General features: G+C 34.2%; 7 protein-coding genes, 2 long non-coding RNA genes and 1 pseudogene across 35 annotated transcripts; 3 read left to right on the plus strand and 7 right to left on the minus strand.

The window, feature by feature from the left end:
* Positions 1–253: 253 nt before the first annotated feature.
* LOC112288813 (uncharacterized) lies at positions 254–4243 on the minus strand. 3 transcript variants are annotated; one of them, XR_002971697.3, is made up of 3 exons: positions 3968–4243; positions 1545–2352; positions 254–579 (listed from the first exon to the last, which is right to left on the minus strand). XR_002971697.3 is itself a non-coding variant. In XM_024533413.3 (2 exons), exons 1-2 carry the CDS (start codon positions 4241–4243, stop codon positions 1873–1875), a joined length of 756 nt encoding a protein of 251 aa, XP_024389181.1. In that variant the 3' UTR covers positions 1059–1872. The 3 variants fall into 3 exon arrangements, 1 of the variants encoding a protein (XP_024389181.1); XR_016505445.1 differs by having other exon boundaries at positions 254–661; XM_024533413.3 differs by lacking the exon at positions 254–579 and having other exon boundaries at positions 1059–2352.
* A 17357-nt stretch (positions 4244–21600) lies between these two features.
* LOC149988134 (uncharacterized) lies at positions 21601–22936 on the minus strand. Its single transcript, XR_016505446.1, has 3 exons — positions 22805–22936; positions 22244–22638; positions 21601–21979 (listed from the first exon to the last, which is right to left on the minus strand). It is a non-coding gene; the product is annotated as an uncharacterized LOC149988134 (long non-coding RNA).
* A 167-nt stretch (positions 22937–23103) lies between these two features.
* On the minus strand, positions 23104–26110 carry LOC112289054 (ras-related protein Rab7-like; annotated as a pseudogene). Its single transcript, XR_012218608.2, has 6 exons — positions 25905–26110; positions 25228–25354; positions 24532–24678; positions 24201–24296; positions 23892–24037; positions 23104–23765 (listed from the first exon to the last, which is right to left on the minus strand). The product of XR_012218608.2 is annotated as a ras-related protein Rab7-like (transcript).
* An 8078-nt stretch (positions 26111–34188) lies between these two features.
* LOC112288755 (acetyl-coenzyme A synthetase, chloroplastic/glyoxysomal) lies at positions 34189–40078 on the plus strand. 2 transcript variants are annotated; one of them, XM_090254223.1, is made up of 17 exons: positions 34189–34314; positions 35001–35230; positions 35828–35980; positions 36104–36259; positions 36383–36674; positions 36808–36890; positions 37002–37103; positions 37313–37401; positions 37506–37596; positions 37800–37913; positions 38038–38193; positions 38375–38443; positions 38644–38819; positions 38986–39042; positions 39201–39291; positions 39457–39555; positions 39687–40078. In XM_090254223.1, the coding sequence occupies exons 2-17, from the start codon at positions 35024–35026 to the stop codon at positions 39870–39872; spliced, it is 2121 nt and encodes a 706-aa protein (XP_090110349.1). In that variant the 5' UTR covers positions 34189–34314; positions 35001–35023; the 3' UTR covers positions 39873–40078. The 2 variants fall into 2 exon arrangements, with proteins under 2 accessions (XP_090110349.1, XP_024389050.1); XM_024533282.2 differs by lacking the exon at positions 34189–34314 and having other exon boundaries at positions 34781–35230.
* A 133-nt stretch (positions 40079–40211) lies between these two features.
* LOC112288756 (CASP-like protein UU4) lies at positions 40212–42486 on the minus strand. Of its 2 annotated transcripts, XM_090254224.1 has the most exons (4): positions 42352–42486; positions 41702–41984; positions 41071–41200; positions 40212–40618 (listed from the first exon to the last, which is right to left on the minus strand). In XM_090254224.1, the coding sequence occupies exons 2-4, from the start codon at positions 41926–41928 to the stop codon at positions 40388–40390; spliced, it is 588 nt and encodes a 195-aa protein (XP_090110350.1). In that variant the 5' UTR covers positions 41929–41984; positions 42352–42486; the 3' UTR covers positions 40212–40387. The 2 variants fall into 2 exon arrangements, with proteins under 2 accessions (XP_090110350.1, XP_024389052.1); XM_024533284.3 differs by lacking the exon at positions 42352–42486 and having other exon boundaries at positions 41702–42287.
* Positions 42487–58814: 16328 nt separating this feature from the next.
* LOC112288447 (annexin D1) lies at positions 58815–62004 on the plus strand. The gene is made up of 6 exons (XM_024532614.3): positions 58815–59702; positions 59825–60201; positions 60318–60392; positions 60520–60732; positions 60879–60968; positions 61072–62004. Exons 1-6 carry the CDS (start codon positions 59627–59629, stop codon positions 61486–61488), a joined length of 1248 nt encoding a protein of 415 aa, XP_024388382.1. The 5' UTR covers positions 58815–59626; the 3' UTR covers positions 61489–62004.
* Positions 62005–66216: 4212 nt separating this feature from the next.
* Positions 66217–68832, minus strand: LOC112289080 (short-chain dehydrogenase/reductase 2). The gene is made up of 3 exons (XM_090254225.1): positions 68273–68832; positions 67435–67870; positions 66217–67236 (listed from the first exon to the last, which is right to left on the minus strand). Exons 1-3 carry the CDS (start codon positions 68296–68298, stop codon positions 66787–66789), a joined length of 912 nt encoding a protein of 303 aa, XP_090110351.1. The 5' UTR covers positions 68299–68832; the 3' UTR covers positions 66217–66786.
* Positions 68833–81222: 12390 nt separating this feature from the next.
* On the minus strand, positions 81223–84231 carry LOC149988135 (uncharacterized). 14 transcript variants are annotated; one of them, XR_016505458.1, is made up of 4 exons: positions 82924–84214; positions 82460–82684; positions 82119–82168; positions 81223–81556 (listed from the first exon to the last, which is right to left on the minus strand). It is a non-coding gene; the product is annotated as an uncharacterized LOC149988135 (long non-coding RNA). The 14 variants fall into 14 exon arrangements; XR_016505449.1 differs by having other exon boundaries at positions 82107–82163; positions 82924–84201; XR_016505447.1 differs by having other exon boundaries at positions 81225–81556; positions 82107–82168; positions 82924–84197.
* A 19194-nt stretch (positions 84232–103425) lies between these two features.
* On the plus strand, positions 103426–108947 carry LOC112288182 (cold-responsive protein kinase 1). Of its 9 annotated transcripts, none has more exons than XM_024532107.3 (10): positions 103577–104253; positions 104445–104576; positions 105453–105542; positions 106288–106355; positions 106528–106683; positions 106822–106943; positions 107070–107277; positions 107398–107626; positions 107738–107891; positions 108038–108947. In XM_024532107.3, the coding sequence occupies exons 4-10, from the start codon at positions 106292–106294 to the stop codon at positions 108437–108439; spliced, it is 1335 nt and encodes a 444-aa protein (XP_024387875.1). In that variant the 5' UTR covers positions 103577–104253; positions 104445–104576; positions 105453–105542; positions 106288–106291; the 3' UTR covers positions 108440–108947. The 9 variants fall into 9 exon arrangements, with proteins under 9 accessions (XP_024387880.1, XP_024387876.1, XP_024387875.1 ...); XM_090254226.1 differs by having other exon boundaries at positions 104111–104253; positions 104445–105084; XM_024532111.3 differs by having other exon boundaries at positions 104111–104253; positions 104445–104513.
* A 2969-nt stretch (positions 108948–111916) lies between these two features.
* On the minus strand, positions 111917–120541 carry LOC112288829 (DExH-box ATP-dependent RNA helicase DExH6). Its single transcript, XM_024533464.3, has 19 exons — positions 120183–120541; positions 119230–119320; positions 118639–118975; positions 118244–118318; positions 117939–117983; positions 117698–117788; positions 117425–117483; positions 117020–117187; positions 116823–116875; positions 116558–116591; positions 116324–116413; positions 115516–115989; positions 114978–115355; positions 114649–114813; positions 114007–114451; positions 113528–113868; positions 113145–113312; positions 112710–112880; positions 111917–112462 (listed from the first exon to the last, which is right to left on the minus strand). Exons 1-19 carry the CDS (start codon positions 120325–120327, stop codon positions 112307–112309), a joined length of 3486 nt encoding a protein of 1161 aa, XP_024389232.1. The 5' UTR covers positions 120328–120541; the 3' UTR covers positions 111917–112306.
* Positions 120542–144179: the final 23638 nt, after the last annotated feature.

The following is a 144179-nucleotide window of genomic DNA, read 5'->3' on the forward strand; positions in this document are numbered from 1 at the left end:
ATCTAACGAGTTTGGTCTAAAAGCTGATAAGTTCCACAACATTGATCAACAGAGTGTGTGGCCTTTCACTTGAGAAGCAACACCAGGATCACTCATATAACTCCTCCGAGTTCAGCGTGGACTAAAGCTCGTACGATTCACAGGTGAGGTTTCCAATGCTGGAGCTGAGCAGCATCTAACATCCACACTGTGATATCTAGTATTGTAAAAGCAGAAAATTTTGAAGTAAATATAAACCTTTTACTGCACCATCTTTATTGCTGCCAAAATTTTTATTTAATAGCAGACTTATATCCATGTAGTTGACTCCATCTCTGTTGCAACCACCAGATTGGCAAAGTGCTACCACTTCATAGTTTGTGAGCAAGTCCACAAGAAACGGGTTCTTACCGCGTGTATATGTGTATATACATATATATATATATAGTTGCTGTCCTAGCTAGATATTACTAAAAAAACATTATCTCTCACAATCAGATCGACTGTACCGTCATTTGTACATTGTTCTCAAAAGACCTAGCAAAGCCACCCTGCACCTCCTTGCATTGGTCCGTATGTGTACTTGTGCAAACATAAACGCTGTACACGCAGAGAGCATGATATTTAGTCACACTTCGAAATGTCCACTAGTCCGCAGCAGAATAAATACTGAATCTAGATCCTGGCAGAAATTCAACACATGTTTCTGGAAATTATGAGAAATCGAATGCCCTCAAGCGCAGAAACCAAGGTTGAATCTAAGTGCCCCTTAAATTTCATTATAAAATACTCGGAAAACCCTACAATAACGTATGAAACTGTTATCTGAAAATGAAAATCCAACAAAATATGGGATCCACAAATATTTCACTCGCAACTAAAAGCAATGTTTACGATTCCATTCGATGGTTTTGTTGGTAGGTGTTCAACACACTAACACATTGACAAAAAGAAGACAGCAATGGGTTTCTAACCAAGCGAATTGTTGAAACGTCCCAGAACCACAAAGATGATTAGCAGAAGACCATCAAATTGTGCACTGTTTGGATGAACCAACCTAACTCTAAGATTAAAAGTAGTGTTGGGAAAACAAGCAGCGAAGTATCCAACAGGCACCCACCGACATATCGTATTTTTATTTTTTTTCCTTCTTCTGATCTAGTAAATTTCCTCATGGAAACTTAAAAGAACTATTATCTAAGAAGATAAAATCCATAGTGCTGGCAGGTCACACTCGCCTGCCAGTAGTCACTCACGCGTGACTCCTAGTGACTACCGTGTAACTTGTGGATCGATCGACGATCACTGAGTCAGGTGGATCTTTCACTCCGTTTACCCTCTACTGTGATCTACAAGGAATATTTCCTTCCCTCAGTACCTCTATCTGATTCTCACCAGGTGGAATGAATTCTACCTCGTGCATGCAACTAGACGTAGCTACTACGGGTGCCTCTCGTAAACCTGCACTGGTAAATCTACCAACCTACTTTTTTATGATGCTTTTGGATGGACTAACTGGATAATGCTGCACTAAGGTTCTCACATTTTTCTGCGGCTGGTCATACCTGGATTAAAACCTTCTGATCCATGCTCGCTGTTGCACCATGTAATCGACTGAAAAAGGTCACATGTTAAGTATCCATTACTTCAGCGCCTACTTCCAGTCGATCCCTCGTACCAAAGATTGCGCTGCTGCACTGGACACTTCATATTTCCCAAAATGAAGTTTCTCATGTAACCTGATAAACAACTAAGGCCGATTGTGCTGAGGAGTTAATGCAACTAGTAGTACCGAATGGAATCTTGACTTCGTTTTCCGGGGATGAGCCTGGAATGGATGCGGGTGAAAATGCATCCAGACAGGTTTTGCAAATTAGCTTGCAATTTTTGGATCTATTTTCGTCGAAGGAGTGAAGCGAGAGCTTGAAGCTCGCCTTCATGATCAGTCTGCTCCATGTTCTCGCCGCTCCCGCGCGCCTTATGTAGATTGCTGAGCAGGCTGTGTTGATTTTCAGGCATTGGTTCGAGGCTGCTGGACCCCATTCCCAAGTCAGCGTAATGCTGCATTCCGAGGAAGCTGTTACCTTCTTCTTTGACTCGAGAGTTATAGGAACCCGGGCCATGAGATCCCGACCCGCTCGGCATCGACATGGAGATGTCGGAGGGCGACATCTGGGCGTGTTCTTGTTGCTGCATATACGCCGACGAGGGTACTACATGTCCAGGAGAAATGGTGCCGATCTGCTCGTGTTGTTGCAAGTGATGATGGTGCTGGTGATGTTGCTGTTGGTGCTGGTGAATTTGGTGTGCCACCGCTTGTCTGTTGACGAGTTGAGCTTGCACCATCGCTAGCTCCGCTTGTAAACTTGCTACCTGCACGCGTGGCAAACTTCATCGAATCAATACTCACGAACTAGCATTATATATGTTAGCTTACATTCAGATCGCTGCTTGGACAGGACCTGTTTCTCGACCTCGAGAAGCAAAGTTCCAACACCATTTTAGAAGGCTCACTATTAGGCTGTGGACTTGTTGATCAACATGCACTAAGTGAACTGTTCCGAACTAATCCACTACCAAAAACTACCCTAGGAGGTCGCTGACAAAAGAATGCATATCTACAAATAAAATCTTCGTTGATGAGTTGTGATAGTGCAAACAACCCCGGTCTGCCGCAGATTTGAAACTTGAGAAAGAGTACACCTACCAGTGGATTCCCCAAAATCCAACTTCATCCAGGGTTCACAGGATTATATTGTTAGGACCGTACACCCATGCAGATCTATACGAATTGTAGAACTGAAATCAGATTCGTAGTCAGTATCTTATAGTTCTATACGTTCCTGGGTCAGCGTCTGAAACGTCATGGACATATCCCACGAGTCAATCTAGACCTGAAAACGAGTATCAGGAGTGGTATGGCCCCACCTGAACGGCTTTCAGATCAAACAGTCTTTTGAGCAATATTTAAAAAAGATGCTCTAATTGACGTTGAAACGCTGCAAGAGCATTGCTTTGTCGAGCAACAGCAATGCTGCCGCTTTTAAGTCTAGAGGCGTTTTATGAGACTCGTTAGAGCCGACCTCTCCACTGGCTTCTGAACATAAGGAATGACTCCAGGAAAATAACCCAAGGACGGCACTTCTATCAATAAGCACAAAAAAAAGACACCAGTGTGATTTCGGTTATCCACTTCAATGAAAACCGAAACCTAAGGCAAATCTTTCTCAATGAGGGTCTGTAGCACAGAAAATGCTACACAAATTGTAAGCGGAAGTTTCAGGTAGGCAACTAACAGCAACATGATTCATCATGGAAAACGTACTCAAGGTATCAATATTGTTCAAATGCTTTTCGCGCTATCTGCTCAAAGAAGACGATTTAGAAAAGGCTGCTAGAGCAGTTTCGACCAAAAAAATAAATACCAAAGACTGAAGAGAAGCCCCAACCTCAATAAGTGTCCGGCATACTTCTAGTCACCAACATGAGGATGGTTTCAAGAAATATGGGAAGTTATTAAGCATTACGGAGAAGACTGTTTTACTTCAAAGGTGCCAAATTCTCCGCAAGTTTCATCGCAAATTTAGGCGAGAGACGTCTCATGGAACCTACATCGTTTGAGTAACCGATAGTCGACTGCATGAGGTCAGCTTTGAGCGACTGCCTCCGACGATTAAAAAGAGGTTTGGCGTTGAAAGTTACGTGGTTCATTATCACTAATCGTGTCTAGGTAGCTCATACACATGCATCCAAAGTAATCTCCCAAACACTCTGCGTGTCCAGTGACATTAGACCGAAATCACAACCGCTCGATTCTAAATCGTGGGGCCCTGGCAGTTCCCTCTTTCGACCAAGAAGCGATGCCGCGTCTTAGAAGCCCACAGTGTCGACGTCTTTCACGACAGCACACCTCCGACTAGGCCCCAACGCGGCGCCAATATTTTGAAACACAATAAACCGGACTAAGATTATGGGCGCAATCATAAACCTGTTGTTGAAGGGCGAAGATGGTGGCCACACAACCGTAAACGGGATCCGAGAGACGGGCTTGGGCCTCGTAACTGATAGTGAGTACTGCATCGCACCGCCTTGACACTGGGATGTGTAGCAAGAGCTTCGCTACATTGCTGGCACCGAAAATTTTGTGAACAGCTGCAAACCTGGCTGCACCTTGCTCCGCTCCGAAGTAGGGAGCGAAGATGCAACCACGAACGCATTTCCTTCTCAAAAATTTGCAAGCCCCGCATGGGGCACCACTGCTCATGGGGGTAGCGTGCCCGCCGGATCCTTCTCTCTGCGTTGTTGAACCCTGGCCCAAGGAGGATCGCGACCTAGCTGAGTCCCTTGCCGCCGATTCTAAATCGCTCAACCCCACACGCTGGTGTTTCTCTTCCACCGTCCTCTTCGTGCGGCCTGCACTGCCTGCTTGAGATTCTCGTCTGCCTGCACCCCAGTTTCCCAACTGATCACTATCTCTCAACCAGCCTCCTTGTTCTCTAAGTGATGGTTCCTGCAATTCTAGCTCCCCATGAGGCGAACCGGCCCAGCCCTCTTCGACCTCCCTCTGATCCAATTGCTGTTGTCCACCCTCCTGGCTTATCCCACCGGTTGCGAATTCCTCGTCTCTACCCGCTGACTGCTCCTTCGGCCGCCTCCCCCTGTCGACCAGCTCGTCAGTTCTCAGGGACCAACTCGGTCTCCACGATCCCTCTCCTCCTGGGGACGCCAGCGTGATTCCTCTCCTTCTCTTTCAAACTCTGAATCCGCACGCATGAAGCTGTTACCGACTGAACGACCTGGGGATCATACCACCGATGAATTGTACCCCCGAAGAAGCCGGCTTGCTAGGGAAGGAATCACTCGGCAGTAGTAGAAACGATGAGGATGGGGATGGTTTATGGCCTTGATGCCAAGCCTATTGTTGTGACTCATAGTATCATTGAGGTGGAAAGGTCTGAAAGTGAATCATCTGGTCATGGCTGATCGCTGGTTACTAGAGGGGTGTAGGAACGGTTCTGGAGGGGAGTAGTTAGGCGAGAGGAACTCAAGTGGAAGCCAATGCAATAATTGGAGTGTCCAGAGATAATCCAAACTGTGTCGTTACAGCTACAGAAACCCACCTCACCTGTGAAGGCCACGGCCAATAACGTCACCAACCTTATTCACAAACAAATAAGGCACTCTATTTACATAACATTCTTATCTGTCGTGCTTGAACAACTTCTGATGAAAACCCTCCCACATGGTAACCTGGTAGGAATTGATAGCATTTAAATAATGTTAGGCATGAGATGCTAGGCACAACATGAACGCAATGACATTGATTCAGTCTTCCAATGTTCGTGCGCTAGCTATTTGATGACCAGTCAATGGTTACACTGGCATGTAGGGTCAGAAGTCAAGTATCCTAAAACAAGTGTTTCCAATAGTGCAGCATGCTTGGAGTGTGAGATGGAGCTTCACGCTTAGTTACGTATGATCGCTACCGCTTTTTTATGATCGTGATGAGACTAAGAAGATATTAAGCTGCTAACCACGACGAGATACTGCCTAAGTTCACGTAATTAAATTAGCATTAGAAGGCCTCCACTGGTTGTCATAAACCCGAATTGTAGACTTGGCCTGTTGGAAACGCATAAAATCGTTTGATACGTCTCGGAGACATGTGTGTGTGATGGCACTAAGAATTCGCTTTCAATGAATCAAAGACGAATGGTGCGCCAGCGGCAAGTAGATACAAATCTCACCGACTCAAGCACATGTTTCGGCCACTTCACGTACAAGTCCTGAGCAGCAGCATATTCACATGCAATCCTTCTGAACTCCAATAAGACTCCAACTCCGCTCTCACTAACACCAACACAAAATCCTCGTCCTACGCTCGACGGGAACCTTGAAGGAACCTCATTCCTCGATGACTACCAAAAAAATCTCCTACAATTACTGAGAAAACAAGCCCTGGAAGCGGATATCCAAACACCGAACCAACGATGACATAGCGCCGCGGGTCTTCTCGAACAACCACTAATTAAACGAAACTGATACGGGGTCGATTCGTAGAGGCAAACTTGGTGATGAAGATACCACCAACATGCGCGCACGCACCCACCCAGTTATAAATAAATAAAAACAAACAAACAAATAAAAAAAACTCCGCATCTACGTCCACACTCTACTCTCATCCGCACACTGCATGACCTGCAAGCAAATTCCACCGTTGCTCGAAAACTCCCCTGCTCATCACCTGCAGGCCACGCCGCGCATCGATCCACCCCAAATTGTGCCAACACACTGTGCCCCCCAACAGTGTAAGAACCCCCGTAGCCCAACAGAGGTGAAAAAGGAACCAAAGGGCGCAGTGAGTAAGTGAGTGAGTGAGTCGGAAGAAGCACTCCAGCCAAAGCCAAGCAAAGTTAAGCAAAGCAAAAGAGGGGACTGGGCTCGAGGTGGGCCCCGCGAGAAGAGAGGCTACTTGCTTGCTTGCGGCGGGGTCGTGACGAGACGCGCCATCGCGAGCGACTCCCTCGCGCGACCCGACCCTGGCGCGGCCACGCCGGGCGACCTGCGGTCGGCCGCAGGCGCGTCGACCCGACTGCACCCGTAACTGCAGCCTGGGCTCGGCATCGGGCTGTACTCTGGGTCATAGCGGATAGCGAGGCGTAGAATACGGGGTCTCTCAGCCTTTTCAATGTTCCCGCGGGTAGGTTTGCAGTTGGGAGGGTGGTTTCTAACGCCCTCAAACCTACAAATTATATGACTGTATATATATATATATATATTTATATATTTATATAAATATATGTTTATATATTTATATAAATATATGTTTATATATTTATATAAATATATGTTTATATATTTATATATGCATGTATTTATGTTATTTTGTTTTCTACCCTTTGCTATATCTCCCCATCTGCAGAGCCCCCATCCAGCACTAGCAGCATCCTGCACATGCTTCACTATTTATCCAATCCCACCTGTCTTCGTGTCTAATATTAACCTCGAAATGATTGAGGCCACCTTGCTTTGGGTTCAAGCTCTGCGTTCGTCGTCTCATGGACTCGATTGATCCACCCTGTGACTGTGACTGTGTTTGTGTGTGGACCTGCTCCCAGTGGTGGTTGTGTGTCCACTCCGAGCTTCACTTCCTCACCTCCTCTTCTTCTTCTTCTTCTTCGTTTTCTTCTGATTCTTCTTCTTTTCTGCTTATCTCCCCCCTGGGTTCATCCTAGAACCGAAGCAGTTGATGTGTCTCTTCCTATGTGTCGAAAACTTGTGTATGGTGAAATCCTTGTCACTTGGAAGCCTGAGCAACTGCAGTCATTTCCGAACCCGCGTTGCTCACCGCTGAAAGTTTCCCTTCAAAAACGATTGACTGTACTATGATCGAATAGTGACCTGGTTCTTATTCATACTCTAAAAAATGTAGTCAATGATGTGGCTATTGTTCATGACGCAGGTTAGTAGATATTCACTTGTTCGCACGCATGGACAGAAATATATAAATGTATATATAGTCTCGTGGTATTCCTCCAAGGGAACTGCCCGTACTGGTGCCCAAATCCTCAACCAAGAGCTTATTATGCTTAATTCTATTCAAACCCATCCTTTACCCCATCTTTTTTCATGTCCTCCTTTTTATGGTGGTGGTGATTATTATTATTATTGTTGTTGTTGTTATTATTATTATTATTATTATTATTATTATCAGTATTACTATTTGTAATGGTGATTTTAGGGTTTACCAGTTTAGCAAGCAGAGGTGCCTTGTGACTGCAGACTGTCTGCCCCATTGTCTTGTAGATATAGAGAGAGAGACCACAGTACAACCCAATTGCATCATTGACAGTATGAGTTGTATCTCGGCCTTTCCTTCTTCCCTCCCCATCTGCTCTTTCATCTCATTTAATTTTATTTAATTTTAATGTTTGATTTAGTTTGTTAAGGTTCCCCCTTTGGTTCCCTTCTGTTCTCTTGTGTCCCCCATATGGTGGAAGCCGACCACATCATAGCCATGCCCTTCCTCAGACAGGATTTCTTTTTGCTTTCCGCTTGCTCAACAACAATCACAGGGAAAGCCAGCAAGTGAATCTGTACAAAAAGACTGTAAAAAGTCAGGGAAAGCAAGCAAGGAAGTTAATGTGTCTGGATGATGAGAAACACACACACACACACACACACACAGACACTACAGTTTCTCTATCACACTAGTAACACCCCTCTCCCTACCACCCACACCCACCCACTAAGCTTTTCTTCCTTTGCCCCTAATACTACACACAGTGATGTACAACTACTGCCAAAAGTCTTGAGTACAAAAAGCTTGAATAACACACTGGTAATGAAATTATTCCAAAACTTGTGTGTCTACGTCTTATTTTATTCTTACTATATTATGATCATCATTCATTTTCTACTATTATATATACATGTCAAATTTTCCTCTTCAAATACAATTCTTCTGTGTCAAAGAAACAATGGAAGAAAGGCAAATTACCACTTGTTTATTTTGCTATGCAATAAGTGTGTGTGGGGGGATTGTGACACTGATTATGCAAGACCACGAAGCCAGAAATCCCAGAATTTTAGTGGGAGCATGATGGAGCCAATGGTGAGAATCATCCACTGCAGAGGAGATACAAAAAAGAAAGATTTTTTAGCTCATGAAGATTAAGAAGATTATTGCAAAGATTGGATTTGCTCTCATGCTTTGCTCACCTCTCATGTTGGATGGATTCTCCTCCTCTTCACCGTTCTCCTTCCTTTGTTCCTTACTCCCTTTTACCATTAAAAGATGATCCACAAATAGAGCAAGCAAACCCTCTTTGTGGATGCATAGGCCTGGTTGGATTTGTAGGTGGATATGATTAGTTACATTATTCTAATGACCATATTATTGATGCGTTTCGTATTTTATTCTTATTTGTTTTGTTTGTTTTTTGGGACAAGATCAATTGGACAAATCATTGTATGTTATCTTTCCATTTGAAAATTTGTGCTAGAATATTATTTTTAATTTTTATTTCTTATTGACCTTGTTTTGTTTTTGTACTTTTATGATTGTTGGTTAAAGGAAAGATCATCACATCTCTACTTGGACTTGAATTGGGTTTGAAAATAAGTTAACCTTTTTACATAAACCAAGAGGAGTTCTTTCATTTATTTTAAAAAGTATAAAAGAATTACATAAATTGTTTCTTTTCTACTGTGGTTTTTATGTGCTACACTAAAAGATTCAATGAAGGTTTTCCTCACACGTGTAAATTTATATTGACTTTAATTTGTACATCTACATTTGAAAATGTAGAAACTGAACTGTAAGTAGGTTTCTATTTCAGAAGTGTCTGTAATTCTATTCAATCCTTCATAAACAAATCATGTAATTCTATTATAGAATAAGATTCAATAATTTTCCAGAAACTAATCAAAATGATAATATTTTTATGTATATTGTCTTTATGTCTATATATATATATATATATATACATATATATATATATGTATATATATATATATATATATATATATATATACATATATATACATATTTATATTTTTATGTATATTTACTTTTTCTTTTTTTACAACAATTCTTTTATGGATGTGTGTGTGTGTGTGTGTGTGTGTATATATATATATATATGACTTTTCAAAACAGCCAATCTTCATTCTTACAATATCATCTAAACTTCAGAATAAAATCATTAAGAATATAAATTTTTTGAGAATAAAGAGAGCTTTATGAGTTTTTATATTCTCAAAGTTATTAAATTACAAAAAAAAAATCAAATTAAATTAAATTAAATATTCATAATTTCTAAATGTAAAACATCAATTTCGTAGCATTATTTTGTATATTTATTTCTAAAACTAAAATATATTTGTAGATTCGAAATCAAAGAAAAATGAGTTATTTTGTGATTATGTAATTATTCACTAAATAAATTAGGAGTTATTCACTAAGTAATCATGTGGTTATTCACTAAATAACATATGACACTCTTAAACTATAGAGATATTTAAAATAAAATAGTGTAAGTTTTCTTTGCAATTTTTATCCAAGTACCAATAATTATAGGTCAAAATTTAAAGTTTATAGATGGATTCGGTTACAAGTATAAATATACATATATATATATATATATATATATATATAATCTCGTGATATAATTTAAAGTATATCATACATTGTAAAAAATTATTTACATTTTTTAAGTTAATGATCTATATATACTCAAATTGGTTTACATTTAAATTTATGTAAATATGTATATATAATCATAAAAACAACCAGAGACCTCAATGGTTTAAATTATATTTTTAAAATCCTGTTTAAGAAAATATTTAATTTTATAAATACATTAATTTTTTTTCTTATTATTTGCATATATTTCCAACACAATAGAACATATTATAAGGTATTTGTAATTGCACTTTGATATGTGCCTGTGACAATAGCAATGGCTGGTCTTATTTCAGATGATTAAAGAAAAATAATGCATTATCTAAAATATATCTTATATTTTATTCTTAAAAATTCTACAAAAAAAAACAAAACTTTACATTTCATGTTGTAATTTAATCCATAATATGTTTTCATGTAGATGTGTAATTCTCCTTCTTTCTTACTTCTAATAATGGAATATAAACCAATGTCAATCTGGATTAATGTTGTATATTGTGACAATCATTTAGAAGAATGTCTTTTTCTCTTTCTTTTTTTTTTTCTTTCTTTCTTTCTTTCTTTCTTTATATCATGAGATGCATATATATATATATATATATATATATATATCTTTTAGATTTAATTTAATAACATATAGTATACTATAGTTTTTATTAATAAGAATCTAGTGCACACTATGTTATTTTTTAATTAGGTATGTGTTGCCACAATTTGATTTTCATTATAAGTAGCAGTACAACAAAAAATGATCATCAAGTACATTTTTTACCTCAAGAACATACTATAATATAATACAATTTTTGGCCTATTAAATAATATAATATTATTTTATACTCTATAATTAAATGATCATTAAAATTCACTGAATTCATTTTTTGGCCTATTTAATTATATAATATGATTTATGGCCTATTAAATAAAAATAAATATGTTGTAACTTTTAATGGTGGTTGTATAGTAGATTTTGTGCAAAATTTAAAGTGAACAACTCGCATATAATATAAATTTATATATAAATAAATGTGTACTTAATGAAAAAAATTGTTATGACAACTTCATTTGGTTGACAAGATGAATGAAAGGATATCATACTACTATTTTTTATTTATTTATTTATTTATGATTTTTGGTAGATCATGATTTATTGCATAAAAAATATGGTTTACTTTAAATTACCAGAAAAATTATTTAATTAAGTGAAATTTAATAATCTGATACTCAATAGCCATAAAAGTATTTCAAAAGCATGAATATTGATGCCAAAATTAAAAGATTCTAATAATATATTATGCCAATTGCATATTTAAAAAACTATTTAACAAACTTTAAAAAAACCTCTTAAATTCATAAAAAAATAATTACCAAACCACTAATAATAGAACAAGCCATGCAATTCTCATCAATTTACACTTACTTACATGATATCACATTTTTAAATGTAGAAATTAGAAACAATCATTCTCTTCTTATTTTATTAGTAAATATTTAGTGATCAAAGCATGCAAAGAATAAAAATAAAAAAGATTTTATCTGTAATATAAGGATATGTTTGTCAAACTTATTATGTGGCAATATAATCCTGTTGATAACTTCATACAGCAATTCTTTACAAAATTTGTTAAGGGTTCTTTAGAAAAAACAAAAAACAAAAAACAAAAAAAATAGGGCTTAAGTTACTTCATTTTCTTCTTTGGTTTCAAACAAAATTTTATATTATAGTATTATATTTATAATGATTATAAATATTTATTTTACAGAAAATCATAATATCTTGTTCGACTACACATGATTAAAAGATGCATAATTTGTTAATGGATAGAAAAACTACAAAGCTCTAATTATGGATAAGAATACATGTTGATATAAAGTTCATAAATTATAAAGTTTTATAAAATCCATTAAAGATCTTTTAGAAGCTTCTAAGACTATATAAAATCATTAAAAAAATATTTTATTTTAATTTTAAAAAAGATGATTTTAAACCACTAAAACACATTCTAATTTGTAGAATTTTTTCCTGCAAATTTTTATGAGATAGAGATGCTACAATAAAAAGAAAAAAAAATGGAAAAAAAGAAAAATCTTTATCTTCTAACTACACACTCTAGAGAAATCCAACTATTGTTATTTTTCATATTGACTTTTTTCTCTCTAAATGAATTATAGTATTAATTATAATTTTTTTATTCTATGTAATCCTCAATCTTTCATCCTTGATATTTTAAAATAATTCTATTGTTAAGTATATAATATATATATATATATATATATATAGATATGTATACACACACATTTAACTGAAGACGTCAAAGATATAAAAAAAAATTTAGTACCAATATAATTCTACCTTTTTATTATTTTATATTATTTTTTTAAATTTAAAAAATATATAAAACACACTTGGTATAGTCAATTTCTAATTCTTAAGTCTTACAAAAGTATCACTATATGATATCTTAGGGAAAAAAATAATAATTAATTAATGAATATAAAAAAAATAAACCAAATAAAGCTAAATATGATATTTAAATTTTACTTTTATTTTTTACTTTTTATTGGATATAACCAAAACATAATAATAAAAATTATATATATCAAATATACTTTTATATTTTAAGAATACTATATCAATTTTCAATTACATATACATACATACACTTATACCTCTATAAGTTAATACAATACGTAGCTAACACTTTTATTGAGAAGTAGAAGTTATCAAGTTTTAAACTTCTTTTTTTAACTTGAATTATAGCCATAGAACTAAGTTATTGTAAAATTATTGTACCAAAAAAATTACTGATTTGTGCTATTATCAGTATATTTATATTTTATTTTTTATAAATAAAATCATGACTAGACTTAAAATATGAAAATTATTTCAAACAACTAATTACTAACCAGTAACTATGTTTTTTACCAAGCCATTTTAAAAAATAATTATGTTATTTTGAAAATAATACTAAGATAAAAAGTCCTATAATATTAATAGAAACAAATTTCTTCTATTTATGCTCTCAAATAGATAAAATAAAATGAATAATTTGGCATGCTTGAGTTAATGGATTTATTATAATTCTCATCTTAAGTCCATCAAGTATAAAAATAAAATTCCTTACGTCTATTTTAAGATGCACTCTTTTATTTTTTTAAAATATAAGTTTTTACAAAAATAATATCATATTTATTTATTAAAATTTTATATTAGATTTCAATCAATCATTAAAATTTTATAATGTATATATATATATATATATATATATATATATAAAGCATCTAAATTATTTTTCTATTATTTTTAAAAGTGCAACTTTAAAGAGTAAATTTTTAGGTTGATCAAATATGTTTTTACATTAAATAAAGTAGTGTATGCATATCAAAAATCTTACTATGAGAATATTCTATTATAGTTCTTCTAATGTACTAAGTAATTGACAAAAAATTAGTGAATTTTAATTACTCTTATTTTAGATTTTCAGAATTTTAAGTTTTGATAGCATTGAATTAAGAAAATAAAATTTGAAGTTTGTAATTTTTTTACAATATACTATAAAAAGTTAAAATAAGAATTTAAAACCTTCAATGTATTTAAGACTAATCTTCTTTCTAAGATTTCAAACTTATAGAAGAAATAAATGTATATAGTAAACATATGTATAAAACAAACTAATGATAAGTAATTTCAAGAGTTTAATAAAACTTGTAGTTATTTAATTGTTAAAATTAGTATTTGAAATTTTAATAATTTCTTATTTAAGAATTAATCATAGAAGTTTATATTCTCTAACGCTTTTCTCTAAAACCTAATCAATTCAATTTTGGTGTTGTTCTTTCAATTGGTTTCATCTAATCATAAAATCTACTAAACGAACTATGGTTATTTCTAATCAAGGCCATCTAATTTATGTGTGTGTATATATGTATATACAGAAATGTATTTTCCAACAAAAATAAATAATTCTTTCTACATTAGAATATAATTACGAGGTTTAAATGTCATTCCACTTAAATAGCCACAATTGTATTAAACTAATTTAATCTATTTGTTAAATAAATATAATATCAAAAATAATTATGTAATTATATTATTTTTTAAAATAATAAAATAATTGATATGTTGCATTTATATACCCTCTTAAAAAAAATTATAGCTTAAGAAATAAAACTTTATTTTAATTATCAAGTGGGTGGTAATTACTAGAAACATCAGAAAGACAAGTTGACAAACCAACTAAATCTTTTAATGCCCAAAATATTTGCACAAGAAAAGTATCACAGAAGAAAAGTAATTAGAATCAAGTTATTAGTCAAATATTATATTTTCAACTTAAAACAATGTACGATCTTTAAATTATTAATATTATTTAATCATTATAAATAATTATATATATCAATATATAGAATCCAACAGATTATTATTTTAAAATTATATAAAATATAGATTAATATTTTATAAATGAGAAAATAAGAGATAATGTATTTTTTAAAATTTATATTATCAGTATAAAAGTCATTATAGGTTTTCTGTTATTAAAATCAAAATCAAATTTATATTTCAATTTTAACTGAATTTGTATAGTGATTTTAAAATATCACATAATAAAAATAGAAATTAAAACCTTTTTAAATTATGCTTTTTATGATTACTACCTAATAAAAAAATTGTGACATAATAATAAAATCAAATAACAATGAATCTAAAATAGGACATTTCTATTATAAGAATAGTATAGGATAACAATATGATTAAATTTTATCATAATGTATCTTTTTTACATTATTTAAAACTAAACTCAATTTTGCAAATGGAGTATGGATAATTTAAATTTATTAAGAAATACTAAGAAATGAATAAAAGATAAAACCAAAATCAAATAAAAATCCATTGATGGTTATCAAATTGAATTCTCAAAGTAAATAAATAAATAGTGATCTCATTGGTATTTATTAAACCAAACATCACCAAATGACTCAACTAGAATACACAAATGATTTCCATGTTGATCTCAACTTCAAAGGTTGAATTGAATACAACACAACATATTGTTTGCAAATTGTAAAAACAGATTAATAAAAGATAAAACCCAAAACCTCTTAATAAAAAATAGGCACCACTTGAAATAAAAATAAACAAAAATAAATAATAACCCAAATGGGCTTCTTAACAGAATATCTTTTGCTTTCATTTCAAAGTGACGAAAAGGAATTTACGAACGTGTGACTCAGCAGTGACAGGTGGACTGAGGAAGGGGGTGGGTGCTGAGGTGGCAGAGTCCGAAGCTATTGACGTGGCTGCCTAGCTGGCTGTTCAATGGAGTGTACTAAAAGAGGCCCTCCTTATTTTGTGTGCTACCGTCAATGCCAGGAAACTTCCTCCTGGAGGTATTTTATTTGTACCAAAAGGAAGGGTTTTGATGTGTAAGAGGGTGATGACGTCATCCGAGTAGTAGAGAGAGATTAACACAATAAAGGATGAAAGTCAATCCCACCCTTCAAGTAGGGCCATTACATTAAACATGTATTTTTTTCATATATATATATACATACTACTAATATTGAGAAGAATATAAAGTAGAAGGAATCAAAGAAGGGATATAAATAAATAGATAAATCTATGTAGAGTGCATTAGACATGGGGTTTCTCACCTTGAATGTTGGGTCTTGATTGTTTATGTATGTACAGAGTTTTGCAAAAAAATGAATAGTGCCAATTAATGAAAGGTAAAAAAGTCGGTTTTTGTTTTTCATGGAAGTAAACTGTTTAACATTCTTCAAATACTTTAATGTTGATTTTTCTTTCTTTCTTTTTTCTTCTATGGGTGGTGTATTAGAATCTTGCATGTGATAGCATTGATGTTCTCTAAGTTGGGAACGGAAGGCAATGTGCTACAAATCAAAACATTATTTTCAGAGTAATTAATCTATTTTTTGTTATGTTGGGTTGTAGATTTTTTAATAGAAAGTAGGAGTATGTGATTATAGTGTGAGTTAGCAAGGTTTTCTATACAATCAAGGTCCTCAACTTAAATCCAAGCACAAAAGGAAGACTAATACTCCTTCTTCCTACTATTTTAATACATCTTTGCAACACCATTTGGATATAATGTGGTTTCAAATGGTTTCATGACCTTTGAACTACCTTTATCATCCTTGGGCCACAAATATATAGTCACATAAAATTAAAATAAAAGAAAAAATAAAAGAAAAATCTACTACAACTATTCATCCACGTTAAGGTAGTTGCTCCCGGGGTCGAAATGCCAAGTGTCCCTCATCTAGCAATCCCATATCACCACGTCAGCTGTTTCCCGCGGTAAATGCACTTTTCCCGCCCTCCACAAGGGAGGCCCAGAACCGTGAAGCAAGCCCTATACCCGTGGCCAGCTAAGCCAAGACACATAAAAGTCTAGAGTGCACGTGTTTAAACACATGGCTCACACTATGCGCAGGTGGCACATCTACCAAGTAGTAGAAGGGAATTTGTCTTTAAAAAAAAAATCAAAATTTTTGGAAATGTTAAATTGTTAAGTTGTCAAATTAGGGATGCGAGCCTCACGTTCTAAATAAAAATAAAAAAAATAATATAAACTATGTTGCCACTTGGCAAAGGAACACACCCTCTGAAACAGCCCGTCCCCAAACATTCATTCGAAATACTTTCAACCCTCAATGTTTAGTTTAATTAATAGTTATTGGTTTCCAAAAACAGCGAGAATGGGGAAATTGCAGATTATATGTTATTCTAAGCACCACCACCCTGCCCGTGTGAAAACGAATGCTGACATGGCCTACGTTTTGGCCCACAACTAGGCACGAGTCTCAGTAGCAAGCCCCCCTAATAAAATAATGTAAAAATAACAAAAAAGATTGATTGATATATTAATTAATTAATTAATTATTCTAATTGTTTTGTGAGCTTACTCCAAAATGATGGAGAACATTGCAATTGTGATTCTTCACGATGTTGTGGGCTTAACGGCAATGGGGAGTTGTCTATAATTGGAAATGGATAGTGGGGTTGGGAAAAGTCTTGCACCCTCAATCCCCTTTTTAATCACATTAATATTATTAATAATAATATTATTATTAATAACATTTCTGCTGTTGTTGTTATTCCCCAGTATTCCTTGCAAATTGCAGACAAGAATTAGTTGAAACAGAAGAAGGCAAGCCCAACACTTCAAAGCAGGTGATGAAGTTTCGCGAAGATAATAGAACCCACACCCACACACCCACACTAATTTTAGTCCACATAGGATAAGAACCCAAGTGCCACAAAAAAGGCTCGAAGAGTAGGACGGGGTAATATATATTGAAATCATGGCTTCTAATCAATTCTTGGGGGTGTGATTGTGAGTGTGTTTTGTGTTTACTTTGACACTTCAAAACTTATTAATTACAGAAAATCGAATTGGTTTATTAAAGCAAAATGAGAATGCACAACACAAAGGTCTTGATTTGATGGCATTTTTTACTTTTTATTTTTTAAAAAATTAACAAAAAATAAATTTATGAGTTTTCTCTCTCTTCAGAGACATGGCACTGTGCTTTTCAAAGTTTGGGATTTTAGGGTTTTGGTGTTTAGGGTTCCATACCTCTCTGTGTAAAACACAGAGAATTTGGGCTAGAGATTGGGTTTGTTGGGCTTGTGTGTGTATGTAAACATATATATACACATGTGCCTAATGTGATTGGCTTTTACTTGGGAACCCTCACACCATTAAATTGTTCAACTGCATTGGGCACAGGAACAGGATTCCCCAATTATTATGGATTTTATCAACAGTTTTTATTTTTATTTTTAAAATAACTTATTCACATATTCAAAGACCTGGTATCCTTGGCATCATATGCAAATTGATAAGAAGGAGAATGTGCCATCTTATATTTCGAATCTAGACCTTTTACACAAAAAAATTCAAGTTTTTTTTATTGATATTTGAGTGTCAAAGTAAACACAACATACCAAAATAATATTTCATTTCAAATACAAACGATTAATGAAGACAAATTTATATTTTGTTGCTGGATTTTATGCTTTGCCTGTGAGATTAAGGAAGGGCGTAGGAGTGCCCTATCACCGTGCTGTTGAAGGAAGGGGGGGGGTTCGTCTCCACCGTGACACTGTATAAGGCCCTTCAAACAAGTTGGCTATGGTTTTGGTTTGCTTTTTTGGGGGGAGGTGGGGTGAGATTTGAGGAACACACTTCCACTTGTGCTCATATTCTCTCACCAACTTCAAGAGCAAGTAATCACATAAAATTAATAAATATGTGAATAAAATAAATTAAAACCCCCTTTTAATCTTGTCATGTAATCTCCTTTGGTCTTCTTTATTGTGTAATTTGTAAGTCTTCTTGCAACTTGGCATAATTTTAAATATACAAATATATATATATATATATATATATATATGTGTTTTAGTTCTAATGCAATCGGTCCTAATTTTTATTCCATAACTTTGTTAGTAATAAAATATTTGTTTATGTAATGGAGCATCAGGTTTTATGCTTGATGAATGATTGAGTATTGTAGGATTAAAATATAAATTTTGATTATATGATATATTAAAGAGTATTCATTTTTTTATTTTTTTCAAAAAACATGTCTATGGTACATTTAAAACCAATCTACATTGCTAAGAAGAAAAGAAGTAGATAACCAAAAAAAAAATCAAAAAATCAAAAAAAGGAAGGAATATTTTATGTCAACTGAAAAAATAATCAATCAACACATTTGAATAGAGCATAAAAGGATCAACCACTTAAAATATTATTTAATGCTTTATTTCAAATAATCATGGGATTTGCCTTTATAAATATCATAAAGTAATATAGTGAAAAAATATATAATATTTCTTTTTGTTCATAGGGTTTGTTGGCATAAAATAAATCTTCAATAAACACCAAACAGTGATTTTAAAAAAAATAATGTATTTTTTTGTTACAAGCATCTTAAAATTGTTCACATACAATTTGGTCCTTGTTAGATGTAGATTATTTTTATTTCATTTTTATTTTGAAATACATTGATATGTTTGAAGTAAAATCCCTTCTGAACATCATATTTTCAAAGCTATCAATACACTCATAAATGATATTTAATGGGAATTTTTTTTTCAAAAATGATTAAAAATATTAGATAATATGTATATAGTTTAATTTAAAAATTGAACTTCATCCATCATCGTGACAAGATAAGCTATCATATTAACATCTTAAACAACTAAACAACCAACAGAAAACCATGTAATTAAATTACAAGAACATGTGAATATATATATATATATATATATATATATATAGATTATTCAAAAAATAAAAATTCACATCTTAAATAAGATTTAGTTCTAGTTTTAACTTCTATATGTTTCATTTTTGATAATCAAAATAGCAGTCACATAAATCATTATGATTTTTCCTAGTTTATAGCTGTAACTAAATCTAATTAGTTACGATTATTTAAAAATATACATGTTTGTAAAACAAATAAGAGAATGTGGTTGATCTTTAAACTTTGTAACATTTAAATTTATATTAGTATTAGTGCACAGTGAATAAAAAAGATAAAAGAAAATCTCATTTATTTTTTATTTTTTATGATAAGTTTATTTTGACAGTATATTTCATATATTATAATTTTTTTCATATATATAAATATATATATATATATATAAATATATATATATATAATTTTATTGATTTTTTGAAATTATTCAAAAAATGTATAAAATAAAGATATGCATTTTTATATTAACCAATTGTTGAAACATGAAATTTTGTATAATATGGTAAATTTTTTCTTACAGCAAAGAAGATGAATTGGCAACCTACTTGAGTCTTGTAAAGCTTTCTTACAAAAATAATTTTTCTGAATATTTGGATTGAATGTTTTGTTGTTGTGGGTATTAGTCAACATTAACTGTGAATTGATATGCTAAAATCAACAATGAAGTGCAAAAATAAACGTTTAAGCCAAAACAACCATAGAAGTTTAATTGGAAGAATCTTAAGGTCAATACATGATTTATTTTCTCAAAAGTTAGCATTGTATGTTTCAATGCTGGATGAAGGTTATTTTTCAAACAGAGTACAAAAAAGGGAAAAAGAAAAAGGAAATTTGTTGAGATAAACTGCAATGTAAAAATCAAGTCTTAGTTAATAATACAAAAGAAATATATAAAATAGACGCAGGATTTCTTATCCTTGTTGATTGATTAATTAATTAATTAATTAAAATAATATTATTACTTTTATGTTTAGAAATATGAAAATATTGAGTATATGCATATATATATATATATATATATATATATATATATTTGCAACTGTATGTGTTTGAGTTTTTGAGATTCCTGTGGGAATCAACGATAACATATTGTCAAATATAAGTAATCAATCGTTTCAGGTTGCAAAGAGACAAGTAGTATGTTTGATTTATTGGTGTGTTTACAGTAGCACTGACCACAAATGGAAATTCACAACACCTTTGATGAATTCTTATTACAAGATTATAAACTTTCATCATTAATGTATGTGTTTAACTAAATGCCGACAAGTTGTACCATATGGCTTTAAATCAAATAGCAATTATATGATCGTTTACATTCAATTTCTTTTGAAATGAGTAATAATTTTATTTCATTCAATATGAGAAATATGGTATTTTAATTCATTCTTGAATTCATTCTTGAATCCATTCCTCTACTTCTTATTTTGATTATATTGGTCTATATCAAATATTTGAAATACATTCAATAATTGTATTTTGGTTTTGAGAAACAGCAAGCTTTCAATAATATCATATCATTTTCCTGTTTATTTTATTGGTAAGTTTTTCTTTTGTGAGTTTGGGTTCTACCTAATACCATTAAAGACTTAGTTATCTTGTGTTCTGTACATGCAGCAGTAGTAGGCGTTATCAGAAATATGTTATTACATAATCTGAAACAGAAACTTATTTGTAATTATATATTTCTCTTTGCAATCATAAAAATGATAAAACCACTAATTCAATATATAGTTTGACATTCATATTTTTAAAAAATTGTTTAACAAGACTCTAGAAGATTACAGAAACAAAACTACACAAAACACGATCCTTACAAACCATTTGTGTTGGGGCACGTCATCATAGAATATTGAACATGAGTATTCTAGCCCATCGATTATTTTTGTAGTTATATTTATATTTTTCTTGAGGAGAGAAAATAAGAAAATAAGGGCATCAACAATTTCCAGCATTATTTACTGGAAACCTCTTCAGCAATGTGCATTTCTTAGAAATCAAAGGTTATTCTTGGAGGAACGAAGCTATTGTACTTATAGAAACGTAACCCAGTTTCCTTCTTCACCACTGGTGGACACAAACCAGTGGCTCTAAGAGAGTTCCTTAAAAACAATCCACAAACTCTGCCGCACATGCTTCGTTAATGAGGACAAGTCATTGATTACTTCTACAACGATTGAGTTTTCATCATTGATACAAACTCTGATATAGATCAGATTTTCATGTGCTGGAAACCCACTTGCGAATATCTGATATTCCTTCAAGCTCTCAAGCGACTCTACTACGAGGATTCCAACAGAGCAATCACTGTTGGGTTGTGCCAATCCTGCATTGGGAAGTCTCTACGCCGACTCTGTGTGATGCCGAATGATGCAATGCCACTTCGTAGTGTCTTCCACGCACTTTGTCTTACGTGGAACTTCGATATGCAGTAGGTGCAAATAGTGCTGGAGCCTGGTCGTCCGATGTGTAGATGAAGCAGCTAAGAAGCCCTGACCAGAATCTCGCTCAATAGCACCAAACCTGCAGATTCAATTGCACAACAATGGGTCACGTCCTTACCTTTGGTCACCCGATGAGTCGGCTTCATTGTGTAATGGAAAGATTGTGGACGAAACAATAAGAGCAATAAGTTCCGCGAGTTTTCTTCCGGGGGGGGGGGGGTAAAAAAATAAAAATAAAAATAAAAGCCTTTAAACAGAAGTTGCAGTGATCATTGCTGCAATGAACCGCCACCAGCAAAGACGAGAAGGGGGAAGTCGGTGCTACAAGCCAAGGCCATCTGACCTCATTCTCTTCCACCGCCAGTGACATGCAGCTGAGAGACTACTTCGGGGCTGTGCTTTTGTCCGATGAGAAGAGTTCTTTCCAGTTGCAACGTTATTGTCGCGCTGGGTAGGCGACCCAGTCCAACGCGAACCTTTAGGGCCCTTCAGCTTTCCCAGTGAGCGGAGAGTGATTCTTGAAAACTGAACCGCAACGAGGTAGCGGGCTTTTCGGCACTATGTATCTGCATTACTGAGATAGAAGACTGCCAATTTTGGGGATGCTGTGGTGTGAATACGTTGCACTGTAACTACCACTTTCTCTGCTTCTTTAAAGATTTTCCATATTCCGAAGGATCACTGTAGCCTATTCTTCCACACTGTAACATAAGTGATGCCATTGCAAACCAGATGTTCCTGCAACTCAGAGAAGGGAAGTTAAGAAAGGGTACCCAAGAAACGATAGTAACCCTTCAAAATTGTGATAAGATACAAGAACCAAAATTCCCACATTAGGGCACAAATCTCATTTGAACTAAAGCCAATATATCGGTCACTTTCTATGAATAACGCAAGGTCATACCGGTTTAGGAGGCTGCTTTATCATTACAGAGGGAAAACAATAACCAATCTTGGTCTTGGTCAATACTCATCGCTGATTAGTTCAGCCTTGTTCCTCCAGTACAAATCATTCCTAATGAACTCAGCACTTAAGCAGCAACGTTTTGTCCTTGTCTAGTAAAACTTTGCTGTCTCCTAGAATCATCATCACTAGCAAAACACATACCTGAAAAAACTTCTGTCTTCCTATTCTAATGAATTATTATAAAGCTTCCCAAGTAACCTCGGAAAGTGCCACAAACTGAGAACCGTACCTGGAAATTTGAAACGTCAATACTCAATTATAAAATGCGTGTGAACGAACATGCAAAATGTCCATCTAAAACATTTCCAGAAACCCCTGAATCCTTGTTGCACACATTTACCAACCCACTCCTCTTTCTGCCCTCATTCAGCGTAATTTCATACAACAAGAGGAATGCTTGAGGGTTGTAAGAACCCATATCCCGCAGCCCACAACCTAAGCCCATCTGAGCTGGATACACAAACTGCGTGCATTTGTATTCATGCTCCTTTTAATGATAATATACCTTGCATACCACTTCACTAACCCGCTACTAGTCGAATTGGACCATCCATCAACAGTCCCATTTGACGATGATACCAATAGATATAGCCCCACAACAAATCTCCACAATGTACCAACTATTGTCAATGAGCTGCGACGTCGACGTGGCATTGCCGTCAAACACACCTTGCGCTCCAGTAGTCTGACACACCTTCTCCTCCAACAGTGATAGATTCATGTTCAATCACCACGCAGGCATTGCTCTCCCCCATGGATGTCTTCAAATCAACCAACCCTCTATCTGCCTGGCAGACCCTGGCATTTCCCATCGCAGCAACTCCGCTACTCTTAACACTCGCATCCGGAAGTTTTCTGTGGCCTGCTGGCGTTCACGTCGATCGTATCAGGCAGGTAGCTGCAACCACATGCCAAACATCACACTCAGTCAGACCACTCCTCCACTCAGCGAGTTCCATTGCGTCTCCACATTCCACTCCCTTCACAAACGCGATGGTCACTGATAACACCAAGACTGACTCACATTTCCTCCTCCGTCTCGTTCTTCAATGCGTTCTTGGCAATACACTGGAATGCAGCATCCACGTTGAAGTCTTCCTTGGCTGATGACTCAAAGTAGGGGATGCCTCCTTTCGCTGCACACCATGCTTTGGCCTTCTTCTCGGAGACCTGTGCAGTCCAAAGAAATCAGAGGTGATGAGGTTTTCACAAAGGCAGGAGTTTAAAAGGATAATTCAGCTCCAGGGCCCATCGATGGATATATTATGATCTCATGGTCCTTTGCTGTATGAATTTGAGGGTTGAACCCAAAATAAGACTTGAATAAGCTTACCACTCGACTATTGCCACCATCCACGTCCACTTTATTTCCAAGTACTACAAAGGGGAAGTACTCCTGATCGGATGGGGCTGCCTGCACGGTTCAAGACTGAGATCACACACGACGCTCCGCACAGAAAGAAGCACGTCATCGCAAAGAAAGGAAAACATGGCACGAATCATAAAAAATATGCATGAATAGAAATAATGATGTGCTAAAGACACGCAGCAGCATTCATAAATATCTCCAACAAAGTTGTGACGATAGACAGACATGTACGAAAACATATAAAAGAAATTTAAAAGTTGCAAATATTAATTGTCAACCCAAGACAAAACCTCACCTGGATCACAAACTCATCCCTCCAGTAGTCAAGGTTATCGAATGACTTCATGACATAAACATCGTAAACAAGAACACAACAATCTGCACCTCTGTAGAAGGCAACACCGAGACCCTGAAGCCGTTCTTGTCCAGCCGTATCCCAAATCTCGCGATAGAAAAAGGTGAGACAAAATTAGATCAGAGTGAAAAAGAGTATAACGAGACTCATGCAGTACATAAATTTCACAACCTCTAAATAACGTTGTACCAGACATCCCTAGTCTAGATTTCCCGTGTAAGAACCTTGCAAAGGCTATGAAAATGAAGTAGATTGTTCACGTCTTTTTTTTCCCAAACCCTGATAGAAAATCCAAGTCGTTTAATCGATTCATTATCCTACCACAGACAAAAAAAAAGAAAAGAAAAAAAGGGGGTTATCAAGAGAAGGTAAGTTAGTTTCAACGAAGACAAGACGAACTCTACTGCACATTCAGAATACCCCGTAAACCGTCTTTACAAATACTCTAAACAACGCTTCAGACTACCAGAAAGCCTCACAACGCTCTGGTGAAATAATAAACACGCGAGACCATGGTCGTTCAAGTCTTCCAACAAAACTCGACTCCAGTCTCACATTCAAACGATAATGCATGTCACACTGGATCCAATTTGAGAAGACAACTCACACGAGCCATCACACGCTGGAATCACTGACCTGCATTGTAACAAGTCTGTCTTCAACTTATACTTCTTTAGTTAGGAAATCAGCTCCAATAGTGGCCTTGTGTTGATTGCTGAACTTGTTATTAACATATTGGTTTATCAGCGATGTCTTTCCAACCCTGCCATGATTACAAGAGAACTTAATGTAAGCTTCTATTGGCTCATTTTGAACGTACATCGTCATACTTCAACCTATAAGAATCATGAGAGTAACTAATCCATCTAGTCTTAACAATCTGAAGCTACAAAATATCTTGCACCATATACTGAACGCAAACCAGCTACCAACAAAGAACAAAATTTATCACATTTTTTGTACAAAATCATTGCATGAAAATTTAACTCAACAAAACCTTGCAACCAGAGAGATGAAGGCTGATTTCTTCAATGATTTCAATGCAAAATATTCAACCTTGTAAATTTCACACCTAACACTGAATCGCACCCTTGATTGCTCACAAATTCGCCCTAACTAACAGAACCCTCGTCTTTAAGTCATGTTCTCATGCACCGCCACAACACAAGCCAGCATATCCACGGGAAAACTCCCGCTCTCATCTTCAATATATTTTTTTGCTTCACAATTCCCATCTCTGATAGTACCACAACGCTCCACCTTTAAAAAACAACTAAATTCTAAAATAGATAAATTCAGTGTAAACACAATACCCGCTATCGCCGAGGATGATGACCTTCAACAAGGTGCGCTTACGAGCCGCCGACATCGTACCAAATGTTGTGAATCGCGGTAAAACAAACTACCTCACACGCTCTACCGAAAAAACCGAGTTCAACAAAACCAAACGCGCAAATCCTCGGGCGAAATTCCCACCCAAAAAAAACGAGATTTCTTCGATTCTGCACGTAAATGTCGAATTTCCAAGAGCGCCCGAGTCGAGTCTACGATCGATTGCGGTTGTACGCAGCTTGCGATGCAGCAAATTTGCACGATAAGCGATGGCTGCTGCTGGGTTTAGTATTCCAAACCCCGCTTCCCTCCCTTCCTCGCACTCAGCTAAGCATGGTTTAAGTTAACCACGTATTAGTCTAATTACGGGTTAGAGCTAATCACGGGTTAAGCTGATTATGCGTTAAGTTAATGTGATGGGTTTCTATTGTCTTGGAAATCATTGCATCTTGATTATTTTTAATTGTGCAAATCAATGTCTATGTACATTGAAAAGTTCAAAGGGATTTTATTCTATTTCATTTATTAAAAAATAAAAAGTAAAAAATCTTGATACTTGCATGTGAATGGGTATTTGTGTATTTGTGACGTTATGTTAATTTGTAATTTTCTATTACCAATCACATACAAAAGTTTTGATTGCTGATTAAAACTTGTAAATGAAATGAAATAAAATTATTGTAATGTTTGGTATGAATTGTGCTGGTTTTTTTATGATTGGTGATTTAAGTAGTAATACAGATATAATTTGTATTTAGGTTCAAATAATTGTTTCACTTTAAATGTATGAATGACATATCAATGTCTATGTACATATGTGATTTTTAATTTTTAATTGTTTTTGCAAACATTAACATTTATAATTGTAATAAACACACCAACCCTTATATGACTTTATAGCATGTTTACTTCAGTTTAAAATAATCATCTTTACATTAGATTTTGATTTTGAATTGTGAGGTATTTCTTGATTTTTTTCAAACTCAAAGTAAATAATATATATATATATATATATATATATACACTAAGCCATTTATTAAAACCTTGTTTATATAAGTATGAATGAATCAACAAAACAGAGCAGGGTGGAACAGAAGAATTACATAAATAATATTAAATAACCTTCAATAATCTTCACATGATCCTTGTATAGTAAAAACCCTTGCTTGCTCTAAAGGACAGCAAATAGCTAAAACAACTACAGCTGCATTACACCTCAGCTCTTCACATAATTCAGACCACCCCACTGCAATATATATATATATATATATATATATCTAATTTTTGTTTTTATTTTTTTCATCAAGGATTGAATTTGTCATTCACATACCAAGAATATTAATTGCATGTGTTCATGGGTTGTGCCAAGATAATTGGGTATAGTTAATACTTTCATACCTCTTTTGTTCATGGTGGGTCTCAATGCATCCACAAGACAATTTATCTCCAAAATTACAAGATAGCATTGTGGTTGTACAATGAAACTGTAAAATATTCATGGTTTTGGAATTAGTATCACTGATCAAGGGTCTTCTCTAGATTGTAATAGTATGTGAAGGTAGACATCAATGCATTTCCTTCTTTAGCTGCTCCTAAAAAAGTTAAGTGTTTAGAAGGCTTCAGTTATATAAAATTGTTCGAACATAACAGAAAGGTTGTGTTAGCAACACATTTTTCAGTAACTGTGTGTAGTTGGTTAAATTGTGTAATTTAATCTAATTTCAGGAGGGATGAGGTTGTTCTTTGGAAGGATTTCCTGCCATCAGTGCCTTCTTTATGTTATTTCTTGTCCTTCTTGTTGTCTCAAAAAGTAAATGCTTCATCATTCTCCACCGCTCATGTCTAAGGTATTTGATAAGTTAAGCATTTTAGCATATTTATCATAAGCATAAATAAAAAATAGATCTCTGTAAGGAAATAGAAATCAAGAGGATTTCAAGGGTTTTTGCACAATTTGCCCAAAAACAGAATATATATTAATATTTTAAGTAAAGGTTTTTTTGACCCAAATCTGACATATAGGCCAACCTAATTCCAACCAATGATTGACTATAAAATGAATATGTGATGAACAGATTGGAGTGGAGGTTTGTGTTGGAAGAGGTGTCAACTATTCAATATGGCAAGCATTGTCTTCTGTTTACCATGATTTTATTATCATTAAAGTTTTTATTGAGTTGTGTGAAGTCCACTTTGATAGACTATAGTACAAAGGTCTTAAGAATATTTATTGGTTGTTGAAGTTTTATTTTATTTTATTTTATTTTCTTATTATTATTTTGTTTTTTGTTTTGTTAATGTCTTAATTTTGAGAGATAGTATAAAGAGAGTGGAGGCCATCACATGTATTAAATTGTTACTTTAAAATGATTTAAAAAATAAAACATTGTATTTTGATTGTAAAAATAAGTTTCTAATACAAGTTCTCAATTGTTTTTAAACTTATTAATATCGTTGCATAGTACAAAGGTCTTAAATATTTCAGATGTATTAATAAGTTTCTAACACAAGCTCTCAATTGTTTTTAAATCCCACCTTTTAAGATGGATGTAACACATATTTTAAGAGATGATACTATTAATACCATATAAAACTAACTAAATTCTATTTCGTCTTTTAAGATGGACATAACACATATTTTAAGATATGATACTATTGATACCATGTAAAACTAACTAAATTCTATTTCGTCTTTTCCTATCGTAGCCTCTTGAATGATTTTTCTAAAAATTAAGCCAACTAAGAGGGAGGTTTTTCAATTATTTCCAACCACAAGTTTTGAAAGTTGAAGTTTCTTCCCTTTTTTCTTGAGCCTAAACACCACTAAAAGGTAGAAATATAATAAGAACAACAATCCCTATCCAAATTTGAGAACCAAAAAATAACTGGACATATTTATGTTGTCAAAGGCTTTGTTGGATTTGAGATCCAAATCTTACAAGGGACATTTAACTTACTTCATGATTGTTTCAAGTGCAGCTAGGTACAATTTCAATGTACCACTGTAAAATCTCAGCATGTAAGTGTGCACTTTTAACATAGAAATGATTCTAGCACAATTCATGGGGCATAAAAAAACTTCTGCACAATCCTACCAAGATTTGAGTGTACAGTTATTTCTCTAATATTATGACCACTTCCCTTATCCAAGGATCTTTCACCAAAGCGCCTAATCTTATGCATTTATATTCCAGGTAAGATTTCTTAGTATCAACTAATTCTTTGGAAGTCTGCATGAATACATTTAGAAATTGTTCATTGACAAAAAAATCACACCAAAAAACCTGCAGTATGAGTTATATCAGATGTTCTAGACAATACAAACCACCACCTCAATATAAGCAAAACTCAACCATGCATGTGCTTGTCTCTGAGCTGGTCCCTGAAATGACTGAAAAATGATGTAAAGATAACCTTGGCCCAGAAGGAAATGCAAAACTAGATCTGAAGGTGTTTTTCAAGCTTGTAAGTGGCACTACTTCAAGATCTGGATACTAAGAAAATAGCCTATACACCTTCCTAGATACATTCAGTGTCGCCTATCATTTGACGACGACCTACCATTTCCATATTCTAAAAGCTCGAAGATTAGAGGCCGGACATTGTAAGCCGGAATAAACCACGCACGTTGTGCTGTGCCTTGTTTCACCTTTAACCGTACTAAAAACATCGATGAATGATCGAAAAACAGATCAACATTCTGAATTGAGTTTGCCAGACATTAATATCTCCTAGGCGTTGCGTCGTCTAATTGAAAAGGAACTGAGACGTGTAAGACATGAAAAACTTCCGCATACAGAAAATAAAAATAATGTCAAGAAAGCTCACTGTCCTCTTAATGAACGCGCAAGCAGGAGTGACCTTACCACGCCCCGCTAATTGAAATTTGAGGTCGAAGTGATGCCGATTTCGAGCCGGACACTCAACTGTGCCGAAATCAACGAACCATCACAGTGATACGACCATCAGCAGACACTTCCAAAATTGGTACGCCTTCGCCGCTGCCCACCTCTGCACTTAGTCCGCCATCGTTCATTCATAACTCTCGCTCCTCCACGATTAGCCTCGCCAAAATTGCCGCAAGCAAAAATCCTCCAAAACTCCAGCAATCTCCAGTTCTTACAGACAAAATCCTCATCATGCCAAAGAAAAACGTAGAAGCTCCAGCAGTATTTAGAAACTGAAACATGAAACGCACACGAAGCGGGGCAGCGAAGCAAATGCTCCGGGTGAGCAGTCCATGACGAAGGCATGTTCCGCTGTGGAATATGTCGTTTTCTTTCCAGGCTGCGGCATTCAGAACCGTCGAACGAATTCGCGAAATTGGTCTCCTCCCTGAGCTGGATGCTTCCGTTCATGGGCTTACCCTTTCACCGTGATCACCAGGATCTGTGCACGGTCATACATTTTACGATTTTAGGGCAATTTCATGATCTGGGGTGATTGGGGAATGCATTGGATTTTGCATTGGGTGCTTGTGGATCTAATATTCGCCCATGATATAGGGGCCCTTGGTATCTAGATGGTGTTTCTAGAAACTTAGAAATTCCAAAGATCTTCTATTAATCTTCTAAAGGCACTTCTTCATTCTCAAGTTCATTCAACACCAATAAGGATTTGCACAAATATACAAATTGTTGTGGAATTTAATATGGTTATAAAGCGAATCATTGTATGTTCACATTCATGTTGTATATTGTGTTTAATATAATTCACAAAAACAAACAATGTAGTGATGTTCTTACATTGTCAAATCATAAATAAATCGATGCTGTACAAGGGTGATTGTTCTAACATGATTTTCAAAAATGAAACTATATATATATATATATATATAGATATAATGAAATGAAAAATAAATACATACATCCATACATAAATATAAATTGCTCGTCCTTGAAGCAAATCTCCAATTATTCTTCTTATACCTGCTGAAAAGAGATAGTTCTAAAGTTTGTGTTCAACAAAAATATAAAGATTTATTTATATACAAACTGGAAGAAAAGAAAAGAAAAGAAAAGAAAAAAGACTAGTTGTAGGTGATTTTATTGTAAACTACATTTTTGATGTTATTTATTTTTCCATGATTCACACATACATACATACATATATATATATATATATATATATCGAGAGAGATAAAGGTTGGCCATCCACCACATGCCACTATTAAGTTTATAGGTGAATTACTTATATTGTAGTTTAGAATAAATATGTGAATACAAATTTTAATTTAAATCAAAAAATCAAAAAATAAATGAAGTAGGTGACAATTGTGGTGGTTATAACAAAATTATGGTGACATGTGATGGATGACAATTGTGGTGACAATAGCAAAATTTGTGGTGGCATTAGCAATATCCTCTCTCTCTATATATATAACATTCTAATTATTACTAATATATGCATATTCTATTTTTAAAATAATTAATACAAATTTTAACTTATTTTGTAAAATTGAATGACATAATTTACTTTTAGTTTGAAGGTATCTAATTCAAAAGCTTCAAGCACTCAACTTATTCTTAGAGATTGTATAAACAAACATCTATGAAACTAATTCAAGTCACAAAATAGTTGTTTTCAAATATGTGACAATCTCAACCATTTGGAATTTTGATTCTCATATGTGTTTATATATCCAAGAAAGAAAACCATTTTGCAAGCTAAACAATTGTTGAGATCTAAATGTTTTATTATCAGTATGTTCGTGATTATAAATCTTTAGTTTATATATATAATATCATCACAAACATATATATATATATATATATATATATATATATATGAATTGTAAATGTTGTTGCTTCAATACTGAACTTTTGATATTACAATAACATAATATTAACACAATTTATTTTAATAAAATAAAAATTATTTTCAAATTATTTAATTTTTATTAATTAAGAAATTTGGATTGCAAATCATGGTAATTAGAATTCAGAATAAGTTTTGAGAAAGATAAACCTGTAATTCACATTCAAAATTAATTTTGAATTCTAGAATAACTTTCCTTTCAGAAATTTCACAAAGACATTTTGCTGAATTCTCTTAATTTATATAATTTTCAATGATCAAGAATTAAATTCTTTTCTAAAAAAATTCATCCAATCACCAAACTTCAAGGTTGCACAGAATAATGTAACGAATTTCAAGGATAGACACCAAATTTTTCAATGTAAAGTAGACATATTGACAAGTATATACATACATTGTATTCAGTTTTATACATTTGAAATTACTTGATAAAATTTCAAAATAAAATTATTTGAAAATATCATCAAATAAATCACCTTTGATATTTCCAATCAGGATTATGTCATAAGTAATTAATTCAACAGATAGTTTTGTAAATTTAAAATGAAAAGCCATAATATACAACTCAAGTTGTACTTAAAAATGTGCTCTGAAATTCTTAGCTTGTTTTTCATGATAAAGGCTGCAGAAATCTCACAAGTTTTGTGGATAAATAATTTTGAAACCATTGGATAAGAATTACAGCATAACTTTTGTATCTGGAAAAATGTTTATTCAAACGAAGAAATATACGAAAATTAAAGCAAAGAAAGAGCTGTTTGAATGGTTTTTGATGTTCTGATGTATATATTTGGTCAAATAATCATCCAAAGACCCATTGGTCTTATGAAGATAGATGCAAATATGATTGGCAAATTGTTAGTTAGTTTGAATTAACACCCACTAATTTATACTTCAATGTGATTTTGTGGTTCATAAAGTCACAAATTACATCTACATATTCATTTTGCCACATGAAAAACGAACAAAGTGATGGGATCACAATAGTGATTAAAAGTGATGATAGTTTATGATTTTTTCTCATTGAAAATTGGATAAAATGATAACTTGGTAAAGAACAACATCAATATATGATTATGTTATAATATATATGCTAAAACATCATTTGAAGATGCACAACAAAATATATTTGATAAAATTTAAAATAATTAAAATTTAGATTTATGCAATATTAATTATAAACTTAAAAAATGTTAATTGATATTGTTTAATTATTTATTTATTTTCTGCAATTTCAATTTTATTTTTGTAGTCACTAACTACATCAATTTTTTATTTTGTAATATATATAATTTTTTTTCTAATATTCAAAATTTATAGAATCTCCAAGCACATGTTGTAGACTATTTATTCACACACACACACACACACACACACACATATATATATATATATATATATATATATTATGCAATACAATTGTTACCATTCAAACTCAATTTTTACACAATTATTCACAATTTTTAAAATTATGTAGTATAATTATATTCATGAATAGAATATAAAACCATATTTATTGCTACATACTCATGTTTTATTCTTATTTTTATATACATTAGAAAACATCAAAAAAAATAATTTATTGGATTTAAAACCATTTACACAATAAAAGATCAATTAAATATGAGATATATTAAATAGATCCATGTTTTTACTAAATAGATCAACCCTTGATGAAGAATATAGTAATCGTGATGAATGTGGTTGGTTTTTATCGGTTGCAGATCCAATAATGGGAAAATGAATCTAGAAATCATTATTCTTTTTCATGATGGTTAGGATGGGTTGGTTGCTTTAGTAAAAACTTAGGTCTATATAACATTCTCCTCAAATATAACCATTATGAAATTCACAATAGAATATAACTTGTAAAGACAAGAAGAATATAATAAAATAAGTTTTGAAAAAAAATAGTACATTGAAATACACAAGATTTTTTCTGCAATTATCCAAACTTATTATCAAGTAACTAGTTGAATATATTCTTACTTAAAACCAAATCTTTGTTTTCCAATTACTATTTGTTCCATCACTATTTTCTTGTTTGTTGAATCACATTGATTTTCTTTTGGAAGTCCTATAGATAAGATCTCATAACAATAATAAGAATAAAACACACACAAGACCCATTTCTTTCACAAACTCTCACCTTATAAAAGGAATGCCACACAAATTCCTCTACACTTACATCAACCAAACCAAAGCCCTATTTCACCCGGAGAAGCACAGGCATCATCAAATCAGAGATCGGCGATCGCCCGCCCTCGTCGACGCGCGACGATTCTTACCAACCGAATCCCACAATCACGCATCGACAAATTGCCTCGGGAATAATAATCGAAGCTTCGCCACTTTCACTTCTCGGGGCGGATCTCACCTCTAGCGAAGCCAGATGTTGGTAGATTACACGCCGGAGGTGGAGGAGGAGAGCACTTGCTTCGGCGGGAGGGGGAGAGACAGGCCGAACAACATGGGCAGGATTTTGTTTCGATTTTCAGACTTCGGAGGGAAGGTCGCGAGGATCGTGACCCCGTTTGGGAGCCTCGCGAGCGAAGGAAGGAAGGAAGAAAGCAAGTAAGGAAAGGCCGACATGGTCACGAACTTACCTACCAGCTACAGTCAAACTATGTGTGCGCAGGTCAACGAAGACGCGGATCTGACTCCATCTTGTTGCTGCGACTCCGAGGACGATGACTGTCGTCATCGATTCATTCCATGGCGCGACTGAAGAGTGAACGCATATTTTTGGTTCTGTTGTGAATGGCTGCACACGATGCGGCGCCTTTGTGAGGGAATTCGCAGAGGAATGAGAGTGAGAGAGTGAGAGAGGGAGGCTAGTAGTTGGTGAGAAGCGTTGGATTATTTTTATTATGTTTTGTTTTTGAGATTCATTATTCCTGCAGTGGATTGGAGGTGCTTGCGTTGGACCAATGACGGGATTGCGAGACGCCTGTGCCCTCGCGATCCTCCCAGATACTTTATTTTGACACGGTGTCGTGTCAATGGGATGCTTTAGACAAGCTGGTCTTGGAAGCTCCCCACTATAGCATAGTCTCCACCCCGCTGCCCAGCACAGGAGCCACGTCGCGCCCCTTTCTTTGGTCCATGCCCAGTGGCTGTGCCAAGTTTTCAACCCTCCCGCGCCCCACGCTGCCTCTTTTCTGTCGGGGTTGTTTGTAGAGCCTGTACTCTCTCAGTCTAGCCCTTCCGCTTCCTCTTCTACCTCTGTCTCTGAAGTGGGTCTTTGCGTTTTGAGGCAGTTTGAGGGGATAGTTTGGAGACGATGGCGTCTGACAATGTGGAGTGCAACGGAAGCAACGGAAGCAACGGAAGCGTGGGCTCAATGGGGTTGAGCACCCTGGCATCCGTGCGGCCGAACTTTAAGCTCTCTGCTGCAGATGTGGGGGGTTTTGTAAGCGATCCCGCTGAGGAGCTCGTGGCACCGAGCGAGGCGTTTCGGCAGCGCGCGTTAGTGGCGTCCCGGGCGCAAGTAAGGCTTCTGATCGCCTCACATTGTGTGTGGGGTGGGCATTTAGGGACTGGAAATAGCTGTGAGGCGGTGGAAGCCTCTTGAAACTAGGAGCATGGAGGTTTTCATCGATCTTGGATTTGTTTGCCTCCTAATCAGTCGCTTGGTTTGACTGCTTGGTTTACAATTTGCGAGCAATATCTGTGGTGGCGGGGGTGGTCTCGGTCCAATCTTGAAGCGTTGAATCTAGACGATCTCGACATTCTCTTAGTTGAAGTATTTTCATCAATGTCTTGACTTGTGTCAGTTCAGTGCCAGAATTGAAATCCGTTTTGTGGCAGAGGAAGTTGTACTTAGGTTGTGGATTTTTTTCAAGGAATAGTCTCAACCTAGACCCAACACGCGTGCCACCGCAGATTGTCGCGAGGTTTATTACTTTCAAACTTACTGTTCCTAGCCAGGTTTGGAGGTTGGTCTTGGAGTTTTTGGCAACAACAGTGGATCCAATCGGTGGTTTTGAAAGTCCTCTTCGACCCTGGATCCCATCGGTGGTTTTGAAAGTCCTCTTCGACCCTGGATCCCATCGGAATACTGATAGGCTGTTGATGAGATGTGCAGTATGACGAGATGTACAAGCGATCCGTGGAGGATCCCGACGGGTTCTGGGGCGACATCGCATCCACATTCTTTTGGAAGAAAAAATGGCCGACAACAGAAGGAAAATTGTATTCCGAAAACATTGATGTCCGAACTGGGCGCGTTGCCGTCGAGGTGCAGTCGTGTCTCAATTAGTCAGTTGAATGGATCAGTCACAAATACTTGTGTTACATGCGACTCTTGAATTCAGTCGTCGTTTTAGTTTTGATCATTTGTCCTTGTTTTCATCGATGACAGTGGTTCAAGGGCGGGCAAACCAATATCTGCTACAACGCCCTCGACAGGCACGTCGAAGCTGGCTTTGGAGACAAGGTGGCCTTCTTCTGGGAAGGGAATGACACCGGCGTGGATGCTACACTGACTTACAAAGAAGTGCTCGAACGTGTTTGCCAGGTGCGGGAGCTCTGGTTCATGAATTTAAGTCAACTTCGCAGAATTGTCTCAGTCATTTCAATTTCAGATTATTATTATTATTATTTTTTTGATGGAGGTGTCTATTTCTTCTGTTGATTGCAGCTTGCAAACTACTTGCGTAGCCAAGGTGTGAAGAAAGGAGATGCAGTGGCAATCTACATGCCTATGCTGGCCGAGCTGCCTATCGCCATGCTCGCGTGTGCAAGAATTGGAGCCGTTCATTCAGTAGTGTTTGCAGGGTTCTCTGCGGAGTCGCTGTCACAGCGCATTCTGGACTGCAAACCAAACATTATTTTGACCAGTAGTGCAGTGAAGCGTGCCGCCAAGGTTATCAAACTGAAGGACATCGTTGACGATGCGTTGAAAACTGCAGCAGAGAACGGTCACTCAGTTGGTGGGTACCTTCAAGGAAAATCACAAGTTGGAATCTGAAAAATATGCTTTGTCTTGATGATTTTCCAGCTTGACGATCTGTTAATTTTCTTTTTCTCATTTTTGTGAACCTGCTATTCGTCTTTTCATTTCAGGTTTGTGTTTGACGTATGATAACAACTCAGCATTGAAGAGAGAAGACACTGCATGGCAAGAAGGCCGTGATGTCTGGTGGCAGGTAATTCCTCGTCAATGGCTTTCGTGCTATGATTTTCTATACCTCCACCACTCCACTAACAAACCCCCTCATTATCGTGACTCACATATTCTCTGTGGGGTTTCATTACAGGATGTGGTGCCATCTCATTCAAAAGAATGTGAAGTGGAGTGGGTCGATGCAGAGGATACTTTGTTCCTGTTATACACAAGTGGAAGCACTGGGAAGCCCAAGGTAAATAGTTTTTTTAAGCTTAACTTCTGTTTTGTTATAGTGCAAAAGTTTTTTGGATTGCACGTTATCATCAGATTTCTAGTAGTCTCTCTCTCTCTCTCTCTCTTTTTTTTTTTTTTTTTTTTTTCTTTTTTGTTGTTGTTGTTCTTGTTTCTGCGTGCTTGTGGCGTACGTCAGACAGATTGAAATTAGAAACATAAAATTGGCAGGGCGTGCTGCATACAACAGGAGGGTACATGGTCTACGCTGCAACCACCTTCAAGTATGCGTTCAACTATCACGAGGACGACGTCTACTGGTAAGCCCTTGATGAGTTTCATGTTTTCATTAGTCCTTTTTTCAGCTCTAAGATCATGCTCTAGGAGAAGAAATATTTATGTGTTGCATGATCATGTATGTCAGGTGTACAGCAGACTGTGGATGGATTACTGGTCACAGTTACCTAACATACGGTCCTCTACTCAATGGTGCTTCCATGGTTGTTTTTGAAGGGGTAAGTCATTCGCATTCTTCATGAATCAATCAAATTCAGTTCATAAGCTCCATCGTTAATCTATTTCAAACGTTCCTCAAGATGTTTGTCTTCACGTTTCTCTTCATCATCTGTTCTTTTTTCAAAGTTTCCTTTAAGAAGCCTATTGGGTTTTTGCCGCATTTCTTTGCGTTAGTCAAGTTTTTTTGCGACTTTGTGAGCAGGTCCCCAACTACCCAGATGCAGGGCGCTGCTGGGAAATTGTGGACAAGTATAACGTGACCATTTTTTACACAGCCCCAACTGCAATTCGTTCATTGATGCGGTCAGGTGACGAGGTATTTATGTCAACAATCTCAGACCTGCTTTTTAAAGCAACCGAAACAAGCAATCATCTCGAACCTTATTTTAGGGTTTTTTTTGGTCATTTTGTTTTAATCATCAGCCTGGTGGTTCTGGCAGCCTGTAAAACGGCACTCGCGTAAGTCACTACGAGTACTTGGCAGTGTCGGAGAACCCATTAATCCAAGCGCATGGAAGTGGTACTACGAAGTAGTTGGCGATAAGCGCTGTCCTATTGTTGACACATGGTGGCAAACAGAGACAGGGGGTTTCATGGTGTGTACCTGGGCCAATCATTATTGCTTGCTTTGTACATTGGCGGAGGAGCTTTAGCACTTTCGTTTATTTCCATAGATTTAAGCTCTTAATTGAATCTTTATCTATGATGTATCCTATGGCTTGCACTCTATGTCGAAATTGCTGAGTAGTAGCTCTTTGCTGACGCCATCGCTTTCAGATCACTCCGCTTCCAGGCGCTTGGTGTCTTAAACCTGGATCTGCTACCTTGCCTTTCTTTGGAATCCAGGTGCGATGATTTAATCACTTATCACTTTAACATATAATTTGTGTAGTACGGTGTTTTGAAACGAATCTTATTTTGAAGTGAAAGAACAATAAACCCACTCAATTCTTCTTTAGAAGTCGTCCCTGATTACAAAGTGCTCTCACCGACTTTGATTTGGTTTCTTTTTCTTTGTTTTTAAAACTTTTGTGCTACATCTGCAGCCTGCCGTTGTAGACGAAAATGGGCACGCACAGACTGGGGAATGCAGTGGCTACCTGTGCATCAAGGCAGCATGGCCGGGAATGATGAGAACTCTGCAGGGAGACCACGATCGATACGAAACTACGTATTTTGCTCCTTTCAAGGGATACTACTTCAGTGGAGATGGATGCCGCAGGTCTACTTTCATACTGATTTGGGAGGCCTTTTGATGATTGTATACTAGAAAGCAGCTGCGGTGTTCAGTGAGTACAACCAAAAAGAAAAGGATATGTTCTTTTGCGATTGGAAAGTCGCACATAATTATCTTGCAATAGTTAGCATTACGTAACCGCTATGTGCAGGGATAAAGACGGATTCTACTGGTTGACAGGACGAGTTGATGATGTGATCAATGTTAGGTGGGTTGTGCATTGCAAGGTTGATGCTTTTTCTTAGATGTGCTCATCCATGGGTTGGTTGTTTTCAAGGCTTTCTCGACTGCGGTTCAACTTCAAAAGTTTCCTTTGCTATTGCCTAGAGGCAAGTATTTACCTCATTTGTGACTGCGATGGTGCAGTGGACACCGCATAGGCACAGCCGAGGTTGAATCTGCGCTAGTATCGCATCCTCAGTGCGCTGAAGCTGCAGTCGTCGGGTTCGATCACGAGGTATGAAACCATTTACACTGCTTCGTCTTTGTGTGTTTGAAATCACTGTACCGGACAAGGTTGACCTACTTTTTTCTTTTCTTTACTTAGTATTTGTTAACTTGTGAATAGGGACTGTGTCTCGTAAGCTTACGTTTGGTAAATTTATATTTGACTTTTGTGCAGGTGAAAGGCCAAGGTATCTTTGCTTTCGTTACCCTTCTAGAATTCGTCGAGTATAGTGATGAGCTTCGCACAGCGCTCGTCAACGCTGTTCGTTCACAGGTAGTGCCCTGTTACTATAATTTATCCTAAGCTTTGAATTGCTCTCAGATTGTGCTAATCTTGCTTCCTCCAAATTAGTGTCTGGGAAGACGAAGTTTGTAACTGGTTTATGTGCAATTCGCCCTTGGCAGATTGGAGCGTTCGCCGCACCAGATGTAATTCATTGGGCTCCAGGACTACCCAAAACGAGGAGTGGAAAAATCATGCGCAGAATATTGCGGAAGATTGCTAGCAATCAATTGGACGAGCTTGGTGATATCAGCACATTGGCTGATACAAGTGTGGTGGATCAGCTCATTAGTCTCCGTGGCAAGTAAATACAGTATTTAAGGTTCTCATACTGGAGGGAAATATCGGATCCCTTCTTGCAGCCTTTTTAGTGAGGTTTTATAAGGTGGGTTGGAAAGTGGTCATTGAATTCTGGTAATATTGATTGTCTACCGAGGAATGGTTTTTTGCTTAACGATGTAACAGTTTTTTTTTATCACGGTATCACCAAGTAACATGTTTCGTGGCATTTATATACAGTTTTGTAAGCTCAGTTTCGAGAAGTATATGTGCTACTTTCATTGCAGCTTGCTAATGGAATATAAAGCTATATGCTGTGCAATTTGTGATGCTAGTCCAAACAACTTCGTTCATATAGTCCAATTCACTAACCACAAACTCATCCAAAAGTATATTTCTCCCAGCCATCGAAAAGAGTGAATATTACACAAATTTTTGCTACGAATTGGTATACCTTAAATACTTTACATTTACCTGTCCTACTCGTTCCCCAAAAATTGTATATCTGTACTGTTATATAACAGAAGCTATTTCACACAGAAAATTAAAGAATGAGGTAAGGTGCTAAGTTGTACACTCCAAGATATGACGATATCATAACACAAAAGAAAGACAAGAAGGTGAAGGCTATCGAGGCTTCTGCATGTGCGCAAAACACTGTGATTTTTCCATCTATGCAACCACTGCCATAGTCGTCAATAACTCCTTTGCGATTAATTAACATAGCGACTGAAGCTCCAGCAGCTCCTGCGGCCATGAGAAGGAATGCTGACAACTGCAAAAGCAGGAATATCAGTATCATAATTCCACATTCAATGTAGCCGTTTTTCCAATTTACGTTTACTCTAATAGTACAGAAGAGGAATATAAAACCCTGAGATTTAATTAGAAGTAATCTTAGATAGTGGCAATAAAATAACTAACTCGTCGTAATTTTAAATATGCATTTCACGGAAACATACTTCGTACATGTGAACAGTAGCCTTCAATTTATGTTAGCTGCGATTTTTAACTGTACAAGCATTCACTTTCAGAGTGGTATGAGTTATATCTTAATGACTTATTATTTTTATTGTTAATAACTGTTTATATGTTTGTTTTGACGTGCCCGTTGACCAAGAGCATTTAACAAGGGCTTGAACCGTGACAGTACTTGATCCTCCATATCCCACTGTCACTAAGACCAATCCTCGTACTTCAGAGACTTTGGTAAAGAACACAATTTACCTGGTCACATCCGAAGGTAATGAACAAGTAGAGTTTCTTTGGGGCACTTCCGGATACCAGGGGCATGACGCTCAGAATAATTTGCCCTATTGCGTATAAAGCTACAAGCACATTTATAGCGAGTACGAAACTGCAGAAATCCAAACAAGTTGCATGAGCTACTCATTGAAGACGATCAGTAGAGTCCAACACTTGGAAGACGACATACAAGGGTTGAAGCTATTACGGGGTCAGAATCATCAATGTGCTGAATCCACTACTGTCGATGTTATGCCCAGACACTTCGTACTCAACCCCTAAACCAAATGTGTAGGAGTAAAGGAATGCAGTCGATGAACAAACGACGTTGATGAGGGTTATGAAATTCACGCGACACTAGGTGTTGCGGTAGAAACAGGACCAAGTTGAAGCAAGACATCAAATTAGAGCGACTGATTCTTTTTCAGAGGAAATATACTGCAATTTGAGAACATCGAAAACCGCAATTGCTAAACTCCAAAACCCTGGATTCAAACAAAAAAAACGCGAAGAAAAAAACAGAAGACAAAATCGAGTTAAGGTTTCTGCCTCACGGGAATGACTGACCCACAGGATTCATTTCATATAAGGCTGTGAAGTCCAGACTTCTCACCTGTACGAGGTAAAAGTGCTGTAAACCGCACCGTTTTGTTCCGCAGATGCCATCAAGCTAAAGGCAATGACGCTGAGAACGAACTCCGAGACCCGCAGTCCTAAGCTAAGACCCGACATGTGGTTGATGTTCTTCTTGACAGCCTGCAACGCAGAGCTCGGCGCATGGGAGTAATGTCCTTCAGGTGTCACCGCCGCCCCATTGGCAACACCACCCCCGGGCTCCATCACATTCGGAGACCCCGGATTCACTCCGACTCCTTCTGGCCTATGATCCGACTGTCCTGTGTACATTACTCAACCTCAAAAAACAAACAAACAAAAAACAACCCAACTCAAATACCCATTCAAAATCCCCCAAAAAACACGCAAGCTCTGACGTACCAAACACCAAAACCCAAGCAACCACTCCACAAATCCACTAGAGAACCCCGAATCCAACACCACAAACTCTTAAATCTCAACAAAATCCCCAGAGGGTACTGCCTTAGAACTTTCCCACTACTCAACGATCTTGGAATCTCTTCAACAAAAACGTCCCACACAAACGAAACGAAACGAAACGAAACGCAAACGAACCGCTGAATGAGTGAATGAATGAGTAAATGAATGCGGGAGAGGGGGTATTGAGAGAGAGTACGAGGGTCCTACCAGCAATGCGCGTGAATAGAAAGTTTCCGGTACCTACTCTCGTTGCTGTGTGGTGCAATAATTTTGGTGATTGCAATCCCTCGTTGGTGGCGATGATCCACCGACAGTATTGCTACCGAAGCTTCTCCGCAGCATCCCCGTCGTCATTGACGTTGAGGGGTTGGTGGCCCTCGGGAAATGGGTTTTGAATATTAGGGCTCTGCAATAAATCACGCACAAATCATTCTAGTTTTTGATTGTTTGTTTTTGTATATGTTAATGTACCCATACCATATTTGTGCGAATGTTTCTTGTAGACACTTATGTGATAGAATACTAAGCATCTCTTTCGGATGAATGAGGACATTTAAAAGTATTCATCAATATTTGTTGTCATAGTATTTGTTAATAATTATAGTTTCATTCTAAATATGATATTATGTGGCAATGTTTGTGTATAAGATAAACAACGCTTAATAATAAGGGACAACTAGAGGAGAAATAGAGTCTTTATATTTAGTAAATAAAATAAAAGCTACAACTTTTAAAGCTTATAATTGGTTAAAATCTAAAAGGCTTTTTTAATTGGTTTTTATATTTAGAAGAACCTCCCAAGAAATTAGAAGAAAAAATATGAGGTGGAAAATATATATTTTTCATTTAGCTATTACGGTGTCAGGGTAGAGAGAGTTTGCCTCTAGAAAGCGCTAGGCTTTTGGCTGCCACTAAATGCTCAATTAAGTATAAGATATAAAAGCACCAAGTTTATATATATAATATTTTTCCTTTTTGGGCAATTACATCAAAACATAAGCCCAAGTACCAAGAAAACACCCAAATGTATGATAAATTATCTGAAAACCTTATATATCCTTATGAGAAATATTTTCTGAACTTCAACAGTTCATATCTCACAATTGGATTGTCCAAACAACCCTAAATTTTATATGAAGCATTGATATACTTTCAAAAACTTCCACAAAACAATTCAACTATAAATTCGTTACGAATCTTGAGATATCACCAAAATCCTAACAATAGCTTTAAACCCTAGCTTACATACACTTGCATGCTAATTTCTTCATATCTCACAAAATAAGTACTCAAATACCATGAAACTTTGATCTATAGCTTCTCAACTTAATAACTCACACTTAAGAAAATTTTGAGCCAAAAATTCGTCCAGAAACTCAAGATATGGCTCCAACCATTATTATCAATAAAATGACTTACTTATTGCCTTTGAATTACATGTACTGTCTTCAATGCCCTATAACTCCTTCATCTATACTTGGAATTTGTCAAACAGTACATGTAAAGTGTAGCCAAGAAAGTGTTCTCTCCAACTCCAGTCGCCGATCTTTCATTGCTCTTTGTATGCATATGTTATGCTTCAAAGAATGGCAGTAGGTACAAATTTGACACCTTAACTTTGAATACTTACATCTCCTTCACAAAAACTCGAAATCACATAAACTCTTCGCTCAAATTATACCCAAAATCCTGAACTTGCTGATTCTAGCCTCCAAAGCTCAAATGACCTCGAAAGAGAAACCCTAATCCCTAATAAGGCCTCGGGCAGCCTCCTTGAAGTCCATTGGGCATGGCCTTCGACCAATAGGAATGAAGATCTCCATTCCTTGCCTTCGTCCAACCATTCCTTGCTTTCATCCCTCCCAATAAACCTCCTATTAGTTAAAAATTTCTTCTTTAGGCTCTAATCTCCTCTGAAGGCTTCATACTAACATTTAGGTTCTATAATTTTTTTGAAATGCTATAATTAAAAAGATAAAACTCAAAATAAAGTTTCTTAAATCCACTCTCTTTAAATTAATTTATTAACCATTCTAACATACACCAAGACTTATGAGCATATTATATGTTCTAACTAATTTTTACATACTATAAGCATTTATAGTATGACAATGGACCTACATATTTATGTAGATAAGAAGTGTTAGATAGAAGATAAATGTAGGTAGATTTGATATTAACTTGTGGCAAAGCTTCTAAGAATCTTTATAAATGCGTATTTGATTTTAGATATGTTTGTAGTTGATTGGTAAGTTAAAAATTTGGCCAACAAGATAGCCATATATCACATATGCTAGTAGCTTGTGGAATAAGTTATCTATGTAATACACATATAAGAAACTTATCTTATAAGTTAGACATGTGTCTCACAAGTTGGATATGTATTGGAGGTCCTATAGAACGTAACTTTTAGTTGGATTGTATATACAAAAACAAGAGTGAAGCCTTCTTCACTCTTGTCAACACCTTTTTAATCCTTAGTCTTATTTCAAGAACTTCTCTTTTTTATAGAAATTTTTATTTAATAATAGAAGTTACGGATTATTCTCCTCTAATTTGATGTCTTGATATATTTGATTTATCTATGAAAAAAAAATTATGGATGCTACTCTTGGTAGAAGTGAAATTAAATTTGTAGCCATTACAAATCTTCATGAGTTTTTTAATACTGTTAAAATGGAAATTTCACATATTTCTAATATCAACTATGGAGGTAGTATTCCAATGCTTATGAAAGAGGTCAACAACAAAATTTAAAGTCTATGCTAAAAATTTGTGCAATTGAAATCAAGTTCATAACTAAATCCAAGCAGTCTTGGTACAATAAGTATAAAAGAGGTAAAGATAAGTATGTTAAAGAAGTTTGATAGAACAAGATCAAAGTTTTGAGGATTTCTACAATAAATAAAGCTTTATCTTAGGTTCCATCCTTCTCAATACTTTGATGAATTTACTCAAATTGGATTCATAGGTACACTTCTATTTAAGAGTGTTTTTTCTTAGTTTACACCTTTGATGTAAAATGATTCCTAATTATTCTATGATTTAAATACATTCTTGAAAGTCTTCATAGCTACATTTGGAAAAAAGATTGAAAAAAGGTAGCAAAGATAAAATGCATATCTTTACAACAATGGTCATATTCAACCACCATATATGTTGCTAAATTCCAAAACCTCACTTACAATGTGGATTAGAATGATAAGGCCTTTATTAATCAATTTTGGTATAGATTAAAAGTTAACATCAAAGATTTGTTATTGGTAATGCCAAAAATAAATTTATTAGAATAATTTATTATTCAAGCCATTGTATATGACAAATGACTTTTTAAAAGATGTCAAGAATAAAGATTTGGTTAGAGAAGTATAAGTCAAGACCAAAAACTATGGAAATTGACTAAAGTTGTTTTTATTGTGTATTGTAAATTTGATCATTATCAAATTGTTAGATTGAAATTTATTGAAGTTTAAGTAGATTGAGGTCTCAAAAATGGGGTTTTGAAGATTAGTGAAAGTTCTTAAGATTTTTAGTAATTTTCTAATTAAATTGACGTGAAATTTATATATGTAGGTAGTAGACTTAATTTTTTACATATGTGTGAATTTTGAGAGGTATTTAATAGTGGAATTAAGAGATTTAGGCTTGGAAAAATTGGCATCAAGATTGGAGAAGGAGGCTAGTCAATAGTTAAGTGGATTTTAGGATTTATCTTCTATTTGATAAATTAAATCTTCTTAAAAAATATTTATTTTTGTTGCCAATTTAGTTGTTAAAATGTATACAAAATTCGAGTTGAAATCAATGATTTAATTATTAATTGTGAAGGTTTCAATCTACCATAGGATTTATTAAGAATTTATTTAAGATCTAAGATTAATTTAGGATTTAGAATTTTGTTAGGATTTATTTAAGATTTTTTAGGGGTTTTTTAGTATTTATTTAGAATTTGATTAGAATTTATTTAGTATTTATTTAGAATTTTATTACAATTTATTTAATATTTATTTAGAATTTGATTAGAATTTGTTTAGAATTTATTTAGGATTCAATTATGATTTGTCTAAGATTGATTAGGATTTTCTTAATATTTGATAAATATTTGTATAAGATTTGACCAATTTTTTTCTAGGGTTTGAATAAAGTTTGTTTAAATTTTGATTAGGATTTGTCTAGAGTTTGATTTAGATTTGTTTAGAATTTGATCAATTTTTGTCTAGGATTTGAATAAAGTTTGTTTAAAGTTTAATTAGAATTTTTTTAGAATTTGTATAGGATTTGTATTGGATTTGTATTAGATTTGTATAGAATTTGATTAGAATTTAATTAAGATTAATTATGATTTTTTTTAATTTTTTTATAATTTATTTAAAAATTTAATTAGACTTAATTAATATTTGATTATTTTTTTAAGAATTAATTATAAATTCTATTGGAGTTATTCTGACTTATTATTACAAGTTTTTTTTCATCTTTTATAATAAGGTATTGAATGCATTCTCAACCAAGACTTCATGAAATATAACAATGTTGTTAAGAAGAGTTGTACTTATATTATTGAAAACCTAAGTACATTTCTCAGTATTATCTAATAAAGTAATACAACTATAAAATAAGGATCATGGTTGCCAAAGAAAACGATGTATCAAAAAATTACTTTCTTTAGGTATATTAGGAACTGTTATCATATTATATATATTCTTACTTGAGAATGCACTGGGCACTTAGCTGTGGAAGGTAAATAACAATGCAAAAATAATTCTACCAAGTCTAGTAAAGCCTTAAATAAACTTCAAATAATCTTTAATAATCCAATCAAACTTTAATCTATTGAAATAAATTTAAAAGAAGTTATAAAAAGATTCAAAGAATCTTAAAGAAATAATAAAAATAAAAATATTAATGTAGTCTTCATTGAAACTTTAATTGAATCTTAATAAAATTTTAGGTCAAATCTTGAATCAAATCCTAATTTAAATCATAATTGAACCTTAACCAAACTTTAAGTCAAATCTTAGTTGAAATCCTAATTAAATCTTAATCAAATTCTAGAACAAATATTAATGAAATCCTAATGAAATTCTAAATCCTTAACAAACCTTAAACAAGTTCTAAACCAAATTCTAATCAAATCCTAGATCTTATACAAATTCTTAACAAATTCTATAGCAAATGGAACCTCAACAACTAATAATCAAACCATTAATATCAACTCAAAATTTGCATACTTTTTAATAACTTAGTTAAAAACAAGCACAAGAAAGATGAAATCAATTGCTTTTTCTAATTGAAAGACTTGTAAGATAATCCAATTGGGTGTTAAGCAACCTCATACTCCAATCTAAATGCTGAACTTTCAATACTAATATCTCCTTCTTGAACTATTGAATTACTTTTAATCTTCATTTAAAATTTTGGAAAACAAGCTTATTATCTATATAATTTTATTTTTTGCTTCAATCCAATTGATAAATTGCTAAAGATCTTAGAAATATACTTTGACCTTTAAACTCTAATTTCTAAGACTTCAACTCACAAAAACCTTCAGATACTTTGATCTAATTATTTGATTGATTTTAAAACTTTCACACATATTAAAAACTAGTACATCAAAACATTTCCCAAATTTCATATATATATATATATACCACAAAACTCAAGAAACCTTCAAATTTATAAATATATTTTTATTTCTTAAAATCTAAATCAACCAAGAACATCACTAATTTTAAAAATCTTTTAATAATTCAATATTGACTCAATCAATATAAAACCAATGCTTAAAACTCTCTCTTCTAGTTTTCTCTCAAATACTACTCTTTGATCTACAAAAGAATCCTAGAATCACTGTAGATATATAGTTTTATGCCTTAGGATTTGATATTGATCCAAGTTGACATCTGGTCCTCTCTAGGTATTAATTCTTGACTTCTTGAGGTAAATTTTGCTAAAATCTATTCTTAACTTCTTCTAACACATGTCTATATCTTTGATTTCTTGAATTAAAAGAAGCTTGTTGCTAATAAGAATACAATCATGAATATAGACTATAATTATGATAAAATCCTTATTATTTTCTCTTTTGATTTATATGCTTACATCTAATTTGACGCATTGGTATTTGTGAAGGATTAAATATTGATCTAATCATTGATATAATATTTTAGATGATTGTTTAAGATCATACATGGATTTATTTAACTTGCATATCTTATTAGTATATATAGAAGGTAATCCTTCAAGAGTAGTTATTTAGATGTCTTCTTCTATAAAACCATTTAAAAATGTTGTTTTAACATATAATTGAGGTATTTCCAGATTATTTTGAGTGGTTAAGGCAAGAAGAATTTTGATAGAATTAAGTTTGACTACAAGAGAGTAAATCTCCATGTAATCCTTGCACTTGGATGAAACCTCTTGTCAAGGACAAGAACTCGATGAAAAAACAATTCAAACAAGTGAGCATTCACTCAAAGAGAGGTAAAAATATATATATAAACAAGTATATATATTGAAAGAGAAACTGGAATGGCTATTGCCAAAAGACAAGAAAACTAGAGACCCTTAAAACAGACTAGAAGCAAGAAAAGAGTTGACAAGAGTGAAGAAGCCTTCACTCTTGTCTCTATATATACTCTCTAACTAGGGGCTACGTAGTGACGTTCTATAGGACCTCCAATATGTGTTGACTTTGTAGGACACATGCCTTGACTTACAAGGCAAGTTTTTCTACGTGTGGGCCACATAGTTAGCTTGATCTTCAAGCTAACAACATGTGTGGCACATGGCCAACTTGTTGACCACGTTTCTAATCCAAAAAGTCAATTAAAGATACCTATGAAGTCAAAGCAGCGTCTAAGAAATTTCTAGGAAGCTTCTATATTAAATATTATAGAATTAACTTACTTTCACTTACTTTTACTTATTTCTATATGTAATTATTAGCTTACATGATTATGGTCGTGACATTACCCCTCCTTCTAGAAACGAGTTCCACGAGAAGCGGTCATCATATGTTGAGGAAATCTATGATGCGACGAATTGTATTCGCCACATACTTTGATCTTTGTTCTCTTCAAAGATGATTGATAGGGCCTCTCAACCATCGGTAGTGTCCCATACCAGGGCGGGAAGACCACCCAGTTATTTGATCATTGTTGAGGCCTTCGTAACTTCCTTCGAATAGAATATTTGGAACACTATCAGGAGTTGTTCCTACCTCTAGCAAAATCACCAAACATCGGGAGTCCCTTCCCAAATCATGATACCAAACGCGTTGTATCTCACCATCTATTTGAGGAAGAACATGTCATTCTTGAAGATCTTCATCTCGATTGCATCGTCTTGAAGGTTGTGACAATCGTAATGTCTCATCTGGTAGGTTAGCAAATGAAGGCTCTTGAGTTAAATCCATTGTTTGTTGGTGCTCCATCTCCTGAGCGCCACTAATACAACAAAGCTACGAACAAGAATTGAAAGTAGAATGTTATCTTGCCTAGATGTTGTTTCTTTTATAAAGAAGGTTTTCATTTTTATTTTGATGGATGTCGTTGATGAAAAGCCTCCACCGCCTTTGCTGCATTTGCAAGATTCTTCATTGGCTCCCATGTGCGTTCACTAATATCATATCCGTGCCAATGGACAAGATATTCTATTTTATTTCGACGCTGCCTTGAATCTAAGACTTCTTCTACTTCAAACTCTTCATTATTGTCCACTTCTATAGGAAGAGGTGGAGCTTGTCGTCTTCTTGGTATGTCCACTGTCTTGTATGGTTCAAGAAGAGACACATGGAATACTGGATGGATTTTCATTGTCTTCGGTAGATGTAAACGATATGCAATTAGATTGATTTGTGCAGAAATAGAAAATGGTCCCAGCCTTCGATAGTCCAACTTGTCGCAAGAACGAGTGGTCTTGATATTACGACGAAGTAGCCATACCTTATCACCCACGTTGAGTTGTGGTTGCTCCTTACGATATACATATGCATTTATCTTTTGTCATTCTTGAGCTTCCTTCAATTGCGCCTTCATTATTGCATGTAACTCTGACAAACGATTTGCCATATCTTCTGTTGCAGGATTATCAACTTTTGAAAAATCAAAAGCATCAAGTCGTGGATGATAGCCATAATTGGCAAAGAAAGGTGTTTGTTGCATGGAGGAATGTACCATATTATTATAAGCAAACTCTGCCAATGGCAGAAGGGTTGTCCAATCATCTTGTTGGTAGTTGATGGTACACCTTAAATACTACTCCGAGACTTGGTTTACGCACTCTGTTTGTCCATCAGTTTGAGGATGGAAAGTCGAAGATAGCTTTATGTCCACTTTTAAAATCTTGAAAAGGGTCCTCCAAAATCTCGACACAAATTGAGTTCCCCTATCCGATATGATATCTTTAGGTAATCCATGATAGCGATAGATATTATCAATGAAAAGCTTAGTTGTTTCTTCACCTGTGATAGATTTTATACATGGCACAGAATGTGCCATCTTGGTGAAACGATCTACTTTCACAAATATAGAATCATAAGATCTTGAGCTTGGAAGATCTGTGATGAAATCCATAGAAACAGAAGACCATGGTTGTTCTGGTATAGGTAATGGCTGAAGAAGTCCGTAAGGTCGATGACGAGGAGTTTTTGATCTTGAACAAATATTACATGATTGTATAAAGTCTTTGACTGACTTCCATATTTGTGGCCACCAAAAATCTCTTGATATGAGTTCCAAAGTCTTATTATATCCAAAGTGTCCTACTGCTGGAAAATCATGACGTGCTTGAAGAACACGTAAACGTGCTTCTCCTTCTGGAACATATAGGCATCCTTCATAATATAATAGATTATTCTTGAACTCAAACTTAGAAGAATTATGAGACTTGGAAGAATTATTCTCAATATCATGAACAAGAGGGTCTAAGGACATACTAGACTGGATTTGCTTGAGAAAAGTTGAATCAACAGTTAATGTTGATTTCATTGCTCGGAGATGAAATTGCTCCGGTTTCAAGAGGACCGTTCTTTGTTGCTCAAAAGCTGCATCTCTTTCTTTTGGTGCAAAATAAGAACGTCTAGACAATGCATCGGACAAACCTTATTGTTTTCTTGGTCGATAAGTAATAATGAACTCGAATCTTGACAAAGACATACTCCAACAAGCTTGACGACGATTCAACACGCGTGCTGACATGAAATATTCGAGGTTCTTGTAATCTGTATATACATTGACTGGACTAGAAGCGCCTTCTAGATAATGACGCCATTCTTGAAAGGAATCCACGATTGCAAGTAGTTCTTTATCGTGGATCTCATAATTGATCTCGGCTGCTGAGAATTTTCTTGAATGAAAAGCTATCGGATGAAGTTTGTCATTTGTTCCCATTTCTGACAAAACTGCACCCAAGGCAAAATCCGATGCATCTGTTTCCATAAAAAATGCCTTGGAAAAGTCAACACAATATAAGACTGGTGCAGATACAAACGATGTCTTCAAGGCTTCAAATGCTGCTTCCGCTTCTTGATTCCATTGAAATTTGTCTTTATTGGTCAAGCGTGTAAGTGGAGCTGCAACTCGTGAAAAGTCTTTGATGAAGATCCGATAGTAATTGGCAAATCCCAAGAAACATTGGACATCTCTTACTGTCCTTGGAATCTTCCAATCCATGATTGTCTGGATTTTCTTAGAATCCATCATGAGACCATCATTTGAAATGATGTATCCTAAAAAGTCAACTTGAGTAGTATGAAATACACACTTTTCCATCTTGGCGTACAATCCTGCATCTCTAAGTTTTTGTAATACTTGACGAACATGTATTTCATGCTCTTCGACGTTGTTAGAATAAATCAGGATATCGTCTAGGTAGTAGATGACAAAATTGTCTAAGAATTCACGAAATACATCATTCATGAGATGTTGAAAAGTAGCTGGTGCATTCGTGAGTCCAAAAGGCATGACATTATATTCAAAATGTCCGTACCTGGTTCGAAACGCACTCTTCCATTCATCTCCTTCCTTGATTCGTACTAGATTATATGCTCCTCTTAGATCTATTTTTGTATAAATCTTAGCCTGATTCAATTGGTCAAGGAGTCCTGATATCAAAGATAATGGATACCTGTTCTTGATTGTGATCTTGTTGAGTCCTCAATAGTCAACACACATTCGCAAAGATCCATCTTTTTTCTTTACGAATAGAATTGGAGCTCATTCTGGAGATTTTGAATGGCGTATGAAATTCTTCGCTAAATTCTCGTCAATATATGTCTTGAGTTCAGCTAACTCATCTTGCGATAAACTGTAAATTGGTCCAAATGGTGGCTGAGTTCCTTCCTTGAGGTCGATTGAACAATCATAGGGGCGATGCTCAGGAAGAATATCTGCATTATTTTTCTCAAAAACGTCTTGATAATCCTGATATTGACTTGGAATGCAACTTGAAGTCTTTACGCTTTCAGAAATAGGTGCAACATAAATAGCAAAAGTTGATCCTTCTTTTGCTGCGTATATAAATGCTTTTGCACCTATAAGTACGGGTTTTACTATACTAGATTTATAACTTTTTACTTGGTTGGTAGAACTATTAATAATGCTTTCGGAAAAGTCAAGTTTACGAGAATTCCAATCTATTCAAGGGTTATATTTTTCTAGCCATGATAAACCTAAAATAACTAGATTGGATTGGGATTTAATTATGTTAAAAGCTATGTAGCTAACATGACCGTTTATTGTTACTTTTATAGGGCGAGTTTCATGAGTGACATCTCCAGAAGACAAAAGACGGCCATCAATGACTTCTACATGTATGGGTTTAATTTTCTGTACAAAAGGTATTTTATGACTTTTAACAAATTGTTCATCTAAAAAACATGTTGAGGCTCCCGAATCTAATAAAGCAAAGGCTTTGTAATTCTTAGGTCCTAAATATAATTCTATTATAAAACAAGAAGAGGGTTCTGAGGAGAGGATATGACCTTCATTAGGAATTGTACAAGGTTCCAGCTGCACAGTCCCTATTGTAGCTGGACGAGTTCGTTTTCTGACATGTTGTCTTCTTTGACCGCCGTACCCCTCATTTTATAGTTACGTTGTTTCTTTGGACAATGTTGAGCAGTGTGCTTAGGTTCTCCGCAGTATAAACATAATCCTTCTTGATGACGATGAATCTTTTCTTGTTCAGTTAGGGGTTTAAAACGTACAGCGTCAATTTGCATGTCTTCTACTTCCGAATGTACGTTTGGCGAAGATGCTAATGTTGCCATTGAGTAATAACATTGAGGTTCCCATGTACAACTCTCGAATTGAAATTCAAAAAGTCGATTGTCACATTTTATCGCAAAATCGATTGCTTGACTCAAAGTTTGAGGATCAAGTAAGTTGAGCATCAATTTCTTTACTTCGTATTGCAATCCATAAAAAAATTGATTGATGAGTGTAGCATCATCCCACTTGATGTCAATTGCAAGTTGTTGAAATTGTGAAGCATACATTATTACTGAGCGGTTTTCTTATCGCAGAATTCGGATCTTATTTGTTGCGACACGAGTTGCATCGTGTTCACCATACATAGATCGAAACTCTGCCAAAAAAGCTTCCAAATTGTCCAATATTGGATTTCGTTGTTCAAAAAAAGACGAAAACCATGATAATGCTGAACCAGAAAGTAGAGTGCCAATAAACCTGACTTGTGATCCTGGAGTTGGATAGCTTTGTGGATGAAGTTCAATTGCCAATTGTACTTGATTGATGAACCCTCGAAACTTTGATCTTGTACCATCAAATTTCTCAAGTAAAACAATTCTTGGTTCTCTAGTGCTTACAGGGTGTTGTACAATTCGAGAAGGAATGTGATTTGGTGTAAATGTTGAAGTAGCTCTGATCATCTCTATATCTCTACTTTCTGCTATTCTTGTTCTTTCCTGTGTTGGTGAATTGAGTTGATGCATCGCAAGCATTAACTCCCTCATTTGCTCTTGCATTTGTGCCATTGCACTCTTCATTTCAACAAGCTCTGCCATAATGGTACTAAGAAGAAAAATTTGTTTGATATTGCTCAAGACAAAGAAAAAGAAAAGACTTGATAACAAAGAAGATACTAAGAACAATATCAGTTTAGAAGTGGATAATCCGCAAACTTCTAATATGCTTATGTCTTATTAAGAGAAAGGGGTAATCCACTCTTACTCAAGAAAAACAAAGCTCTGATATTGTAAGTGCACTCTTGTCAATCCGTCAAGGACAAGAACTCGATGAAAAAACAATTCAAACAAGTGAGCATTCACTCAAAGAGAGGTAAAAAAACATATATAAACAAGTATATATATTGAAAGAGAAATTGGAATGGCTATTGCCAAAAGACAAGAAAACTAGAGACCCTTGAAACAGACTAGAAGCAAGAAAGGAGTTGACAAGAGTGAAGAAGCCTTCACTCTTGTCTCTATATATACTCTCTAACTAGGGGCTACGTAGTGACGTTCTATAGGACCTCCAATATGTGTTGACTTTGTAGGACACATGCCTTGACTTACAAGGCAAGTTTTTCTACGTGTGGGCCACATAGTTAGCTTGATCTTCAAGCTAACAACATGTGTGGCACATGACCAACTTGTTGACCACGTTTCTAATCCAAAAAGTCAATTAAAGACACCTATGAAGTCAAAGCAGCGTCTAGGAAATTTCTAGGAAGCTTCTATATTAAATATTATAGAATTAACTTACTTTTACCTACTTTTACTTACTTTTACCTATTTCTATATGTAATTATTAGCTTACATGATTATGGCCGTGACACCTCTTGCAACTAGCCTTATTTTATATTTTTCAATACTTCCATTAGCTTTAGATTTTATTTTAAAAATCCACTTTGAATTGATTGGTTTTTGCTTAAGAAGTAAATTAGTCATGTACCATGTATTATTCTTGTTTAAGGATGTAATTACAGCATTGATTACTTTTTGTCAATCTTGAGTATCAAACCTCTCCATTGCTTCTTGAATGGAGTTTGGAGCTTTTATATGAGTAGAAACAAGGTGGGCTTAGTGATGCCGATTATATTGTCATTTATACTCTTTTCTGCCTTATATAGACTCTAACAATCTTGTCGTTGGTTGAATAATTCTTATTGGTCGAGAATAAGAAGGAAGATTTGGGGTTTATAATGTAGAATGGACTTCATCATCTTCAAGAGGTAAGATCTCTTGATTATTTAGTAATGATAGTTGAGAGAAGTCTCTTATGACATGAATTTAAGAAGGAGGTTGTTCTCTCACATTTGAAGAAGTATTATGTATTGGTTGTTGATCAAATACATGTATTTCTTATAGTGGTGGCATTGGTGGAGAAGACATGCCTTGAATAAGAGGTATGTTTTTTTTATTGGTCTTTATTGAAGGATTTAGAGTTACTATTCAAACTAGTTATTGAAGAGTGTTTGAATAATTCTAAATCTAATAAGAGTTCTTCATTGTTCTTTTGTAAGTATGTGGTTGTTTGGGATCATGTAGATTCTCATTGAAGAGAACATCTCTTGAAATGAGAATTTGCTGATTTTATATATTTATAAGTCTATAGGCTTTAGATTCTTCACTATAGCCTAGAAAGATAGTGTCTTATAAATGAGAGTCTAACTCCTTTCTTGTTTCTTTAGGAATGAATACATGAGCTTTGCAATCAAATATTTTAAGATAAAATAAATTTGGTTGTCATTTGTACCATAATTTAAATGATGTTTTAGTAACTTGTATAGATTTTATAGGGCTCCTATTTTGGAGGTAATTTGCTATTTGGAGTGCTTCACCCCAAAAACAATTAGGTAAGTTTGAATAGGATAGCATTGCAAGTATTGCTCCTATTAATATTCTATTTTTTCTTTCAAAAACACCATTTTATTGTGGTGTATAAGCTGTAGTATATTCTTGTTTAATGCCTTCTTTGTTACAAAAATCTTTAAAGTCATTGGATGTATATTCACCTCTACAATCAAATCTTGAGGTTTTGATTTTAAATCTTGTTTTTTTTTTTTTTTTTTTTTTTTTTTTTACAAATTTTATATATAAGGTGAATTTTTTAAATGCTTCAGATTTGTATTTCATCAAATATACTTGGCATTATCTTGTTAGATCATCAATAAATGTAATGAAGTAAGTATATCCTAAATATGTGCCTACTTGCATAGGACTACAAATATTAGAATGTACAAGTTCTAACAATTGGGTAGCTCTTTGTGCACCTTGTATAGGAAATTTTTCCTTATGTTATTTATCTTCTATGCAAGGTTGGCATAAGGTAAATTTTCTTTCATCAAAGGGATCAATCCTCTTTGCCATAGTTTGTATTTATTTGAATCTTTGAGGATTCATGTATCCTAGCCTTAGGTGCGATGAATCAATTTTATTTAATTGTGTTGTTGCTAGAATAGCAATTTGAAGGTTGTTTAAAAGTATTTTGTATCTAATTCAAATAAATAAGGATTTAATTTGCATATTACAATGATTTGACCAAATTTATTTATAAGTGTAGTAGTACCAATGCTTATACAAATTTCTCCTCTTGCCTTATCTAATTGTTTGGTAGAGAAAAATTCTTTGTAAGTCTTGGTATATATAATACATCATGTATGATCTTTTCATTATCATTTGTAAGTTTGATATTTACATCACTATGTCCTTTTATTATGTATGATGTAACATCATCTCTTAAGTAGACAACTTGTTTGTCTTCACTTTTGATGTATTTAACAAATCCTTCTTACTTATGACACATATGTTGAGTTGCTCTCGAGTCCACATACTACATTGAATTTGAATTTTCTTTAAGTATAAGTGCTGCCACATATAATTTATTTGTTTTGGTAACAACATTTTTTTCTTTTTTGTTATTACAATTTTCAATTGCTATTCTTGTTATACAATCTTTAATCAAGTGACTTGATTTCTTGCAAAAAAATTACTTGTCAATAGCAAAATTATTCTTTTCATGTGGTTTGGAGGTAATACTCTCTCTTTGTGAACCCCTTTTGAAATTCTTATTTAAATAAAATTTCTTGTTGTTATTCTAAAATTTCTTACCTACATATAAGGCTGAATTATTATCAAATATTAAACTCATGTTTTTCATGAGTGTTTCTTCCTCAATCAAATTTGTTATCAAGGATGCTAATGTGATCCCAAGTTGCCTTCTTAAGGAGCTAATGAAGGATCTATAACTTAAAGGCAAACTTCTCATTAAAGTGAGAATTGCTTCATCATCTAGAACTGTTGATCTTGCTACCAATAATTGTTCCATATGTGCTCTAAAAGTATGTATGTGTTTAATAACACTATCACATTTTCTCATTTTTAAGGTGTATAATTTGTCTTTTAAATACATCTTAATTATTGCATCATATGATTCAAATATTTTTACTAATTCTTTCATGCTGAATTTGCTGATGTGTAAGGTCAATACAAAGTAGATAGTATTCTATACAAGAGACTAGTGTACTATATAGTATAATTCTCCCAATAATGATCACAACAAAGCAACAACTGACACAGGAAGCACCAGGTTTAGTGTTTGTGAAGCGCCAATTTTCACGACACAAGACCCATCAGCCACCATGACTGTCTCGCTCCAGCCGAAGGCACCTCGAAACACACACATACACACACGTAGGGACACACACTACACACAGTGATACACAATAATATATATAGACATAGTCACACAGGCATATATATATCTATATATAGATGAATACACACTTACATATATATATATGTATATAGATGAACACACACACACATATGAACAGACACATAGAGACACAGGCACGTATATACATGGCGAAAAGACCTTTAGCGAGCTTTAAAAACGAGCCTGATTGAACTCCTGGACCATAGCGACGAAATGCAACTCGCGAAGTCGCAACACCAAGCGGCAACTGACTGCTCTTTTTCTTCTTCTGCTGCGGTTTCTTCATCCACATTTAACACAGACGCTATTTCACTTCTCACTGAGGCCCGGTCGTCGCCGTCAAATATGTGCATCACCCGAAGAGATAGATGCCCCGCTTATCTGGAGCTCCAACAATTGGACTTGGGGCCGGAGCGAGCAGGCCCCATGTGTCCCAGTCACACGCCATTAATGCAGCCCTGATGTCCTGAGGAGTGGATACATAAGCCCACAGGCGCAGGTGCTCAGAGCCTAGTGCCGCATTCCCGACTTGCCCGCGTTCACGTGCGAGCGTCCCCACAACCCACTGCCGTGCCACTCCGCTTCACTTTCCAGATTGTCCTCGCATCTATCCCGTGCTATCCATTGGTCTCAGCTTTTTCCGCTCATGCGTCATCAGCATTAAATTTAAATCCGCTTTAAAGCCCCCACGTCTCCTTGGTCGTCTGAGTAGCTCAGAAATAATCAGGTCTGGCGTGGGATTTAGTAAGTGATTTCATGATTAAGATGCGTTAGTGGGGTGTTTAATGAGATACCCGTCACCGCGTTTGTCATGCATTGCCTACGTTCAAAGCCTGAAGCTGGGCGGAAAGAGGGAGAGATGCGGTGCCGAAGCTAGAATTGGTTGCTGATGGTGATGAAGGCTCTAAAGATGGAGCCCGTGGACCTAAACCGCAAGAGAGAAAGGTGGCAGTTGGCGTGCCCGGTATGGAATCCCTCGTGGGGATCCGCCAGATTTTCTCGCAGGAATTGGAGCAGGTTGGGCGGGTGTACCTCTATGGGCGTTAATGTTTAGCAGTGGCTTTTGCGGGCTTTTTCATATGGTGAAAAGTCGCAATGCAGGTCACCCGCAGGAGTTTGGTGCGATTGAAAGGCAGTCGCTGAGTTTGCCTGAAAAGCGATAGCACTCCCTCTGTTTCTCGCAGTATTGATGACAGCCTGACTTTAGAGCTGATCTGGAAGAGTTTCTCTGGCAGGCTGAACTATAGTCGGCTGAGTCTGTGCCGATGTCTTGCAATCCTCAGTGCCTAGCCAGTTTCTGTGGAGGAGAGAATGTGGACTAGCCAGTGCAGACTGACAGATGTGCCAAAGAGAATGTGCTGGGTGGTGTTCATATGTTGTGTGTGCTACAATCTGTAGTGTCAGATGAGTGATAGCCGAGGAATTGACCCTCCTCGAATCTTGTTGAGACCTGCCTCAGATGTCTTCGCCCTTCCGACGCTTGAATGATGGCAGACTTCTGGTAGCTCGTCGCAGATCTATCCGGTACCACCAGCAGTGCAGAAGTAGCTGGGAGTTGCGCAGATTGTGCCTGTTAGTCTCGAAGCGTTTTTAGTTGTGCACTGGTATTCAAGAGAATGCTGAAGAATCTTAATCGGTTCTCAAGGGTTTTCCCGAAGCCGGGAAATGTGGTCGTTGGGAGCTTGCCAAACGGTTGCTGTATGGTGAAGCAATAATGGAAATGTACTCTCATTATTTATCTTCACGACTGAAATAGTTAGAGGAAGTAAGCCTAACACGAATAGAGGAAAAAGAACAACAAAATGGGGGGAGTAAAACAATTTCAACAGTATCCAGGCTTAGAAGATGATATTAGAGATCTCCGGTATGCTCTCTCAGGTACATCCTTAACCTGATTGATCTTGAACATTTCTGTGATCATTTCGTTGCAGTAAATTGGAGATGCTTTGTACCTTGAGGCTATGTTGTTGATGATGTTGCCCTTTAATACTCCGTGACAGGTCTATTTCCGAATGAGAGGAAAGTGGTCGAGATCCTAGGCAAGAGGAGCCAAGCGCATCGAGAGAGCATTGCCGAGGGTTACAAGCTCTTGTTTGCTGAAAGCTTGCCTAAACGCCTCAAGGCGTCCATGAGTTGCAAAGCTGAGAGATGTCTGATGCTGTGGATGATGGATCCGTCGGAGCGAGACGCTGTGCTTTTATACGAAGCTTTGAGTCAAGGGGGTCCTAAGAAGGATCGTGCAGTGATTGGAATGCTGTGCACACGATCCTCCGCACAACTATACCTGATAAAGCAAGCCTACTACAGTGTGTTCTGTCAGACACTCGAAAATCACCTTGACGGCTCAGGGTTTGTCTTCCCAGAGCCCCAGAATAAGGTACTGTCCAGGCTTTTCTCTTCTTTTCAGCGTTCAACATTATGTGGTGTGAGGTCAATATTCGAGAGAGTTTTTGCGTGACAAACTGAAACATATTTCTGTGCTGACGGGTTCAGAGAAAATGGGCATTTTGGAGAAGCGCCGAACCTAAGGTGGAGGACCCACCGAAGAGACAGCTTGCTATTACAAAGGTAAAATCCTCTTTAGTCCGAAGGATTTCGATCATCTGTGCCCTTTTGTTGCGCCAAGTTGGAAGGCAAAGGAACTGAAATCTGAACACCTTGTCTCCTTTGTTTTTTTCCCGCGCTTTCGGAACAGCTCTTATTGGCGCTTGCGCGCGGCAGTCGACCCGAAAACACAACCGTGGATCGCCACATTGCTTTAACTGATGCACATCAACTCAATAAAGTGTGCTCTGGAAAGCTGGGTAATGAGGAGACTCTTATTCGAATCTTCAGCACCCGGAGCCCATACCAGCTGACGGCCACCATGAACTTCTACGAACAGCATTACGGTCATGACTTCGAAAAGGTTGGCTCTCTTTTCTTTCTTCCCATCTCTGTTGCAATGAAGGCCTCTTAAACCTCTGATTCTAGGGGGGGGGAGGGGAAAGAAAAAAAAACAACAACAACACTTCTCAACTCATACATATTAAACCCTACACTGGCGACACGCAGGCTTTGAGCAAGAAAGATGCAGGAGAGTTTTTACAGGCGTTGCGAGCAGTCGTGCAGTGTCTCCGTCGACCTTCCGAATTCTACGCCGAGGTATAAACTCAGCTGCTGTTCGGTGTCTCTTCTGTACATCGCACATCGTCTTTGGTGACCACCAGGCGCTGAATAACACACGTTACTATGTTTTCTGTTTCAGGACATCATAACCGCGTTATCAAAAGGGAACGGGCCCGTGGATGAAGACACCCTGGTGCAGATAATCACTACTCGAGCGGACGTGGACATGCACATGATCAGGATAGAGTTCATGAAAGAGTGCAAGAGGGCGCTGGAGCAGGTGATAAGCGAGCGAGCGATGGGCGTCATCGGCCAGTTTCTAGTCACCGCCATCAGACAAAGAGACATGGTTTTCAACTCCAGGCCCACCTCGGAAGGCTCCACAAACTCCTATTACACCAACCCACTCTCCACCGGATCGCGACAATCCTCCGACAGATCCCAACCTGACACTTTCCACAGCGGCAGCCAGGGATCCAGCGGCACAAACTCGTCTCACAACTCATTCACCTCGAAATCGAACCAGCACGCAATTGTGAGTGCGTCAGGCTCATAAGACAGATATCCACCTCTCTCTCTCTCTCTCTCTCTCTTTCTTCTACTGATCCAACCCGTGTGGAGGTCTCCACACTTCCTTGTACAGCGGGACAACTTTTCCACTCCATCCACATCCCACACGATGCTTTCCACCGAAAATCTAAAGCATCGCCGTTTTCATGGCGCAAGTTGAGTCCTTTTCCCCAAGACAGTTGTGTGTGTTTTTTTGCGGCTGCTGTGCTTAAGGAGAGGTGTAAGCTTTGTCAATGGAGGTTCGCACAGCAGCACTTCTCTACTTTGCTCATGAGAACCGTGTAGCTGTTCATTTTTTATTATTATCATTATGTTATTATGCAACAGAAATGGGGCACCTTCAAAATTCCTCGGAAACGCCACCGGACTTGTAGAGCTCAAACTGCCCATGTACTTGTAGTTAGAAACCCAACCTTTGGAGGCGCTGGTGGTGGTGTAAAGCTTTTAGCTCCATTTGTGATATCAAAGTTAGCAGTGAAACTCAAGCTGGGTTTTATGTTCTCATGTGTTGTATTTGTATTTGGCTCATTCTCACCAAGAGCATTGAAGTATTGTAGATGAAATGAAGGTGTCTTTGATGTGTGTGTATTTGCTACTTCCTGCTTTGTTAGGGTGGTGCGTGTTGCAATTGGTGATGGTGAGTTTTCAGATTGGATGTGATTTTGTAACATGGAATCCAACATGTAACATGAAACTATGATTTATTTTTTATTTTTTATTTTTTTTGTCGGGCAATTTGGTGAATTCTTTGGAAGTCTTGGAATTTTTGTATCTGTTTGAGAAATTTTTGTGCCTTTGCATTGTATTGTGTAAACAAATAGGCTTGAGTTTAGGAATAAAGTACTAAAAGCTAATTTATTAGCACGTTGAATGAAACGTGATAATTTGTGCTTTTTTTGGGTCTCAACTCATTATCGAAATGTCTTATTTATGGTTTCAAAGTAACTATAAAAGAAACAAGCAACATTAAACGAAAAGATAAAAGAGCCAAAAGTGCTCAACTCATGTTCCCTTTTTCTTTTCTTTTTTGCTTTTGTGTTGAGTAATGAGGGATTTAATCTGTTGCTATTACCCATTTTTGAAATTGTGACACAAACTGGACAATCAGTTTCAATTGTTAAAATTAATGCATACTTCTAATGTATCTTGTAGTTTCAACAAAAGTACAAACCCATCTGGAATTCATGCTTATTTCATTTAAAACTTACTGAAATATGTCAAAAAAAATTGTATGTTTTTGTAATTCTGCAATTATAGTAATATTCCTTTGTACAATTTATTCACAGAAGTAATCATTCATATATACACACATAATTGTTCCTTCATAGAATCGTTCATTCAATTTGAAATTTTTAGACAGGGTAATTTGAAGAAACATGTAGTGATGTTCTGTACTATGCAAACTGTCATAGAATTTTTTATTATTGTTAGGTTATATATATATCATGTCTCATAATATTGTTACTGGTCCACTAAAAAGGAGTTATTCATATCAAAACAAGACGGTTAAAAGCATGTGTATTGGTCTATGTATCAAAATTCAACATTCAAATCTTAAAATCTAATTTATTGTGATCAATAAATAAAACATATTAATAAAATGGTAACTGCACAACAAAATATCTCAAAAAATTGTAATCAACCTTAAAACCTATCACGAATATGATCTTCCACTCTATTCAGGTACTAAAAACTTTATTTGGTTTACAAATTGAGTGAAGCAATAAGAAAAAGATCAAAATCATTATAAAAATACAGAATATTAATATCATTGTGCAAACTTTACCATTAACATGTTTTAAAAGAAAAGTTAACAAGATAGAGTTTTTTTTGCTTTAAACTTGCATCTTCAAGTCAAGTACCTAGAGAATTCATGACCAACAGTGAAGGACCTAAAGTATTTACAAGCAAGGTTTCTTTTTGGCACACATAGGAAGGTGTATCAGTTTTTTTAACTTGTGTATTTGTGCATGCATTGGATGCATTAATTAAAATAGTATCTAATTTCAATTGATGTTGCAATATTTCTATTGTATTTGATGACATGATTTTCTATTTCAATTGCCTTTTATTAATAATAATGGGACTTAATTTGAACACCAAAACAAATTTTCTTTTTGAGTTTATATTGGTTATTTCGTAATGACTCAGAATAAGTCAAGTCCACTGAAACCGATAATTTTCGACTAAATCCATCATTAAGAAGAATGCACTAAAAAGCCTATCCGCTTCTAGTCAAGATAAGTCAGTTCTTAAACAAACGTCATATGCCTGTAAGTTTAATTAAATAGTTAATTGTTATAATCTGTGATTATACATCCATAACTCCCCACAACTATTGGAGATTAATTTCATTTTCTTAATATCAAATTGTTCCACTTTGAGGTCATTTTTTTGTAAATAGGAACTTGAGTTTTGTGGAATTCATGTTCCTCAACTGAACAAAAATATCACCAAAGTTGAATAAGCCATCTTTGAATTTAAAAAGTTCATTCCTTTGTATATATATAGATATATGGAATGTAAATAAAATTTTCATTGTTTATTTTTTAAATCATGTTTATTTATTTCTCAATCTGTAAACTAATTTAGTTACAACAACACTTAATGTAGAATTTTCTGGAAAAGTATCCAATTTTTTTTTATTACCTCTCATAGAGATATAGAATGGAAAGGAAACAATCATTTCACCATATATGCAAATGCAGAAAAATCAGCTAGGTTTTGTGATGAGATATTTAAAACTAAAATTATAAAGATTCATATTTGTATATAATATGAACACAAAAATTAAAGACCAGCATTATAAACTTAATTGATTGACCAACCAAAATTGTAAACCTCAAAATATGATGTGTATGCTTTATTTTATTTTTATAATTATGTAAATGTCATTATATATTTTGAGGTTATTAAAATATTTTTTATTGATTAAATTTTACTTAAGAAGGATTTTACGGAAATAAAATTAAACTCATTAGTGTGAATAATTGGATAATCAATTTATATATTTCACTTGTTTAGAAACAAAATTACTTATTATTTTTTACATTATTTCTTTTAGTTTTTTTAAAGGACTTCAAATATATTAAAAATTTATGAAACCCAGTATTCATCAATTAAGACTCACAAAAGGGATTATAAACAGCTCAAGAAAGGTTAATAAGATAATTAATACATTCTTATGTAAACTACATATTAAATTTTGAAAAATATAGAAATTTTATTGACATATATAATAATTATTAGTATGCTAAAAAGGTTTGAAAACATTGCTACAACACTTGTCTTAAATTAGTAAAAATCCATGACCCCTTCCAAAAAAGAAGTAATAAATTCTACAAGTATTTATTTTTACAATGTTAATTTTTTCCTATTATTAATGCAACTTTTTATTTCATATATGTATATATATATGTATATATATACATATACATATATATGTATATATTTATCTACATATGTTGGATATAAAAAAACTAAAAATATCTACTTTCAAGGAATAACATAATCTGAAATATTTCTATTTAACATTCTGTAAATGGTAACCATCTTGTGCAATTAGCACATTAGTTTTGTACAACAGAAGTTACAGAACATTATTGCAATCCATACAGACGTTATGAGATAACCCAACGCAACAATTCAACACATCTACAGAAATTTTTAAAAAATCATTCTTTTTATATACACACATACATGCATATTTTTTTTTAGTTATAATTTTTATAAATATGATACATCCATTGTACTCCTTTTTATTTTGTAATTTTTTTTCCCTCTTTTATAGTGTTCAGGAACACCTTCCAAATAATATTCATTCACACAAATAAATGTCAAATAAAATCTATATACAATTTTTTTTGATCTTAAGAAATGCTAGATTACTTGTAGTTGCTAGGTCCTTAAGAAGTGAACATGATACAACAGTATGAGCATGACATGTAGATGCTACAAATAAAATAAGATAAATTACATGCACGTCTGTCTAATCTCTTAATGGAAAAGACTATATGACCTCTGCAAAACGTAGTGTTGATATTTTATTAGAACAGCGAGCTATTAATAACCACGAATCTAAAATAAGTAAATAATATTTAGCAAATATTACACTGGGATTTGGTTCAAAGTTTTAGACTTGATAAACTTAGCATCTTGTTTCAAATTATAATTACAAATAATTTACATCGCACAGTAAAACAGAGGATTATTCAGCAATTTTTTGACATCCACATAAGTCTAATTAGCACAAACTTTTTACTCTTCATCATTCTGAAGTGGTTGTAGAAACAGCATTTATTAGTCTACAGTAATATATTCCAGTGATAATATCCACTCCAACCATCATTTTTAAACTCACACCACACTCCAAATGTGGGTTTATCTGTCAACTTTATATTTTCATTACTAATTAAACAGTTGCTCATTTTATTTTATTTTTATAGACATTAGATGAACAAAAGTATGAACTGAAGTTGTAAATCCCCATAAATAATAGGTTGATTACACAACTGAAAAATAAACACCCTGAACCAAATGAGTAAAAACCACAATTATATCTCTATCATACATCGAGTGATTATAACATGTTAATAGAAATTAATCAGACAATCAACAAGATAAACTGCCGAGCCCAATGCATCTCAATAAAAAGCAACCAAATAAGTCACCAACATGAATGGAACCCACAGCAATCACAACAAAGACAAACACATCATCATCAACAACATATTCATATTAAAAAAAGATCAAGACAACAAACCCTAATATGGTGGTAATTTCACTACTCTAGAAAAGTCGACAACCCTAATTGACTTTTGGCAAGCGGGACAACTTCCGCGCTCTTGCTAAGAAGCTGAGGGGCAACAGCGCAAGGGGCAAGACTGAAGCCTAAAAATACCGACAAGAGGAATAAAACCAGCAACAGAGTTCATGTAATTGTTGTAACTGCATCATCGCCGTGGCCCTGCTGCAGGATCCATCACCATGTGGATTCACCGCTCATGTGGCTCTCAGTAACTAAAGCCTTTCTATATTCTTTCTCCGGTGTTCAAATGCTGTCAAGGTTGGGTAAGAGTGAACGATCCAGGACACATTCATAAAACTCTACATCGGAGCATAATTTACACGCGCTCGTGCCCCAGAACTTGGATCGTGGGGTGAGGTAGATCGATCCATGGACTGAGAAGGCAAGACAGAGATAGGGAGCGAGCCAGTGAGAGCGAGAGAGAGTGAGTGAAGCATGCCAGTGATAGCAAGAGAGTGGAGTAGGAGAGGAGGGAGTTTAGATGTAGCTGAGCTCCTGATGCTTGCACCATAAGCGGCCGGAGGGGAGAGGATCAGAAGTCAGGCACAGCCAGACTGGAGTCTCGGCAGCTTCTTCCACGCCGATCAGTTGCTCGCTGCCGAACCTCCCGCTCGCAACATGGGCTTCGTAAGTGTCGTCGTCGATCTGGCGCCTGAACTTCCAGTACATGTCAGTCTGTACGAGCCCCGGGTGCGTGTTGTGGAGATGGATTTTGTGGCCGTGTCGCCGGTTGGCTAGTCGGAGTGTCAGCAGGCGCAAGTAGCCGTTGATAAGCGCCTTTGACATTCGGTAAGAATTGTTGGCGTAGCGAGCCCCCTCCCCGTTGCGACACGCTTGCAGGTACTCCTCGGCTGTCCTGTTTAAGAGCTCTTCGTCGAATTCGGTGGCGTCCATGAGCTGGCTTCGTAAATTGTCATCGTTGAGGTACTGCACGCCCACCGCATTGGCGATGGTGAGTGGAATCGTTTGACGTGTGTGTTGTGGACATTCGCGAGATTTGAAAAAACGAAAACAAAAAACAAAAAAAAACAAAAAACAAAAAATAAAAATAAAACAAAATAAAACATCAATTTGAAACAAACTCAATGGACCGATGAGGAGGAGGGGGGGGGGGGGGGGGCTCACTCGCAACAGTCCTGCCCAGGAGCTGAGTGTGACAATCCTTGCTCCTGCATGGGAGCTTTTGAGCATCGGCAGAAGCGCTTCGATGACGTCGATAGTACCCCTGTAATTGACACTCATGGATTCGACAGCGTTTTCGTACGAGCTGTCATCATGGTAAACCGCAGCGTTGTTGACGAGGATGTCTAGGCCGCAGTAGGTCTCCTGAATCCAGTCTGCGAAATCGTTCATAGATTCCTGGTTGCTTACGTCAAGCTGATGGAAGACGACATTGTCTAAACCTTGGGCATGAAGCTCTTGAGTCGCCGTGATTCCACGGCTCTCATTACGCGCGGTGAGTACGACAGTCAGACCTTCCAGTGCCAGCCTACGCACGATTTCGAACCCAATGCCCTTGTTAGCTCCAGTCACAACAGCAACCGTCTCCAAGCTCCACCACCTGTAGTACCACAATCACGGAATAAACAGTTAGACTTCGTGAGACGTTCATGGAGATCCTTCATGGAGAACTCCCCTTTTCCCCTTCTTTTTTATTTCTTTTTCCCCTCTGAACATGCACATGTAGTTTTGTAACGACAAACAATGAACCCTCTACATGACAGCTGATGAATCTAACACCAGCGTCCAAGAAACTTGGTTTTCTGATTACGAAGCAGTTATAGAGGAAATTGAAATGTAGCTGCACAGAGAGAGCATCAATAATTCGGATCGTGCACTTCAAAAGCCTTGTGACTGTGTTTTTCGAGGGCCTTGGAAGGTCGACAAACGTTTTTCGTGAAGGTGTGCACAAGAACATCGCCCAGTGACCACAAACATTGTTGAGAGCAATCGACACACTCACCGATCTTGTGAGCGTGCTGAGCTCATGACTGGAAGAAGAGTGTCGCCGAACTTCAATGAACGGCGTCCCAGTCCCTCTATCCACGAGGATGAGGTCAACACTCACACCCTCACACCAGCACCGCACGATCACAGTTTCGCAGCCCCAAACATCTTCTTTCGCAACTTTCTCCTTTCTAACACGACTCTCTAAACCCTTTTTTTTCCACAATGCTCACATGAGCAATCGAAAGAGAAGCAGGGAAAGTTTGCACTGCAATTCCCTTCCCGATGCGAATGAACTTCCAACCATGCGGTAGCCTTGCAAGAGCTTGCAAAAGTTCCAAGCGGAGTGAGGCGGAGAATGGGGGCTGACATTCCTCACAGGAAGCGCACTCCTTCACAGGAGAGTGCAGCAAAACGCCTCCTGCTCAACTGTTGGGGTCACGCAATAGATGAGGAGAGACGGCTGCCTATAATTGTCACTCATCCCTTCGCGACCGTAGCATGTTCAATTTCACTCCTTTTTACTCCGGCTTCCCATCCACTCTGACATCGGTCCCGGGCACCGAGCTCATTGATCTTTTCGTAAAGATCGTACCGGTATTAGTAGCGAACTCCGAGGGGGGAGTCTATAAAAAGCAGTGTAACGCTATGTGCTGGGGAACACTGCGCACCATCATCCGAAAGTCCATCTCCTGGCAAAGCACTTCTCAGCTTCAAGGCCCGTGGGGGAATTTTTTGATGTCCTGACAATCCCTACTGTTCAACTCATATTTGTCTGCTAGCGACAGAATTTTGAAGTCTTATGGTGATCTGGTGTCCTGTGCTTGTCTGTGAACAAGAACAGTCATTATAACAACAGTGCACGTCTCTGTTTGTACTTCACAGTCCTTGGCTTTGTGAAAACAGTCTTCGGTCAAAACGGCTCACGTAAATAACGCGATTTCGTAATAGCGGCACGGTCTGCGCAAAACACAGAGAATTTTCAAACCGCCGCTTACATCGAACCTCCAAATACCAACGTGTTTGTAACCGATTCGTGCACACTGCCTAACTATTTTAACATGTAGAATATACTTTCATTTAACGACAAGTGAAAACTGTTCATTTCTCAGAATCTTAGAGAAGATTAGCACGATTCTCAGCGGCTTGGGCTTCTGATGTCATCCATGAGCAGAGCGGGAGCCACATGAGGGGGATTATTACACGCCATCTGTTCATTAACTGCTTGATAGCAAGACCCAGTCGCGGCCAAAGCGCAACACACATGTAAAGAGGGGTTTGCACAAAAGCCATGGACTCCCTCGAAAAAGGACAAAACTCTCCATTCCGGAAGTTGAACTGTAACTAAACCGAACGCTTAAATTAGAACGAAAGAATAAATAGAGTTACATTCCTTGATCAGGGATTTAACTGTATGTTCCAGAAAACGACAAGTTGAGAGATCTAAATGCAGCCAGACTTCCGCGGGTCCCGCAGAAACGACGTGTGCGAAGATTGTCGTGTAGCGGAGTGTAAAACAAGCGAACACCGAGATGGGGTTGTCTTGCTCCCCCGTGCTGGCTGCCTGGTTCCGTCCCTCACTGGCAGCATCGCTGACATTTATTTAAGTAATGAAACAATTAGTGAATGGAAACGGGGGCAATCATGTGACCCCGTCGCGTCCCGTCTCCCCCATGTCCACATGGGTTGCAGATCAATGCCCTCTTTCTCTCTCTCGTTTTCTGTTTCTTCAGCTTTGCTTTTGCTTTCGTTCTGGCTCCTCCTCGATCTCACCCCATCTCCTCCCCCAGTTCTGCTACAACTTTGGGTTGGACTGCTTTTCGATTCTCGGTGGAATGAATGCGCTTGCACATCACCATCAACTTCTTCTTCTTCCTTCTTTCTATTCTTATTATTGTTCTTCTTCGTCGTCGTCCTCTCTTGTTGGGTTTCATGTCCCCAGACTGCTGGATGAATGAGGGATGTGACTTTGGATGGATATTGGATGTAAACTCATTCATTCGTTCATTCAGCGGGACTCCATTGTCCTGGGTTCATGGTGTTTGTGTCTTCTTCATTCTCAATTTATGCTCTAATAATGTGTGCCTCTTTCATTTCTTATGGGTTTCCAGTCATCTCCATGTATGTATGTCTACATGTGTCTCTCTCTCTCTCTCTCTCTCTCTCTTTATATCTCTCTCTATGTATGTATGTATGTATGTATATATATATATATAGTATTTATTTATATTGTAAAGTATGACTGTTTTTGTTTCTATAAATTTTGATTCATTTGCATGGAAACATTTTCTTTGAAACATGTTTTGGAGTGACAAGTTGATGAATCAAAATGAACTTTTTATATTTCTGTGATTTTTTATATATATTTTTAATGATTTTTTTAAAAATAAATAAATAGATAGAGTTAAATGTGTTCTTATCCTTATATATTTTCTGCTTGGAGAGATTTTATGAGACCATATACTAGAGCTACTATTGTGAAAAACAAAAATAGAATTTGGAAGGATTGAATAATTTGTGTGTCTTTTTATTTTTAATTGTTGTAGTGGGTGTCAGGTGTGATAACATTCCTTCTTTATTATTTAGATTGTTGGTAGGAAAGTGCTACCCATGATGAAAAATATTTAAGATGTACCTTTTTTTTTTTTTTTTCCTATTTTAAAAGTGTGCAATTCAATCCAAAGAAATATAATAAATTATCTTTTTGGATGTATGAAAAATAATTTTCTATGGATTTGAATATGCATTGATTGAATAAACAATCTTTTGGATTTTTTTTTTTTTTTTTTTTTTTTTTTCCCTTTTCTTTTTACTTGTTTTTAAATTCAAAGTATAATGTGCATATAATGAAATTTCAAACGAGTAATGTAAACTATGAAAAAATTCTTATGTTTTCACTTTTTTTTCTCTTTTCTTTCTTTCACAGTTTGATATATTTTTACACTTGATGAAATTTACAGTCATGTCTATTTTCAAAATTACATACATATGTTAACTTCTGATTAAAATTGCATTTTAAAATTTTCATTGAAAATTTTATTGTAATTCCTTTGTTTTTATATATTTAGTTTAACTAACTCCATCCAATTAAGAGTAGGTGCTAGTTGAAATTCAAAAAGTGAATCCAGATTAATGTAAATATTACCACACATCAATTTGAGAATATATAATTTACGAAATCAACAAGTTTAGAACTTGAAATATAAACTTCATACGTATATTGATAGGTTAGAGAATTTGAAATAAGCTTGAAGTACATTAATGTGATATATTAGATTTCAATAAAATATAAAATTTAATGACATTAATAATAATAAAATTATATATATGTATATATATATGTATATATACATATCATTAATTTATATCAATTTTGATTCGTAAAATCTTCTAATGGATTACATAATGTCATGAAGAGCTATTAATGTATTTCAACAATGGCAAAGAGTGTGACAATATTGTCAAATCATACTTTGCCATATAAAATCTAAATATTCAATCATGTTTTTTATAGTTGTATATTAAAAAAAAATTTATGAAAACACAAGTAAGGATCTTTGGTATAAAATCATGATATAGTTATTAAAAATATTCAAATTTTAAAAAATATGTTTTATATAAACTTTTACAAGATTTTATGTCTTCATTTCAAGTAGTAACTCCATCAAATCTTGATCATTTTATTTTAATTATGTATATATTTCCTATGCTTGATAAATGATTTTTATATTATATTTTTTTGAAAAATAAAAAATATATATTTATTTTTTTGTTATTAAACATTAAATTATATCAAGAAATGTGTCTCTTATATGTTATTTTAACTTTTTAATTCCAAAATTTCAACAATGAGAAAGTTTTAACAGGTTTTTACACAAGCCTCACTCATATGTAATAGTTAAAAAATTGGATTTAATTTTTAATTGAATGCTCCATATCTAATTAAAAGTATTTGCACATGTATGTAGAACTCTTAATCCATAATAATCTTTAAAAAAAAAAAAAAAAAAAAAAAAAAAAAAGTAGATGACAAGATTATTATGGCCAAAACAGATACTTTAGCTAGTTTCCAGTGAAAAACTATTTTATTGGTTAAAGTATTTAAACTACAGACCAGGCGATCAGTTTACATAATACAAGGCTTACTCTTTGAATGAAAAACTTTAAGTAAGTGATTTTTAAAAAAATTAAAATAGTTAAAGAATGCCATTATTTGTTTATGAAAGTTTTTTCTACATAGATTAAATTTTCTATACAGATTAAATTTACTTAGCATTGAAGTGTAAAGAAGAATAAAATTTTGATTTATAGGTGACTAGTTCCATAGTTAATACTTTTTATAGAGAAAATCTTTATTGATAATTTTAAAAAATGATCAAAAAAATGATTATTTAAACACTTTAGGTTTGGGATCTTAAGCAAACAACATACCTTAAAGAGAGGAAAACAAAATAGAGAGAGGGACGCAAAAGAAGAAACAAAAATAGAATGGAAAATATATATTAGAATATTAAAAATTACCATAACAGATAGAGTGGAATCTCTTTAGATTGGAAAAAGAAAATTTCCAATAAAAATTTATGAAAATATTAGACACCAATTAAACTAATACTTTGAGTATCAACAAATCCTTTTAAACAAATAAAAAGCCAAGGTATACTATTAAAAAATTGATGTCATATTTCTATACATAGATACTTATATTTAAAGCACCTAAGTACCATACTAAGATAAAAATCATAGTGTCGAAATATTGTTGTGAAGAATAAGTCAAACAATTGTATAATTTACTTCTTGCTGAATATACTTCTATAAACAATAAATATACATAGAAGTTTAAAAAGTCTATATACTTACAATACAAATTAAAAAAATAGAGACTAAGATGGAAAAATCAACTTTAAATAATGTTTGATAATAATTGGATTTAGTTCTTTTGTGAGATAGTATAAGATTACTTAGAATTTAAAAAGATATATCTATCATATACAACATAGCATTTTTAATTTTTAGACTCTTTTATGGAAGATAAGAATTAAATTATCCATTAGATAATATATGATATAAAATTTTGCTTTTAACTTACTTAAATTTCTAATATTTAAGCAAAAATATTATCATTTTCTTTAAATTATTTTCTTTTGTAGAATACAGAGCTTTATTGTTATTTCTAAACTTCTTCTAATAGAACTCTCTATTTAAATTTAATATTTTTTGAAAGCAATATTTTGTATTTAGAAGTGAAGAAAACTTAATACATGTTATGGTTACTATTTTAAATAATTTTAGCTAAGTTTTTTGACATAGCATTAATTAGATCAACTTTATTATATATTGAGAAAGAGACAAATTCCTAAAATTTTGTTAGAAAACTTTATTAAGTTAGAATGTATATAAGGAATTATTTAGTATATGTAAAAAAATGATTTTTAAATTGAAATTTTAGATTTATTTAATTTATTTACTTTTAAAATTTGTGTGTTTCAAATCAAACCACACGTCTATAAAAAGTTTAATTGTAGTTTGAAAAAACATCATAGTAAACAACATCTTATTTAATTTTCTTGTACTATTTTATCTCCATTTACATAGGTTTTTAAAAACATCTTAAGACAGTTTTATTTATAATTTAAAAATTATATTGGAGAAACACCTAAGCAAGAATTAGGACCAAGATTTTTTTAAAAGCATGCTTCAAAGATAATAATTTAATAAATCTAGAAATCATAGATCCAAAAAAATCTTTATTGGAACATCTTTTTAACTAAAATTGAAACCTAGAATATCTAATGTTCAAAATTTTATTAGATATAGATTAATATTAATTAAACTAATGTAGATGGTTTTTACTTGGATTCTTGATTAAATCAAATATTGAATATTAGATTCAAATACTTGATTTTAATTCAGAATTTTAAAAAATAAAAAAATAAAAAAAAATGATCAAAGCTTATTATCTTAGATCATAAAAAATTTTCTAAGTAGAATAAACTTTTTATTGCATCAAAATTCTTATTGTTTTATTTGATTCTATATATATATATATATATATATATATATATATTTTATAGAAACACATATCTAATTGAACCCGATTGCACAACTTTTAAAACTATCTATAACAATTAAAAAGATAAGTTTAACATCTGTGTATGAAAATTCTTCAATTTAATTGAGAAATAAATTAATTTGATATATATATATATATATATATATATATATATCTCCAAGACTAACCAATTTGGCACTTTACAAGAAACATATATTTGAAACATTAAATTTATTTGAAATAGTATTCAACTTCTAAAATTAGTTTTTAGAATTTGAAAATGAATATTCTAAAAAATCCTATAGTTTACCAATTATAAATGATATTTTTTTCTAAAAATTACAAATAAATAAATAAATTTGAAGATAAAATTTAATTGTGCATTATTTATTAGAATTAAGAGTTTTTATTTTTTTTTTGTATTTATTTATATATACATAATTAAATGTTAGCAAACAAAATAATTTTGTATGTAATAAAACCACATTGTTTTTAGAATAACATGTATAGTTTAAATAAAATATATAAAAGTTAAAAATGAAATTAAACAACATTGTAGATCAAAAACTATTCTATAAACTAGTATCTAGTTTTTTTTTTTTTTTTTTACTATCTCATATATAAATAGAAGTTAAGATTAAAGCTTATAACATTATTTGTTGAATTAAATTAAAAATTTGTTAGAATAACCTAAGAATCAAAAGATTTTGCAATAACCAATTAGAATGACAAATTGTAATCAAATAAAATATGCTTGTGCTTTGAAATTCCTAATTTGAAATTTCTAATTTGAAATAACAAAACGCTAATTCTAAATATTGGTTATTAGGAATTTCAAATTCTAATTGTTTGTGTTTTGTTATTTCGATTCACGAATATCTAGGACATTTGTGGGTGCGAATTGTGGGTGAAGGAGATCGACTCATGCAGGTTCAGCGCATTTAGGGTTCCATTGCGATCTGGTGATGCGGAGCTGGGTCCACTCACAATGCAAGTTTTTTCTTCTTGTTCCAGATCGTGTGCTTCATAGGTTTCTCATGGTCTTGCATGAATTGGGTTGTGTCGTTTTGCTGTAAAAAGAGTGTTCTTTTGACGCCCGATTTGATTACACCTGGTTGTCTAAGTTCTGCGCTTCACCGCCCCTCTCTCGACGTGGGTTGATTTGGTGTTTCTCGACCTGCGTTTTTTTTAATTGGGAGTTGTTTGTCTTTTGGAATCCTTCCTTGGAGGAGGATGGTCTCGGGGAGTGGGTTGGATTCGGCATTGAGCTGTGAAAACATCTGAATAGTGAGCTCGGTAAGCAGCTTTTTTGTCACGCGAAGCGAATCAAAGTGCAGAATTCATTGCGGTTGGAACATCGACGAATTTCGTACTTACTTTGCTGGATCGGCGACACGTACCAACGCCTTGAACCTCGAGAGAGGTTTTTGTATTTTTTATGCGGAGACAATTCTTGCAAGATCTTCTCAAACTACAGTGGGGGAGGTTATCGAATGGGAAGGGACCCTAGTTATCTGAATTCTATTGAACTTGAGCATGGGTAACATGGCAGAAATGTGGACTTATTTTTCGTTTCCCTGCGGCACTAAAACTCAAGTCACCAGGGGATTTGTAAACGAAATTCTCTTCGTTCATCTTCAAGTTTTGTGTTGTGATGCATACTATGGTTGGGAACAAGGACGATCAGCTGATTATCTTCATGCTTCGTTTGCTTCTCGAACTTTCTGGAGGCATTCAGCTTAGTTTAAGATTTTAGAGTGATCGCTGAAACTGGTGTAGATACATGATTTTGGCCTTGAAGATTTATTATGTTCAATAGAAAAGAATGGCACCTTTTTATTCCCATTACCTGAACTACACTTAGCCACAAAAAATGCATTTACTCTCAGTACATGCTATGTCTTTTAGAGATTCACCAGGATAGCTTGCATTCATTTCGATTTACCTTCACAATTTCTTTCAGTTTTTGGCCAATTAACTGTACAGCGCAGGGCGGAGACTTGCAGGGCCTGTTTGGCTCTGTCCAACATATCTTGAGTTGGACAACGTCATTAGGAATGATCCTGCCTTGATGCCCGAAAAGATAGTCACCTACCAGGCTAATGCAATTTCGTATACTATTTTGTAAGGGGACAGAATAGTTCACACGAACACATTTTGTGCAAACCACCATCTGATACGCGGTCTTGACAAAGAAACTCAGAAAAGCTGAAGGTGTGTACAAGATAATGGCGGAACAAGATTAAAAGGCGCCGCAAGTTTCATGCATGATGTACTATCGCACAGGAAACATGAATGGATCAGCTCTGCAGTAGCTCTACACATCTCTTCTACTGTGTGCTCGGGACGCACCTCGTTGCTTCCACTTCCAGCGATTTGAACAGTTCTACTGCTGGCTTCCGTTTCTATCTGAACACTGGATTGCTCATCTTTGAGATTTTATATGTGCATACTTCAAAAGAAAGGGTGTTGCAGTAGATCCTGTGACTTATTTTCACGACTGTGATGTCGCAGTAAGTTTTTAATTCTTCCTACTATCAAACCAAAGCTTTAACCACATAATATATTTTCCTGTAACAGTGGTGTTGAAACTGATCCAAGCTTGTTCCTGTGTATTGCTCTGCTTGTCGCCAACCCTCCTATGATTGAGCTTCATTTAAGTGGTTGGAAACGAAGTGAAGTGTGGAAATATTAAATTGGATGGGAGATATTTGTTTCAAAGTCGTGATACAAGAGCAGGACTTATGGTTAATTTCCGTTGCCAGGTAGAACTCTTTCTGAACCTCCAATCATGTCTACAACTGTTGCTAAGTTGCTAGGCAAGTATACCTTTTGATTTGAACAGCGATTTTACTACATAACTGGATGTTGTAAAACTATGGATGTGGGTCGTTCCACTTGGGTGAGCTATTAGTCTCCAACATTTGACACCTCCTAACCTTTTTGTGTAAAATTATTAATGAAACTGTGGTCTGCAGAAATAGCTCGGATATCTTTTCATGATCTTTTTAAACTGTTTCTTTGCAGTGTTGTTAATTGCAACGTAAGGGTGATGTCAGGGTTAGTAGGGGCTTTGTCATGGTGTGGGTGCAAGCCTAGTAGTGCATCCCACACTAACACAATGCTAAATACCAAAATAAAAAGGATGCCTAATCAAATGTAAAAGCGTTTTCTTTTTGGATGTTTCGATTTTGGGGCGATGATATCAAAAATTATTATGTCATAGAACATCTTTTTTAAAAACACGTCGCCTATTGTTTTGTTTTGTTTTGTTTTTGTTTTTGTTTTTTTGTTTTTTTTGTTATTATTTTGTTTAATTTATTAAATCTTTGTAATTAATTTACAACGCCAAAATCTGTCATACAAAACTTACAAGTATTGAATATTTTTTAGAATGCATATTTTTCAGTTTATTAACTGAAAATTCATTTATAATTTATGAGCTAATCAAATCACTTTTAAAATAAACGACTGTTATTAATAATTACGATCACAATTTTTAAACGCAAATCAAACACGAATTATTATATTCTGAAAAAATTGTATTTAATTGAAAAAAATGAGTTGCAATTTTTTTTAAAAAAAATATGACAATACAATCATTACATGCACACAAATAATTTAGTTAATAGAATTTACTTAGTATCTTGAATGTATTTTTTATGAATTTTTGTGAATCCTGTTGCAATGATAATGATTATACTAATAAATATTCTACAAAAGTTTTAATCTAAAATTTTGTGTGATTGGAGAAAGATCTCAAAAAAAATTTTGAAGCTTATACATAATCATAACTTTAAATGTACTCAAAATTATTTTACACATCAATCTACAAATAGGCCAAGAATTTATGATAGTTTAAAATAAAAAAATCTTGTAAAAATAAAGAGAATATTTTATTGGCCAAGATTTGATTAATTACTAAGATATTTAACTAACATCCCTAAGAAAAGAAAGAAAGAAAGAAATTCTTTAAATACATTATGCAATTTTTATGAAAAGTTTTGCATTTTGTTTTATTTATATACTTCAATTAGCATCGTGATCATATATACTTCTTAACTAAATTTCAGAAACGTTTTTTTTTTATATTGTTGAAAAACATACTATGAAACTTAATAATTTAATATTTTTGGTTTTTCTGTTTTAATTATTGACTTTTCTTTGGAATACATCTCACTGTTTGTTTGTTTGTTTGTTTGTTTGTTTGTTATTTTTTATTTGTTATTTTTTTTTTAATCTTTTAATTTTAACAACTTAAAATCAGAGTTAAAAACGTAAATATACAACTTAAAGTAATATAAAAACAGAAGTCATAAAAAAATATTTGAAAAAGAATTATGTGTAAGAATGTACAAATTTTAAAATAATTCTTGAACATAAGTTGATATTCGACTAGTCAATCATTTTATTAATAATAAATAAATATTTCTGAGAATTATAGAATAGGCAAAGTAATAATAGATACTTCAAAACATTTTACAATTATCAATTGCCTTTCATGCACAACAATCTTGCATAAAAATTAGTTTATATTTTATTTAAGAATATATGTTGTTTTGAAATAATTAAAAAAAATCTACAATTAATATGTATTTGTGTAGAGCATCTAAAGTTCTACTGATATAGAAGAATTTGTAATCTTGGCCCAAACTCTAATTAATAGTCAAGAATATTGAATTAACATAGTATATAAATTTGCTTCAGTAGACAAAATCTCAAAAAAAAAATATAAAAAATAAAAAATTACACTCTTGTAAAGAATTTACTTTAAAAACTTAAAATAAAATACACTACATTATATTCAAGATCAGGATTCCATCTAAATTTTTTATACTTGTACACCATTTTACAATAATTGACGTAACCAGAAAACAGAAAAATGTAATAATAACTAAATTTTGATTTTTTAAATACCTCATATAAGACTGATTCAAGTAATGATATATATATATATATATATACATACATATGTCCGTAAAATATCCTATAATAGAATATATAACAGCAAAGTTTATGTATACGGACAAATAATAAGGAATTCTTGAAAATTTAAATAAACAAATAAATAACTATTACTATATATACATATATATATATACATATATATATATATATATATATATATCTTAAAAATTAACTATAATAATTTTGTAATTTAAAGATATATTTATATTTACTTGAATTATTTGTTAAATTTATTAGTGAAAATTTTAAAAACTAACAAGATAAAAGAAGCACATAAATAATACAAATAGTGATTATAATAATACTCATTACACACTTTGGTCTTTAAAAGAATTATGACAAGCAATATATAAAAAATGAATTATTTCTTCAGAAGCCGAAATATGTTTGACTCTAGATAAGAATATGTTGAATATATAAAAAGTTATTTAATCCACAAAGAGTTTTAGTGAGGAAAATGAAATAATTTTTTTATTAATATGATATATATACATATATATATATATATATATATATATATACACACACACACATTCATTGATAGAAGAAATTAGATTAAATTAAAATTTATAATTAAATAATGTTCCTTTGATTTCTAGTATGATTTCAAGATTATTTCCTATTAAAAAAATATTCTTTAAAAAATATATATTTCATCAAATATCTATAAGATATATACACATTCTAATTAAAATATAAGCCACTTACAAGTAACATAATAAGTGATGTATAATAATAAGGTTTTAAAAATGACAAACAAAGGTTTATTATGGTAAAAAAATTTATGCACGATTTTTTTATTTAAGTACATAATAATACAAAACTACTTCTTTTGTGATAAAACATGTGAGGTTGAACTAATTTGTAAAACATGTTGTAGAATAAGAGACATGGTAGTGAGTATACTTACAAAAACATTGCAAAAAATAAACAAAAACAGAATGCAAAAAATAAACAAAAACAGAATGCTAAAAATCATTCAAGAATAAAACTATTTTTGATGTATAAATTAAAAGCATTTAAAAATAAAATAATATTGGGGACATTGGTTTTGTGGTGATTTTAAAAAAAACATAATGTTTTTTTTTGGTTTGAATCTTAATTTATTAAATATTTAAAAATATTTCGTCATAAGATTGTTTTTAAATGAAGACATTGATAGCAAGTTATAACAAGAATTAAAATTGGAAGTAGATAGGATTTTTTTGGTTGTTACAATGAATTTTTGAACTTGAGGTTAAACAAGATTATGAAGACGTAAAAGAACAGAAGCATGGAATTGAATATATATTCTAATCCAAATATTATTTTGCATCGTATTATATCTATTATGTTTTTTTATTTTTTTATTAGTAGATTTAAAAATTAATAAATCTAATCATAAAAAAATTAGTATTATTGATGTATATTATAGATTTGGAACACAATTATATAAATTTTAAAAATCAAATATTAATATTTCATTTTTTTACTTTAAAATTTAAAAAAAATTTGGAATAATTTATTTTATATAATAAAATAAAGATAAATTAGTAAAGATTATCAATAAAAGAAGATTATACCATTAAAATTTAACCTCGTTTATTAATAAAAATTAAGTAATTATGCATCTTAAAACTTTACATTCTTGGTTAATATATATTTAATATAAAATTTTACAAAAAAAATATTTTAAATATAAGACTGTTTTAAAAAAAATCTTTTTTTGCTATTTTAAATTAATATTAGATATTTTAAATTAATATTAGATATTTTAAATTAATTCTATATATAGAAGATATAATATAATAAAATAAATTTTAATGCATATAATCAAGATTCTAGTATATTTATTAAAATTTGTGTGTATACTAGAAGATTTACTAAATTTATTAAAATCCATTAAAAATCCAAGTTTATTACTATTTCCATTTAAGATTAAGTGTATAAATTTAAACATATATATATATATATATATATATACCACAAAATCCTAAAATCTTTCTTAACATTTCTAAATTGAATTATGTTTTTATCATTCATATAATTTCACAAAGGTTCAAACTAGAAACACACTTTAAATTGCTATGCACATACCTATTATGTCTACACACATTCAAGGCTTCTCATTGGCTAATCCAAATCTCTTATTCCTTCTCCCCACGAAGGTCCCTAACCTCTTCCATCTCCTTTGTCTCAAGAGGGGTCCCAATCTCCATGTTCTTCTCTTGTCTATGGATAGATCCTAGACTTTTCTTTCCTTCTTCCTAGCAGATTTCAATCCTTTCTTCTCTTATTCCATGGCTGGGACAAAGAAGAAGAGATATGGATTAGCCAATTAGGAATCTCCAATGTGTTTATAGACATAATAGATGTGCATATAGCAATTTGAGGTGTGCTTATAGCATGAGCCTTTTATAAAATCTCATTTCAATTACTCTTTTCTATATGATTCTCAAAAAGACCAATTTAACTTTTTTAATTATTAAATTTGAACTTTGATATTCTTAAGTCTTTTTGCACAATGATTGTAATGTGTATTATAGTGACTTGGCTATGAACTTATTATTTTTGTAGGTAAATTTTCATTATTTTAAATTTTGATTTTATGTGTTTTAATAATAACACTAACTAAGTGAAACAATATTTTGCCCAACAATCCTAATTTAATAAACCCTTGAGAAGTGATTTATCAAATAACTATGTAACAACATTCATGAGATGTTTAATCAAGCTACCACTAATATGTCACGATGATAAAAAGAAAATCACATATCCAAACAATTGCAATCTTGTGCTCAATCCTGCAACACTATTACGAAATGGAGAGGACAGGCAAAGGTAGAATCCATACTTTTTGAAGTACCTCAACACATGTTTCACACTCACGTAACGAATCCCAGAATTGCCCCTGACCTGACACCCTCAAGTTAGTTAATAGATGAGAATGAAGAGATGTGAAGAGAAATCCCAATGCATTTTCTACAGGGTGGAAGGGCTCTCACACTGCCTGCATGTGATCATGTCTGCTACAATTAATCTGAAAAAAAGTCTATTAAAAGTTTAATGTCCCCTACAACTTCAAAGCTCATGTAAATTATCGGCCACCATTCAGAACCAGCAGCTCCCGTTTAGCCCTAATGAGCAGTACAAACTGCAGCACTGAATCTGTCGAATGCAACACTGGCGTTTATCAGATAAGTATACCTTGACCACGTCTTGATGTGTCCCTCTTCCTGAGCAGAATCAGAAAACAATCCCAACCATCGTTTCTTCAAGTGCTTTTTGTTGAGAGATACTTCGTTTTTGCAGGCATGACAACCGTTCTGTCAGTCACGGCCACCAGTGCTCCTGGCGAAATCCTGGGAACATGTTTTGTTATCCACCAAGATGATGAAGCAGGTCTGATGTGCAAGACAAAAAAAACTGCAGCTGCACAGATAATGGTTAAGCAATGTGTTCAGCGATATTCCAAATGATACAGAAGCATGTTACAGTTGTAGTCACTACTGCAGATTTCTGTGCTCCTTGCTTATTGTAACAGAAATAAAATTCCTTGATAAGAATCTCCAGGCGTGTTTTCCTCACAATCTACCGCTTCTGCAGACTGCTACTCTTATTCTACAGTTTTCACCACCAAATACGATGTGGTTTCATGTTTGATGACCCACCAAGCTTGTAGTCGGAATGCACCATATTCCAAGGTGCTGCCCAGTGCTCCTGGAACATGTCCAAAGGCGTTCAAGCACCGAGTTGCTGCGTTAAGATCATCCACCTGGAGTGACAAGATGATTTCGTTCAGTTGTCGGAGATTGCAGTTTCTATCGCTCTTTTACCCTGAAATACACACAGATTCAACTACTTTACATGAAAATCGAAACGTTAGCTTTTTGCAGGATGTGTTAGTTACCTCATCACATACGCCTACACCAAACTACACCGCTATGCACATACCTGACAGCTCCAGCTACCAATGCTCGTTGCATCCACGAAGAACTGTTACAAAGAACAGGAGTGACGAGACACATAAAGTTGGAACTGAATTAGGATCGACTGACAAGAACTGAGTCAAGGAGAACGTATGTTGTGAGTCAGCCGCAGAGTGTTCACCGTAACAAACAGACAGAGGTCGGATATGGAACAGCACATTCCCACAGGTGTCGGATAGTAGCTGTGAAAAATACAACCCATAGTGGCAATGTCGCAAATCAGTGTAATATGTGGTGATTTTTGTGATGCTACATAGATGTGCCCAATGTGAACTTACGCACCAAAACTTCATCTCAAATGTGACCCTAAAGCTATATATATACAAAAGACCACCGCTAGCAGGTAATTGGCCACAACATGCTACAACCAACACCATGAAAATGAAATCAGGGCACAACCCACAAAACACAGCTCCCTGTCCACTAATTCAAGAGCCACGTACACAACCAAGTGGGAGCCCAATTCCAGATTCTACATGTCCGTGAACCCACTTACAATTCATGAACATTCATAATGCAATATCCTAGAAGCTGAAACCTTAAACACTCGTAATTAAACACACACACGCGCGCACACACACAACAAGAATTTCAACACTTTGCAGAACTGACAAACACGAGAGAGGCGATCCAACTGAAGTCGGCAACGCTGGCTTCGAATGAGTTGGCGGCGCAGCGATAGAATACCAAATTGAATGCCGCACGAAAATTTGAGCAGCTGGGTGCCGATCGAAGTCGTCGAAGCGCATTTGCTATTGCGTGATTGCTGTGCTGATGCTCCTGATTGTCGCCCCCGCGTTGATTGATGTTGCATTTCCTTGGCCGATCCAACAGTGTGCCTGGCCAAGGTGGGTTTATATAGTCCGTTTCGGTTTGTTGGGCGGGCGATCAGCTCAAAAATCGTCTGTGGATGGACGAAACGTCGGTATGGACTTCGAAAGGTTATTGATGTTAGGAAAATCGTTCGTTTCAGAAGTTGGGTTTATGGGGCCTTTGTTTTTATTGATAATTGTGATGATAAGAATATTACAAAAAAAAATTAAAATAAAGACATGAAAAAATAAAAATATTTAATCAAAAATATGAAAATAAAATATCATTACTTAAGGATTTAGATTAATTTTTAAAAATTAAGTATAAAATATTTAAAAAGTTAAAATAAATTAAGTTATTGTAGATTTTTTTTACAATCTCATTTCATTAAAAGAAATTATGATATTTATTAATTTTTAATTATATATCTATGTATATATATATATATATATATATATGAACACACAAATATTTTATCTTAAATCTGTAATTAAATTTATTTTATAATAATTATGAGTTAAAGCATTACAAATGTATGAAACAATGTTAATCAAATTTTTTGCATCAAAACCTGCATCACAATATTCAAAAAAAATAACTCAAATATTTATAATATTTAGCATTAAATAACAAGCACAATATCAAATTGTAACACTTCACGATTAATTTACTTATCTGCAAGTATAATTCCTAAATTGATTATTAATGATAGTTGATATTTAGATTTATTGTAGTAACTTATCTATTCAACAAATAATTTAAATATTTTTAATGGTCTTTAAATTATGTTTTTATATTATTTTTCTTTATAGGATAGTATCACAAAACAATAATGGGGCATAGAAATATAACTTGTTTATTAAAAATAAATAAAAAATAAATAAATAAACGAAAACAAAAACTATTCAAATAGTAATGTAAAAATAATTGTCATTGATGTGTAGAATTGTTTTTCAACAAGCTAATTTTGTTTTGAAATTGAAAATTGATCATACATAAACAATACTTTTTATTTAGAAAGCTGAATGATTTAATTTTTAACTTTCTATTGCACTTTAAAACCCCTATATTTAGATTTTAAAAATAAAAAACTCCAAAATAATTAGTATCTTTGAATTGCAATTTATTTAAAAAATTGTGACTTTTAAAATATTGCATTCTATTATTTTTGCTTCTTCATTTATGAAATAAAATATATGTGAAAGTATTATTTTTTGTTTTTGATTTTTAGTAAACTTTGATTTGGTTTTATTTTAATTTTTAATTTTTTGATGATTTCTTATTTATTCTTGCTATAGATTCTAAAGAAACAAATTTTACAAGTAATAGTCAACTAGAAATGATATTTGTATTATATCATAACTTGAAATTATAATTTTTTACCATCACTAATTCTAATGTCACAACCAAAATATTAAAAAAGAAAAAAATATAATAATCTATTACAATAAAAATCGTTTAAAAACAAACTGTATTAAGCTTTTTTGAATAATAAGTTTTAAAATATAATTGTAAATTCTAATTTCAACAAGTGACTAATAAATATAGTAATTTTAAATTTTTATAATTGAGTAATTTAAACATATATGTGATTATAGAAGTTTAAGCTTAATAAAGAAGGATTCTAAGTGCTTTTGAAGCATAGAAAGATCGGATGGTGGTGTGGTGATTTGAAGGAGTATAAAGATGTATGAGTGAATATTAAAGTAAAACTAAAAGTAGAATATGTCAAAATTCTAAATCATTAGTCTAAAAAAATATTAAATTTTAATAATTCTATAGTTTTGATGATCATAAATCTTGGTATGTTAAGATTTGATAATTATTTTGAACACAAAAATTAGTTTCTTGCATTCTATGACTTTTCTGTCAAAATTCATAAATATAGATCATAACAAATCAACATAAGTACAATGCTAGTGTAAATTTTATACATTCAGAGTGTTGGCATTTCTAAAGAAAAATGTATAAAGGATATAAGAGAAGAATTAAGTAACTTACTTGGAAAAAGCCCACCTGTCACGGCCATAATCATGTAAGCTAATAATTACATATAGAAATAGGTAGAAGTAAGTAAAAGTAGATAAAAGTAAGTTAATTGTATAATATTTAATATAGAAGCTTTCTAGAAACTTCCTAGACGCTGCTTTGACTTCATAGGTGTCTTTAATTGACTTTTTGGATTAGAAACGTGGTCAACAAGTTGGCCATGTGCCACACATGTTGTTAGCTTGAAGATCAAGCTAACTATGTGGCCCACACGTAGAAAAACTTGCCTTGTAAGTCAAGGCATGTGTCCTACAAAGTCAACACATATTGGAGGTCCTATAGAACGTCGCCACGTAGCCCCTAGTTAGATAGTATATATAGAGACAAGAGTGAAGGCTTCTTCACTCTTGTCAACTCCTTTCTTGCTTCTAGTCCAAGTTCAAGAGTCTTTAGTTTCTTGTCTTGTGGCAATAGCCATTCCAGTTTCCTTTTAATATACCTACTTGTTTATATTTTGACTTATTATATCGAGATAGCCTTTTGGTGTATATTTTTCCTCATCGAGTCTTTGTCCTTGACAGATTGACAAGAGTACACTTACAATATCAGAGCTTTGATTTTTCTTGAGTAAGAGTGGATTACCCCTTTCTCTTGACAAGACATAAGCGTATTAGAAGTTTGCGGATTACCCACTTCTAAACTGATATTGTTCTTAGTATCTTCTTTGTTATCAAGTCTTTCTTTTCTTTTGTCTTGAGCAATATCAAACAAATTTTTCTTCTTAGTGTCATTATGGCAGAGCTTGTTGAAATGAAGAGTGCAATGGCACAAATGCAAGAGCAAATGAGGGAGTTAATGCTTGCGATGCATCAACTCAATTCACCAACACAGGAAAGAACAAGAATAACAGAAAGTGGAGATATAGAGATGATCGGAGCTGCTTCAACATCTACAACAAATCACGTTCCTTCTCCAATTGTACAACACCCTATAAGCACTAGAGAACCAAGAATTGCCTTACCTGAGAAATTTGATGGTACGAGATCAAAGTTTCGAGGGTTCATCAATCAAGTACAATTGGCAATTGAACTTCAACCACAAAGCTATCCAACTCCAGGATCACAAGTCAGGTTTATTGGCACTCTACTTTCTGGTTCAGCATTATCGTGGTTTTCGTCTTTTCTTGAACAACGAAATCCAATATTGGACAATTTGGAAGCTTTTTTGGTGGAGTTTCGATCTATGTATGGTGAACACGATGCAACTCGTGTTGCAACAAATAAGATCCGAATTCTGCGACAAGGAAATCGCTCAGTAACAGTATATGCTTCACAATTTCGACAACTTGCAATTGACATCAAGTGGGATCATGCTGCACTCATCAGTCAATTTCTTTATGGATTGCAATACGAAGTAAAGAAATTGATGCTCAACTTACCTGATCCTCAAACTTTGAGTCAAGCAATCGATTTTGCGGTAAAATGTGATAATCGACTTTTTGAATTTCGATCTGAGAATCATTCACGGGAACCTCAACGTTATTACTCAATGGCAACATCAACATCTTTGCCAAACGTACATTCGGAAGTAGAAGACATGCAAATTGACGCGGTACGTTTTAAACCTCTAACTGAGCAAGAAAAGATTCGTCGTCGTCAAGAAGGATTATGTTTATATTGCGGAGAACCTAAGCACACTGCTCAACATTGTCCAAAGAAACGACGCAACTATAAAATGAGGGGTACGACGGTCAAAGAAGACAATATGTCAGAAAACGGATTCGTCCAGCTACAATAGGGACCGTGCAGCTGGAACCTTGTACAATTCCTAATGAAGGTCCTATCCTCTCCTCAGAACCCTCTCCTTGTTTTATAATAGACTTATATTTAGGACCTAAGAATTACAAAGCCTCTGCTTTATTAGATTCGGGAGCCTCAGCATGTTTTTTAGATGAACAATTTGTTAAAAGTCGTAAAATACCCTATGTACAGAAACCTAAACCAGTACATGTAGAAGTCATAGATGGTCGTCCCTTGTCTTCTGGAGATGTCACTCATGAAACTCATCCTATAAAAGTAACAATAGACGGTCATGATAGCTACATAGCTTTTAACATAATTAAATCCCCGTCCAATCCAGTTATTTTAGGTTTATCCTGGCTAGAAAAATATAATCCTCGAATAGATTGGAATTCGCGTAAACTTGACTTTTCCAAAAGCGTTATTAATAGTTCTACGAACCAAGTAAAAAATTATAAGTCTAGTACAGTAAAACCCATACTGATAGGTGCAAAAGCATTTATATACGCAGCAAAAGAAGGATCAACTTTTGCTATTTATGCTGCACCTATTTCTGTAAACGTAAAGACTTCAAGTGGCATTCCAAGTCAATATCAGGAGTATCAAGACGTTTTTGAGAAAAAGAATGCAGATATTCTTCCTGAGCATCGTCCATATGATTGTTCAATCGACCTCAAGGAAGGAACTCAGCCACCATTTGGACCAATTTACAGTTTATCGCAAGATGAGATGGCTGAACTCAAGACATATATTGACGAGAATTTAGCGAAGAATTTCATACGCCATTCAAAATCTCCAGCAGGAGCTCCAATTCTATTCGTAAAGAAAAAAGATGGATCTTTACGAATGTGTGTTGATTATCGAGGATTCAAAAAGATCACAATCAAGAACAGGTATCCATTATCTTTGATATCAGGACTCCTTGACCAGTTGAATCAAGCTAAGATCTATACAAAAATAGATCTAAGAGGAGCATATAATCTAGTACGGATCAAAGAAGGAGATGAATGCAAGACTGCGTTTCGAACCAGGTATGGACATTTCGAATATAATGTCATGCCCTTTGGACTCACGAATGCACCAACTGCTTTTCAACATCTCATGAATGATGTATTTCGTGAATTCTTAGATAATTTTGTCGTCTGCTATCTAGACGATATCCTGATCTATTCCAAGAACGTCGAAGAACATGAAATACATGTTCGTCAAGTATTACAAAAACTTAGAGATGCAGGATTGTACGCCAAGATGGAAAAGTGTGTATTTCACACTACTCAAGTTGACTTTTTAGGATACATCATTTCAAATGATGGTCTCATGATGGATTCTAAGAAAGTCCAAACAATCGTGGATTGGAAGATTCCAAGGACAGTAAGAGATGTTCAATGTTTCTTGGGATTTGCCAATTACTATCGGATCTTCATCAAAGATTTCTCACGAGTTGCAGCTCCACTTACACGCTTGACTAGTAAAGATAAATTTCAATGGAATCAAGAAGCGGAAGCAGCATTTGAAACCTTGAAGACATCGTTTGTCTCTGCACCAGTCTTATATCGTGTTGACTTTTCCAAGGCATTTTTTATGGAAACAGATGCATCAGATTTTGCCTTGGGTGCAGTTTTATCACAAATGGGAACAGATGACAAACTCCATCCGATAGCTTTTCATTCAAGAAAATTCTCAGCAGCCGAGATCAATTATGAGATCCACGATAAAGAACTTCTTGCGATCGTGGATTCTTTTCAAGAATGGCGTCATTATCTAGAAGGCGCTTCTAGTCCAGTCACTGTGTATACAGATCACAAGAACCTTGAGTATTTCATGTCAGCACGCGTGTTGAATCGTCGTCAAGCTCGTTGGAGTATGTCTTTGTCAAGATTCGAGTTCATTATCACTTATCGGCCAGGAAAACAACAAGGTTTATCCGATGCCCTATCTAGACGTTCTTATTTTGCACCAAAAGAAGGAAATGTAGCTTTTGAGCAACAAAGAACGGTCCTCTTGAAACCGGAGCAATTTCATCTCCGAGCAATGAAATCAACATTGACTGTTGATTCAACTTTTCTCAAGCAAATCCAGTCCAGTATGTCCTCAGACCCTCTTGTTTATGATATCGAGAATAATTCTTCCAAATCTCATGATCCTTCTAAGTTTGAGTTCAAGAATAATCTATTATATTTTGAAGGACGCCTATATGTTCCAGAAGGAGAAGCACGTTTACGTGTTCTTCAAGCACGTCATGACTTTCCAACAGCAGGGCACTTTGGATATAATAAGACTTTGGAACTCATATCAAGAGATTTTTGGTGGCCACAAATGTGGAAGTCAGTCAAAGACTTTGTACAATCATGTGATATTTGTTCAAGATCAAAAATTCCTCGTCATCGACCTTACGGACTTCTTCAGCCATTACCTATACCAGAACAACCATGGTCTTCTGTTTCTATGGATTTCATCACAGATCTTCCAAGCTCAAGATCTTATGATTCTATATTTGTGATAGTAGATCGTTTCACCAAGATGGCACATTTTGTGCCATGTACAAAATCTATCACAGGTGAAGAAACAGCTAAGCTTTTCATTGATAATATCTATCGCTATCATGGATTACCTAAAGATATCATATCGGATAGGGGAACTCAATTTGTGTCAAGATTTTGGAGGACCCTTTTCAAGATTTTAAAAGTGGACATAAAACTATCTTCGGCTTTTCATCCTCAAACTGATGGACAAACAGAGCGCGTAAACCAAGTCTTGGAGCAATATTTAAGGTGTACTATCAACTACCAACAAGATGATTGGACAACCCTTCTGCCATTGGCAGAGTTTGCTTATAATAATACGGTACATTCTTCCACGCAACAAACACCTTTCTTTGCCAATTATGGCTATCATCCACGACTTGATACTTTTGATTTTTCAAAAGTTGATAATCCTGCAGTAGAAGATATGGCAAATCGGTTGTCAGAGTTACATGCAATAATGAAGACACAATTGAAGGAAGCTCAAGAACGACAAAAGATAAACGCAGATCTATATCGTAAGGAGCAACCACAGATCAACGTCGGTGATAAGGTATGGCTACTTCGTCGCAATATCAAGACTACTCGACCTTGTGACAAGTTGGACTATCGTAGGCTTGGCCCCTTTTCTGTTTCTGAACAGATCAACCCAGTTGCATATCGGTTACATCTACCGGAGTCAATGAAGATCCATCCTGTATTCCACGTATCTCTTCTTGAACCATATAAGACAGTGGATATACAAGGAAGAAGACAAATGCCACCGCCTCCTATAGAAGTAGATAATAATGAAGAATTTGAGGTGGAAGAGATATTAGACTCAAGGCGGCGCCGAAATAAGCTGGAATATCTTGTTCATTGGCGCGGATATGATATTAGTGAACGCACATGGGAGCCATCCAGGAATCTAGCAAATGCATCAACTAAAGTCAAAGTTTTTCATCAACGACATCCATCAAAACCAAGATGAAAATCTCTCTTATAAAAGAGACAAGATTGAGGCAAGACAACATTCAATTTCCTATCCTTGTTTGTAACTTCTTTGCATTTGTGACGCTAATTAGATGGAGAGCCAACAATTAGCAGATTCAACTCAAGAACCTTCGTTTGCTGACTTGCCGGACGAGACATTACGATTGTCACAACCTTCAAGACGACGCAATCGAGATGAAGATCTTCAAGAACGACATGTTCTTCCTCGAACAGATGGTGAGATACAACGCGTTTGGTATCACGATTTGGGAAGGGACTCCCGATGTTTGGTGACTTTGCTAGAGGTAGGAACAACTCCTAATGGTGTTCCGAATATTCTATTCGAAGGAAGTTATGAAGGCCTCAATAATGATCAAATAACTGGGTGGTCTTCCCGCTCTGGTATGGGACACTACCGATGGTTGAGAGGCCCTATCAATCATCTTCGAAGAGAACAGAGATCAGAGTATGTGGCGAATACAATTCGTCGCATCATAGATTTCCTCAACATATGATGACCGCTCCTCGTGGAACTCGTCTCTAAAAGGGGGGATAATGTCACGGCCATAATCATGTAAGCTAATAATTACATATAGAAATAGGTAGAAGTAAGTAAAAGTAGATAAAAGTAAGTTAATTGTATAATATTTAATATAGAAGCTTTCTAGAAACTTCCTAGACGCTGCTTTGACTTCATAGGTGTCTTTAATTGACTTTTTGGATTAGAAACGTGGTCAACAAGTTGGCCATGTGCCACACATGTTGTTAGCTTGAAGATCAAGCTAACTATGTGGCCCACACGTAGAAAAACTTGCCTTGTAAGTCAAGGCATGTGTCCTACAAAGTCAACACATATTGGAGGTCCTATAGAACGTCGCCACGTAGCCCCTAGTTAGATAGTATATATAGAGACAAGAGTGAAGGCTTCTTCACTCTTGTCAACTCCTTTCTTGCTTCTAGTCCAAGTTCAAGAGTCTTTAGTTTCTTGTCTTGTGGCAATAGCCATTCCAGTTTCCTTTTAATATACCTACTTGTTTATATTTTGACTTATTATATCGAGATAGCCTTTTGGTGTATATTTTTCCTCATCGAGTCTTTGTCTTTGACACCACCACAACAAGAAGTCTCATTGTTTTTAATAGTTGCAACAAGCTTTTTGATAATGTTTTGAAAGAGCATCTCTTTTTATTTTACCATAGAAAATTTATTGAGTAGGTGGATGCTATATATATATATATATATATATATATATATATTTATCTACAAAGATCCATTTATAAGGATATATATATATATATATATATATATATAGTATTTATTGTCTTTTATGGTTTTTTTCTTTTATAATTATTTGGTTTATAATAATTTTATGTAATATTTAAAAGGATCCACTGTGATTATTTTTTTTATTTTTGATTTTTTTGATTTTTAACATGCTGATCGTTTAAAATTTAAAATTATATATCAAAGTTTCTTATAAGCATTGTAACATGAACAAGTTGAAAAAGAACCAAAATCTAACAAAAACTAAAAATTAAAAACTAAAACTTCGATTGAAACAATATTGTCAAATATTATAAAAATAAATATACTACCATGTTGGAAGAACCTGCTTCAATTAACATCAACCAAACATTTTTTTTATTTGATCTTCTTTTGTATATTTAGTTTAGTTAAATAAATTTAATCAAATCCTATTTTATTATAAGAAAAATGTATATGTATATATATACATGTATACCTATATAATTTAATATAATAAATTTAATTTTTTTTAAATAAATAAATATAATAAAATGTTTTTTAAAATCCAAAATCTTCTTGTTACTGTATAAAAAATCACAAATTTATAGAAATGATAAAGATGGATATGTATCTTGCACCAAGCATTGTTGATTTTTTTGATGAATCATCCATTTTTAGTTGTTCAATTCTATAAAATTCTTTAATTCTATTAGAGGTAATTAATTTGAGTTCTCAAACTTAATAGCTATTCATAATGTCTGTTTCTAAAAGAATATTTTTCTTGTGTTTTTTCAAGCATTGTCCACACATTAACCGCACTCCTATAAGAATAGCCCTCTAATTTAGTCACAGAAAAATAAAAATAAAAATGAAACGAGAAACAAAAAAACAAAAAAAAAATGATAAGAATGATAGAACAATTAATGTTTTTATTTATTACTGATAAAATGAATGTTCTATATGATGTCCATAGAAAAACGTCATTTTTAAAATAATCCCTTGCTATGTCCAAGAGACCAATATTTAATATACATCCTCTAAAGGGGTGGATCTTGATTCTAGGTTGGTTTCAGGTTTAACCTCATTTACTATCTATTTAATTTCAGTTTTTTTCTCCTTTTTTTCTTATTTCTTTGTCTTATCCATATAATATTTGGTTCACTTCTACATACTTAATTTCAGCACAATTGATATTTGGATCGCATAAAGAAAAAAAAGGTAAAAATTCTACCACTTCATCTTGTCTCATTCTCCTCTAATTGTTTTGTTTTGTTTTGTTTTTTTTTCCACAATTAAGACAAACCTTGTGAAAGAATCTAACAGCTTTGGTTTGAGATTTCACAACCAGAGTTAGAACTACCGATCTCCGTGGCGCTATTTTGCAAACGTGGATACAACCTGCAATCCATAAGGTAATTTAAGGCCATTAAGGACCACATCCCCCAAAAAATCAGTAAAAATAAAAATAAAAAAATAATAAAAAAAAGGCAATTAAAGAGCAGAGCAACGGGGTCCCTGACAGGATTTTGCTTTCAATCCCTGCCCCCATGTGCAAAGGCAACTGTTTCAAAGGTCCCAGTTTTAGGGCACGTAGAGTCTGTGCAATCCAACAATCAGAACAATCCAGTTAACAGAATAGCAAACCCAATTCAGAAGGCGTAATTCGGACCACTTGCAGTGAGAGACCCATTTTCCTTTTCTCAGACGCAAAGTCCGATTCACCCCACAATTTTCGTGCCAGGCATGGACAGTGAGCGACACCGACAGTGCAGCATTCAAATATATACACACACTGCGAATGTCATCCCACATTTTTTTTTTTTTTTTTTTTTTTTTTTTTCTATCTATCGAACAGTCCAAACTTGAGGGGTTCATGGCCTTCGCTCGATCTTCCACTCTGGACAATCCGCTCCAATTCGTCGCCGGACCGACATAATCGGATCACCAGATCGGCTTCGTTGCGACATGTGGAGTATGAATTCGACCGAACTCCAGGAACCCAGCACACTTGAATCTGCAGTCTCGGTATACTCTACTGGGCTCTCGGTTCAAGTCGTCTCGGAGTGAGTGTGCGTGCGTGTGTGAGTGTGTGCGCGTTGCAGTTTGGTTGAGGCAGTCTCCGAGCTAGTCATCTTAGCAGCAAGGTTGAAAACCATGGATCAGCGATTGTGCATTGCAATTCTATTTGCGACGCTCCTAGTCGCAGGAGCGACCGCGCAGGCTCCCTCTGCAGATTGTTCGGCAGCATTGGCATCCTTGACGCCGTGCCTCGCATATGTATCAGTGACTGGAACGGAGTCCACACCGAGCCCAGCTTGCTGTGGAGGAGTCGACACCTTGAATAGGAACAGCCCAGATTGTCTGTGCCTGGCCTTCGCACAAGTCGGCTCCAATCCTTCAGTGAATGCTACTAAAGCATACGCATTGCCCAGCGCTTGCAATCTCCCCATCGATGCTTCCAAGTGCACAGATTCTGCTCCTCCTCCGATGGCCGCAACTCCACCGACAACCGTCCCTGCCTCTCCACCGATGGGCGCTACTCCACCAACTGTTGCTTCTCCACCCATGGGCGCCACTCCTCCATCGGTCCCAGTTTCTCCACCTGTGGTTGGGGGTGTACCTCCAACCATGAGCCCTTCGACGACCCCTGCGGCACCACAAATGCCACCTGCTGCGTCGACGCCATCCTCCGCACCCGTCGAGGCACCGACATCCACCACCCCATCAGCTGCACCTGCTTCAGCACCGACATCCTCTACTCCGGCACCAACCTCCACACCCGTCGCGGCGCCTACAGCACCAAGCACCACTCCTGCAACTACACCAACCATGGCTCCAATCAGCCCTACCTCTGAAAGTCCTACGCCTTCCTTGGCCCCCAATGGTCCGGGATCTTCTCCCGCAGCCGATGCAGCTCAAGCTCCAGGTCCTCAAGCTGCAGGCACTAGCGCAGCACCGGCGATGGTGGCTGCCTCATCGGTGGTGGTGGGATCTGCCGCAGCTGTGGTCTTCTACGGACTGTTGTTGTAAGCCCGACTCGATTGTTGCTGGCATCCGTCGATGGGTCGTCACATTGTCTGTGCTAGTGTTGTTGATTGCGTCCACGGAGTGCAGTCGAAGAAGCCGATCACCGGCCACTTCATCAGCCTTGAGACATGATTCAGTGGTAGGGTATACTACTTAGTGTCCGGAATGTTGGTTGTTTTACATAAATTTTATTAGCGAGTTCGGAAGGAGTCACAACCCCGGCGGGAGGGCACCACCTTTCTCCCTCATGTTCTCATTTCGTTCCATATTCCTTATTATCAATTCTTTTACGTGGTTGGACTGTGTCCTCGATTTTTCATCCCATCTTCCGGTTTCCTCACATTCTACAAATCTGCGAGTTTGAAATTCAGTTGCAGTCAGATATGCTCAAGCCACTAAATCACCGGCTTCTTTTGAAGAGATGTGGCTTTCATTCCGGTCAGTTTAATTCAGAAAATTTGTTTCTGCTTGTGAGAGTTTGTTCTTCTTTGAACGATACCTTGAGACAAGATCATGCGATGGTTGCGAGCATATTATATAATACGTAGTATTTCTCACTTCTTGCATACAACGTATTGTTATCTGACCGGTGATTGAAAATGGACATCTGGAGCCTTTTTCCACTAAATTGACCTTAGTTTAGTTTTCCCCTGTTAGCTTTCTTTCCGGAAACGAGGAAAGGAAACTCCCAGAATCGTGACTGAACTGTATCGAAGTCATTACAATGCTATAATGTAGCTTATTAGAATATGAGTAACATGACATCTGAATGTTGAGCAATGCGGCGTTTTCGATGTGATAAGAAAAATGCGATGGAAAGTCACCGACAGCATGGTTCGAACTGAATTTTATGTAAGATTACTCGCCTACAAGCTAGTGTGCTATCAGTGATTTTGGTGTGTGTACATTTTTTTATTTATTTTTAATGTGAATTGATACGTTGTTACATCACATTACTATCAACAGACTTCCAGGGCAAGCTTCTGCAATTGGAAGTACATTACTGTGACAGTGAAATGTAGCAAATAGTTTTTTTATCTGGAACTGAAGGAGTTAGTAGCCTTTGCTTGAGATTCGTAGAGATTTTGTATCACTTTCCACACTATTCAGTTAAGTGACTTTGTCTGATCAATGCGGATTATTGTTTCTTTTGTTGGGGTCAATGTGTCACTGAATAATAGCACATGTTTAAGAACTGCAAACAGAATTTGATAATAAAATAAAGAAAAATAAAGCTCTAAGCAAAAAAATTGTAAATGCCTATTGCACATTGATTTTTTTGATTTTTTTTTTTCCAATGGGCAATAGTTGCCTACAGAACATATTTGCCAATTTGACACATAAAAAAAAAGTGGAAGAGTAAAATTTATATATGTACTTTGCAAAAAAAAAAAAAAAAAAAAAAAAAAAAAAAACCCTTAAAACCAATGCTATCATCAAATATTTCCAAATTTTACATCATTAATACCAGACATGCTATGAATGTACACCCTACTTCCATTACACTCTATCTAATATGTGAAGTTTTTCTTATTCACTAAAACTTTAGGCCCACTTTGTAGTTTATTTTATAAATACTTAGCATTAACATTTATTTCTCTCTCTCTCTTTTTCTTTTTTTTTTTTTTTTTTAATTTTTAAACAAGACTCACATTTTTATTTATTTATTTATTTACTTATTTATTTATGTTCCATTTCTTGGCTGAATTTTAAGCTTCATGATGAGACTCAAGCATTCCATGTGCTTATGTGACCATTCCATTGAAATGACTCCATTCCATATTTTTCAAATGAATATTTTAAATATTTTTTTTGCCTATTAACTTTTTGAATCTAAGTAGGTGATATAAATATTTTTGCACTATAAAAATATAATTATATTTTGCATTGCATCACAATGGATTATAAATGATAGTTTTATTTGACTTGATGAGTCTTTAGTTTGCTCGATCCAATGTCTGCATATACAATATGATTGTATCTTTCAGGACTAAGGAACATCTTGAAGAATTGATTTTCATGCAATGTGCTAATGTGATCAACTTCACAATTGAAAAAATTCAATTAAAAACACACACACACACACACATATATATATATATATATATATATATTCCTACAAGACTAAAACGTATTCTTATTTAAGGAGAAAGATCACTGTTTTAATAATGAAAAATATTGGCTGAAGTTTGTTAGTGAAATCATTCATTATTTTATTTATTTTGTAAAAAGTATCATGTAGGTTATGTTGTTGAGAAAGCCATTCAAGTAAATAATGGCAATTCTACAATTAAACTTTATATTTGTTGAGCTTCACCTGTGGCAAACATGGTTTAAACTAAACCAAACTAAACTAAACTTTTTAACCTCACATGAAGTCTCATTTAAGTCAATTCCTCGTAATTGAATGCATTTCTTTGCACCAAAACCTGTTGATTTCTTTTAAATCTTTCATTTCAGATTATGTATCCACTTAAATTGAATAAAATTTGTATATAATGTCTTCTGAGGTTTAGAGCGTCTACCATGTAACAATTGTCACTGAAATTAAAGTTAAAAAATAACTCTAACCAAATCTCTATATGTAGTGACTCAGGTTTATCCAAGAATTGTCTAAATGGCTGAATTCAATTGTGCTGTTTTTGTTTTTGAGAGTAAAACAATGGAATATGGTTTGTCTTAATATAAAGGACTCAATAATATTTTGTAGGTCTTTCACTAAAATAACACTTAATGTAAAAACAAAAATTTATCAAAATATTTTGTTTTCAACTACTTTAGATTTTCAAATTATTATTATCTTTTAACATGAGGGGTGCTATAATTATAACTTAGACTAAAAAAACTGTTGCAGAAGATTAAACAAGTTTTTAAAAAACTTTAGCTAACTTTTAAGAATGTAAATGAGTGTAGCATATGTTTTTAAAACTCTTTGTTTCCCTTTCAAACATGGTGTCCAAAAATTAAAACCCTCGCTTGTTAGACTATGTGCAACAAATCGGACATGCTGGCCTTTGGGTTAAGTACTTGGTATACTAATTCTTGTTCTTTTACAATTATATATAATTAAAAAATTAAAATCTAAATGCCCTATAATGTTCAACATATGGGTTGTGATAGAACTAAGGCTAATGTGATGTGGCATTTGATGCAAAAATATCAAAAATATTTTTGATATTTGTGATATTCTTTTTATTGATTTATGCAAAAGAAAACTATGTTCCTTCCATTTTTGTGATCAACTATTTTGAAATTGGCTATAAAACATTTCATGAATTAGTCACTAGTTTTAATAAAAATCAAAATAGTATATTTTGTTCCAAGATGGCTAGAAAGTACCATTAAAATTGGTGTGAATAAGTATATTTTGGATATGTAAAGTCAATTATTAAGACTAATAATATATATGTGAGAAAGTTACAGAAAACGTAGATTTGACTAATTTAATTAAAAAAATTCAGTTTGTAAATTCTTCAATACTGTATTTTTTGATCATTTTATTTATTTATTCTGGTAATTTTTGAAGTTTTCAAAAAATCTTTATATTTTTATCAACTAGAAAGAAATTATATACTAAAATATTATGTTATTTTACATATGCATATATTTTTAAAATAAATATAACAAAAAATAAATGTAATTCTAGCAATGCTATTTTGACAATTTGATATAGAATATTTGTATCATGTTATAAAATTTGTCAAAAACATGAACCACAATCTACCTAAATAAATAAATAAATCACGAGGCATCGCTTTACATAGTATTTCTTCAAATAATACATAAAATTTGAGATATTTAAGGGAAAGAAATCAGTATTCTTTGCAAAATAATAGCAAATCTTATTTGATTTGTATGCATCTTATAAATTGCAAAATCAAGGTTATGTAGCTGAAAAATAGAAGAATTAGAAGAAAAACAAAAATCATTTAGTAGAATAATACATAATAATGTTGATTCTTATTTTTTAATTTATTGTGAAACATTGATGCATGTTTTTCCATTATATTAATATTATTACATTGTAGCTAAAAAGATTAAGAGCTCTAGTTGATTTCTGAAATAATCAAAAGTTTTGGTAGGAATAGAAGTTAAAGGTTTTGAATAATTCACCTTTGTCCACTATACTTTGGGTGTTGCTAATGCCACCACATTTTTTGTTACAATCACCATAATCTGCCATCTTCCACATGCTACCACGGCTTTTGTTATTACTACCATAACTTTTTTTTTATTAACTTTTTGATAAATTTTTACTAAAAATAAATTTAATTTTTATATAACTAAAATAAATAAATAAATATATATATATATATATATATATATGTGTATTAGAAACATTAATTTTTAAAATAAAATTATAAAAAAAACTAAAGAAATATATTATGCATATAACGGATTGCAGAGGCAATAGCAAAATTTGTGATAGCATGTGGTGGATGGTAAGATTATGGTATTAGTAGCAAAAACTATGGTGACATTAGCAATATCTTATATTTCTTGCTTCCAAGTTTACTCATTTTGTGTCTTGATTATTGTTAAAGCAATTCACTTTGATAGGTCAATTTTGTCATTAGACATAAGTAGGTGAGTTTACATATAATTTAATATTCAACAAGTATTTTTGCAAAATGATAAATTTAATCATACATTATTACACAAGATTCACTGTGCTTATGACCATTGCCATTGGTACAATTGGATTTGAGATATTTAATCTTCCAATGCTCAAATTTATCACAATCAAAGAACCTTGTTTTCTTTGTTGGGTTTCTTCACATACTCTTATGTCTTCTTGTACTTATTTTTGCTTGTAATCTTGGCAATTATTAGAGTTAGCAGTAATATTTTATTATCAAATAGTTGCATATTTTCATATTCATGTTTCTATGTCATTAAATCTGAACTTAAATGATCTTAAATCTAGAAATTATATCTACCACAGATTGCTTAAATGCGCATGTAGGATAGAAGGAAGTAACATCAACTTTGTGACAAAAAACAGTTTAACACTATTTCAGGTATGAATTTAATAAGATAAGAGTAGTTTATAAGAACAAAGTAAAGTGATCAAGAACATTTTAGGCAAATGTCAAAAAGAAAAGTAAGTAAAAGGAATAGGGCAACAATGAATAATAAAAGTGTAAGAAAAAAATTAAGAATAAAAAAAATCTAGTATATTAGAATTAAAAAAAATATTAAAATAGGAAAAAATGTACTATATTTTTCTATATAGTTTCATCAAATTTCTAGAGAAATCTGAAAAAGTTTACTAGATTAAAATTATAAAAAATAAACTGGAATTAACTAATGAATGATTTAGAAAGATTAAGAAAATGTCAGTTGATTATAAAAATGTAGTAAAGTTGCAAGTGCTCAGAACTTCAAAAGCAAAGGAGGCTTAGAGTCATCACATATAGATATTAGTTAGAAGCTATGTTAACTTCAAAGATTTTATGTTAACTTCAAAGATTTTATGTTAACTTCAAAGATTTTCATTAACAAGAAGTACAATTTGATGAATTAATTCTAGTCATCTAAGAAAGAAATTAAGATGAAAAAGAAAAAGAAAAAGAAAAGAAAAGTGTTTTACTTTTTATTTCTTTTATTTATCTCTTCAATCACTTCATTCACTTCATTTTAAATAAAATCATAAATTTCTTATTATTCTAGATGATGTTTTTAAGAATACTTAATTTTTCACTCAAATAATTAATTTTAAATAAGAATCATTATATATATATATATATATATATATATGTAATACTATATTTTTCCTCTCAAAAATAGTTTTAAGAAAAAATACACTAAAAAACCAACTCAAATATATAAAAGAATCAATTTTCTCCTTGAACAATTTCAAATGGTTTAGTAATTTCATAAAATCGTAATTATGGACTTCAACAAGGTTTTGAAATCTTAGTTTCTTTTCATGGTTTAGGGTTTTAATGATAACAAAAATTTAAGTCTATGTAGGAAATATTTTAAACTTGGTTTTTTTCTTGTTCATGACTACCATTACTTTATTTTTTTTTATCATCATCACTATCAAGTTATCTATATTTTCATACTCACATAATACACAAGTGAGCCATTTATTTGTTGTTCACCTGTTCCAGAAAAATAACTTTACTCTATTGAAAATCATATGATTTTAAAACATCAACAACATAAGCACTTCATCATTCTTTCAGTTTCGTTTTCAAATGATAATTAATATTATTTCTTTCTAATGTCATAGATGCAGATTCACTTGCCTCCGTGGAAGTAGGGAATCCGAGTCGATATTAAATGTAGTCACCACTTAGAAAAACATGTTAATTTATTTCATAATTTATATCTCAAATAAAAAACTAAATAAATAAGTAAGAAAAAAAGAAGAAAAAAGAAGTAGTGAATGGGCCATGGAATTGCAATGAGCTTTGTGATTATGTTAGCCAATACTTTGATCCCACGTGGGAGTTGGGATGGTTAAGCAAATGACATACAATTTTAATATTCATTTATTTTTTTTAAAATTATTTTTCATACCTAACATGTGTAGTTTCTTTAGAAGACTTTGGAAGTTTTTTTTGTAGGCCTACATGAAAAAATAAATATTCATGATGAAGATTCTTGGAACATATTGCAATAAAGTAATGAAAACCAATCAAAGAAATTATGTTACCTTTAAAGTGTGTAGCAGGTACAAAATTATTTATTTATTTATTTATTTGTGACTTTTTCTTTGTTTAACTGTTTTTTGTGTAGGTTGTAACTTTTGTAGGTGTAAGCTTTCAATTATATCAAAAACAAAAATGCTTTGCCCACATCCTTTGCTTTTGTGTTGTAGACTTTTGCACGACAATACAATTCTATTTGTTTGTAATATAGATAGAGTAGGAATTAATAACATTGGTGTAGTCAGAGAATACTAACCATGTATATATAAGTACTTTTCTTTTTGGTAGTCAAACAATTGAATATGATCTCTCTACAGTCACTTGGAACAATATGTGCAATTATGTATTTTTTTAAAATCACAAATAAATAATTGAAAATAATCATGTGTTCACAATTATTATTATTATTATTATTATTGCAGAAGAAGAGGGACACACATATTTATGAACAACAGCAATAAGAGGAAGAATAATAATTCAACCTTCAATAAAGAAAAATAAAAATAAAATTGAAAGCACTTCAAATTCAACAACTATCACAATCAAAATTCAATACAACAATCACTTCCAAACCTGGTTCCCCTTGTTTCCATCACAAAGTTGGACATGCACTAAGAAAAACAAACTCCTTCTACAACACAACATTCTCCTCACAACCCCACACACTGCAATCCAACACTCTATTGTGCACTAAGAAAAAAAATAAAAATAAAACAAACATCTTTTCAGAATCCACTTCACTTCACGACACAAACAGTCACAGAATCCTCCACAATCCATGAATCAGTATACAACATGAGTTATCTATCCACCTATATATATATATATGTATATGGCTAATGTCACCACAGGTTTTGATACTGCCACCACAACTCCATGAAAAATTTCAGTCGAAATTTTCTTTATGCTAATATCACCACAACCATTTCTTCATGATCAATATATGGTAGGAATATTTGGGAATATATATATATATATATATATATTCGTATATCATTACACTTGTAGGTAGATAGAGTGTATTATGTATGTAGAAATATAGAAAGTGTCAATAGAAAATGTTTACGATGGAACCTGAGTCGCTTCTGTCGACATTCCAGCACCCCAGCTGCAACTCAGAATCACGCACACACGCACGCTGGCATCAGTTGTTGAGGAGGAGGAGACGGCGTTAATCCCCCCTCCAGTGCTGGGTTGCGGTAGGTACCACAGTCTCCTCGCAATTATTCGTTTACAAAATTGCTACGAGTTGTTGAGAGAGAATAAAGTGCAAACCATTTCTGTTGCCAGGGAGTCGTGGTCACACGTTACTGATAGGGCTTGGCTCCCAAGTTGCTGCTGCTCCCCACACCCTCTGAAACAACTTGACACACAACTGGTCTGCTAATCGAGTTTCCTGGAATGGTTGCTTCTGCCGCGGTCGGAGATAGATTTGATGGACCTACAGGAGTCGTGTGTGTAAATCTGAGGACTGTACATTGCGAGAGCCAGTTTAGAAGGCTGTCACGTTTGTCCCTTCTGAGTGGGGAGTTGTATTTTTTGGGAGCTGATCACCGCAGTCCACCAGTTTTAGTGAACCGATTACAGCATTGAGGGATTCTCACCTGACACTTGCTCGTTATCGTTCTGATTCACGGACTGGAAGGACTGTATGTTAATGAAACGCAAGGTCATTCATCATCGTCGACACCAGCCTGGTTTCGTTCGTGGTGGGTGGACTATCTTGCCTTCCTTCATCTTGGGCATTGATCCCAGACCAAGGTCGGCCGCACATCACCTGCAGCTTTTGTGCAGGCGGCTCGATTTGTAAGGGTTCCCATATGGTTAAGGGCTAGTGTTCGTGGGTTTTGTGAGATTAGGACGGTTGGAGCGGAAAGATTGAGAGCAGCGGTGAGAGTGGTGGACAGCTTGTTCCTTCAACTTGCGGAAGGATATTATGTTGCAGTGGGGGAGCCATAGTCGTGCACAGGTGGTTCAAGACAGGTAGGAGTGATTCCTCGCCGCGAGCTTGTCTCATTGTGGCTGCACTAGTTGATTCCTGCTCTGCGCTCCCTCGCAGCTTCTTCTCCATCAACTCTTGAGCCTTTTCTGCAGCCGTCACACAATAGTGAGCTGTCCTTCTCTTCGACAGTGAACCGTGAACCGTTTATGAACAAGACGCTGTATTTGTGCAGCTGGGTCAATTTCTTTTCCTCCCAGAGTATGCATCTGCAGTACCATGGTGGAGACATTTTAGATTCGGCGTAAGTTCAATTACGAACCAATGGACTACAAATCGAAACCAGGGTTATTTCAGGTGATACTAGGTCAGTGGCTGGCAGAGATTGGTTTCTTAAGATGCGTAGGAAACTTGCAGCCCGTTTGTCTTCAGAGGTTTCGAGGCTCGACACTTCGAAGACCACAGGGTATTTTTGAAGGCATAGAAGTGTCCTCAAGCCTCTGCACGGAAAGGGTTCTTACCTATCTCATTGGGTAGCGCTGCCATGGGTTTGCCTGATGTGAAGTCCAGGTTCCAATACTGCGGCCATGAAAAGACTTTATATTGTGTCTTTGCTTCAAGTGCAAATCCACCAAGAAGAGAATCGGTGCCGTTCATTTCTCAGCGTGACTTAAATCACTGAACAGTGAAATGCCTTTTCAAAAGCTACGATACCCTCACGTACAGCTACTGCATAACTTTTGAACTCGACTCTAAGGTTTTAGGGCCCTGTGTAAGACAATGCTTTCATACACACACCGGATTTGGAGGGTGGGTATCATGTGTGGTGGGTTTGGAGTGCTCCTCGGAATGGCGGAATTAATCGATTGAAAGTGGTTGGTCTTAACACCGAGAGTACACGTTATCAATAGGAGAACATTGAATAACATCTCATCTGGCTGATGCCTTCAGTGCTTCAAACATACGAGCGTTGGGATGTATCTTCGATTCTAGAGAAATACATAGACACTGGTTGTTGAGGACGTTTTTTTGTGGACATGAATGATACTTCATCTTCTTAACTTTGTTTGCCTTGCCTGGGATGGATCTGCTGTGCATAAACTGCAGAGTACATCAACTTTGACTTCGAAATGGTATTTGTGTAGGTAGGTCCTGTCAAAGGAGAGGAAAAGAAATGCGCTTGGGAAGAATTGAATTATGTGAACTTATGTGGCTCCATATATCGAACTGGCTGATTATGCAGGACATCGCGGAAACCCGCTGCGAACCGAAGTTTGTAATCAACTAAGTTATGAATTCCTTCTGAAGCGGAGTGGCTATTAATTACAGCACTGTAAGAAATCCTCACCTTGTCACATGTTGTGCTTGTAGGTATTCACTAAAGCGTTCAATCCCTACAAAACCAAGGATTACTTTCTGCTCATCTTGAAAAATAGATGTATTACAAATGACATATGAATGAATCAATATAACGATAATTTTGTGGCAAATACTGAATATGGTGAACTACAATTCTTTTGGCATAATTGGGAGTATTATCAATATAATCAACATATTAAATCAAATTGAGATCGGTTTTCTTTCTAAAGTCGGTTTATATCCCAGCGATAATCTTCATATATATATATATATATATATATATATATATCTATGTTTTGATGTGTTTAAAATGAAGAACTTGAGACGTAGTAAAATTTTGAAACTCTTCAACCCAAATTTTCTAATGAAATTCTCAATACATTGTTTGATCTGCTTCAAGTTGAACTCTAAGTGAAAATTACAAGAATAATGTAGCTGGATTCATAGTTGTTAACTGTCTCAAATTATGAGGAAGACATGGACGGATGGAATCACTAATGTTAATTAGGAACAACAAGGTGGATTTGTTCACCATCTCACATCCTTAAAGGATTGCTTGATTATTCAAGGGGGAAGCTAGCAGCAACATGAAATTACAGAGTCACACTTGCATTCAGGACCATATCGCTCTGTCGCAAAAGTACTTCTTCTGTTGCAGCAATCGTTTGATTGTCTTGTCATGAAGTTCTGCCTCTAAATCTTCTAACCTGGTGCTGCAGAATTATGGACTGTACATCGTGTGCACCTCGTCGAGCTCTATTACAAGCAACGTCACCAGCTGCTAGAAGTAATAGTTCTGCTCTCTTCACATTCACCATGTATTCGTTTATCATTCCGTTCACTTGCAGGCAACGAATTCAAATCTACAACACCCACTCTTTGTTTCACTTCTTAAGTCGTCAGAAAGAAATATCGCGACCCTCTTGTGTTCGTTAAAGTGAGACTCTCTGGGATGGCAGGTACAAGTAACCTTGTGTGGTTATATATCGTAGCGTCTGTACTGGGTTCAGTAGTCTTTTTGTGTGCTTGCTGTTGCACATGGCGCTACTGTAAGAACAGACGAGCTAAACGTCCCAAGGGGAAGCCGCTGCCCTTCGTCGAGCAAACTGTTTCAGGTACTGTAATGTGTTAAAAACTTGGTGCACCATTGACTGTGGTTGATTGAATGACCATGTTTTGAATTAGAGCTACGATCGTCATATAGTCTTCAGGGACGGAGAGAATGTTTGACGTTGAGATTATGATCACTACAGAGGTGCTAGGAGGGCCTAATCAAACAGCGAAACTGATACCCTATGAAACAATCGCTCAGGCTACCAACGACTTCGATCTGAGACAAAAAGTAGGGGATGGACGCTTTGGTCCGGTCTTTCAGGTCAGAAAATTCAAACAATCTGTAGAGTTTGACATTCTACAATGTTCTGCTTTGGCTGCGTGTGAATTGTGCCTCAAGTGATCACACCTTGTTTACTGATACCCTTGAGAGAGCGGACGTGCGCAGACAGAGCTGCCAGATGGGTCGGATGTGGCAGTGCGTCGGCTCCCCTTGAATTCCAGGCATGGAAAGCGGGATTTCGCCAAGGGCGTGAAGAACATGGCGGAGGCGCAGCACAGGAACGTTGTCCGGCTCATAGGATGCTGCTACACCAACGCTCGCTTGCTCGTCTACGAGAACCTCCCAAATGGCAACCTTGCTCAACACCTTTTCGGTACTCCTCCCCTTCGGTTCTCTGAACGGATATGCTTCAGATAACGCCGACAGCGTCAACACGAATAGTTAAAGCAAGTGTGAAAGACTGTTGACGGGTGTGATGCATTGTCTTGTACAGACGCTAGAGCTCCTTTGGACTGGGTCAGCAGATTCGACATCTTGTTGGGAACTGCAACCGGCCTCGCGTACTTACACGAAGAGCCTGACTCCATCTTTGCACACGGTGGCATCAAAGCTGGAAATATCATGCTGGACAAGATCATGAAGCCCAAGATCGCCGACTGGGGTCTCGCCCCGCTGTTCCGCAACGACCAAGGAGGGGTCAAGCCTCGCAACATGGTCTCTGTGTGAGTACTCTCTTCATTCCTGGTTCTACTGAATATTCCCATGATGTCAAACCCATGAATACGTATGTGCGAAACGACTTCAACTTCATTGAGTTTCTTTTTTGAAAACAGAGGGTACATGTCGCCGGAGTTGGCTTTAGAGGGACAATTATCAGCCAAGGCGGACGTGTTCTCGTTCGGCATTCTGTGCTTAGAAGTTATTAGTGGGCGTCAAAATACGGACATTAACCTCCTCGGAACCGAGATGCAAACTCTTCTTAGCTGGGTACGTGCTAACTTTGGGTTCTCTTGTTCTTCCACCCTTAGACACTCGAGGGACAGTGTCATCCACGAGAGGAAGGCCTGGTTGCAGTCCAACCATTGATTATGTTACTGAAGCAGCTCACCTTTGGAAGGTGGTGGAATCTGCAGGCCTGGCTACTCCGAGACAAGCACGAGCCTCTTAACATGTTGGACAAATGCCTGAAGAACAACTGCAACGAACAGGAGGTCCTGAGAGTGATCTTTGTTGCCCTCTTGTGCACCCAGGACTCCGCCGAAGCCCGTCCTTCCATGTCTCGCGTGGTGGCTATGCTCAAGAACGAGGAGTTGATTTCCAAGCTACCTGAAAAACCAGAAGCGGTGAAATCCCTGGAGCTCCAAGACCAGAACGTGTCGGGCACGTTCACAAGTAAATTTGTGACACCGGCCAAGATGCCGCACACGCCGAGAACGCCGAGTTTGGCCAAGAAATTGAGCATGAGATGGGGATCTAGAAAGCAGCGTGGACCCAGCGCAAAATTGAACGAACCAGAGCCCGTTGAAATGGGCTAGCGTAACAGCAGGCCAGTGCCGCAGGCAGGTAGTTCAACAAAGAGCATATTCTTATGCATTTCCGCAGACCATGCCCAGCTTGTATAGAAATCAAAGACGGAACTTCTCCCAGCGTTGGGTGTCTCGCATCAGCTCATTCTCGGTTATTGAAATTGCATGTTGAGACTCGCACCACCCGCACTGCAGCTCCAGATTGTAAGAGACAACACTGAGGGAGACAGTACATGGAGACGAGCACCACACTCCGACATTCTCTTTGGAGGGGCTTAGAATCTGTAAATAAGGCAGCCCAAAGTGTTGATTTTTCATAGCACTGCTGCTGTTAATAGTGGGATAATATATTGCAGATTCGTTAATACAACAGCATTCTTCAGCTACTGACGTTTTCCAACTCCTTCAAGGATTAAACAATAAACTTCAGATCTTCGAGTTTGAATGTCCTCATTAGAATTTTAATGTAATAGAACAAAGAGTTCCACTTAATATTTACCACAGGATTTGGCTAGAAGTGCTGACAAGCCCATGGAGGCAATTCTGAAAATATCCACAAAGTGGTTAACTTATAGTTTGATACTGTTAAATGACATAAATGCACAACAACTATAGAAGTAATAGTGTGAAAAGACGTGCTGTGCCGATTTCTAGATCTGGTTGACAAGGTGCACACATACTTCGGAGCCGCACATATTTCAGAACAGAGATGAGATGCATAGTTCTATGTTGTCATGGAACCGGTGAGTGACAAAAAGCTTAATGGCCGTAGTGAACACTGTGTTAATCACACTGATTTTGTGAGATAAATGCTAATTGTTGCAATTATGTTGTTCACTGCAAAAATGTACACGAGTTTCAGTGTTAATGACATTTGGAGGTTTGAACCAGCAATGAAGAAATCGTGTAAGGATGTAACGACTCACTACAATCTGGTCGAGAAATTATGGCGTTGTATCTTCGTACCTGCTGAGATAACAAACTAGCAATAGAATGTTGGAGTCAGTCTCTTGAATCTGACCAGTTTTTAGAGGAGATGAATGCTCGGTAGGTCCAGCTTACCAGGTTTTGGTTCGGCATGCGCTCAGAAAGCAGTAATAACTCCAAAGGATGTTTGCTAATGTCATTCATGAACGCAATGCTTAATTGTGTATATCTTCAGAAACTCAGGGTTAGAAGATTTGAGCAAAGAAACATGGAAACAATTTAACTTCTTGAGACTATTGGGAATATTATCTTAATGTTGTTAAAATTTCATTCATAAGAGCGAAAGTTAATTCCTTAATTGGTATTTAGTTTTGATTTATTGTTGATTGTGAGTCTTTTTCTTAATATCAAGATGATATTTTAGTTTTAATAACATGTTTTTACTTATAATTTTTGGATTTCTAATCATTTTTCTATTAGATTCTATTGTATGTAATGAATAATATGAATGAAAGAATATGATAGTAGATTGACAATAACAAAGAGTCAATGTTAGGTTATATAAACATGATTGAAAATGTATAAGAATAATATTATTTCAACATTAAGTTAATGTTAGATTGAATAAAAGTAGTTTATGTAATTGTTGAGCTAGTTTCTTCTTAATAATTTTTTCGTTATATTTATTATACTTTTAAAAGATGATTTTTTTTATCTTCAAACTTTTCGAACTATAGGCTTACATAACTATCCATTTAAATAACATTTTGTGCTAGCTAAAAAATGACGTATTTTATTATTGATGAGATAAAATTTCTATGTAAAAGAAAGTAATTCACTAATCTTATTAACAAGTCACATTTAAAATTATATATAAAAATAAGAATTATTTTATTGAATTAGATAGTAATGTATTTAATATTATAATATAATAATATTCTGGTTATAAATTCAATAATCAAGAATAAATAAAAAATTAAAATCTATAAATTCTTTCTTAATATAGATATAAAATTACAAGTTAATAAAAATTTGATATAAAATATTTTAAAATTATTTTTTTAAGTCTATATTCAGTATTTCAAATTTTAAAGGAATTAACTTTCGTTCTTAATTAATTCTCACATTTTTAATTCTCAATTTTTAATTCTCAAGTATTTTCAGTATTTCAAAATTTTAATTCTCAAATTTTAAAGAAACTAGAAAAAAGAATTTATATTACAATAAATACTACAATGACAAAAATAAAGATTTAAAATGCAAATAAGATAATTAATGTAGTTAAATCTATCTAATCTTTGGTTTTGTTCTTTATTTCTTTATTTATATATGATTTATCAAGATAAATATTATTAAACCAATAAAATAGACAAATATAAGAACAAAAACATATAGAATGTATTGTAATACATTTAATTCTATTAAACAAGATATATCATATCTTACAACTATTTTATTATTTCAAACTTACTAGAATTTTATTATTTCAATATTATTATTATTATTACTAAATTTTTTAAATGGATTTTAAAACAAGATTTATAATGATTAATTTTAAGGCATAATTATAATTATAAATCAATTAGTTAGCTTGGCAATTGAGATTCTAATATGCTCTCTATTTAATGTTTTAAAATCTTAAAGAGTTTTTCATAAAAGAATATTGATAACAATAATAATTATTTTAAAAAATAAGAATCTACAAAAATAAAATTAGTCTCTTACAAAATAAACTTGTAATTTAGTGTATATATATATATATATATATATATATATATATATATAGATATTGTAAGAGATTTAAATGACAATAAATTCACTAAATTTTAATACATATATATATATATATATATATATTCAATATCCCATGTCACAATTCTTGTTAATGTCACTTATTGATGGTAATAAATGCTATGTGTTACGAATTGTGTACATAATAGACAAAAATAATTTAATATAAAACCAATATATCCTTAATGAAACATTTCATCATCCTATGTATTGCTTTAATTTTTTAGAACTATTTGTTTATTTATGTCTAAGTTAAATGTAATGTTGCATTTATGTACAAAGTCTCAAAATATTACTATTTCATTATGTGACATATTTGTACTAAGTAATGTCAAATTTCAATTATTTACCAGTAACAGAAACCATAGAGCTAATTTTGATTTAATCTATAACAACTTTTAAAATGGTAATGCAAGAATCCCTTCACTCTCTCTATTATAGGACATATTATTAATCAAGACATTGGAGATTCTTTTATAAAGTTATTGTGCTAGGCATTTAATTTTTCTAACACAAAGTCTCCCCCATTGTCCCATCGAGATTGGCAAGCTGAGCTTCACCTCTCTGTCACCAGAACCACATCACCCACTAATTGTAGTTTTGCGTGTTTTTGTGTGTTTTTTTTGTGAGGTTATGACAAAACTCAGTTGACACGACCCAGTTGTGGGCGTTAGAAGTGAGTGTGCGATTCCAATGTAACATTGCGGTTCTTAATTCACTATATATTTTACGTCACTTCCATCCAAGAGATCAGCGATGGTGCACACCTTATTTCTAAGTCAAGCTTTTGCACTTAAGGATTGTATTCCTGCTTTTGTGTTCAATTTCTCCCACGAAAGAAAACTAGAACACTTAAAAATTGATACAGGTTTACCAAGTAGATGTCAAATTAGCAGCGTACTGGTACTTGGCTGACTAGCTTGTTTAGCAAGTTTGCTTGTCACGTGTGCCATCTAAGATGATCTCTTTTCTGTTTGACTAAATTACCATAGATTCACAATTTTTTTGTGCAGAGGTCGAGTTTTTTTTAAAAAGACAGCAGTGCCCCGTCTTCGGCCAATGCGATCCTCGTGCTGTTTCCACCCTTAAAATAAATCCTCCTTCAACTCACGACTTCTGCTGACTTATCTATCTACAAGGCAATGATCTGTTGGTCCCCTAGAACCGATGGTGTGCTCCCCTTGATCTCGAGGACCCGCGGTGACTTGTGGATGGCAAGGCCATGGCAGGCATTGCATCAAAAGACAGTATGCATGCAATGGCGTGCACAGAGTCAGCCAGGACAGCCGGAAGATACAACCGCGGTTGAGTCACCTGTTGATGTAAAACAAACACAGCAGCATTAAGGACTCCATGAGACTCTACTATCAAAGTAACAAATGAGTGCGACAAATCTCAAAAATGTTTCCCTTCAGACCATCTCTACTTTCTCTAGTCGTTCATGTTCAAAAACTGGGCTGTGAAAATTTCTGAACGACTTAGCGTGTACAACAGATAAATCGTTGAAATTAGAAAAGCTATACATCATACTAGTGAAGGAGCATAACTGCTGTTTACAAACCTTGAAATTCAGAGCTGCGTTCATCCTTGATCGCAGAACAAAAAGTTGAGCTCCATCTAAAGCTGTAGAACTGAAGTAGAACCGCCGATCAACCACAACAGAAACAAGCGCATCTGCAGAAGACATTAGACGATGCTGTGCAGGCACCTCCCTACTGGGTCGCTCTTTTACCTGCAACGCCATTTGAGAATAAGAGGTCATATGAAAGTTGCAAACTTGTAGTTATACCGCATGCCATCGAAGGCAAGAGAGATGGACATGACTAGTGAATCACCTGCCGATACGTGGACATAACCCATGCTAACTATCAACGCAGATCAATTTAAGAGTCAGACTAAACCATGATTTCAGTTTAGTTCTCTAAGCAGGGTTCGGCAAAGCATGATACACATAGTTAATATTCCCAACTACTTCAGGGTAACAGTGTTAGCGTACCGCCCCTTCATCTTCATCACTGTCATAATCATCATCGCTTATGTCGTCCCCAACACTACTTGGTTCTAACGCGGCACTTTCTTTCCCGTCAGGAAAAGTAATTACCATCTCAGTAGATAAAAGAATCAAGGGATGTGGAGTAATAAGTGTGCACTTCCGAACGTACACCTGAGCACAGGAAATTAACCAATCAAATAAATTTAAAATCACAAATCAAAAGGAAGGTCATATTAATTGCAAAACAATAGGGCGTAACTCGACACTTGAGACACTAATTTTAGATACAGTCGAACTAAAGTACACTGCAAGTTCAGGCACAGGAGGAAAACGGATGGACGTGGTTTAATAAGCAGCACACAAATTCAAAAGTTTGTCTCGGAGACCTGAGCTTCTCCGCGAGTGACTTCATCAAAAACGACAAGTAGCTGATTCAGCTTGGTCTGGTCCATGGAAGCGAGCTCATTTGGTTGAATACTTATTGAATGTGGATGAATCCGTACTTTCTCGCCCCTTGCTGTTTGCACAATGGCCTTCGCACTGCCAGGTAAAGGAGGTAGCAAATTGCCAACCATTGGATACATTCCTGCAGCCAGTACTGCTCTTACAATGCCAGGATCTCGCGCATTCAAACTGCATGGATGCGGCTCCATTTTGATAAAACCTTTCTGTACAAGCTCGCCTTGCAGCTGTTGCCTCATACCAGCGAGCTGAAACATTGTCCCACCTGCAACAATAGAATCATGTGTTGAAAATTATAAACAAAACGTTCAAGTTCAAAGTGCCCAGGATTGCAGAGGCTACATTTACAGAAACTCCCTCTTATAAATAAAAATCACATTACTCACTTCGTCTGGAAGTGTACCTGACACAAAGTATCTTGAACAGAAATTACTCTCCTGGCCGTTGACTCGTGCATTCTCCCATCTATCAAAAGCTGCCACAATGGATAGATGGTCACTAGAGCCCCCATACATCGCAGCGAGTTCCTGCCGTGCATGCTGAGCCTGCTTCTTTTGATAAGGGTGTAGGGGAAGGACAAAGGGATCTCGAAAACCAGCGGCACAAGCAACCGTCAGAGCAGGATCAAGACAATTAAGCAGGATAGCTAGGAGAATCATCCTGCTTGTGGAAGGATGGACTGGAAGTGATCCCAGCTGCTTTCCCATCTCCGTAAGCAACTCATCAGAGGTGAGAGCACCAATGTCTTGTAGCAGTGTCACCGCATTCCGTACTGCTATTTCTAGAGGTGGATCAAGCGCTCTTAAAATAAACTCCGCAATTCGTCCATGAGGTTCATACAGTTTTACCTGATCAACGAACAGTAACAAAAACATCAACCCTGCTATTAGAGGGCATTGCAGAGAAAACAACTTCATAAGCATTAAGGACAGACAGATTGCTCATGATAAATAAGAAAATTGCTACACCAATTGTGATATGAACGCGGAAAAAGAGAAATCCGCAATAACATCATACGATCAGCATCATTCATGTGCATGCTGACCTGCAGGCAAAGTTCCTCAAGAGGTGTTCGCTTGATTTCAGGAAGTTGAAACTCAGGCAGAGCCTGCATTCTCAATCTGGAAAACAAATGATAGCAGACACCTGGTTGACACCGTCCCGCTCTCCCTTCACGTTGCTTAGCACTAGCTTTTGATATCCAGACGGTCTGCAAACATACACGTAATGAGCAATAGTGCCAGTAAAATAATTCCTACTGGTAAAGAACTATGCCTAACAGAACGGATGGCTCTACCTATTCAAAAAAAAATTGCAAATAACTTAAACCATTTCATTGAACAGCATTTGTAATGCAACAAAATAGTACTGTACCTGCAAAGTAGACACGTTGCTATACGGATCGTAACTCTTCTCTTTCATTCGACCAGTATCAATTACATAGACAATATCATCGATAGTAATTGCAGTCTCAGCAATGTTGGTAGCTAGAACAATCTTGCAAACTCCGCTGGGTGGAGACTGGAACACTTTCCTTTGTTCGCTTGAAGGCACCAGCGAATGTAAAGGCAATAATAAAAATCTGGAGGGATTACCAAAGATAGGGGAGACCTGTAGACACTCACGAAGCCTAGAAATATCCTCCCACCCAGGTAAGAAGACCAACACAGCCCCTTGGGTATCCAATCTTTCTCCGGCTGCCTCGTGAAGTCTATGTAGCAAGCGTTCAATCAAGGCCACGTCAATCTCATCCTGTCAAAAATCCAAAACAGAGGTTCCATCAGAAATCGGAGGTCTTGAGGTATCTACACATCATACCCAAGTACAAGACCAAAAAGCATTTCAACTTGACGTCGCGAAATTGATATGCAGGAGCTCCAAAAACACTCGTCCAAAATTTTACTGGTCGTACCTGATCCGCTGACATCTGATAATTTTGCAACAGAGCAGTTTCTGCCGCCTGAAACTGTGCTTGCTGCACTTTCACCATGTGTTCGGTCAAAATTGAGACAACCTCTTCTTGACCATTGTTTTTAGCCCAATCAAAAGCTGTGTGACCATTATTTGCAGCAGCAGATATGTCAGCCCCAAGAGATAATAGCAGCTTAACATCCTCAACTCGTCCCTTTCCAGCACTAACCATTAGTGCAGTTGCTCCAGTTAGTGAATGCTTGTAATTACAAAGGTTTAACCTCGGGAATTCCTCAATTGTATCCATGAGTGTTTCAAAATCATCTTCCAGCCATGCTAATTGAATCGCTTCATCCATACTCTGCACGTCCTCCTCAGTAAGGGATAATTTTTTTTCACTATTCCGACCATTTTGATTACTAGATTGCTGGTTCTCGGTCAGGGCCAGCACATCTTCAAGGTAGTAGGTCTGCACCTGCACAAAAAAAATTGCAACATAGATATAAACATTAGAGCATGAAGATGAACACACTGCATCTAACGCGATTTAAATGTTTAAAGTTAGAGCTTGTGGATGGATGCTAAAGAATATCATGAGCATTGTACTTCACACACAGTCCCCCCAAAAGTCAAATGAAATGATAACAACTTTTCATATTGAAAAGAAAGGTACAGTACAATTGTCTTTGAAACAATAGAACAACTAAGCAATATGTATCACATCTGCACATGTGGAATAAACTCTGCACTGATGACATACTGAGAATGACGTGATCACTAGAGAGAAGCAGGTGATGCAGGACTCTTACTGGAAATGTAAAACCTGGTACTCGAACTACTGGGCAATTGTTGAAGTAACTTGAAAAAAGGTCAGCGTCCAGCGTGGCACTCATTAAAATCTGATAGGTGTGGAGTATGTCACATCAGTATATCACGTCAACTATCAAAATGCTTTCAAATGCTTCCAAATAAGGTCCATGTAGAAAAGATACGATAGGCACAAAAAAAGTTTGTCTTGCTATTCACGAAATTACATAGCTCACCAAGCGCAAGTTCGGCTTCAAAGCAAGCAGGTCCCTGCACAACACAGATCACACTTTTACATCTTGCAATTACTACACATCTGATGAAAATTGAAAAAACTAGGTAATTAGACAGTGGTAATGAATTTCATGGTTTCAAACCAATCCAGAATGAAGACAGTGCAGTAAGACAAGCTTTAACTATAACATCATTGCTCAAACAATGTCAATCGTAAGGCATTAGTACTCATAGATTTAGGGATGTAGTTCCCATTGCAGCACACACCTAAGCACAATCAACAAGAAATCAGCGTTTCGATCACGTTCATGGATTTCATCCTGCAAAACCAACATGATACTCATTATGAAGCCGGTATATCACCAATCAAAAATGCCCAAAATGACTTAAGCCAAACTAAGAATCGACAAACAAAGTGGAGAATACAGTGTTTTAGAAGCAAAGGCACCTCAGAACAGACTTACGACTATGACATGAGTGGCATCAAGTCCACTGAATTCCTCTGATTCATCCAAAACAGATTCATTTTCCTTCAACTTAAGACGACCGGATCCAACAAGCTTCCTTAAAAGCACACCGTTTGTACAGAACATGAGAGAGGAGTGCCTGCCTCCTTTTGATTCCAAACGAATCTGCATATTTCAAAGTCTAACAAATGGTCACGCCTGATCCAATAATTATGTTATACTTATAGAAGATACTCGTCACTTTCTTTGAGGTGATAATCAAATGCAATATTCCTACAACATCAAGCAGCTTATGAACATATCAGTAACGGAAACAAACTCGCAAAAATTCAAATCAGACCAAAATGAGCATTTCATTAAAATAGAATAACTCTAGAATAGACAAGCTTATTAAAAGCTAACCTGGTAACCAACTGTATTACCAACATTTTCCCCACGCTCGGCAGCGATTCGCTCAGCAACTGCGTAAAAAAATACTTGATGATGAGCCTAATACCATTAACAGAAGTATAAAGCCAGTATTCAAGTTCAAGGTAGTCACTCAAGTAGCAGGTTTGAATTCAGCACTGAGAGCTACGTCCTCAAATTTTTCTGCAAGGCACATCTAAATCAATTTAACGACTATCACCTACTTCCATCCATTTTCAGACAGCGATTTATTTAAATAAGACAAACCTGAAGTGGCTGAAATACGTCGAGGTTGAGTGCAAATAATCCTGCAGGGCTTGTTTTGAGACCACATGTGATCAAGAATATATTGTGGAACCTGAAGGCCACACAAATATATGATTGACTTTTAAATGAAATTATCTGCAACTCATTATATCCAGTTCTCTGTTCCAAAGCTCTACCGAGAACAACACACTAAAGTACGTCAACATCACATATCTTCCAAACCTGGTACGTGTATACGAACCTGGGTAGTTTTTCCACAGCCAGTTTCTCCTGCGATGAGAACTACCTGAAAAAATAAAGTGCTCAAAAGCTTAGAAATAAAATCTGATTCACCCAAACAGCCATAACGTATCTGACACAAATAAAACCGTAAAATAATCACGAGAATCTCAATTCCTCGACATAAACAGTAGAGCTACCAACTTCAGCTGGACTACGCTTCCAAGAGTATCAAGACCCAGCTATACACAAGCAAACCCACCCAATGATCATTCAAAATAAAATCTGTGGTATCTGAAATTGCTACTAAGATAACCGCCGTCTGACCTGATGTTTATCCACAACAGCTGTAATTTCATCCTTGAAGGAAGCGATTGGTAGTGTCGACCTCTTTTCAGCAATCTGATGGCATCAAAAAAACGGAAGATTCAATCTGGGACATTAACATTAAAGACCAAAGATACTTAAGGCTTCCTGCTAATATAACATACCATATTATGTGGCCTAAGGAACCAAACGCAATATCCTTTCAAGTCAATAGTATATCCAAGTTTAAGACGTGGACATGGAGTAAACACTACAGTACTATTTTGACCAGCTATATCAAATTGCAAAGATACACCTGATTAAAACAAAATGTAGAGACCAAACATATTGCATTTGTGATCCCCGAAATCGCAAACTAGAAAAACCAGAAAAATAGACATTACTACATCGCGGACCTTTTGAAGAGCTGGTTGCTTCTGTATTCGTGAAGCTAGTGCAGCTGCTTGTCGAACAACGTCACCTGGATTCATTGTCCACTGCTTGCTAGCCTTTCCACGATTGTAGTGACGATTAGATTCCTTCTTACTCACGGCACTACTCGATGTTGAAGTAATTGCTGGAGGTTCCCATTTATTTGCAAGTAGTTCATCTTCCACAGGAGGGTGTCGTTGAAATAGATCCGCTAAAATTTCATAGGACGCTGGTGAGAAGGTCAAGGGAGTTGCCGATGCAGGTTTGATTCCTGTTCGCTGTGATGGTTTAAAAACTGCAACACGTCGATCGTCTCCCTTTCTGCATACATAAGATTTTTATGAAAGCATGACGAGAATACAGAAGCATACACCGATGCTAAAAACCAGCTTAGAATTCACCAGATACAAGACACAAGCGTGTTGTTCGGTAGAGTATGAACTCTACCATTAAGTAAGTGAAACCCTACAAACTAGAGCATGCAGATATAGGGCCAAAGCTAGAGCTAAGAGTGCCAAATTACACCATATCAGCACGAATACTGACTGCAGTTTTTACAAGAATCGCGGACATACCCGCGACTCTTGGACTTTAATCCCAGCTTTTTGCAAGTGTCGTGCACCACAGCTCTGTCATGATTGCTAAGATCCGCCTCAAAAATTAGCTCTGCAATTGCAAAGTCCCACGAGGTATACATGATGGCGAATAAGCTTCTATGAATGTAAACTCGCAAATGTTCTCACATGTTCACATGTTCTTCGAATTTAGATAAAGTAGCTTGTTCGCATGTTTATCATCATTCTCACCAAGACATGCATCAAACGACATTTGCTTGCTGCCAAGAAATACAGAAAATTCTACGTTGTAGATCCTCTCTAAACATGTGTAAAATCTGGACGGAAGCTCACAGATTTGAACGTGCATATTAAAAAGCTTATATCTTGCACAGGCACATGTTCCGTGTGACTTACTTCAAAAATAATACGGATTTAAGTATAGACGGAACTACAATCTCATACAGCTTACATGTGTCATACAGGTCTTGCAAAACTACGTAAGACCAGCTGGAATACTCTCTAATTTCTAATCATATGTTTGATTGCGCAATGCAGAATCTAAGAAAGTCTCCTTTCAAATACAATGGTGGATATGCGTGAAGCTAGAAGGATTGTCCATCTTGTGCTTATGACATTGAGAAAATATATAGCAATCGGCCAATTACAGCGTCTTCGGAATGACGAGAAATTTACACGCATATCGACTGTACTATTATATATTTCCTTATAGTAGAGAAAATTTACAGTACTAGGAATGTTCACACGACAGAAAATTAGCACTTTGTTGAGCATGAGATTAAATATTATCAGGGTAATGTCATTGCATTCCACTTGCAGTTGGACATTCTCAAAAAATCTTAAACCAACGCTGCACCAGTAATTCGTATGAACAACCAATTGCAAAAAATCCAGGTCGAGAGAACGTCTCACAAACTACATATTTAAGCACGAAACAGGCCGAGAGAAGTGACCTTCCTCGTTGCTAGCCTTGAATTGGTTAAGCCTGTCCACGATACTGATCCGATCAGCCTCAGCGACCGGACGTCGACCAGCATGATGAGTCCCTCTCCCACCCCCTCCCCTCCCTCCACCTCTTCTCTCTCGCCACGGCTCCATCGCCACACCACTTCAATAAAAGCAAATGTTGCAGAAAAATCTCTTAAAAACACTCCAGAAAGCGCCAAAAAGATTACTGGAGACGTAATTCTAATCTCATGAAAGCTAGAAACGATAAATTGTGGAAGGTCAATGGAAATGTGCGAGGGATTGAGGCGAGAGTGGAGGCCGGAATGAGGCTTCGTCGGAGATGGCCACAGAATGCAGGGGCGGAAATTAGGGCTTGAATTCAATCTGGCCGAATTCCCACCTCTTATACTACTTCGCAAGAGGTCGACTGTTCTGCCTGGAATGTGCTCCGTGGTCACCCTCAATGGGTCTTGCGAATTGAAGATTTATTTCCTCTCCTGAAAATAGTTGTAAAATGGTCCAAGACAATTCATTATCTTAATATTTTCAAACAAGTGGGGAGCTTCAGCTGGGTTATACATATACATATATGTTTGCAGTGATACACTGATGTATATATAGGTAAATCTAACTATATAGACAAACTTTTTATCTTTATTTGTCTATGTGGAAATTTGATGTTTTAATTTGTTTCAATACATTGATGAATGGTCTTAATAATATCAAAATTTATGATCTATATATGTATATGTATATATATATGAAATAACATGTATACATTTAAATATACATCACACATGAAATATTAAGATATGCATATATATATATATATATATATATATAAGACAATGATGCTTACGTACATACATTCATTTCAAAGCAAAGATTTCAATGCTGGTATATATTATGAAAGCTTCATTCATATATTTAAACACAAAAATATAATACAAAAAATATAAAACATTATAGAAGTGAACTTTGTAGTCAAGCTTTTGTTATGATTTGGAGATTGTAGGTCTTTGAACTTAAATTTCAAAACATGGTTAATCCCTTAAATCTTATAATCAATCTATACTCAAATTTCTTGATCTTACATTATTCATATAGGTGGATAATGATAATGATTTGAAAAGTATAGTTTTTATTTTTTAAACTTCAAGAACCATTTCAGGTTAAAATGATTTGTTTAAATTTTTAAGGTAATTAATTTTAACAATAAATAAATAAAATCTACAATTAGAAAATTTAGAAGTTATAGCATACCTTTTTATACACAATGTGTATATTTTTAAATTTAGAAAAATATTATAATTTTAAAAAAATAAAAAATAATTTAAAAAATAATAATAATAACAATAACAAATATAAATCTATATAGAAGAAGAAGAAAAAAGGTCCCTAAAAGTTATTTGTAAATAAGTCATTCATTTGTTTCTATTCTTGAATCTATGATCAAAAGCAAAAGACTAAAAGATAGAGATAGATTTTTCTTTCAAAGAAGGTCATTTTTCAAAAAATGAAAGGAAAAGAAGAAAAAATAAGAAAGAAAGATAAGGAACCATGTATAAATCTATTAGTTGGTAGGAATTGGTATTGGTTGATTATTTTCTATTCTTCTTTTATGAAGAACAATGTAGGTAGGTGTCAAGGACATAAGATGTAATAAAAATTCTAAAGAAGTAATCACACTCTTTTAATATTTAAAAAAAAAAAAGTAGACAAATCAAAGATAAAATATAGGATAGAAATTAGAATAATTATTGCCCTATACAAAGTGATTGGAGATTCTTCAACTAAGGCAAGAATACCCAAAAGGCATTGATAAGAGTGAGAAAGGCCTTACTCTTGTCTCCACATATGCTATCTAATTAAGAAGATATATGGCAACATATTATATGTCATTTGACATGTGTCCAATTTGTAGAATGTATATCTAATTTACAATACAAGTTTTTAATATGTGAGATATGCGACCAAATTGTAAAATAAGTCTCAACATGTGTAATTCATGGCCAACTTATTACTCAAGTTTTGAATCCACAATTCACCTACAAACACTTATAAAATAAAACATATAGACTAGAAAATATGATCAAATTTATTTATTTTATTATTATTCCACTCATCTTATCTTTATAACTACTAATATCAATATTGATGTTTGTGACATTATCCTTCTTTCTAAGAACAAGTTCACCAAAAGTAGTGATGAGATGTTGAAGAAAGCAAACATATTGTAAATTATATTAGCCACATACTTTGATTTTTTTTCTCTTTAAAGGTAATTAATAGGTATTCTCATCCATTATTAGTGCCTTATACCAAGGCAAAAAGACTAGTATAATATTTGATCCTTGTTGAAGCTTTTATAAAAAAATTCAAATAAAATAATTAAAATATTGATAAGAGTGGTTCCTACTTTCTATAATATCACCAAACATTGAGAGTCTCTTTGAATGTTGTGATATCAAATGTGTTGTTGTGACCTATAAAAATAAGCTTAAAAATATATTAAATATCTAATTTTAAAATGTTTTTATCTTACTTTAAAATCGGATATAAAAATAAAATAAAAAAATATATAAAATTTTTAAAAATACCTTTTCAATCTTAAATAACTAAAATTAATTATTAAACTATAACTATTTTAAAATAAATCCTATATAATTTTAATTAAAAAACCTAATTAAATCTCTAATAAATCATAAGAATCCTTAAATAAATTATAAAAAGAAATTAATAAATCTTAGTCAAATTCTAAGAAAATACCATCTTAGATTTCAAACCTCAATAAATTATATATTAATCATTGATCTTGATTCAAATTTCTTACACATCTTTAGTTGTAAATTAATTATAAACACACAAAGTTTTAAAAGAATCTAACTTATAGATTGGAAGAAATGGTTCAAAATCGAGTTAAGAATTTGTCTCAAGGACAAGAAGTCAAAGAATATAAACAAATAAGTGAGATGTTTTTCAAAGAAAGATGAAAAAAAGAAATAAATAAATATGTATATTAAAAATTACAAATTAGAATGTCTATTTTCAAGGAGTAAGAAATTTGAAACTCATGAAATTAAACTAAAAGCAAAAAAGACGTTGAAAAATATTAAAAAAATACCTCATTCTTGCTTCTATATATAATATCTAACTAAGAACTACATAATGATGTATATAAAACCTCCAACATATGTCCAACTTACATGACATGTGTCCAATTAGTATAACAAGCATTTTACATGTATGCCACATATTCAACTTGTTCTACAAGTGGCTAAATTATTTGCTAAGTTTTCAACCTATCAATCATCTATATATACATATAAAAGCAAAGCTATGTCTATAAATCTTCTAAAAAAGAATTATAAGCTATTATCAAATTTATCTACTATTATCTTTTTCTACTAATTCATATTATCTAATTAATTATTGAAGTAATTATGTATATCTATAATAATTTGCCATTTTCTTGTTCTAACATCAATATAAATCTTTTAGCTTAAACACCTCCCTTTTAAACCAAAAACTTGTTCATAAATTTTGTATTAATATATAAAACTTAGTCAAATATTAGTAAACTAAATATTTTTTTCATCCAACCAATATTTTACTTAAAATCTAAAAAAACCTCATTGATCTTCAAAATTCAATTTTTGAAATCTTAACCCACTTGTATCTCAATTAGTTTTAATTTGATTATCCAAATAAGTTCAAATTTACAACCTATATTTAATATAACTATATTTTTAAATTAATAAATTTTTATCCATAGATCTCTTACAAAAATCATAAAATTTATTAAAATATAATTTCTTATTTATTTAAAAAAATAGAGTTACTCAAAACAATCTAAACTTTACAAAGTCAATATAAATTTAAATTCTTCAAATCCAATGCTTATAAAAATCTTATCAAGTTGACTTTCAAAAAAATTATTTTGATCAATAAGAAAAATTATTATTTCTTGTGGGCTTACAAATTTGTGCATCAAGGTCCAATTTCAATCTTGGTTTATAAGTGGCAATTTGTGGATATTAATCTTAGATATATCTAAATTATTTTTATTGATTGCTACTTATTTTTTCAATTTTTAGATGTCCATAATATTATTTTTTCTAATATACTTTATTTTGCTTTATTTATGGTCCTACAAAGTAAGTATTATCTTAAAGGTTGTGAGAACTTTAATTCCTTAATTAATAATTGAGCATATTATAGATTTTAAATTGAATGTGTTGGTTATTAATTCTTTATCTTTTTAAAGCCATAAATTCAAAAAAATCATAAATAATAATAGAACATAGAATTTAATTTTTATTAAATATATTTTATTTTATAGAAAAGCATTTCTTCACACTTCATCTTGCTTTTGATAGATGTTGTTGATAAAAAAAACATCAATTCTTTCTACTACATTTATAAGATTCCTACACGACTCTCATATGCTTTTATTAATATCATATTTGTACCAATGTACAAGATATTTTAATCTATTTTAGCACCAACTTGAATCCAAGACCTCTTTTATCTCAAACTTTAGATTATTGTCCACTTCTATAAAAGAAAGTGGTATTTGTCTTCATTCCTCTATATATCTATTGTCTTTTATGACTCAAAAGAGATGTATAAAACATGGAATAGATCTTCATAGACTTTTGTATATGTAATTGATATGTAATTAGATTCATTTATTTAAAAAAAAATGTTCTAAATCTATGATAATTCAACTTATTACAATAAAAAATAGCCTTAATATTACAACAAAATAATCATGTCTTGTTATTAATGCAGAAATAAGATTATTCCTTGGAATAGACATTTGTATTGGTACTTTGTTATTTTTGAATTTTATTTAATAGTATCTTCATTGTTACATATAGCTCTATTAAATAATTTGCTAAAGCTTATTTTATAAGATTATCAACTTTTAAGAAGTCAAAAGTATCAAGTATGGATGATAATCACAATTACTATAAAAAAGTCATTCTTAAGTAAAAAAAACTTATTATATAATTTTAAAAAAACTTTCTTAATAACAAAAAAATTCTCTAATTATCTTAATGATAGTTAATGGTATATTTCAAATACTTCTCTAATACTTAATTGATCCATTTTGTTTGTCTATCAATTTGAGCAAAAAAAAGCTAAGATAGTTTTATATCTGCCTTTGATCTATTACAAAGAATTTTTAAAATTTAATTACAAATTAAATATTTTTTGATATAATATCTTTTAGTAATTATCAAGGATATAAAATTCAAAAAAATAAAAACTCGATACAATCTTGTATCACTTAAAAAGAATAGATATTAATTCAAAACTAATATAATATTAAAATTAGAATAGCTATCATAAAAGACAAGAAGACTAGAAAGTCTTGAAACAAGATTAAAGATTGAAAAATATTGATAAGATTGAATAAAGCTTCACTTTTATCTTAATATATACTATCTAATTAAGAACTACCTAGCAACATTCTATTATCATGGTTATATGTCTATTGTAATCATTACCTAAGTAAGTAGTATTAAGTAAAAGTAGATTAATTTCATAATACCTTTTAGAAAAGCTTCCTAGAAGCTTCTTAGATATTTTTTTGACTTTACATATGTTTGTAGTTGATTGATAGGTTAGAAACTTAGTCAACAAGCTACTCATGCGTCACATTTATTGCTAACTTGTAAAATAAGTTAACTATGTAGTGGCCAAATAGAAAAATTGCCTTACAAGTCAAGATACGTGCCATGTAAAGTGAACACATTTTTGGAGGACCTATAGAACATCACTACATAGATCTTAAGTAGATAGTATATATGGAGGTAAGAATGAAGCCTTCTTCACTCTTATCAACTTCTTTCTTGCTTTTGGTCTAGATTCAAGAGTTTCTAATTTCATTGTCTTTTCGCAATAGCCATTCAAGTTTCTTTTTAATATATATTCTTCTTTATTTTTATTTTTTTATACTTATTTATTTATTTTCATCAAGTTCTTGTCCGTGACAAATTAAAAAGAATACACTTATAATATCAGAGCTTTATCTTTTCTTGATTAAGAATCGATTATTTCTTTCTCTTGATAAGACATAAGCATATTAGAAGTTGTGGATTACCTTATTTTAAATTGATATTATTCTTAGTATCTTCTTTGATGTCCAATTTTCTTTTCTATAAGACTTGAGCAAAATTAGATATATTTTTTATAAGTATTATCATGACAAAGTTTGTTGAAATAAAGAATGCAATTGCACAAATACAAGAGCAATTGAGGGAGTTAATACTTGCAATGAATCAATTCAATTTTCTACCACAAAAAGTAATAAAAATGGCATGAAGAAAAAATATAAATATGATTAGAACTGCTTCAATATTTGTACCAAATTATATCCTTTTTCCTACGGTAAAATATCCTTTCGATATTAGAAAACCAAGAATTTCCCTATTTGAGAAGTTTGATGGTATCAGATCCAAGTTTCAAGGATTTATCAATCAAGTACAAGTTGTGATTGAACTTCAACTCTAAAGCTATCCAATTTCAAGATTACAAGTTAAATTCATTGATACACTTCTTTCACGTTTAGCATTATCATGGTTTTCATCTTTTTTTGAACAACAAGATCCAATACGTGATAATTTATTGATTTTTTAGGCAAATTTTTAATCCATGTATAGAGAATATGATACAACTCATGTTGCAACCAATAAGATCTATATTTTGTGACAAGGCAATCGATCTGTAATATAATATGTTTCATAATTTTAACAACTTCCAACTAATATCAAGTGGACTCATGTTGTACTTATTAGCGAATTTTTCTATAGATTAAAATATTAGGTAAAGAAATTAATGCTCAACTTATTTGATTTTGAAACATTGAGTCAAGTAATTGACTTTGTTGTGAAGTATGTGTCACGGACATACTCATATAAGCTAGTAATTATATATATATAAATATGTAGAAGTAAGTAAAAGTAGATAAAAGTAAATTAATTCTATAGTATTTGCTATGGAAGCTTCTTGGAAGCTTTATAGACATTGCTTTGACTTTATAGGTGTCTTTAATTGATTTTTTGGATTAAAAATATAGACAACAAGTTGGCCATGTGCCACATATGTTGTTAGCTTGAAGACCAAGCTAACTATGTGGTCCACACATAGAAGAACTCGCCTTGTAAGTCAAGGCATGTATCCTACAAAGTCAATACATATTTGAGGTCCTATAGAACATCACCGCATAGCCCCTAGTTAGATAGTATATATAGAGATAAGAGTGAAGTCTTCTTCACTATTGTCAACTCTTTTCTTGCTTCCAGTCTAGTTTCAAGGGTCTCTAGTTTTCTTGGCTTTTCGCAATAGTTATTCCAATTTCTTTTTTAATATACATATCAAGTTATTTCTATTTTATCATCTTTTTTTGAAAGAAGTTTCATTTGTTTATTTTTTTTTGTCATGTTCTTATTCTTGACAGATTGACAAGAGTGCACTTATAATATCAAAGCTTTGTCTAATCTTGATTTAGAGTGGATTATTTCTTTCTCTTGATAAGTCATAAGCATATTAAAAGTTGTAGATTACCCTCTTCTAAACTGATATTGTTCTTAGTATTTTCTTTATTCTCAAGTCCTCTCTTCTATTTGTCTTGAGTGATATTAGACATCTTCTCTTTTCTAAGTATTATAATGGCAAAACTTATTGAAATGAAGAGTGCAATGGCACAAATATAAGAGCGATTGAGGGAGTTAATGCTTGTGATGCATCAACTCAATTTACCACCACAAGGAGCAACAAGATTGGTAGGAAGTGAAGATATAGAAATGATTGGAGCTACTTCAACATCTGCACCAAATCATGTCCTTTTTCCTATGGTAGAACGCCTTTCTAATGTTAGAGAACCAAAAATTATCCTATCTGAGAATTTTGATGGCACTAGATTAAAGTTTACAGTATTTATCAATCAAGTATAACTTGTGATTGAACTTCAACCCCAAAGCTATCCAACTCCATGATCGTAAGTTAGATTCATTAGTACACTTCTTTCAAGTTTAGCATTATTATGATTTTCATCTTCTCTTGAACGTCGAGATCCAATATTGGATAATCTAGAGGCTTTTTTGAGAGAGTTTCGATCCTTGTATGGAAAACATGATGCAATTTGTATTGTAATCAATAAGATCCATATTTTACGATAAGGCAATCGATCAGTAACGTTGTATGCTTCACAATTTTGATAACTTACAACTGATATCAAGTGGGATGATGTTGCACTTATTAGCCAATTTCTCCACGGATTACAATATGAGGTAAAAAAATTAATGCCCAACTTATCTGATTCTCAAACATTGAGTTAAGTAATCGACTTTGCTGTGAAGTGCGACAATCACCTTTTTGAATTTCGATCTCAGTACTGTACAAGTAGACCTCAACGTAACTATAATTCAATAGCAACACCAACATCTCTTCAATACATACATTCGGAGGTAGAGGATATGCAAATTGATGCATTACGTTTCAAACCTCTTACTAAACAAGAAAAGACTCATCGCCTTCTAGAAAGATTGTGCTTGTATTATGGAGAACCTAAGTACACTACTCAACATTGCCCAAAGAAGCGACGCAACTATATAATGAGGACTACAGTGATAAAAGAAGATAGCATGTTGAAAAACAAATTTATCCAGCTTCAATAAAGACAGTTGTCATATTACGTGCTATCTTGTTTGAAAACGCATTGGGCATCTGGCTGAAGAAGATAAAACAATGTTTTGCAAGTATCCGAGTAGACTAGTGGATTTCAACCATCTAAATACAACTATTTTGGATTTCAATGTAAAAGCTTAATCCCATTACAAAATTCTTAGAAATACTATTTTTAATAACTTCAAGATATTATAAGCACAAGTCTTTTGTTATTTATTAGTTTTATTTTATTATTTTATTTTATTATTTTTATTTTTAATCTTAATTCTAGACAGCGAGCTTCGATAAGCTGTAATTCTCAATATGACTGTCCAATTGTTGTAAACTTCTATTACTAATATCTTTGCAAGCCTTCTAAATGCTCAAGAAGTTTCAATCCAATCTAACTTACAGATTGCAAGAAAATGCCATAAATCCACACTGATGTATCTTGACTGTCGCCTAGAAGTCCTCGACTTATAACACCAAAAGTCACCTTATTCTAGTTGGTAGATCTTCAAATATTAAAAAAATCCTAAACAACCTCAATCTGCTAACTTCTGATACCTCTTTACCCTAATGGTCAAATAACCTCTATATGTTTTTTCAGATTAACATAAACTTTTGTATGCACTCGACATACTCAACCCTCTAGATACCTATAAATTTCAATCGCAGAAGTTTCTCCAATTTCACAAAACAGTCAAGAGTATCAGCCTTAACTTTATTGCAAAACAAACCCAAATTACCAATACAAATACTGACTTTTAGCAACGATTGCAAAAGTTCTTCCAAATCCTATGAAAATCCAATTCTATACCTTTCAGAGGAGCTTGAAGCTAGCTCTCCGATCCCAAAATCCTGATCTCCGAATGCCCCTTTTCTTATCCTCTCCTTCCTTTTAACTCCGTGTGGTCTTCCTTTTCTCTCGCCCTGGACTACGATTTGGAACAGCCTGAAATAGAACTGAAGCCTCCATATTTGGGACCTCATTGGATTGCTCAACTAAGTCAGGTCTCATACTGGGTAAGAAGCCGATACCACGACTTGGATTGGATGTCCCCGTAATTGGGTCAAATTAGCCCTTCACATCAAACGCACCTAAATATTGAATTGATTTTTTCCCTTTTTTGACTCTTAGTAAGAACGGCTTGGACTTATTGTACTCGATTTATCAGAGAATCTTAAGGACATTGATTTATATTCTTAATTTTTCTTTGGCTTTGGATCTACTAATCCTGTTTATTGAAATTAGACGGAGCATTACATTGTTGATAAGTATGCCTCGACTGCTTGCAATTCCTTCATACTTATGCATAATCATCATTAGCTTTGGGATTGAAACATTCACTGATATAATGACTAACCTATTTGCAATGGAAATCACGAGGTGGTCTTCCTGCATCCCCATCATGCATATTGGGTGTCTCCACTAGTATATACCTATTAGGCTTGTTCCATGTAGGGTTGGAAAATAATCCTGGTTGTCCCATTGGTACGGAGGGTATTTGGTTTGATGACACCGGTGGGGTGATATTAACTGACCCTGAATATTGGTACTGGAATTGGCCACTGTTTTTAACATCCAAGATGACTAAATATTAATAATATCTTTTTCATTTATATTTTCACCATATAGCCATATTATAATACAACATCTACCCCCTCTGAACTTGTGCATCCTCAGGTATACACCAAATAACCCAGTTGTTGTTTGATTCATAATACATTCTCCAAGTCTTTGTCCAAATCTTCTTCATCATTTTTGCTATCTATGTTAAATTCATCTTCCTGTTGAGGAATATCTATATCTTTACCAAGATCTTCTTTATTTATTTCTGTGTGTCTTTGTTTTAATATTTTTACTCGCTTCCCTATAATTGGTATTTTTAACCTTGTTCCATCTAACTCCCGCAATGAGTAAGTTACATTATGATGAATAGTTGTTACCACATACGGTCCAAACCATCGTTTAGAAAACTTCCTTAAAGTACTATGTTGATTGTCCAAGCTACTATCATAGACCAAAACCCAATCACCTTCTTCAATTATTTTAGGCCTCAATCAATGCTGCTTATCAAATCGTGTCTTATTTTGTAACCTCGCTCTTTTTAATCTTTCTAATGCTATTTGAACATCTTTTGATCTTTGCTCTAATTTTTGAATTCTAATAGCTAGAAGTTCTTCTCTTGTCAATCCATCTTCTCATAGTAGCACACTCAAAATAGGTACTTTTTTTTCAATTGGCATAATTGGTTTTTGGCCTATCATAAGCTCAATAGGATATATTCCATTATTGAGCTATGAATTGTTCGAGTAGTCCATAATACAAATGACAAAAGTCGCGGCCATTCTCTAACCTTCCTATTACAAGCTTTAATTAATGCTTTCACAATTGATGGGTGACCACATTCACTTTTTGTATTTTCTTCAAGATTATAAGTAGTAGTCAGTGATAGTTTAATTCCACATCTTTCAAAGAATTCATGAGCTTCTTGTACATTTAATTCTCTATGATCTACAATGATTTTGCCTACACATCCATAGCGGCAAGTAACATCTTCAAGCAAAAATCTACAAATTTCTTCCATATTTTTTGTTCTCAATGCTCTTCTTTCTACTTGATTTGATAAATCTTCATGAATTAAGACCAAATATCTCATTTGTCATAAGCCGATTGGCATAATAATCAAATCAACAACCCACTTAAAATGAATAGCTAGAAGATATATAAGATGTAGACCATCTCGATGTTGTATATTAGAATACGCTTGACAAATTCCACATGATTCTATAAATAAGAGTACATCTCGATACATATTTTTCTACTAATATCATTCCTTAAGTTTAGCAAAAGTAGTCCAAATTCTTCTATGTCCTACCCATAAACTATTATGAAATCCCTTTAGTAATTTTTGTTTCTCTTCTTTATTGCCTATCACTCTTTGTGGCATTCTAATTCCTTTCTTTGGTCTCTTCTATAAGAATTCTTCTTAAAGCAAAAATCCATATGTTTTTTTTTTTTATTTGTTTAAATTTTTATGTAGACCAATTTTCTTGCTTAGATTTGACACTGAATAGAATTTTGACCCAACATCATCAATGTCTTCAACTATTTCGTCTTCTTTTTCATATCTTACTCAAGATAGCATGTCTGCTACTAAATTGTTCTTTCCAGCAACATACTTAAATTCCGGATTTAATGACTTAATATAAGCAATTTATCTTAACATTGTAATATCCGGCGTTAAACAATTAGTAATCATTCAAAGTAATGGTAAGCAATACATTTCAATTACTACTGTTGCACCAATCAAATAATCCCTTTTAGCTTTCATAGCCAAAATAACTTCCCAAAGTTCTCTTTTGACTTACAAATATGCACATTGACGAGTACTTAAAACTTAAGTTCCAAATCGAACTGCAAATCTATTTCTACTTAAATCATCTTGGCTCTCAACCCATCCAATAGCAATAAGACTGGTATCCTCAGTAAGAATTACTTGTCTATTACTGTCATAATCAATTTTTCTTAAAATTGGAGGTGTCACCAATAACAGCTTTAGCTTCTGCATTACTTTTTTATGCTTTTTTTTTTTCCATTTAAATCGATAAGCCTTACGTAATAATTCATACAATGGATCTGCTATATGAACATAATGAAGAATTCATATACAATAAAATACACAAGCCCCTAAAAACTTGCATACTTCTGTTAAAGACTCACATGAATCTTTCATTCTTCTAATTGCATCAACTTTACTTGGATCTGGCTTTCTCCCATAAAACCCATACAAATGTCCAACAATAAGAACTTTCTATACTCCAAATATAGATTTTACTCTTGAAAGTATATGATGAACCTCTTTAAGTCAAGTTAAAATCTTTTTACAATCTTGTATATGATTAACAACATATTTGCAACACCCCCTCTTATCTAAAGTTTCATCTTTTTATCTTTTTTTACATCCTTTGATAGGAACATCATCTAAAAAGGGCATAGTTTTTTCAAGAATGAAGTCTCTTAATACCTTATTCATCCCATTCATCATATGTGCAACTAAGTTAGTAGCACCCTGAGGGAGAGTACACATTTTAAGTAATTCAAGTGGCGTTATCATTTTTGTTAGATCTCTACTCCCATGCGCAAGTTGAAATTGATCATAACCTGAATATAAATCACCCATTGAATAAATTGCCCTTTCCACAAATGCTTCTATAAACTCGTCTATTAAAGGTCCTATACCTATATTTCTTATAGTTACTGCATTTATTGACTACATATCTTGAATAAAACAAAACGATCCATTTTTTTTAGGCATCGTAAACCAATGACTAGAATACAGAGCAAAAAAAGGCTCCAAAATTTTCATTCGCATCTTTTCTTTCAATAATTCTATCAATTTAGGTAAATGTGTCCTCGGCACGAAAATTGGCCTTAAGTTCTAAGACACATGAGGTACTATAAAGATAACCATAGAAACAACAACATTAGGATCTACACATCCTATTTCATGAGATCAAAAGACAAATGAATTACCTCATTTCGCAAGCATTTTTTTAAAATATTTAATTTATGTTGGAAATAAGGAACCATCACATCCAATCTTCAATTCTTCAAAAGTCTCCTTTGTAAATTGATGTCCAATCTTCTTTAGATCTCTTAAACTCTCTTCTTTTGATGCTTCTTCCATTTGTTCCTTAGAATCTTTTGATAAAGGTCCGGCAACAAGTTTTATCTTTTTATCTACTGTTTTATATTTTGTCTCTATAATAACTTCTGGTGCTTGAAAAGATTCAAGTATAGAATAAACCTCCTTCAAATGAATTTCCACAATCTTATCATTATGTCCTAACCCAATAGATGTAATTAATTCTAAAGAATCCTCTAATCTATTTTCTTCATAAATACCTAAAATCTTCTCATCATCTTCTAATGTCCCTAACTTGCATAATTCTTTTACAATACTATATAATCTTTTTCTTTCTTTTCTTTTAAAATCATCAACTTTCTTATATATAATATTTTCATTCTCAAAAATATCAATAAAACTCGCATCAAAGGCACCTTCATCTTATGAGAGTACCTCATCTTTTGTACCTCCATAATCCCGCTTTATAGTGGTACTTTCCCAAAATCCTTAAATCCTTCAACAATCCTTGGCAATGGTTTCTCCTTCAACCTATCTCGATTCCGTTCATAATTAAGTGGTACTATAAGAAATTGTATAGCTTTTCTTCTATCTTCACTATGTACCCTTACATAAACAGAACCATCGTCAAGTACTATTGTTTCCATCCATGTTGTCATGATATAAGGTTGTTCTAAAATCATTGGATAAGATGTTGTATCTTGAGCAAAGAAATATTGTTTTGTTGCAACATCTCCAATCCAAATTTTGACATCTGGACAAGCTCCATATAATTCGTCTCATGTATTATTAGTTGCTTGTATTGCCCATCCATGTTCCATATCAATTGGCCATTTCCACTTCTTATAAAGATCCTTAGAGATAAGATTTATTTTAGATCCATAGTCAAGTAAAGCAACAATTGGTTCTTCTATATCTCCAACTTTCATCAATACTTCAGTAGTTACCCTTGTCCAATGTTTTCGAGTATAATGGCTTCAAGCTTCTATTTCCTTATCACTATAATCTTCGAAACGTACTCGTTGATTATATCCATTCTTTTTATTTGTTAATTTCTTGTAACCATTATCAACCTCTTCTTCATCTTTACATAATCCTACATCAATAGCATGACTCATTCCAACTTTGCCCATTAATTACCTCTTTCGCTTAATGTTGTCAATAATAACATCATGAAACTCCTTCTTTGCAATTCCCAAAATCTCTTTTAATGTGAATTCTACCTTAGCATTTAATATACGTTCTTCCAACATCCCTTTTAAATTTATTGCTGCTTCAATATCAGAAAGTAATTTGTAAGCAATTGATTTACCATTATCTTTTGTTTCCTTTGTTTTTTCTTCCAATAATGCTGAAGTATCCTTTATAGGCAATTCTTGTGAAACCGCCTCACGAGCCTCGTTTCCTCGAGTCTGCTTCATAGAAGAATTTCCTTCTCTTATATCATCAAAATTTCTTCGTCTCTTTTCTTCCATCAAAGCTTCATGTTGGCTCTTAGTAATATATGTATGAACTGACTGAGACTCAACAGGATCTTCCCAACCTGTTGCACCTCGTATTGTAGCTACAGTCTTTAATAACACTTTCCGAGGCATTTTTCTCTTTTATATTTTAGAAATGGCAGAAGCTCAAAATTCATTAGTTTCTATACTTCCACCAAAGTCATCATTTAGTCTAATACCATAACTTGCACTCTCTTATGATACTATTCCATGTTCTATTAAGTAATCTTGAACCAATGCTTTCATACCTCCTTTGCCAAAATTGGTTTGAAGGAGATCCTCTGTATTCTTTAATGCTATCTTTCTATCTTTTCAGTAAATAATTCCTTGTTGCACCATATTATTAAATTCACTGCAACCCTTTCTAGTATGTGAAACGTCATCACACTAGTTACATCTTTGTACATATCCTTGTTTTGAAACATTCTTCAAATTATTTGTAGAAGTATTTTCTTCAAATCTTGCTAATTTGATTTGAAGATCTCGCATTCCACATATAATTCCTTCAATCCCCATCTCTCCTCTCTTCGATAAAGATGTTGAAGGTTGAATAGTAGGCATTATTGGTCGTATTGTATGTATTCGAATTTTAAGTACTTGTACTGCTTTTGGAATATTACTCTTATCCTTCCTCCTTTCTCTTTTTGTAAGCAAATCCATCGCATTTTCAACATTTTTCCACTTTGTTGTCAATCCTTTATCTTCTTCTTTGTCTTCAAGAAGCAACTCCAATTTTCCTTGTAATTCTCCATCAGCAGCTTGAAGAAATAATTCAACCTTATTTGGCTCTAATGTCAATTTTTCTACCTTCGATAATTGAGAATACTACCTCTCAAATTTCCTTAGTAGCTCTATTGCTTGTAAATTCTTATTACACTGCTGAATCCATTCTAGAAATAGTTTCTTAGTAACACAATCAATGTCCTCGAAGAAATATTTGTATTTTAATGCATGCAAAAAAATCTTCTATGAATTTTCATAATGCTCCATAATTGAGGTAATATGTTCTCTTATCTCCGATATCGTGGCAAGTCCAAATAATTCAACCATCTTCTTCTCAGAAATCCGATTTAATTCCATTTTTCAAATATAACATCTTAAATACTTTGAAATATCCCTTCCATCAAGTTGGTCAATTTTATTGACTATTGCTTTGGTTGCTAAAGCTTCTTTGCAATCATCGCTTTGCTGTTGTTGCATAGATAATGATAAGGCTTGAAACATACTACCAATGGATGGATCCATATACATACCCTGTCTTTTAGAAGAAACTCCACCAAAAGCTCTACTTCAAGCTCCTCTCAAAGATCCTTCAAAATTATTATTCTCGTTTTCCATAAAATAAAATGAAAATAAACAAAATCCAATTCCTTCCACCTCAAGCTTTCACGTCAAGTTCATCACTTATGTCGTATTATATACCATCTTGCTTGAAAATGTACCGGGCATCTGGCTGTGGAAGATAAAATAATATTTTGCAAGTATCCGGGTAGGCTAGTGGATTTCAACCATCTAAATATAACTATTTTGGATTTCAATGTAAAAGCTTAATCCTATTACAAAACACTTAGAAATATTATTTTTAATAACTTCAAAATATTATAAGCACAAGTCTTTTATTATTTGTTAGTTTTATTTTATTTTATTATTTTATTTTATTATTTTATTATTTCATATTTATTTTTAATCCTAATCCTAGACAGCGAGCTTCGGTAAGCTGTAATTCTCAATATGACTATCTGATTGTTATAAACTTCTACTACTAATATCTTTGCAAGCCTTCTAAATGTTCAAGAAGTTTCAATCCAATCTAACTTACAGATTGCAAGAAAATGCCGTAAATCCACACTGATGTATCTTGACCGTCGCTTAGAAGTCTTCGACTTATAACACCAAAAGTCACCTTATTCTAGTTGGTAGATCTCCAAATATTACAAAAACCCTAAACAACTCCAATCTGCTAACTTCTGATACCTCTTTACCCTAATGGTCAAATAACCTCTATATGTTTTATCAGAATAACATAAACTTTTGTATGCACTCAACATACTCAACCCTCTAGATACCTATAAATTTCAACCGCAGAAGTTTCTCCAATTTCACAAAATAGTAAAGAGTATCAGCCTTAATTTTATTACAAAACAAATCCAAATCACCAATACAAACACTGACTTTCAGCAATGATTGCAAAAGTTCTTCCAAATCCTATGAAAATCCAATTCTATACCTTTCGGAGGAGCTTGAAGCTAGCTCTCTGATCCCAAAATCATGATCTCCAAATGCCCCTTTCCTTATCCTCTCCTTCTTTTTAACTCCGTGTGGTCCTCCTTTTCTCTTGCCTTGGACTCTGAATTGGAACAGCCTGAAATAGAACTGAAGCCTCCATATTTGGGACATCATTGAGTTGCCCAACTAAGTGAGGTCTCATATTGGGTAAGAGGCCTATACTAGGACTTGGATTGGATGTCCCTATAATTGGGTCAAATTAGCCCTTCTTATTAAACTCACCCGAATATTGAATTGGTCTTTTTCCTTTTTTCGACTCTTAGTAAGAATGGCTTGGACTCATTGCACCTGATTTATTGGAGAATCTTAAGGACCTTGATTTATCTTCTCAATTTTTCTTTGGCTTTGGATCTACTGATCCCGTTTATTGAAATTGGACGGAGCATTACATTGCTGATAAGTATGGCTCGACTGCTTGTAATTCCTTTACATAGGTACATAATCATTATTGGCTTTGGGATTGGAACATTCACTGATATAATGACCAACTTGTTTGTAATAGAAACAAAGAAGTGGTCTTCCTGTACCCCCATCATGCATATTGGGTGTCTCCACCAGTATGTACTTATTAGGCTTGTTCCATGTGGGGGTGAAAAATGATGCAAGTTGTCCCGTTGGTACGGAGAGTACTTGGTTCGATGACGCCTGTGGGGTTATATTAACTGACCCTGAATATTGGCATTGGAATTGGCCACTGTTTCTAACATCCAAGATGACTAAATATTAATAATATCTTTTTTATTTATATTTTCACCATATATTTACAACATGACACCGTGTGGTTGGAACCTTGTACAATGCCTAGTGAAGGTCCTATCTTCTCCTCAAAACTCTCTCCATGTTTTACGATAAATATTACTCTAGGACTTAAATATCTCAAAGCCTCTGCTTTACTAGATTCAGAAGCTTGAGTATGTTTTTTAGATGAAAAATTTGCTAAAAGACATAGCATATTTCTAGTAAAGAAAACTAAACATATTCATGTAGAAGTCATAGATAGTCATCCGTTATCTTCAAGAGATGTTACTCATCAAATCTTTCCTGTAGAAATAACAACTAATGATCATAGTAGCTTTATAATATTTAATATCATTAGATCTCCTTCTAATCCAGTCATTTTAGATTTATCATGGCTAAAAAAATATAATCCTAAAATAGATTAGACTTCTCATAGTCTTGACTTTTCTAAAAGTATAACTAAGAGTGTAGTTAATGAAGTAGAAAGTCATAAGTCTAGTATAATTAAACCTATATTTGTAGGTGCATGTACTTTCTTACATGCTGCAAAAGAAGGATCACCTCGTATCATTTATGCCACACCTATTTCTACTGGTAGAAAGACTTCAAGTGGCATTGAAAGCCAATATCAAGATTTTCAAGATGTATTTGAGAAGAAGAATGCAGATATTCTTTCAAAACATCATTCCTATGACTGCTCAATTGACCTTCAAGAAGTAGTACAACTGCCATTTGGACCAATCTACAATTTATTTCAAAATGAGTTGGATGAACTCAAGGAGTATATTGAAGAGAATTTGGCCAAGAACTTCCTACACCATTCCAAATCTCCATCAGGAGCTCTAATTTTATTTGTGAAGAAAAAAGATGGATCATTGTAGATATATGTTTATTATCGAGGACTCAACAAAATCACTATCAAAAATAGGTACTGCCTACTTTTGATATCTAAATTTTTTGATCAGTTGAATTAAGGTAAGATCTATACAAAAATAGATCTATAAGAAGCATACAATTTGGTACGCATCAAAGAAGGAGATGAATAGAAGATTGCGTTTCAAACAAGGTATGGACATTTCAAATACAACGTTTGGACTTACAAATGTACTAGTACTATTTCAATATCTAATGAATGATGTCTTTCGAGAGTTTTTAGATGATCTTGTTGTTTGTTACCTAGACGACATTATTCTAAGAACCTAGAAGAACATAAACTTCATATTTGCCAAGTATTATAAAAACTAAGAGATGCAAGACTCTATGCCAAGATAAAAAAGTGTATATTTCACACTACTTAAGTCGACTTCTTAGGATACATCATTTCAAATGATGAACTTATGATAGATCCTAAGAAAGTTCAAACTATTATGGATTGGAAAATCCCAAAAATGGTAAGAGATGTTCAATGCTTTTTGAGATTTGTCAACTAATATCGGATCTTCATCAAGGACTTCTCTCAAGTTGCAGCTCCATTTATACGTTTAACTTGCAAAGACAAACTTCAATGGAATCAAGAAGCAGAAGTAGCATTTGAAGTTTTGAAGACAACCTTTGTTTTTGCTCTAATGTCATATCGCATCAATTTTTCTAAGCCATTTTTTTATGGAAACAGATGCATCAGACTTTGCTTTGGGTGTCGTATTGTCATAAATGGAAACAAATGATAAACTTCATCCAATAGCTTTTCATTCCAGAAAATTTTCAACAACCAAGATCAACTATGAGATCCACGACAAAGAACTTCTTATAATTATGGATTTGTTTCAAAAATGGCGCCATTATCTAGAAGGTGCTTTTAGTTTACTCACAATGTATATAGATCACAAGAACCTTGAATATTTTATGTCAACACGTATTTTGAATCGTCGCCAAGCCCGTTGAAGTATGTCTTTGTCATGATTCAAATTCAAGATCACTTATCGATCAGAAAAACAACAAGGTTTGTCAGATGCACTCTCTAGACGATCTTACGTTGCATCAAAGGAAAAAGATGCTGCTTTTGATTAACAATAGATAATTCTCTTGAATCCAAAGTATCTTCATCTTTGAGCAATGAAATCAACACTAATTGTTGATTCAACTTTTATTAAGCAAGTTCAGTTAAGTATGTCTTCTGATCCTTTGATTCTTGATATTAAGGGAAATCCTTCAAAGTCTCATGATACTTTCAAGTTTGAATTCAAGAAGAAACTACTATATTTTGAGGGATGCCTATATGTTCCAAAAGGTGAAGCTCGATTACGTGTTCTTCAAGCTCATTATGACTTTTCAGCAGCATGACATTTTGGATACAATAAAACTTTGGAACTAATATCTAGGGACTTTTGGTGGCTTCAAATGTAGAAAGCAATCAAAGATTTTGTACAATCTTATGATGTTTGCTCGAGATCAAAAACTCCTTGTCATCGACCTTACAGACTTCTTCAGCCATTACCCATTTCAGAACAACTGTGGTCTTCTATTTCTATGGATTTCATCATAGATCTTTCAATCTCAGGTTCTTATGACTTTATATTCGTGATAGTAGATCGTTTTATCAAGATGGCATATTTTGTACCATGTACAAAATCTATTATAGGTGAAGAAACAGCTAAGCTCTTTCTTGACAATATCTATCATTATCATGGATAATCCAAGGATATTATATCAGATAGGAGAACTTAATTTGTATCAAGATTTTGGTGGACTCATTTCGAGATTCTAAAAGTGGATGTAAAACTATCTTCAACATTCCATCCTCAAACTGATGGATAAACGGAGCGTGTTAATCAAGTTTTGGAGCAGTATTTAAGATGTACCATTAACTACCAGCATGATGATTGGATAACTCTTTTGCCATTAGCAGAGTTTGTTTATAATAACAAGGTATATTCTTCTACAAAATAAACACCTTTCTTTGCTAATTATGGTTATCATCCATGACTTGATACTTTTGATTTTTCAAAAGTTGATAATCATGTTGCGAAAGATTTGGCAATTCATTTGTCATAGCTACATGCAACGATGAAGGCGTAGTTAAAAGAAGCTCAAGAACAACAAAAGATCAATGCGAATGTCTATCGAAAGGAACAACCACCATTCCACATGGGTGATAAGATATCGTTACTTCATTGCAATATCAAAACCACTCGTCCTTGTGACAAGTTGGACTATCGAAGGCTTGGAATATTTTCTATTTCTGCACAAATCAATCCAGTTGCATATTGTTTACACCTATCGGAGTCAATAAAAATCCATCTAGTATTCTATGTATCTCTTCTTGAACTATATAAGACAGTGGACATACCAAAAAAAAGACAAGCTCCACTTCATCCTATAGAAGTGGACAATAATGAAGAGTTTGAAGTGGAAGAAGTCTTAGATTCAAGGCGGCACTGAAATAAATTAAAATATCTTGTTCATTGGTGCGGATATGATATTAGTGAATGCACATGGGAGCCAATAAAAAATCTTGCAAATGCAGCAATGGCGGTGGAGGCTTTTCATTGACGACATCCATCAAAATCAAGATGAAAACCTTCTTTATAAAAGAAATAAGCTCTTAGCAATATAAAATTGTACTTTCAATCCTTGTTTGTAGTTTCTTTGTAGTTGTAACATTGAAGAGATGGAGAACCAACAACCAGTGGATTCAACTCAAGAGCCTTCATTTATTGACCTGTCGGATGAGACATTACGATTGTCACAACCTTCAAGACGATGCAATCGAGATGAAGATCTTCAAGAATGACATGTTCTTCCTCGAATACATGGCGAGATACTATGCATTGTCATGTTGTGGTTCGGTTTCTATATGAAAATAATGTAATAATGTACTTAATATATAATTTATTAAGTAACATGGTGAGAGCCATGTTAGTAGATTTTAGTTGGTTGTAGAATATAATTTGATTATTACTTTGTTAAGAGGTTGTTTAAAAAGATTACTATAGAATTTTTATAACTTTAATTTTCTTTTGATAGTGGCTTTTAAGATTGGTTTTGGTTGATAGTAACTTCTAAATATTTAGAGTCATCTTTGTTAGACATTGGTGACATTTGAAAACTTATTTTGATTCTTTTATTTGGTGTTTAGAGCATAAATTATGTAAATCTTACAAAAAAAAGATTGAAAAAGGGTTTTGGTAGCAAAGGGAGTAATTAGGACACCAATATAGATGAATGGAGATGGATGATGAAAATCTCCATTTCTATTGATCAAAAATCATGACCAATGGGCTTTGAAGAGGCTACTCGAGGCCATATTAGGGATTAGGGTTAGATTCTCGAAGCCATTCGAGTTTTGAAGGCTAAGATCAGAAGTTTTAGGTTTTTGGCTATGGTTTTGGTACAAGTTTTGTATGGTTTGAAGTTTATATGAAGGAGATACAAGCGCTCAAAGTTAAGGTATTGATTTAGGAGCTATGGTCACTCTTTTTGGCATAATGCATGTGTATAGATAGCAATTGAAGATCGGCAATTGCGATTGAAGAGAGCACTTTTGCAGCTACACTTTTTATATACTGCTTACTGAATTCCAAGTTGAAATGAAGGAGTTATTGGATTTTGAAGTCAGCACATGCAATCTAAGGGTAGTAAGTAACCCGATTTGCTAGTGGTTGTCTCATAAGCTATATCTTGAGCCATTTGACAAGGTTTTTGATCAAAATTTCAGAGAATGTGTTATTTCATATTAATAAACTTTGTGCATAAGTTTTATGATATTTGAGTATTGGATTCTTGAGATATTAAGAAAATAGTATTTTGGTACTTATAAATTAGGGTTTAGAGCATCTGCTAGGGTTTCTTAGATGCCAGAAGATTGGGAGTGAATTTTTAGTTGGTTTTTTTGTGATAAAAGTTAAAGGTGAATTCTACCTATCCTAGATATTTGAGACAAATTAAATAGTTAGATCAAGAGTTATGATTTTTTAAAGTTTGGAACAAAAAAATCCTTCGCGAAAAAATATGTTTTCAAGGACTTTATTATATTTTGAGTTTTATGCAAAATAAAAGAGTTTTGGGATACTAACACAAGATTAATATAAATTTTTAAGTTACACTCTCTACAATTAGATACCCAGTGTATTTCCAGATAGCAAATCATGCCATACAATAGCGTTTGGTATTATGACCTTGGAAGGATCTTCCGATGTTTGGTGATTTTACTAGAAGTAGGAACAACTCTTGATGGTGTTCTAAATATTTTATTCGAAGGAAGTTATGAAGGCCTCAATAACGATCAAATAATTAGATGGTCTTCTCGCCCTGGTATGGAACACTACTGATGGTTGAGAGGTCCTTTCAATCATCTTCGAAGAGAGCAAAGATCAGAGTATGTGGCAAATACAATTCATTGCATCATAGATTTCTTCAACATATGATGACCGCTCCTTGTGGAACTCATCTCTAGAAGAGTAGGTAATATCATGGACATAGGCATGTAAGCCAATAATTACATATATAAATAGGTAGAAGTAAGTAAAAGTAGGTAAAAATAAGTTAATTCTATAATATTTGATATAGAAGCTTCTTGGAAGCCTTACAGACGTTGCTTTGACTTTATAGGTGTCTTTAATTCATTTTTTGGATTAAAAACGTGGTCAACAAGTTGGCCATGTGCCATACATGTTATTAGCTTGAAAACGAAGCTAACTATGTAGCCCTTACTTAGAAAAACTTGCCTTGTAAGTCAAGGCATGTGTCATACAAAGTCAACACATAGTAGAGGTCTTATAGAACATCACCACGTAGCCCCTAGTTAGATAGTATATATAGAGACAAGAGTGAAGCCTTCTTCACTCTTGTCAATTCTTTTCTTGCTTCCAGTCTAGTTTCAAGAGTCTCTAGTTTTCTTGACTTTTGGCAATAGCCATTCTAGTTTCTTTCTTAATATATATCAAGTTATTTCTATTTTATCATCTTTCTTTGAAAGAAGTTTCACTTATTTTTTTTTTTTTTATCATGTTTTTGTTCTTGATAATGGATCCTTAGAAAGTTCAAATTATTATAGACTGAAAGATTTCAAAAACTATAGTAGATGTCTAATATTTTTTAGAATTTACCAAGTACTATTGGAACTTTATTAAAGGCTTCTCTCAAGATACAGCTCTACTTATACGTTTGACTTGTAAAGACAAACTTCAATAGAATCAAAAAACGGAAGCAA

The sequence above is a fragment of the Physcomitrium patens genome, chromosome 11, assembly GCF_059467195.1.
Source record: "Physcomitrium patens ecotype Gransden chromosome 11, ASM5946719v1, whole genome shotgun sequence".
NCBI lineage: Eukaryota > Viridiplantae > Streptophyta > Bryopsida > Funariales > Funariaceae > Physcomitrium > Physcomitrium patens.

Bases quoted from the DNA above. Each gene is read 5' to 3' on its own strand.
- LOC112288756 (XM_024533284.3), bottom strand. From the start codon at position 41,994: ATGTACACAGGACAGTCGGATCATAGGCCAGAAGGAGTCGGAGTGAAT. The intron at 41,201-41,701 runs GTGAGAAGTCTG...GGATTTCTGCAG, and splicing joins AGCACTTTTACCTCGTACAG to TTTCGTACTCGCTATAAATG. The intron at 40,619-41,070 runs GTAAATTGTGTT...CTGCTTTTGCAG, and splicing joins TTACCTTCGGATGTGACCAG to TTGTCAGCATTCCTTCTCAT.
- LOC112289080 (XM_090254225.1), bottom strand. From the start codon at position 68,298: ATGAGCTCAGCACGCTCACAAGATCG. The intron at 67,871-68,272 runs GTGAGTGTGTCG...GTGGTACTACAG, and splicing joins TCAGCACGCTCACAAGATCG to GTGGTGGAGCTTGGAGACGG. The intron at 67,237-67,434 runs GTGAGCCCCCCC...GTGGGCGTGCAG, and splicing joins CCTGGGCAGGACTGTTGCGA to TACCTCAACGATGACAATTT.
- LOC112288447 (XM_024532614.3), top strand. From the start codon at position 59,627: ATGGGGGGAGTAAAACAATTTCAACAGTATCCAGGCTTAGAAGATGAT. The intron at 60,393-60,519 runs GTAAAATCCTCT...CTTTCGGAACAG, and splicing joins GACAGCTTGCTATTACAAAG to CTCTTATTGGCGCTTGCGCG. The intron at 60,969-61,071 runs GTATAAACTCAG...TTTCTGTTTCAG, and splicing joins CTTCCGAATTCTACGCCGAG to GACATCATAACCGCGTTATC.
- LOC112288813 (XM_024533413.3), bottom strand. From the start codon at position 4,243: ATGAGCAGTGGTGCCCCATGCGGGGCTTGCAAATTTTTGAGAAGGAAA. The intron at 2,353-3,967 runs GTTTATGATTGC...CCACGCGTGCAG, and splicing joins TCTTCGCCCTTCAACAACAG to GTAGCAAGTTTACAAGCGGA.
- LOC112288829 (XM_024533464.3), bottom strand. From the start codon at position 120,327: ATGGAGCCGTGGCGAGAGAGAAGAGGTGGAGGGAGGGGAGGGGGTGGG. The intron at 117,188-117,424 runs GTTAGCTTTTAA...TGAAATATGCAG, and splicing joins GTAATACAGTTGGTTACCAG to ATTCGTTTGGAATCAAAAGG. The intron at 112,881-113,144 runs GTACGCTAACAC...ATGGCGTTGCAG, and splicing joins GTGATGAAGATGAAGGGGCG to GTAAAAGAGCGACCCAGTAG.
- LOC112288755 (XM_090254223.1), top strand. From the start codon at position 35,024: ATGGCGTCTGACAATGTGGAGTGCAACGGAAGCAACGGAAGCAACGGA. The intron at 35,231-35,827 runs GTAAGGCTTCTG...TGAGATGTGCAG, and splicing joins TAGTGGCGTCCCGGGCGCAA to TATGACGAGATGTACAAGCG. The intron at 37,402-37,505 runs GTAAGCCCTTGA...CATGTATGTCAG, and splicing joins CACGAGGACGACGTCTACTG to GTGTACAGCAGACTGTGGAT.
- LOC112288182 (XM_024532112.3), top strand. From the start codon at position 106,292: ATGGACTGTACATCGTGTGCACCTCGTCGAGCTCTATTACAAGCAACG. The intron at 106,356-106,527 runs GTAATAGTTCTG...CTGGGATGGCAG, and splicing joins AACGTCACCAGCTGCTAGAA to GTACAAGTAACCTTGTGTGG. The intron at 107,278-107,397 runs GTACTCCTCCCC...TGTCTTGTACAG, and splicing joins CCTTGCTCAACACCTTTTCG to ACGCTAGAGCTCCTTTGGAC.